Source organism: Camelina sativa, chromosome 1 (assembly GCF_030686135.1).
Source record: "Camelina sativa cultivar CO46 ecotype springtype chromosome 1, ASM3068613v1".
Taxonomy (NCBI): Eukaryota; Viridiplantae; Streptophyta; class Magnoliopsida; order Brassicales; family Brassicaceae; genus Camelina; species Camelina sativa.
Genome location: NC_141880.1, coordinates 23801313 through 23925997, shown reverse-complemented (window position 1 = coordinate 23925997; position 124685 = coordinate 23801313). Strand labels below are relative to the sequence as shown.

Genomic DNA, 124685 nt, shown 5'->3' with positions numbered 1-124685 from the left:
CATCACTTCCTCTTGTTTCTCAATCACAACCTCTTCCTTCAAAGCTTTCTCTTCCTCTTGTTGCCAAGCCAACATTTCTTTTTTCTCAATGATTTCCCTTAATTCCTTAAGCTTCTGTGCCTTGAAACGCCCTGGGAATGGTAGTGGAGGCTTGTAAGCAGGAGGGATGTACTTAGCAGGCTTGATAGCTTCTGACTCTTCAGCTCGATCGACCACTCGAACACTCACTCGGTCGAGTGCTTGCTCGAGCACCTGGTCGAGTGCAATACCAGATTCAGTCTGCTTTGCACAAACTTCACTCTGAGGTTCAAGAAATGACCAATCCTCCCCAACTTGAACTTCACTGTTCTCAGTGACTACTTCTTCAAATATATGAATGGCTTTGGCAGTAAACTCCCTTGGGTTTTGAACTGCTTTTCCAGGGAGTTGGTTGGGCTTAGGAGCTGAAGTAGAGGCAAGGTTGCTCTCCATAAACTTCACTCTAGAGTTGAGACCTTCAAACTTCATGTTCAGATCATTGTACTGGGATGTGAGCCTTTGGTTCAACTCAACAAACTGTTTGGCTTCCTCAATCTTTCCATTGGTTTGTCCAATCAACAGCTGTTGTATCATTGCTCTTAGGTCTTGTTCCTGGCCTTGGTTAGTCTGAAACCCTGGTGGGGGACACAATTGGGGCTGGAACACTTGTTGCTGCTGCTTGGGTGCATAGTTGTTCTGTTGTTGAGGCTGAGGAGGTGGATTGACTTGGTCTTGAGGGTTGGCTACATTGGTGCTCCTATAAGAGAGGTTGTTCTGCTTGAATCCTCCACCTTGGTTGTAGCCTTTGTATCCTCCTCCTTGGTTCTGCATATAACACAACTCAACAAACTCCCTATCTCCTTCTTGGACTGGAGCTTCTTCTTCACCAATGAAGTGAATGGTTTTTGATTGGCTTAGGAGAATCTTGTCAAGCTTCTCATTGACCATTTTTAAATCCTGCTTGTATTTGTCCTCTTGATCAATGGAGGTGATCCTTATGGTTCTATCATAATCTTCATTATAATTACCATCTGATTGAGCAAGATTCTCTACCAACTCCCAGCCTTCTTCCACATTCTTGTTGAGAAAGTTTCCACTGGAGGCTGTATCAAGTAGCATTCTAATCTTGGGTAGAACTCCTCTGTACAAAGTGCTGAGCAAAGACTCATTGCTGAATCCATGGTGGGGACACTGAGTTTGGAATCCTTTAAATCTCACCCATGCCTCACAAAAACTTTCATTATTTCTCTGTGCAAAACCTGAGATTTCATTCCTCAACCTAGCAGTCCTTGCATTGGAGAAGAACTTGGCCAGAAATGCTTTCTTGCATGCATCCCATGTGGTTATTGCTCCTTTTGGAAGTGTCTTCTCCCATAGATGAGCTTTGTCTCCAAGGGAAAATGGGAATAGCCTTAACTTGAAGCCATCTTCACTCAGTCCATTGATTTTTGTGAGTCCACATATCCTGTCAAACTCATCAAGGTGATCTAGAGGATCCTCCATCGGCAACCCATGAAATTTGTTGGCTTGTATCATGGAGATCAATCCACTCTTGATTTCATAATTATTATTGGCAACTGCAGGAGGCACAATACCAGCTCTTTGGTTGTGTGTGTTAGGGTCATCCGCAGCACCAATGTTCCTTGCCCTTGGAGCTTGTTGATCTTGTTGCTCCATTAGCACTTGTTGTTCTTGTTTCTGATTGATTCTTGTTCTCTGCTGTCTCAGGTCCCTTGGATCTTGTTTGCATCAACAGACTCGAGTACAGACTTGAACAGGCACTCGGTCGAGCGCAGGCTCGAGTGGATGGTCGAGTCGACTGGGAGGTGAGGTCTATTTGTATCCGGCTTCTGACTCGATCACGAACTCGAGCACTCACTCGGTCGAGCGGTGGTCGAGTTGGTACCTGAAACTCAATCACAAACAAGCAGTAGAAGAATCGAGATCAGTAGCGAACAAGGGGATAAAGGAACTTAATCTTAGACTAATATAGACCCTAATTGTCACAAATAAACACTCAAATGGGCAACAGCTCCAAATTGAAACACATATAATTGTGGTATGGATGATGAATGTATGGAATGGTGAGATATGAAATGAATGGATGGAAGGGTGTTTCAATTCCCCTTATGCAGTTGTAGTATAAGAGGTGTTAATCCAATCTGAGAGTTTGCAAGCAATCAAGATGTGCATAAATGTCTAAGTCAAGCCAAATGTAAAGGATGTTTGTCACTAACAATCCTATTGATGAAATGTAAAACGCAGAAAGTAAAAACTACTAAGATAGATGCTAAATGTAAAGAGAACAGACTAATCAAAGCTATGATGAACCAAGAACAGAAATAGAACTATGATAATGCAAGTAATGAACTAATGCAAGACAAGTAATGAACATGACACTAAGTGAATGCAGCAGAAATGCAACTAAAATGAAACAGGAAACAAGACAGGACAACTACAAAGCATAAACAAGAATTCTGGGGATGAACTCGAGCAAGCACTCGATCGAGTGTAGATCGAGTGCAAGGTCGAGCTGGACAAATACGTAAAACAGAGCAATGCAAGAAAAACAGAGCAATACAAAAGCAAATCAAACAACGATCAAACAACAGGATTTAAGCTAGGAAATCAATAAACAAGGAAGGTCTTGAGGAGGGATTCATGGGCTGGACTAATGATTGAGGTCATCTAACTTGGTCAACAAATCTCAAACAACTTGAGCTAATCTCTAGACATATATTTCTAAGACATGTTTAATCCACTCTCATGGCAAGAAACAATCAAACTCATGCATCTCTAGACTTGTTCTCACAAAGTAAAGAATCTACACAAGCAGGCATTAAGCAATATGTCAAATACCAAACAAGACTTCTAATCTCTTAGCAAGCCTAATGATAGTCTCTAGATCTAGTCTTATCTATGCTCCTTAGACATTGGTGTGATGCTAAGATGCTTGAGATCAGATCCTACCCTCTCGGTTATAGGACCAGCATTAAGAAAATCTAGCCTAGAAGAGATCTACAACAATCAAGCTTGACCAAATCAAACAAACCTCAAACACAACCCAACCTAACCCATCCTCAAGATCCTAAGCAACTACTCACAAGAACACATGATGAACAACAAAGTAATAAACCCAGAAAATGATGAAACTTGCATGATTAGATAGATAAAGCAAAGATCTACAATATTGAAGAATGAATCAAACACGAATTCTTAATATCTTGAAAGTTATGGAACCAAAAAAATCCAAGAATTCTATGTTTTTCTCCTTCAAGGAGATACAAGATAATAAAAGTGCAAAAGGAATAATTCCCAAAAGGGTAAAAACTAGGTTTTTGACTATCTAAAAAGCTGGACTCTTGGTGGCTGCAGGGTACAAGGCCTTTAAATAGAAAAAGTAGAGGAAGCCCTAAAAATGCTAAAAAACAAAATAGCCAGGCGGCTCGGCCAACTCGACCCGGTGCTCGGTCGAGTGACCGGTCGAGTTGGGTTTTCTTGTGCTCCTTCCACTCGGTCAAGTCACTCTCAGCACACGGTCGAGTGTCTGGTCGAGTGGGCAGTCGAGTGGGACTCCGGACCTTGGTTCTCCAGCCTTAACTCCTTTGCTTTCTCCTCATGATTGCTTCACTTCTCCTCATCATTGCTTCCATGCTCCTTAGGCTCCAAAATCACCTGTTTATGCAAGAAAAGATGCAAATGCAATGGAACTACACTCTAATGCAAGAACAATCCTAAAACTATGCAATAATGGTCAAAAAAGATAGCAAAGGATGCAAAAGATGTGAATATATTAAGGGAAAACAGGGTAAAATATGTGAACATCAACACCCCCAAACTTAGTCTTTGCTTGCCCTCAAGCAAATAAACAGACATAAGAAGGTAGGTGAGGGTTGAAAGTGGGATCTCAGCTCCTAAAGCTTGCAAATAAACCAGCTAGAATCAATGTCCAAGTTACTAGTACTATGTTGCAAGTTGAATGAGCTATACTTAAAGAATTTAGACAAACCTATCACAACCTTTACTGATTTGAGCCTTAGATGTCCACATGCATTCAAATCAACCATTTCCTTTAACATTCATTTAATCAAGAACATGGATCAATCTTATGCAATGTTTTAAACTCATTTGGCTTGGAAATAAAGGTTTAGAGACAATGATGGTCTCTGTTTAGAGTAGGGCTTATCAATATCAAGGTTCTCTCATAAAAATGGATTGAGCTATAGAAGAATGCTAAAGGTAAGATCACTTAGACACATACAAGAACAAAACCTTGTCTACCCAAAGATAACCTTATTTATTTGCTATGGTTCTCTTTTCTTCTTATTCTTAAGACATAAAAGCATTTTGCTATACTCTTCTTTTTCTTTCTTTCTTTTCTTTGACTGAAACCATCTTTAAATAATATCATACTTCCCATTCTTTCACTAGACTTTGATTTTACTTAAACACATTCCCCTCCTAAAGACTCTAACCTTTTCTTTCTCTTTTTCTCTTTTCTTTTCTTTCTTTTTCAAACAACCAAATCCCAAACCCAACAATGAAATCACCTAGTCCTATCTAGTTTGGAAAATGCAAACTAGAACTACACAAGGCATTATTCTTGTCAGTTCAAACCTAACACTTTCTACCAAGCTCAATCCCAAAATAGGCCTTACACACTCAAGAATAAACATGGCTTGAAAGAAGGGTTGGTTAAGGGTATTGGAAACTGATTTTAATGATTCAATCAGCTACTTGGATCAACAAGAGTGGTAAAAAGGAGAAAGATGATCCAAATATGTATATGGTATCCATGAGTTTAAAGCAATGCACAAACTGATAATTACAAGTTAATATTAGGTTCATATAAATAGGAAATGGCATCAAATCACAACATGCTTCAATTTAGACCAAATGCAATGCAGGAATTCAAGGCTTGGTTCAATCTTATGCTTCCAACTACTCAACTAGCATCAAAGTACTATTAACTTGGGCATTGATCCTAGTTTAGTGAATTAAACAAGCTAACAAGGCAAAACTCGTCATAGATCCCTAATGAAAATAATTAACAGTCCTACATGAAACATGCTAAACAAGATGCTATTATGCAATGCAAACTACATGAACACTTTTTTCTTCTAAAGATTTTTGCAAAAAATTTCAAATTTTTAGGGGTTTTCTATGCCTTAGATGCTATGCAAATACTAACATGATGATGCTAAAAATTTGAAATAAGAAAACAAAACAAAACATCAAATGCTATCTCAAACCCTCCCCCAAACTTAAATCACACAGTCCTCTGTGTGAAAGAAATTTGTAAGAGGATTCAAGACCAAAAAACAAAAGATGTGAACATATTAAGGGAAAACAGGGTCCTAAAACTATGCAATAATGGTCAAAAAGGATAGCAAAGGATGCAAAAGATGTGAATATATTAAGGGAAAACAGGGTAAAATATGTGAACATCAGGCACCGTGATACTAATGATGTTCAAAGAATGTTTAAGTACAGGTACAAGTGAGCTTGAACTACCCGCTGAAGTACAAGCTGTACTAGATCAATACAAAGACGTGTTTCCAGAGGAGATACCACTAGGATTACCCCCTATTCGTGGCATTGAACATCAAATCGATCTTGTACCCGGTTCTGCTCTACCAAACAAACCAGCTTACCGAATGAATCCGGAGGAGTCTAAGGAGTTAGAGAAGCAAATGTGTGACCTAATGGATAAAGGGTACATCAGAGAGAGCCTCAGCCCGTGTGCGGTACCAGTTCTCTTAGTTCCAAAGAAGGATGGTACATGGAGGATGTGTGTAGCCTGTCGAGCAATCAACAATATCACCATCAAGTATCGACACCCCATTCCAAGACTAGACGACATGTTGGACGAGTTAAGTGGTGCAACCGTCTTCTCCAAAATTGACTTGAGGAGCGGCTATCACCAGGTCCGAATGAGGGAAGGAGAGGAGTGGAAAACCGCGTTTAAAACCAAGCAAGGTCTCTATGAGTGGCTTGTCATGCCATTTGGGTTAACCAGCACCCCAAGCACCTTCATGCGACTAATGAACCAGGTTCTAAGGTCATTTATTGGTAAATGAACCAGGTTATAAGGTCATTTATTGGTAAATTTGTTGTTGTTTATTTTGATGACATACTTATTTACAGTAAGTGCCATTCTGATCACATTAAACATCTAGGGTTAATTTTGAAAACACTTCGGAAGGAAGGCCTTTATGCTAACCTAAAGAAGTGCTCCTTTTGTACTGATAAGTGTGTGTTCTTAGGTTTTGTAGTGAGTAAACACGGCCTACATGTGGATGAGGAGAAGATTAAGGCAATAAGAGAATGGCCTACTCCAACTTCGATTGGACACGTTCGCAGCTTTCATGGTCTCGCAAGCTTCTACAGGAGGTTTGTCAGGGATTTTAGTACAGTGGCTGCACCAATGACTGCCATGATCAAGAAAAAATGTGCCTTTCTCATGGGGAGAAGCTCAAGAAAAGTCCTTCAACACATTAAAAGAGAGGCTCACACAAGCACAGGTCTTAGCCTTCCCAGATTTTGAAGTTATGTTTGAAGTAGAGTGTGATGCATCATGCTTGGGAATTGGAGCTATACTACATCAAAGAAAAAGACCCGTGGCTTTCTTCAGTGAGAAGTTGAGTGGAGCTACGTTGAACTATCCGACCTACGACAAGGAGCTTTTTGCCTTAGTTCGAGCACTAGAAACGTGGCAACATTACTTGTTATCCAAGGAATTCATCATTCACACCGATCATGAAACCCTCAAGCATCTCAAGGGTCAGACTTCACTTAAGAGGAGACATGCAAAGTGGTTGGAGTTCATTGAGACGTTCCCATATGTGATAAAGTATAAGAAGGGCAAAGAGAATGTGGTTGCTGATACTTTGTCAAGAAGATATGCTCTCATAGCTACTATGGAGGCTAAAGTAATGGGATTTGAGCATATCAAAGAGTTGTACAAAGATGACCCAGAATTTGGAGAGTGCTACAAGGAGTATGGCAAAGGAGCATACCAAGCATTCTACTTGCAGGATGGGTTGCTATTTAGAGACAAGCGGTTGTGTATTCCTCAAGGTTCCATGCGAGACTTGATACTCACTGAAGCACATGGTGGAGGTTTGATGGGTCACTTTGGTGTCGACAAAACCTTGGCCGTGGTAATGGAACACTTCTTTTGGCCCATCTCAAGAAAGACGTTGAGAGATTTTGTGCTCGATGCATTGTTTGTCACAAAGAAAAATCCAGGTTACATCCTCATGGTCTTTACTTACCATTACCTATTCCTAACGCCCCTTGGGTAGATATTTCTATGGACTTTGTCTTAGGATTGCCAAAGATTAAACACAAGGATTCAATCTTTGTTGTTGTGGACCGGTTCTCCAAGATGGCACACTTCATCCCGTGTGACAAGAAAAATGATGCGACTCAAACCGCAAATTTGTTCTTCAAGGAAGTCGTGCGCCTCCATGGAATTCCAAAGACAATAGTCTCTGATCGTGACACCAAGTTCTTGAGTCACTTTTGGAAGACACTTTGGAGAAATTTAGGTACCAAGCTTCTATTCTCTACAACTTGTCATCCCCAAACAGATGGACAAACTGAAGTGGTAAACCGAACTCTCTCTACTTTACTTAGAGCCACTCTTGGTAAAAATATGGCAACATGGGTTGATTGCATTCCTTTTATTGAGTTTGCTTATAATCGTGCTGTCCATTCAGCTACAAAACTATCTCCTTTTGAGATAGTCTATGGAATTAACCCTTTGTCTCCATTAGATTTAGCACCCTTGCCTTAGATAGAACAGGTTTGCTAAGATGTGCTAAGAAGAGGAGAAATCATCAAGAAGTTGCATGACAAAGCCAAAGCAAATTTGGAAAAGAAGAATGTCGACAACAAACACAAGGCTGATCGGGGAAGAAAGGAGATGTTGTTCAAATCGGGAGATTGGGTCTGGTTGCATATGAGGCCTGAGAGATTTCCAATACAACGAGCTTCTAAGTTATCACCAAGAGGCGACAGTCCATTTAAAGTTCTTGAGAAGATCAATGACAATGCCTACCGTTTGGAGCTACCAAATGAGGTAAAAATTTCTCACACTTTTAATGTAGCTGACTTGTCTGCTTATGATTCAGGAGATTCAGTTTTGAGGACAAAACCTTCTGAATAGGGAGGGAATGATGCGGACATCGATCCTACAAACCAAACCGTTGAACCAGATCTTGTACCACATCCTGTACCAAAAGTACGAAAAGGCCCTATGACACGATCAAAGGCTAAACAACTAAGGACAAGGTTTAACCTAGCCGTTCAAGACATTGTAAGCTCCCTAGAGCTGAAGAACGTCAGCTGGTCTGTACCACCATCATGCCACCATGATGGACATGATCACATTACCGAGGAAGAGCTTGCTGAAATCTTCACCCAAATGAGCCTTGATCAGACCAGTTCCCCAGGTATGAAACCTCTTTTGGCAGGTCAAGGAACCTCAAGAATCCAAGAGAAGACATTGGATCTGCAAGAGACGTGTGATACAAGCTACGCCTCCGATCAATATAGTGAAGATCAAGACCAAGACATAGAGGACATGAACGAGCATCAAGAGGCTGATCAAGATACTCTAGAGGAACTCCAGGAAGACCCCTACTTCAGTAAACAAACCAACAAGCCAATACAAGACAAGAACCCTGAAGTAGTTCATGGAGTAGTACAAGAAGTGGTTCAAGGAACGTCTATTGGACCTAAATCGCATCCAGGTAAGTCTGATTCAATATTTTCGATCCTTACAGGTCCCACCAACCCCAACAACGGCTAGAAGACTTGCTCATCAAGAGAGATCAAGTCTACTTTAGCATTTTCTTTTATTAGTTTATTTACTTTCCAAAAATAATGGTTTTGTGTTTGATTTTATTTGCTTTCCTTTGTTGCATTATTTTGCATTTATTTTTGGCCTTAGGGCTAGCTAAAGGACTCTTATAAAGTCCCCCTGCAGCAGTTGTACGATTTTTCACCTTTGATTATCAATAAAATACTGAATTTTTGTACTTTTTCTCTTTAAGTGTTCTTGAGAGAATAAGCTTGTTCTTTGTCTTGTGTGTGAGATTCCACAAGGCTAAGTTCGTGTACTGTTTCAGAGACCAATCACATCTCTGTGGTGTACTTCAATCCGCCAGCACTTCCCCCTTTACTGATCCCACACGAGAGAAGCGACCGCCATCGTGTCAAATCTACATCATCGACCATCTTTCCTTCACAAGAGAGAAGCGACCGCCAGCTTGTGAAGCCATCATCTCTATCCCGGTATAAGACTCACCACCGTGTCTTGTATCATAAGCTCATTTATCTCACCATAATTCGACCTGATGTATGCTTTGCTGTGAACCAGGTATGCCAGCATATGCAAAAGCCAACAGTACATCATTGGGAGATAGTGAGCCGCATACTCAAGTATCTGAAAGGAGCTCCTGGACAAGGCATTTGGATGGGATGTAATAAAAATACGGAGCTTGTAGGATACTGTGATGCAGATTATGTTGAAGACCGTGAAGATAGACGTTCAACAACGGGTTATTGTACATTTGTGGGAGGAAACCTTGTTACTTGGAAGAGTAAAAAGCAAAAGGTGGTCTCTCTCTCAAGTGCTGAATCAGAATACAGGGCAATGAGGAAGCTCACAACCGAACTAATGTGGCTCAAAGCCCTCTTGAAGGACCTAGGCATCAACACTTCAAAACCGATCAGAATGCACTGTGATAATGAAGCTGTCATTCACATTGCAACCAACTCAGTCTTTCATGAAAGGACCAAACACATAGAGGTGGACTATCATAAAGTCAGTAAGCAAGTTCAACTTGGAGTTATTTTACCATGCCACATCGAGAGTTCTGAACAATTGGCAGACATCTTCACCAAATCAGCAAGTTCAAAAGTTTGTGAGTATATACACTCTAAACCCGGGCTCATGGACCTTACTAGGCCGCAAGCACCTACCCTAGACTACTGACCCCATACTATTTTTCCCTTAGTGTGTTTTTGTCCCAAATGGGTTTTATACACTAAGGTTTTTAATGAGGTGGGTGTTCATAGTTCCAAGCTCAACTGTTACTCACACAGTTAAGCTTGAGGGGGAGTATTAAGATGAACACGCCAATAGTTAGTCTATATGTCGTTTTGTATAGTATAAGAAGTTTCCTTATTTTTGATCTTCTTGTATACATATAAATAGAATGTAACTAGGTCAATATTTGTTAAGGAATGACAATCTCTCCTTCTCCTCTATTCTAACCTAGCCGCTCTCTCCATCTCTCTCTCTCTCTTAATCATTCTATCTCATTCTCTATTCTTCTTATACTCATATGTTTGTAATTCTTACAAGGAGTCCAAAGAAATTAAACTGATTTCATGGGGAGGAGTATAGATAAGTTGAGTGCTCTGTGGCAAGAGCCCTATTGTGCGATTGATGATATGTTGTTTTCTGTTAATCTTCATGAGTCAAGAGTGTATGATCCAAAGGAGACGCATTGGAAACCTTGACCTTGAGAGTTTTAAAAGGTTTTTCGTGCTTCACAAGGAGTCTTAATTGGTTAGTTTTGACAATCATCCGAGTCCGTTTAGTAAGTATATATATGATGGGAAGATTTTGGTTCGTAGAGATTGCGTTGGAAATAAAGGAAGGAGGTGAGACTTGGGGAAGGATGAATAAGTCACGGTTGTGCTTACACCACCCTTAAAAGTCGTTTGTTTTGTCCAACTGTTACGGTCTGCATGTTTGCCTCAATACTTAGTTATATTTTATGAACTTGCAGCTAAAGGATCTACACAGAGTGTTGGTCTGATAAGAAATATGAAGCAGGAGTGGTTACGTAGCTGTTAAGATTAACTCGTCCTTTGTGACAATGTGAAGTTGCGTTTTGTATATGGAAAAAAAAAAAAAAAAACTCTTACGGAATTACTCATTTGGTTCCTCTATACATCAGGACATTGTCCAAACACTTGTCTGGAATCTTGGCTAGACCAGAACGATAACCAAACATCCTTGGATCATATTCAACCTGAAGATAGTTATAGAGCAAGAGCAACACAAATCTAAAGGGTCAGAAACTGGATTTGGTTTTTGAGTATTTTAGAAGGTTTTCCTTTTCAAGGAGCCTTCAACGGTGGATGTTGGTGCTGATGAGAGTCGTTTTATAGTAAGTCTTATGGGAACATGGCCGGTCCGGAGCATAATCAGCATAAGGGCTGGATGGGAAGTTTTTGTACGTTTGAAACAAAAGGAGGTGAGATTTGATGAAAGGTTGAATAAAGTCACGGTTTTTAGTCGTCTTCCATTAAGCTTTTTCAAAAAGAGGTAATTTAGATTACCTCAATTCGGCTACCACACCAAAGGAATGATTCTCTCTGTGATAGACTCCCTAAACTGCTTAGGAAATACCGTGAGTCTGCGGTATACCAATATGTTACTCTTTCCCTGGTGAGAAACACTCAACAATATGCCGAGTCACTTATACCACTCTGATGGGTGAGAATTGGTAACCTAATCTCTATTTAATAACTAGGTATTAGTCCACGCAATGCGTGGTTGCATATATAATAGTTTTTATAACATTTTTGAAATTTTGCTAAATTAAAATATTGTTCTTTAATTTTTTATTAACAATGGCATCAAAGGATGACTTTTGATTTTCTCTACTAAAATATGAATATCAAATTTCTTATAGAAATGATGTGCAAGTTAAACCCTACACTTGTGTTAACATTTTTGGGTATGGTTATTTATTATACCGAAATTAACAAATACTAAAATGTAATTATTACAAATTGATATATATATATATATATATATATATCATGTTTTATAGTGGTTAATAACTGATTTAAAGAGTTTTTCTTAATATCATTTTAAAATTTAGTAACTACATATAAAATTAATGTGTGTAAAATATTTCTCATTTCAAAGTTCAAAGCTAACCAAAATAATTAAAATATATATATAAAATTTAACCAAAAACATATTCTCTTGAAAGATAAATAAGTTAATAGGTGGAATGAATTACTTTAGAATTATTGGATAGGAGTTACATTTGAGTTAAATGTAGAGTTATATGGAGTTACATGGCTTTAAAAGTGAGTTAATTATAAATAAATATTTTAATTTGCTATAACTTGAAATAAAAGGAATACCAAGTTGTCCAATCAAAATTCACATGATTTGGTTGTTTGTTGATATAAACTCAACACTCACACATAATATTTCAAAATGAAAAATATTACTTTTGAAGTGACAAACTAAATTAGTTTTCTTATAAAATTATATGAACTTCAATCTCAAGAATTTTTAAAACCCCAAGGATAACTTATATCTTTTTGGTTTTTGTTTTTTGTTTTTCACTCATCAATTTAATATATATTGCTAGATTTCATACTTATGGTTTCATCTTTTGAGAATTTTTTTAAATGGAATTTTTAAAATTATATTATTTATTTATATTTCACTTCCAGTTAAATATGATTTCTTTTTAGGAACATTTTTCATTTTGATTAAAACACAAAGACCAATTTTTTAATTATGTTCGTTTTGTTTTCAAAAACCTCAAATCATAAATAAAATAAATATTATATTGATCTATGCAGATTTATCTATTGGATCACACAACAAATTAGACTTTATAAATAGAGTTGATAGACTTTACAAAACAAAATAGACTTTATAAATGGATAATTATATTGATCTTTAAATATTATATTGATCTTTATAAATTATTAAAGATGATACATGAATATGTGAGATAACCGGGGACATAATAGATAATTAGATATGGATCATTTCAACTTCGTGATCTTATTGTGTGGTGAATATTGTAAGAAAGTATGAAAATAATGACTTATAAGAGGTTAATATAAAATAGACAATGGAGATAAACCTTTTAAACCATTAAAAAAAAAACAATATGAGATATACATATCATATAAACTCTAAGCTGTTACAATGATATTTGATTTGATTTTTTTTAACCCATACAACAACAAAAAAAAAACACAAAACAAAACAAAAAAAAAAAGAGATTTGAGATATAGTGGAAGAAGATGAGAGAATGAAAGAGTGAGAGACTAAGGGAATAAGATAATGTGTATTTATAGGAAGAGAAGTGATGAAAAATTAAATCTGGAAAAATGAGAGTTAACATTGCCATGCTACCAATATATGCTATGTCTTGTTTTAGGTTGACGAAACATCAATGTCGCCGAATCACAAGTACCATGGCAAGTTTCTGGTGGAACGAAAGTGAGGACAAGCATAAAATGCATTTGGTATCGTGGGAGAAGATCACTGAGACGAAGGAGTGTGGTGGCCTTGGTTTTAAAGATATTGGCAGGTTCAATCAAACCCTTTTGGCCAAGCAGGCTTGGTGACTGTTAGATGCTCATGAGTCTCTATTAGCTAGAGTGTACAAGGCTAAGTATTTTGTAAATACTAGTCTTTTCGAAGCCAAGATTGGCTATAGACCTTCCTAGGCACAGTGTTCTTTTTGGTCGGGAGCTGTTGGAAAAAGGTGTAATGAAGTCTCTAGGAGATGGCTTGAGCATTAGTGTTTGGTTAGACAAATGGATTTTTGACGAGGTTCCAAGGCGTCCTCTCAACAGAGAAATGCTGGTAGAGTTAAATCTGAAGGTATCGACATTGATAACATCATAAGGGGAATGGAACACCACACTCCTGCAGAGGCTTTTCCCACAGGATGATGTGTTCAAGATACAATCATTTTCCCCTGAACTATGTCTTCATGATTGTTACGTGTGGGCGTTTACAAAGGATGGTAAGTAAGCTGTGAAGAGTGTGACCAGGCTCCTTACTAATGAGCATCAGCTGGGTTAATCTTCCAGAAGGGGTCAGAGTTGTGAATGAGATCAAGACAAGGATATGGGGTACTGATAACATCATTATTTTACTCATTTTAGGTATAGTTTTCATATGGATTTAGGACTAGTTTGATGAGATTTCAGGTATAAAAGTTCTATTATCAATTATTTCAGGTTTCAAGAAGGTTTTACAGGTTTTATAGCAAAAAGGACCCAAAGACAAGGAAAATACGTTTCAGGACAGATTCAGAGCTTTACAATACGGGCCACTTTTGAAGATATTCCAGAACTCACATTTTAGCGTTCTTGGTGTGTATGGAGAGCTGAAAGAGTCATCTTTCTCATCGAAGTGGAATCAAGTTAATCCATTCATTCATCTACGTGTTATAAACCAACGTGAAGAGAAGCAGCCAGCCGATGGGCTTTTATTGAAGGCCTGACCAGCGACCATCACTGCAGCCCAGTCTAAGCCTCTTCCACGGTCCAGAAGCCTCTCTCGCTGCCCCTTGTCCTGCACTTAAAAAGAAAAGACGTTTCTACCCTTACAAACCCTAAACCTAGACAAAACCCTATAAATACTCTTAAGACCTAAGGTTTTGAGATGTGCTTCCTTTGTGCCTCTAAGTTCTTCATACACGCCACCAGCAGCCGACCTAGAGACGACCAGAGACTCCTCTACCCCCGTCGAAGCTCGTCTTCTCTCTCCTCCTCTTAGAAGCCATCGCCGAAGTCACCAATCTCCTTCTACTCTTTCTAGTTCTTTCATACGTTCATTGCTTTTGGGATCAAGTTACTTTTGTGACAAATAGAGAAGTTTCCTTTGAACCCTTTTATGTTATTTGAATCATTTTTGATGCTATACTTTATAATATCAATGTCGTTTCTTTGCATCATGAGCGAGTAGTTTTATTTGTTAGGTTTTATGGGGTGATTCAAGGGGAATTCATAGGTTCGCTTTAATTAGGTTGTTAGATCTTATTTCCGTTTATATTAGATTTCTTTTGGGACATCTTTATCTTAATGCATGTGCTTGGATTGATCACCAAGTGCTGATCTATAGAACGGGAGCGCTAACCGCGTTATCCTACTTCTCCGAACTAGTGTTATACCGAAACCTCGCGCTGTAACCTGCGTAAGTTGAGTTGCGGAGTTTGGTGAATGTATCGAACTTGTTTTACTAGCTGGTTGACATGCGTCGTTGCCTGCGAAAGTTAAGTAACGGTGTATGAACACTTTAGACTTTCATTCTATGATAGTAGCTTGTTAGTTCATTAGTGTTTCGTAGTTGAGAACCTAGACCGAAATTAATATTTACTTGTTAGATCTTGACACTTAATATTGCTTAGAACCATGAAAACCCTGAGATGACTCCCAAAACGCCCAACGCCTTAGTCTTATAGTTTTAAACCGTTTTTATTTATTTGCAATAGTTATTAGGAAAACCAAAACTCCAATCTCTTTTTTAGTCTTAGCCATAGTTCTTTCTCTTTTAATTCAATTTGTGTTAGCTATTACTCTCCGTGGGATTGATCCTAAAATACTACACTAATTAACTGTGCACTTTCAGTCGTTGTGTAGTCTTTTGAGGTAAAAGATTTGGAGTGAAATTCTAGACACATCAAAGCTTTTTGGTGTCGTTGCCAGGGAGTAACTAGCTGCCCATTGAATTTGATAAGAACTTTCTTCTAAGATACTTTGAATTTTCCTTTGGAATTTTTCAATTTTAATTTTAATTTTCTTGTTTTTCGATAACCTCTATTTTCTCTTTTAGTTTCTGTTTTTGAAATTTGTAGTGCATGACTAGGAGTCATCCCTCCGGAACCGTATCTTTAATTCAAGACATTGATCGACTAGAACGTGAGCTTAGGAAACTTCAAAAACAACAACTCATGGCCGAAGAAAGGAACCAGGACCAAGGTCCCCTTAACCTCGACCAACCGCTGATACCTCCTGCCCTCAACGACCAAGGAGAACCAATTCTCGCACAAAGTGGCAACCCCAACCTTGTAGCCGCTGATCCGCAACTCGAACCTATAGTTGGCCGAGACAACCTACAAGCTCCTCGTAATGCTAATCCTCTAGGCGTGGGACACAATCTCGATGTTCCTCCTCACCAGCCTGCTCTCGTCGCTAATCCACCACTACCTAAAGCTGGCAGAAGACAACCTTCTTATGTGCACCCTCTAAGATGTGCCGCACCTAACCGGTACCATAGCCGGTTATGATGCTCCTAACCAATTTGTTCAAGACCATGCTGCTATCCGTATCACTTATCCTGCACGACGTGATTACGAGATTAAACCTCAAATTATTGGTTTGGTGAAGCAAAATCAGTTCCACGGCCTTTCTATTGAACATTCGATGGACCACATTGATCTTTTTGAATAAATCTGCTCTACAACAAGAACCAATGGAATTCCTGAAGATTACTTGAAGTGTAAGCTTCTTCCTTTCTCTCTAGCCGACAACGCTCATAGATGATTAAAGTCTCTACCTACTGGATCGATCACTAGTTGGGAAAGATGCAAGTCAGCCTTTCTCAATCACTTCTACACAAAGTCGAGATCCAACTCTCTTCGCAACAAGCTGCAAAGTTTTCAACAAGGACTGGTCGAATCTTTTTATGAAGCATGGGAACGTTTCAAGGACTATGAACGTTACTCCCCCATCATGGTTTTGCTCAAGGTAACCTCTTAAGTACCTTATATAGAGGATTACCCCCTAAGTATCAACTTTCACTCGATACGGCCAGCAATGGAGGTTTTACTACGAAGACCTTTCAAAAAGGATGAGCTCTCATTGACAACTTTGCCGCAAGTAGTAGCAACACTTGCACTGATTTTGATAGAACCATCCGTTCTAGAAATTCTGACGCAAAGGAGATTGCCGATCTTAAGAACATGATGAACCCACTTCTAAGGAACCAACAACGTGGAGTAAACTCTTGTGAGACAATTAACAATGGAAACATGGAGCCTTTCCAAGAAGATTCTTATGACAAAGAAGAAGAAGTCAACTATGTTGGTGCTCAAGGATACTACCAAAACCGAGGGTACAACAACAACTTCAACAACAATTTTAGAAATACTTCTAACCTTTCTTATAGGAACACAAATGTGGAGAATCCCCAAGATCAGAATTCTCCTCAGCAATCTAACCGCTTTCAAGGCAACAATTTCGGTGGAAACAACAACAAGCCGCCTTTCCAAATCGGACCAGCCCAAGCACCTACTTCTCAAGCTGATGCCTATGTCGATACAAAGATGCAAGAGCTCCTTGTTGCTTTTCAAAAGCAGTCAAGGGACATCAACTCAAGGATGGATAACATCTATACTGAACTGAATGGGAAGTTTGAAAGCATTTTTATCCATGTTAAGAAGCTTGAAACTCAAGTTGCTCAAACCGCTAATGCCGTTCCACGCCAAGTTGGTGTACTTCCAGGAAAAGTCGAAGAGAATCCTAAAGGATATTGCAATGCTATCTCAGCCGTACTAGCCCTAACCTACCGTGAACCCAAGCCTATGGTACCATTTTTTGACTATCATGAAGATATAATTCGTATGACATGTCCATTTGATGAAGAAACAGTAAGCCACTGCCCCTTAAGGAGACTGCCTAAAGCTGAAGATTCTAGACGCTACACTAGGATTGCGAGACATATCGCCGTCCAACCTCAGTTTAGTCTTTGGAGACTCATCGCAAAAGGTTCCCAACGGATTTGTTCAAGACCTAACTCTTGTTGTAGGAGATTGCATAGTCCCTACCGATTTTTGCATCTTAGAGATGGAAGACAAGACCGAGAGACCTTTGATTTTAGGAAGACCATTCCTAGCTACTGTTGGAGCTATCATCAACCACAAGTCAAAGAGGACAACGTTTGCCAACATCAACAAGAATAAGTCATATCCGACTATCTCTAAACCGAAGCTATGGCCAACCAACCCATTACATGAAGAGCCGATGGACCCTAACATCAACAAGCTGAAGCAATTCAACAAAGGAGCAACCACAAGTACCAAAAACCTACTACCCAAGCCGCCTAAACCACCTAAGCCACCTCAAATTTCCAAGATCAAGATCATACTTCCTCCTGAGCTAAGTAGCGAGAGCAAGAAACAGATCCAAGAGATGATAAGGCATACTAAAGAAGTTCTTCTTCATGCAAAAGTTTTTGAAACTTCCGCAAAAGGACAACTTGTGATTTAAGCTGGAGCAGACTATCAATATATCAAAGGAGCCGAAGGAGCACTGATTCCCGAAGCTAACTCTTCTCAAGCCTAACTTGGCCGCTAACGTCGAGCCAACGACGTTAAACAAACGCGTTTCTTGGGAGGCAACCCATGTCTAGTAATTTTTTATTTTTTTTTTAGATTTAATTTCTTTTACTTTTAATATTTTTGCATTTTAGTTTCAGGTTTTCATATAAAAAAAACAAAATAGAAAAATAGAAAATAGAAAAGCCAAAAAGAAGGAAGAAGAAGGAACATGGATTGACAATGCACACTATGACTAGTGGCAAGTACCACCTACTGACCGGCCATGTTCAATGTGACCGACGTACGCCAAAGGCAACGGATCATCGCCGTCCTCACGTGATCGATGCCAAGAGTCCCCACTAGTTGTACCAACCGTAGACGATGCCATGTCGGACGTACTATGTACCATGTGTCATGTACTACGTACCACATACCATGTACTGCGTACCGTGTACCATGTCCCGCGTACCATACCAACCATTTGTTGCTGTCCGCGACCATTCATCCGTGTACCGCGAGACTAATCCGAACCACCACAATCCTACCACCAACCATCACCATTCTTCTATTTAGGTATGTTTTTATTATTTTTATTTCATCATTATTATTGATGGTTTTAGGTTTTTATTTCAAGGAGGATGCATTTAGAGATATATAAAACACTATTTGAATGAACTTAGCCTAGTTCATACTCGATGTCAAGCAACCAAAGGAAGTTACAAACGGTTAGTCACCACATTTTCAATACCACAGCCGAATTCTAGACAATTTTTGGGCAACCATTAAACATCTAAGAGTCGACAACCATCATTCCATCAAGGTGACATTGTTCTTAAACCCTACACTTTTCCCTATGATTTTTAATCCTCAACTCTTTCTTTTTTCCCACCGAGGATGGTGTGATTTAAGTCTATGGGGAAGGATGTTCCATCCTATACTAATGCTACGTTCTATTTTGTTGACCTGAGACCTTTTTCCACCTTTTACATCAATAATCTTGACGTTTTTATCGAGTCACTTTTTTTTATTGAGTCAAAACTAGTAGGGGATTATGATCTGATTCTAACGGTTTATTTGATTTGGATTAACACTCTTATGAATCTTGATTATGCTTGACAACAGAACCGAAGTTTGTAAAGACTGTGAGCCGACTCAACAATCCCCAAAGTCCCTATTCGATGGATATTCAGATGATCTAACGCTGTCTCTAACTTTTATAGGACCTAAACCGGACTTAATTATCAAGCCGAGGGAATTGGTATACATTGGACTAGATCTCTACATTCAAGCCACAAAAGACATTGCACTTCTTCAATAGTATGAGATGATCTAAAAAAAGAAAGAAAAAAAGAGAATAAAAGAGGAGATGATCTTGATCAGTTTAGAGGGGTAGGTAAATTACCTGTGACATCATTATTCTACTCTTGAGTCAAATGATCACACAAAGCTTGGCAGCGAGGGATAGGTAAATTACCGATGACCCCAGTATTCGCCTACACCTTTGATTAAAAAAAAAGAGGGAGAAGTGAGAAAAGGGAGAGGAAAGGAACCATATGAAGAAGGTTGAAAAACGCCACCAACTCAGATACAAATAGTTTTCGCATATACTCTCGAAGGCCTGTCTAGTCTAGCTAATAGTGTTAGTCTATAGGGTTAGTTATGTCTTCATATGTTTAGACTTCTTTCTATTCATGTGGGGGATTGTTGGAACTGAATTTTCATAAACAAGTTTCACAAAATTGCAGGTTTTGGGATAGTGACTTTTCGGCGACTTTCTGGCAAAATTCCGGCCAAATGGCTGATCGGAATTGTCAGGTTGAGAGTGAAATGGAAAGCTGGTAACGAGTACTACAAGATGGTATACTCATACGTCCAAAACGGAGTTGAGTTGAATAAGAAATAAGAGTGTGAAGTAAGCTACTTGGGATGGTTTGGGAAATATCCCACATCGGAAATATGATTGATTTTTCACTCATATATATATATATAGTTTCACACTATTCTAGTTTCAAAAGTGTGTAGAAGGAAGAGAGAAGGTTCCCACGCGCGAGCCAAATTGGGCGGGTCGGGCACGAACGCGGGGCGGGCCGAGCACGGATGCGAGCTGGGCTGGACGTGGACGCGAGCCGTGGGCTTTTGAGTTTTTTGAAAAGCTTTAGACCCATCTAATTTTTTGGAAAGACTTGGTGTGAACTCCAAGCAACTTGGACAGCACTCCGAGAATATTCAGTGAATATTTTCTTGAGACCTCCCTCCTTCCACTATATATAGAGGCACAACCTCTCATTATTTTTCATGCACAAAAACACAATGACTCCTTCCTCTGAAGATCTCTCTCCCTCTCCATTGCTTAGTCCAAGTAAGTTCTTAGTTTAGTAGTCTCGAGAGTATAACGTAGATCTGTTCGCTTGAGTTCTATTACTTGTGTGCTACTGTAATAGTTCGTGATCGGTTGTATTCTGAGATTCATAAATCGTGATTGCTCGAAAGCACTTACGGCCGGTTTATTGAATTAAGGAAAGAGATATCATATCTCGCCTCCGTGATTTATTTACTGCTTCATATTATGCTGTTGTAATTCGTTTATGATTTCGTTATTTTAAATATAATTCGTATATTTTCTCAATTCGATTTTTGCGTTCCTAACATATTCAAAAGAGGACAGTGTCTTTTAAGTTTCTTCTCTTAACATCAGGTTTTGCGGAGGAAGCATGATTCTCAGTGATAGACACCAATCCTTGTTACGATACCAATTGCTTCTTCGAACCCCGGTGAGACTCTCTAGTCATGCTGAGTCACTACCACTTTACTGGGCCGAAATTGGTAACAATTTATTTAATGAATTACTACTTAAAACCTTTCTAACATATAACTGGTTTAAAACACACAACTTAATTCCGGGTTTAGTCCCGGTTCTTTGTTCAACATCTCTATATCGACCGTCACATATGTGGATGACAAGATGACATCAAGATGGTGAACACACGAGTCGAAGAATAGGGGAAAGGAAGAGGATAGATGGAATCTACAACACTTCCTTAGCCTCCCCTAATTTTTTGAGTTTGCAACGTTCCTTAATGCGTGACGCACAAGCATGATATAAGAATTGAGTTGTCGTCATGGCTATGATCTCTATTTTGATTTTGTCTCTGTACTTGGTCTCATGCTCATAATAATCATGCCTATTCTCCTCTTCTCGTTTTCTGCGTTGGTTACTAGTTGCAAGATATCATGTTTGCTTCTAAATCGATTTGTAATTTTCTTGTGTTTTCTCTAGTCTCTACAGTTCCGTAAAATTATTCTAATCAACATGACTGTTTTTCAAAACATTATCTGAAAAAGAGGGATACATAAATAGTTGGTTACGACAAAGCATTGGTGAGCAAGGGAGTGGATTTAGGTCAGAGAGAACTAATTATCAACCTTGAACCTGGAGAGACTCACTTAATGCATCCAACAATGGCAATGTCTTTAATCTTCTTCTTTTAATATCAGGTTTCGCAATTAAAAACTAAACAGTAATTGAAATTTAAAAAGAGGTAATTTGTCTTTACGATGATAAGGACTTTTATTCTATTTGTCTATACAATTTTGGATATGAATCTACATACTATCAACATTTGTTTATTTCTTTTTAATATTTTAATTTAATTATGCTGTAGCATTTTTAGATTTTAGTTATACTATTTAGTTAAATTTGATTTTCTTATTAGAAATTCTTGATATTTTAAAATAAAATTTTCTTTATTATTCTGAGTTTTTATTTTATTGTTTCAGTTAAAGATATGTAAGATCTTTATTTATTATTCCTTTTAAAATAAATATTTTAAATTTCTTATGTTGTAATATTTTTAGATTTTTTTATTTTAGTTTATATTTTATATCTATAAATTATCTAAGACTCATATATCATCGTGTTATAAATTTTTATTCTTTTAACTATCTTTTTATTTCTCAAATTTTATTGGGTTGGTCAAAAACCCATTGCAATCGTGTTGATAATTTATTTTTTGCTCAGTTTTGCATCCAAAATATTTTTTGAAAAAACAATTTTAGTGGTTAAACAAACTGTACTTCTTTTATAAACTCCTTTCCTCCAGTTTGGGCAACGACTCCTAGAGTTACTTTCTAATTTATAGTTTGGTTGACAAGAAATAAAATAAAATAAAATAATTACCTCAAATTGAAAGTAAAGAGACAAAAATTGGTTTAATTTGTTCACAGAAACATTTTATAGGTGGTGTCGTGGTGTTAAAGAGCATATTTTAACAATAAAATATTTTAGAGTGTAAGAACACATTATTAGTGGTAAAACATAGAGTAAAATTATACGTGATGCTAATAAGATGACGCTTTGATGGGTTGATTGTATGTAAAACATTAAAATTTGAAAATAATAATATTCGTAATGATTAGTGGTCCATAATTTAGCTTTACGTTATTGTAAGAATTGTGATAATAATTTTAAAATATAATAATAGAAATTATTGTATTAATTAAAGTAAAACTTCTCTCTAACTAATAATATTTATCTATTTATTTTCGGAAAAATTATTTCACTTACAAAAAAATATTTCTATATTTTTCAAATCTTTAACTTTATTAAATAATTTTAAAACAGAACGAATTATATGTCACAATTTGTTCTAATCTAGTAATTTTAAAACACGATGTGCGGGTCCTAATCTAGTAATATATATATGAATATTTAAAATATTTTAATTTTGTTTGATTGTAAGGAAAGTAGAGAGAATTAACTAACATTGTTTGGATATGAATATAAGGATTAAATGTAAAAACTTTTCTAAAAGTATTTTTGACCAAAACCTGCTGCAAAAATACTAGTATAGATATAAAAAGATTCAGCCAGATAATGAAAAACTCAACGATGATAAAAAAAACTCCAAAAAAAAGTAAACAAAAACAAACCAACTCAATCTAGTCTGCACAATGCACTTGCTAGTTGCTACTCCTCAAGCTGTGGCAAAAATGATTAACTGGATTTAAAGAACACTTCAACCTTTTCTAATTATCTCAATAACTCTAGGGAGTAAAGTTGAACCTAGTGATCAGGATGCGGCGCCATAAACATTCCTAGATTCTTGATTTAAGTTGCTAGTAGAAGTCACTCTCAAGTAGAGTTAGTGAAAATACAAAGGATCTGTTTCAAAAAGATTCCAATGTTTTAAATTTAGGGCCAAACAAACTCAAGATCACCAAAAAGCTAGTGTGTGGAGCTTTTTACTTCCTCTTTTACCTGTATTGATTACCCACATCAGGACCTTGTCCACACACTTGTCTGGAATCATGACTAGCCCAAAACACATCTAAGGGCTGACGATAGGCAATTATCCTCGGATCATATTCAATCTAAACCTAGACAGTTACAGAGCAAGAGCAACAAAAATCTAGAGGATCAGAAACTTAAAATCTAGACAGTTACAGTGCAATGACCCAAAGGAGACGCATTAGAAACCCTTGAGTGTTATAGAAGGTTCGTCATGTAATGAGTATGCTTTAGTATAATGTATGTACTAAAGCATACTCCCCATACGCAACCTGAAAAGAAGATCCGGAGAGCAGACTCCATAATGGTACGTTTGGAAGCGGAAATAATGTTCTGTTACTCGATCCCTGGTGAGAGACCCTTACAAGGTAGAAGCTAGAGAGAGGATGTAATTCTCTTTCTCTTTTCACGGGGTACCAATATCGTTCCACGAACCGTGGAGGGACTCCAGAATCATGCTGAGTCATCACCACTTTGCTGGCAGAGGATTGGTGACCATTTTCCTCTTTATTAATGCATTAGCCTTTTAAGACCACAACTTATTTCCCGGTTTAATACGGTCCAGCTATAAAGATTTCGATAACCAGAAAATTGTTAGGTTCATTTCCTAGGAAATTTTTTTGTTATTTTTAAACTTCATCTTTGTATAAAACAAGATTATGAATGAAAAGCTCAACGACAACCAGTGATGTGAATATGTGATAAGCATACAGAAGACAGTTAGGTAAACCTCAATCACACATATACACAAAGATCACACATTACCCAAACTCAGCTATTCAACTTGGTCTCATGCTCATTATTATAATCATGTCAAATCTCCTCCTCTCATTTTCGTCATAGAAGCCGAAATATGTGTAGCATATATGAAAAGTTACTCACCACAATCATGAGTGAGTGGAGGCTATCATTTCGAGAACCTTGCACTGTTTCTCTGTCTTTCTTGATTTGAATCTGAAAAGTGGATATGGTTACTATTTGAAGCAATATATGAACTCTTCTCTCTTATCACTTGTCAATCCAAGAAAACAAACTCAAAACCCTAAACAATGAATATTTATTTAAGAGATCTCCTAAGTCTCCTCTAACAAACCATAAGCTTTCTTACACACACACATCAATCAATACATAACTTTCAATTCAGTACTCTTCTATCTATTTATACACAACTCACTAGAGTGTCAAGCTGTTACAACAACTGTTGGGAAATCTTAACTCGAGGGTGTCGACTTTTCCTTAGGACCCTATCAGAAACACTTATCATATCAGCTGCGGTCTGCTCCTTCTTGATCTTCCTTAGGACCCTATCAGAAACACTTAGAACGATGGTACTACGAGCCTTTCTCCTTTTTTCTTCTAATACTTCTAACCTTTGTTTATCCTCTTTTGTTTCCTCTTCAGATGGCTTCTCATCTGAAGCTTTTCCCACCATAGCTTCATCTTCTTTAAGAGCAACGCTCAAACCCAGAATATCTAGGTGAGCCAAAAGTTTCTCTTTCCACATGGTGTAGTCTCCACGACCGTCAAACTTTTCAACCTCTATCTTTGCTGATGACATGGTTCTCCGTGTTGATGGACTCTACAGAACCGTGAACAACGAACCAAAGCTCTGATACCACTAGTTGGGAAATCTTAACTCGAAGGTGTCGACTTTTCCTTGAGAAAAGAGAACCGAACAACCAAGAACAGAATGTTGTGAAAAGAAGAAAAAGAGAGAGATCTTGAGAAACAGAGAGAGAAGAAAAATAGAGAGTGTAGTAGAAAGAAAGTAAAAGCAGGAGCACACACGCAAACTTTATCCAGTTCACTCTCGTTAACGAGGGAGCTACGTCTGGCCGAGTCTATGACTCGAAATCCACTAGATTCAGATAGAGAACACAATAGGAACCACAAGTGATCCACTCTAATGCCCTTCACTAGCACTTAGAGCACACTCTGTAATATCCTATACTTAGAGAAAACTAGAATGAGTTTATGCTATTACAAGTTTTCTCTCTTCTCTCTCTCTATCGCACACCAACCGTGACTGCGATCTCTCCTTAAATGTTCCTTTTATAGGAGACATCTTCAGACCTCGTGCCCTGACCTAAAGAAGCTGCAACAACCTTTGGTCGCTAGTCCAGCTCACCCAAAGATGTGGTTGCACAAGAGAACAAACACCACTGCAACATTTGAAATCACTAGAGGACAACCGTACAATGCTTTGTTCTGCAATGTGTCTGTTTCCTCCATGTGTGGTCCCAAAAGCATACCTGACCATGGTTTAGTTTACACCAACCTTGATTAGGTCTTGAGTTAAGCTTGGGAGTGTGTTTGTCTTGTTGAGTCATAGCTTGGTCAACACGATTTCACCTAGTCTTCACAACAACAATATATTTCTTTCTTGCTCTGTTTTAACTCTGCTTCACGTGCTTTCTCTGCTTCTATTTGCTTATTCCATCTTTTGTTAAAATTTGGGTTTATCTTGGGTTTCTAACTAAAAACCAATTGGCAATTAGTAGATTGGCCCTAACCCTTTATATATTAATGATAATCTCTTTAAACATCAGATGTGGGACTTGGATTGTATCCCAACAATCTCCCCTTCAAACCAAGGACCACATATGGGATTTTAACACGCCTGCTCGAGATGATAACTCCATCTCGAACCGATCCCACTTGGATCGATAATAAACTCCTTCTTGGGCCCCCATTACTCGGGTTAACAAGAGGCATGTCCGTATCCACTTTTCTAGGTCCACAAGGATTTTAACCTTGGGCTCTGATACCATGTTAATTTGGGTTTATCTTAGGTTTCTAACTAAAAACCAATTGGCAATTAGTAGATTGGCCCTAACCCTTTATATATTAATGATAGTCTCTTTAAACATCAGATGTGGGACTTGGATTGTATCCCAACATCTTTTGTATAATGTTTTCCACTTGTAGTACTAAAAAATAGAATCTAATTCCTTACACTACTTAGTATCTACAGTAGAAACTAAAAAAAAATTATTATTTTGCATATTGCATGATCGTGTTGGAGGTATATAGTCTCTAGGTTTATATCATAAGAGCTTTAATAATCCAAAATTGTTTGCTTGAGAGGATGGGATAGTTTCATATATGTTAGCAAAGAAAACAGATGTACATTTTTCTCTCGCCTCAATGCTTCGTTAGACTTTTATGAACTTGCAGGTTGCAGCTGAAGGATCTACAGCTTGTTGGTCAGATAAGAAATATGAAGCTGTTAAGATTAATTCGTCCTTTCTGACAATGTGAAATTGCATTTTGTATACGAAAAAAAAAAACTCTTATGGAATTAGCCTTACAAAGAACCCATTAAGCTGTAAAAAAGATCGGCGGGCCATTTCATTAGGCTTAATATTGTTCATAGTTTATACAATATATGAGGGATTTAGCGTTACTAAACTTGTTGAAATGCGTTTTCTAGTTAGCCACGTTTGAGTGCTTTCAGCAGATTGCTGTTCTGAGAGGGCACATTGGTTAACTTTATTTATCTGACGCCTTACGACTAACTAGTACTCCTACCCAACCTTTGGTGCGGAATGTGAGATTGGATCAAAGACCATGTCATTGTCCTTAATCAAAATAACGAAGGATTTTTTTTGTAACAAAAAAGAGGTAATTTGGATTACCTCAATTCTGAAGATCCATCACCAGACTTCTGATCCCGGTCAAGCAAGACAGAGCAACGACACTCGTCGGAAGCTAGTCCCATGACTATACTTCAGTCTGACGGTCCTGACTCTTCCACCGATACTCGATAGAAGCAGTTTGAGAGGATATTCCTTCTCAAACAGGGGTACCAATATAGTTCTCGAACCCTGGTGAGACACCAATATCATGCTGAGTCACCACCACTTTGCTGTTCGAGTATTGGTGACCTTTCCTCTATTTGAAACTACTTAATCGTTTAAAACCACAACTTAATTCTAGGTTAAGGTCCGGTTCTCTATTAAAGATTTCCATAACCAGAAAAGTCTTACGCTTATTTGCTAGAATTTTTTCTTTCCTTTTTTGGTAAAAAAAATTCAATGTCATAGGATTTTACTTTTACTTTTATTTTGTATAAAAAAAGATTCAGCAAGATAATGAAAAACTCAACGATGATAAAAAAAAATAAAAAAAAGTAAAGAAAAACAAACCAACTCAATCTAGTCTGCACAATGCACTTGCTAATCTTCAAGCTCTAGCAAAAATGATTAACTGGATTGTAAGAACACTTCAACCTTTTCTAATTATCTCAATAACTCTAGGAGGTAAAGTTGAACGATCAGGATGCGGCGCCATAAACATTCCTAACTTCTTGATTTAAGTTGCTAGTAGAAGTCACTCTCAACTAGATTTAGTGAAAATACACAGGATCTGTTTCAAAAAGATTCCAATGCTTTTAAATTAGGGCCAAACAAACTCAAGATCTCCAAAAAGAGCTTTTTACTTCCTCTTTTACCTGTATTGATTATCCACATCAGGACCTTGTCCACACACTTGTCTGGAATCATGACTAGCCCAAAACACATCTAAGAGATGATGATAGGCAATTGTCCTCGGATCATATTCAATCTCAAAATAGACAGTTACAGAGCAAGAGCAACACAAATCTAGAGGATCGGAAACTTAAAAACTAGACAGTTCTTTCGGGGTACCAATATCGTTACTCGATCCCTGGTGAGAGACCCTTACAACTGTAAGCTTTGTATGTATTGCATATTTTACAGAAGGGATTACATCTTAGTATATATACATAAGTCGAGTAGAGGAGACTAGGTTTAGCTAGATATGTAAAGTTCTGTACAAGGAAACAATATATTGCAGAGGTAATGAGATGATACGGACGTATCCTTAACATTCCCCCTCAAGATGGAGGGGCGGGGGTCACTCCAATCTTGCCTCGTAGTAATAGGAACTGGTGTCGTGGTAGAGGTTTGGTAAGTGCATCAGCTAGCTGATCAGTTGTGTGCACATGAGCAACGCGTAGGAGACCGTTCTGAACCTGATCTCTAATGAAGTGATAGTCAATAGCGATATGTTTCATCCGTGAGTGGAATACCGGGTTAGCACAGATAAATGTTGCTCCGACATTGTCACAGTATATCACCAGAGGAGCACTTCGTTTGATCCCAAGCTCTGTCAGAAGGTTGCATATCCATCGTATCTCGGCAGCGGTGTTTGCAACGGCTCTATATTCAGCTTCAGTTGAGGATCTAGCAACACCATTCTGTTTCTTGGCAGACCAAGAGATGGGAGTTCGACCAAGATAGACTATGTAGGCATTTGTTGACACATAATCATGGGAGTCCCCTGCCCAGTCTGCGTCAGAGAACGCATGTAAAGAGAGTGGGTTGGTAGAGGAGAAGAAGATTCCGTGTGTGGGTGTGCCAGCAAGGTATCAGAGGACTCTCTTGGCTGCTTGCCAGTGAACATCAGTGGGGCGATGCATGAATTGAGAGAGCTTATTAACCGCATATGCTATATCAAGCCTTGTAAAAGCAAGATACTGGAGACTACCAACAAGTTTACGATAAGTAGTGGGATCCGAGAGAGCAGTACCAGAGGTGAGTGTGAGTTTTGGCGATGACGCCATGGGAGAACTGACTGCATTAGCAGTGGACATGTCATAGTTGTGAAGAAGATCCACAATATATTTTCGCTGAGATAGATGGAGACCTTTGCTTGTGCGATGTGCTTCAAGTCCAAGAAAATAGTTGAGATCCTCAGGGTCTTTGACAGAGAAGCGCTCAGCTAAGAGGTTGAGGATCCTTTGAATATGTGCGTTGTTGCTACATGTGACGAGGATGTCATCTACGTAGACAAGGAGATAGACATAGTCCTGTCCATGTTGTAGAACGAACAATGATGTGTCGGCGAGAGAGTTAACAAAACCGATGCTCACCAAGTAATTCTTCAACTCAGTGTACCATGCCCGGGGGGCTTGTTTTAATCCATAGATTGCTTTCCGAAGCCTGCAAACATGATTAGGGAAATCCGAGTTCACAAAGCCAGGCGGCTGCTCCATATACACTTCATCCTCTAGAGTACCTTGAAGGAAGGCGTTGTTCACATCGAGCTGCTTGATTGGCCACGATTTTGAGACTGCAACATCGAGCACCAAACGAATCGTTGTGAATTTGATTACGGGACTAAAGGTTTCAGTATAGTCTCGGCCAAGTTGTTGAGAGTAACCCTTTGCAACCAATCGCGCCTTACACCTGCCAAGAGAACCATTAGAGAGAAATTTACTCTTAAACAGCCATTTACAACCAACAACATTAAAGTGAGGCTGACGAGGGACAAGATCAAGTGTTTGATTTTGTGCGAAGGCATCAATCTCAGTTGACATAGCTCCTCTCCACTTTTGATCCTTTAGAGTCTGGTTCACTGTAGTTAGTTTAGGAGGAATATGTCGGGATAGAGCAACAGAGAGATTGAGTTTGGTTTTTGGTTTCTGGATATTATTTTTCCGGCGAGTGGTCATCGGGTGTTGATTAGCAGCGAGAGGTTGTTGGACGGGTTGAGTAGGTATGGTTGGAGTTGGGTTAGTAGGAGGGGTTGGATTTGGGTTTGAAGTTGATGGATTTGAATGGGCCTTCGAGTTTGGGCCTGAAGTGGGTTTACGACGTTGATATTGTTTGAGTTGGCCTGTTTGGGTAACTGGTCGGGTTGGTGCGAGATCGGCGTTGACAACACTATCACGACCTGTATTGTTGACGGTTTCCTCGATTATCGGCTGGTGATGGTCTGACGTCGGAGATCCGGGCAGCGGTGACGGCGGCGTTACGAGTGGTGACGGTGGCTGTGGTGAATGGAGGGTAGATAGCAATGGAGAAATGTCAGATCGTATGAGAACAGCAGAGGGTTGAGGAATTGGAGAGGTTGGTGGTGTGGAGGCTGTTGGTTACTGTGACGGAGATCGCGACGGGAAGCTCTGTTCATCAAACTTGACCTGGCGAGAGATGTATATACGACCAGAGGTGGGCTGAAGACATATGTAAGAACTTTGCGTCAGAGAGTATCCCAAGAAGATACACGGAGTTGAACGATTTTCAAGTTTATGTTTGGTGTAGGGACGGAGCCACGGGAAACACAAGCACCCAAATACGCGGAGTTTGTCATAATTTGGTGCCGTGCCAAACAGCTTCTGAAGCGGATTCTCCATGTTGATAACAGGAGTGGGGAGGCGGTTGATGAGATAGACAGCAGTAGAGAATGCATAAGTCCAGTACTTGTGTGGTAGTCCAGCATGAGTGAGGAGAGATAGCCCAGTTTCAACAATGTGACGGTGTTTTCTCTCAGAGATTCCATTGTGCTCTGGGGTGTGTGGTGGAGAGGTGAGGTGAGAGATGCCATTGCTCGATAAGAATTGTCGTAGTGCTAAGAACTCACCGCCATTGTCGGAGTAGAAAGTGTCAATCCGTGTGCCAAATTTGTTTTCAACAAGAGCTTTGAAGTTGATGAAGGTGTCGCGAACTTGGGATTTTTGTTTGAGAGGATATATCCAAGTATAGCGTGTATAATGGTCTATAAGCACTAGGTAGTATTTGAAGTTATCAACTGAGAGAACTGGTGAGGTCCATATATCAGAGAAGATGATTTGAAGAGGGTAAGTGGTGAGAAGAGAGGATTGCGAAAAAGGGAGTTTATGACTTTTATTGATAGCACAATCAGTGCACAACATTGTCTGTGAATCTGATTGTAAATGCGGAAGTGAGAAATTTGAAACAACGGTTTTGAGAATAGAATGAGAAGGATGGCCTAAACGGGAGTGCCAATCTTGGAGAGATGGTTTTATGGAAGAGGAAGCAAAAAAGGATTTGATGGTAGATGGTGAGACCGGCCACTCGTAAAGCTCGCCTTTAGTTATGCCGAGGAGTAACGGGATTCCCGACATCAGATCCTTCACCTGAAAATAAGCAGGGAAAAATTCAACAGAGACCTTGTTAGTGTTGCAAAGACGATAGACGGAAATAAGGTTTTTATGGATATTTGGTACACAAAGAACATTGGTCAAGGATAAAGGTTTAGAGGAGGAGGAAGAAGGTAAAGACAGTGAACCAGAGTGAGAGATCGGGAGTCCAGAACCGTCGCCGATGAGAACGGCATCGTCACCATGGTATGGTTGGTGCAACGCCAAATTGCCTAGATCACTTTTCATGTGATGAGTAGCACCGCTATCAAGGAGCCATGAGGTTGTTGGTTGTTGATGTCCGACCGCCAGATTTGCACGTGGTTGCCACTGACGGAAGGGAGACGGAAGCAGACCACTTTGAGAGCCAAAGTGTGGCTGTTGTTGAAGCTGAGAGCACCGTTTGGCACTGTGCCCAAACACACCACAGATTTGGCACTTGCCTTGATAGCCTCTGGTCATACGAGTATCTTGCCGTGAGTATTGATGACGATACTTGTTGCTGTTGTTGTTGTTGTTCCATGGCTGGTGAGGACGATAAGACTGCTTCCCGGAGGCTTGAGATGACCGATTGGTGGCAACATGAGCAGAAGTGGGTCCAGTGGTGACAGCGGACAGAGCAACAGCAAGAAGCTTGGCTTCTTTGTTGATGAGTTTCTCATGAACCTGAATAATCGATGGTGGAGTTTCACGACCTTCCACTTGATCAATGACAGTCTTGTAATCTTCTGGAAGACCACCAAAGATGTACTCGAGTTGCTCTTCATGTGCAAGTGGTTTACCAAGGAGAGCAAGTTGATCAAATCTAGTAGTGAGAGATTGCATATATTCATCAATGGTTTTGTCACCTTTAACAGCTTGCTTGATCTGGAGACGAAGTTGTTGAATGTGACCCCAACTTGGATTAGCATAGGTGGCAGAGATTGTCTTCCACATCTCAGCAGAAGATTTGGTTTTAGACACTAGGGACTGCAAGGAGGGAGAGAGGGTACCAAGAAGCCCACTAAAGATGAGCTTATCTTGTCGTCTCCATGTCGCATAGGCTGGATTTGGAGTAGGCGGATCTGAGGTAGTGAGCATGGAATCTGGAGGGACGGAAGTGCCATCGACATATCCAGCAAGATCGTAGCCGTCAAGGAGGGAGTGAACCTGGAGGCTCCATGTCATGTAGTTTGTTGATGTGAGTTTAGTGATGTTCATCATGTTGATGTTGAGGAGACCTTGTGTGTCAACTGTTTCAGCGATTGCAGCCATGGAGAAATGACGAGAATATTAAATCTGAGAGAAGACTGAAATTAAAGGAAGAAGAATGGAAAAGATGAGAACAGAAGGAAGAAACACGAAAGAAGAAACAGAGGAGGAGGAGGAGGCTGCAGAGATTTAAAAGAAAATTTTAAGAAGGGTATCGATAAGCTCTGATACCATGTAAGCTTTGTATGTATTGCATATTTTACAGAAGGGATTACATCTTAGTATATATACATAAGTCGAGTAGAGGAGACTAGGTTTAGCTAGATATGTAAAGTTCTGTACAAGGAAACAATATATTGCAGAGGTAATGAGATGATACGGACGTATCCTTAACAACAACATCCCGAGCCACTACCACTTTGATGGGTGAGAATTGGTGACCTAATCTCTCTATTTAATAATTTACTTAAACGAACACAAATCAAATTACCCGGTTTACCATGGTTCGCTAAAGAGTTATAGAGCAAAAAAAAACATCTAACTCAATTCTCTGTTTAATTACGGTTCGTTATAGATTACGAGAACTAGCCTACCAAGAATAGTTACGCTCATGTGCCTAGAATTACCCTTTTTCATATGAACAATGTTTCACCAAGAGAACAAAATGAAAAGCTCAACGATAATCAAAAACTTGTGATTAAAATTTGCAAATCGATTATGCATACAATAAGATATCCTCAAACCCCTGACAGTAGATAGTTGTTGAAGAGATCTGCTAACTCTTCTCTAACAAACTATACGCTTTGTTACACACACACACACATCAATAAATACATAACTTCTTCAACTCAATACTCTTCTATCTATTTAATTTATATACAACTCACTGGACTCTCAAGGCGCTGTTACAACAAAATGTTTCTTCTTTCTCTTTTTTAACTCTGTTTCGTGTCTCAGCGACTCCTTTCGAGCTACCACATGTGCATCCGTGCTTATCAACTTGCAAGTGACTGATCATGTTTGCTTCTAACTATATTGTTGTGTAGTTGTTTTCTGCTGGTCTTTATAATTAGTCTAATCATTTATCGATCATGACTGTGTTTCAAACATTATCTCATTTCGTATATTCTTTCTTAAGGCTTTGTTTTTTTTTTTTTTGGTGCAAGATATGATGACATTGAAGGAGTAGTTAATCTTAACAGCTTTGTAGCCACTCCTGCTTGCTTCATATTTCTTATCCGACCAACAAGCTTTAGATCATTCAGCTGCAGACCAACAAGCTTTAGATCCTTCACCTGCAAAACAACCCCTTTTTTTCTCTATTGGTTGTTTTTTTTTTCCAATAGTTCTTCTATATATAGTTTCGTCATTTAGAAGTGTTTTAACGAAAGTAAAAAAAGATGGAACTGAAATCAAAATTTTACTTAAGACTTGACAAATTTTCCTTGGAATTTACAATCTCTACTGCATATATATTAAAAAAAAGTACAGAATTAGCATTGCAAAGAATTCTTAAGCTGTTAAACAAAAAATGCAATTTATTAGCTATGCTTTATAGTTCATAGTTTATATACAATATATGAGGGATTAATTAGCTTTGTACTAAGCTTGTTGAAATGCATTTTCTAGTTAGCCATATTAGAGTGCTTTGAGAAGATTGCTGATTCTAGAGCACTAACTAGTACTCCTACCAAACCTTTGCTGCAAAATGTGAAAACACACGATTCAAAATGCTTAGCATTAGAGAACAAGTGATGAGGACATCAATAGTAAACTTCCGGAAGAACCCATTCTGCCATTTCCCGAAGAACCCGTTCTACTATTTCCGAAGAACTCGTTCTACCAATTCCTGAAGAGCTCGTTCTGCCAATAATGATACAAACACCTAGGACAAGGTTGGGAGCAAGAAGATTCCACAATATTAGAGTCAAGATTAGTATTATGGAACAATTTAACAAGTTCATTGAAAGTCTCATTACTCTCATTGATCTAGAAGATTCCAAAGAGAAGACTCCACAAGCATCATTTTTGCCAGTTCTACAAGGAATTAAAGAACCCGTTCTTTTCATCATTTCCGAAGCAATCAATGAAGAACTGGAGCGTGCATGAGAGTTATTACCAAGGTAAGTGTTTGAATTCAAATAATAAATAATGGTTATTTTCTTGTTTTGCAGGAATCGACCTTTGGGTCTTTTGAGTCTTTTATTTATCTAGATCCTAAAATTGAGTCTGTTATTTTGCAAGTTTAGTTCTTGTTATTTATAATAATATCGACCCTAGAAGGTCCCCCCTGCTGGATCGTTATATAAGGTCCCTTCTCAACATTGTAACCTTTAAAGTTTTTATGAAATAAAATGAGTGTTTTCTTAGGTTTTCTTCTGAGATAGAAGCAACCACCCTTTTCTCCTTCTTCATGTGTGTGATTCCTTGAAGACTGAGATTTGACTTATCATAGATCCTTTCACAGATCTATGTGGCGCCCCTCACTCCACCCATCTGTCTCTTCATCTTCCACTGCTACCGAATAAACAGAACAGTGTTTTCAACCATTTGTCTATTCACCATCTCTTCACTGCATTCCATCTATCATCCAACGAGTAGGCAAAACACTGTTATCAACCATTTGCCTATTCCCATCTATCCACATAGGTTCCTCTCATCTGGGTTCCTATATCAACAAGATCTAATAGGAAAATACACAGAAAACAAAACAGAAACAAATATATGGTTAAACCAGGGAACGAACCCTCCTAACAAGACCAACCTTCTGTGAGGAGGTGCATCACCCAAACCCGTTCTGAAAACTACCATTGTGTTGATGATTACCCTTCTTCTTCCATGAGAAAGCTCCACTAGATCGAATTCATAGCCACTCTAATGACGTAAAACAGAGATTAGAATCAAAAGATCAAAACAGATTCAAAAGAAACAAGTAACATAGAAATTTGACACAACGTACATAGAAAACGCAGTCTCAACATATCATCTGTAAGAGTCTCCAATGGAGATCCAACAAAACTATGAGGATTATAGAGTCTAGAGAAATATTACAAACCCATATAATTGCCTAATGAGAGCAAGAGCTAACATGTGTTCTATATACTCTATGAAAACATAAACAAAGTTATAATGTTTACTAGAAGGATTCATTAGGTCTATTTACTGGTATCGAGCAAGAAGGTTGTACTGCTAAGTATCTGGGGCTGCCTGAATGCTTCAGTGGATCCAAAAGAGACCTACTCAATTTTATTACAGATAGATTAAAATCAAGATTGGGTGGGTGGTATGAGAAAACTCTCTCTTTGGGAGGGAAGGAATTTTTATTGAAGTCAGTAGCTATAGCTCTACCAGTATATGATATGTCTTGTTTTAGATTGACGAAACATCAATGTCGCTGAATCACAAGTGCCATGGCAAGTTTCTGGTGGAACGAAAGTGAGGACAAACATAAAATGCATTTGGGAGAAGATCTTTGAGACGAAGGAGCGTGGTGGCCTTGGTTTTAAAGATATTGGCAGGTTCAATCAAGCCCTTTTGGCCAAGCAGACTTGGCGACTGTTATATGCTCCTGAGTCTCTATTAGCGAGAGTGTACAAGGCTAAGTATTTTGCAGATACTGTTCTTTTTGAAGCCAAGATTGGCTATAGACCTTCCTAGGCGCAGTATTCTTTTTGGTCGGGAGCTATTGGAAAAAGGCTTTATGAATTCTATAGGAGATGGCTTGAGCACTAGTGTTTGGTTAGACAAATGGATTTTTGATGAGGTTCCAAGGCTTCCTTTCAACAGAGAAATGTAGATAGATTTAAATCTGAAGGTATCGACAATGATAACATCAGAAGGGGAGTGGAACACCACACTCCCATAGAGGCTTTTCCCACCGGATGATGTGGTCAAGATACAATCATTTTCCCCTGAGCTATGTCTTCTTGATTGTTATGTGTGGGTGTTTACAAAGGATGGTAAATATTCTGTGAAGACTGTGACTAAGCTCCTTACTAACAAAGCATCAGTTGGGGTTAATCTTTCAGAAGGGGTCAGAGCTGTGAATGAGATCAAGACAAGGATATGGGATACACATACTAAACCAAAGATTTGAATGTTCCTATGGTGAGCTCTGTCTGGTGCCTTAGAAGTTGTAGAGTGTATGTGTAGCCACGGTGTTCAAGTGAATTCTATATGCCAAGAATGTCGAACTGAGGAGGAGACAATTGTACACATGCTTTTTGAATGAACTATGGCGACTTGAGTATGGGATGCTACATTACTTCCCTTGTCGGCTCATGGATTTCTACTTGTGTTGCAAAAAACGTGAATTATCTATTACAGATAATGACTAGAGGAGATATACGGGAAGACCTCAAGAAATGCAATCCCTTGGATATACGGAATGGACATGTTTTGTCAGATAGAGCTCAAGATTCTCATGTGTTGCTAGCTGCGACACCGGAGATGTCTGAGGAATGGCTACGCCATCGAGCCATGGTTCTGCAGGAAACTAACTTAGTGGAGCAACGGGGTTTAACGAGGTTGACACGATGGAATAAGCCTTCCCCGGGAGTTCTGAAATGCAATATACACTGTTCTTGGGTTACTGAAACGTATTATTGTGGTGGAGCTTGGATTCTGCGGAATGATGCACGGAATGTTCAGTTTCATGCTAGGGATGCTTTTCTTCCAAGGAATAGGATTTCAGCAGAGTTGGGTTGTATCCTACGGTGTCTGCAGAGTCTTTGTACCCTTCAGGTTTATTCATGTGAGGTGTGGTCGGATTGTCAAGTGACTTTGGAGTCTCCGTTGGATTGGCCGAACTACCGATCTCAGGTGGAAAAGATTGTTGGAGTAATATAGCTGATGGGGGAGGTATCCTTCAAACTCTCTTCGCCAAAAGTCTACACGTTGGGCAGGGATATTGCTCATAGTGTCACTAGAGATGGAAGGCTCACCTCGTATCTAGCTTTAGGTGGTCCTTCGTGGCTACATGATCGGATAGAAGAGGAAAGAGCTGAATGAGGATGAATCTGGAATATGATTTAGTCTACTATGATGGTTATGTTGGTCTCATTTAACTTTCAATTTTGGTTTTTCTTCTTATTTGTTCTGAAACTTTTCTATTTACTTAATCATCATTACATCGTTAAAAAAAAATATATATTACCTCAGTTCGGTGAATTTGTAATATTGTATGATTAGACCATACAATCAAAGAGGTACCATTGGAATTCCTCGAACCCTGGAACCTTGGTGGCTAAAGCAGTATCTTGACCTCTCCTCCTATAAGACCAACCTTCTTTCCCAACATACCTCTACGACTGAGTTTGTAACATAATGTAGGGAATATTTTAACTAGAGGGGTGGGATAAGAACTTAACTTATGCTTACAAGTCCAAAGAAACTAAATTGAAGTCATGGAGAGGGGTACATAAGTTGAGTGCTCTGTGCATGGCAAGAGTCGTCTTGTCTGATTGATGATATGTTGTTTTCTGCTAATCTTCATGAGTCAAGAGTGTATTAGTATTACCCAATAATCTTGTATGATCCAAAGGAGACGCATATCGAAAACCCTTTGAGAGTTTTTAAAGGTTTTTTGTGATTCTCAAGGAGTCTAAAATGATGAATTTTGGTGGAAGGCTTAAGCTTGTGATTTTCGCATTGATCATCATGTTCGTTGAATTAATATTGAGTTGGAAACAAAGTAAGGCCTTAGGAAGTTTTTTTATATATTTATGTAATGCGTTTAAGACTAATTAACTGGTCCATCTCAAAAGCCAAACACAATATTCAAAAGAGGACAGCGTCTTTTATGTTTCTTCTCTTAACATCAGGTTTTTGTTTAAAAAAAAAAAAAAAATTTGCATTTCCTCAATTCGGTTACCACCGAAAGCATGATTCTCAGTGATAGATGATGAAGACATTGGATGCAATTACTTCATATTGACCCGAAATTGAAAACGTGCAGTTAACTTACCAGAACTAGATGATGAAAATATTGGATGCAATTACTTCAGATTGACCCGAAATTGAAAACGCCCAAATTCTAGGGTTCCTCCGCTGCGAGAGAGAGTATCGGGAGAGAGGAAGAGAGTTTTGGGAGAAAAATAAAAAACGACGGCGTTTTGGCCAAAATTTTAGATTCTCAGTTTTACCGAAACGACGCCGTTTGAACTACTGCGCCAACATGGAATCCACATCAGCAAAATTAAACGGAAGCTTAACAGAGTTAGTCTATAAACATGTTTTTGTATGTTATGGTAAAACATTTAATCTTGGGGTATTGATTTTGAAGTTGAGGTACAGAATTCAAATATTCAGAAACATTAAATATGTTTAGGTTCAGTAGTCAAATGTATGAATTCAACACAGAACAATTGTGGGGGTATGAAAAAACCTGAAAAGACCGTTTTTCCAACTAAATAAGGAGGTAAGACTTGGGGGAAGGATGAAATAATCCATAGCCATTGGGTAAGACTCACTAAGTTTTTTATAGATTTTATCTGGTGCGTTTAACTAATTAACTGGTCCATCTCAAAAGCCAAACACAATATTGTATGTTTTTTCTTTTAAACATCAGATTTTTGTTTTTTAAAAAAAAAATAAATAAATAAAAAATAAAAAAAAATAAGTCACTACCAATCTGAATTACCTCAATTCGGTTACCACGGAAAGCATGATTCTCAGTGATAGACTAACTTTATAAATCTTTGTTACGATACCAATTGCTTCTCCGAACCCCGGTGAGACTCTCTAGTCATGCAGAGTCACTACCACTTTACTCGGCCGGAATTGGTAACAATTTATTTAATTAATTACTACTTAAAACCTTTCTAACATATAATTGGTTTAAAACACACAACTTAATTCCGGGTTTAGTCCCGGTTCTTTGTTCAGCATCTTTGTGGATGACAAGATGACATCAAGATGGTGAACACAGGAGTCGAAGAATAGGGGAAAGGAAGAGGATAGATGGAATCTGCAACACTTCCTTAGCCTCCCCTAATTTTTTGAGTTCGCAAGGTTCCTTAATGCGTGACGCACAAGCATGATTAAGAATTGAGTTGTCGTCATGGCTATGATCTCTATTTTGATTTTGTCTCTGTACTTGGTCTCATGCTCATAATAATCATGCCTATTCTCCTCTTCTCGTTTTCTGCGTTGGTTACTAGTTGCAAGATATCATGTTTGCTTCTAAATAGATTTGTAATTTTCTTGTGTTTTCTCTAGTCTCTACAGTTCCGTAAAATTATTCTAATCAACATGACTGTTTTTCAAAACATTATCTGAAAAAGAGGGATACATAAATAGTTGGTTACGACAAAGCATTGGTGAGCAAGGGAGTGGATTTAGGTCAGAGAGAACTAATTATCAACCTTGAACCTGGAGAGACTCACTTAATGCATCCAACAATGGCAATGTCTTTAATCTTCTTCTTTTAATATCAGGTTTCGCAATTAAAAACTAAACAGTAATTGAAATTTAAAAAGAGGTAATTTGTCTTTACGATGATAAGGACTTTTATTCTATTTGTCTATACAATTTTGGATATGAATCTACATACTATCAACATTTGTTTATTTCTTTTTAATATTTTAATTTAATTATGCTGTAGCATTTTTAGATTTTAGTTATACTATTTAGTTAAATTTGATTTTCTTATTAGAAATTCTTGATATTTTAAAATAAAATTTTCTTTATTATTCTGAGTTTTTATTTTATTGTTTCAGTTAAAGATATGTAAGATCTTTATTTATTATTCCTTTTAAAATAAATATTTTAAATTTCTTATGTTGTAATATTTTTAGATTTTTTTATTTTAGTTTATATTTTATATCTATAAATTATCTAAGACTCATATATCATCATGTTATAAATTTTTATTCTTTTAACACACAACTTAATTTTAGGTTTAGTCCGGTTCTCTTTTAAAGATTTCCATAACCAGAAAAGTGTTACGCTTATGTGCTAGAATTTTTTCTTTCCCTTTTTGGTAAAATAGTTCATGTCATAGGATTTTACTTTATATTTTATATTTGTACTAGATTATTACACAGCGGGACAAGTTTTTTGTTTTTTTTTGTTAATGTAATATTTTAATACTAATTTTGCTAATGTAATATTTTGTTAATTTTAGTGATTTAGTATATAATTTGTGGTATACCACACAACAATTTTTGTTTAATACAATTTTAATTAAATCAGTCTGATTCTAGATATTTAATATTGGTGTTGTTAAAATAGTAGAATGAGGATCTAACTCGTATTGAAATATCAAATTAATGATATTTTATTTTTAGTATTATCAATTCAATCATGTAAGGTCATATAACTCGTCATGTAATATAACTTGTTTGTGTTATTTTGAAAATTTAATATGTTTAAATATTCATAATTTTAAACTTTTTATTAAGTTTAGATATATCAGTTATAAATTATAAACTTCTTAAAATTCTATAATCTACTATATACGGTAAATTTACTATATATGTCTACTAAACACATACTTTTTATATTAATTTAGTAATCTATGTTCGCTTTAAATATTCAAATATGCAGGGAAAAATATACATTTTTATTAACTTATGCATTATATGACGATTCACTATATTTAAATTTTAAAATAAAAAAAAAAGATGATAGGAGAATATTTTTTTAATATAGAATAAATCTTCTAAATATCTATATTAATTATAGAATCTTATTATATAAAGCTTGATGTCAAATTTACTCATTAACGAGATTCTGATACGTGTTAATTGTATTATTAAGATATCAACACATGTCTAGATTACTGCTTAATATGATTGTGACATGTGTCAAATTAAAGATCTTAGATTTTTGACACATGTCTAAGTTAATCGCTAGAAAAGAAAAGTTAAAAAATATTTACCAAAGAAAAAACACTAATCCAAAGGAAAAAGAAAATATTTACCTATCATCGTAACGAAATAGAGCATATATCTTATTATATAAATATATATTTTAAGTGGTATTTCATATCAAATCAAAATCTTAAGTACGCTAGAAAATCATGAACAACAAATACACCAATACAAACCATGAGAGATCAGAAAACCTTGCTAGCAAAAGAAAACGGGGTATCATGAGTGATGGTCAGATTGCTATGATTGAAAAGATACTTGCAGATGAACCTCATATAAGGTTGGATTTAACTATGCTTCATATATGGGTAGACAAACTAAATCAATGTGTAAGTACAATATTTATATAATGCTACACATATATCTTCGACTACTTCCACCAATCTGACTATTTTCACATCTATAAATAATAGACATCACATTATTTTAAAATTTTCATTGATTTTCATTGTCTAACATAGTTTACCAAAATACAGGGTTCCCAAATTACAAATTTGCAACTTAGACGATGATAAGGACTTTTCTTCTATTTGTCTATACAATTTTGGATATGAATCTACATACTATCAATATTTGTTTATTTCTTTTTAATATTTTAATTTAATTATGCTGTAGCATTTTTAGATTTTAGTTATACTATTTAGTTAAATTTGATTTTCTTATTAGAAATTCTTGATATTTTAAAATAAAATTTTCTATATTATTCTGAGTTTTATTTTATTTTTTCAGTTAAAGATATGTAAGATCTTTATTTATTATTCCTTTTAAAATAAATATTTTAAATTTCTTATGTTGTAATATTTTTAGATTTTTTTATTTTAGTTTATATTTTATATCTATAAATTATCTAAAACTCATATATCATTGTGGTTATAATTTTTAATTCTTTTAACTATCTTTTCATTTCTGAAAATTTTATTAGGTTTGTCATAAACTCATTGCAATCGTTTATATATTTTTTCCTCAGTTTTTATTCCAAAATATTTAAGGGTGTAAGAACACATTATTAGTAGTAAAACATAGAGTAAAATTTTATAGAGCAAAAAACATACAACTTATCAATTCTCGGTTTAATTACTGGTTCGTTAAAGATTACGAGAACAAGCCTACCATACCATTATACCAAGAACAGTTTACCCTTTTTCATATAAACAAAGATTCACCAAGAGAACAAAATGAAAAGCTCAACGATAATCAAAAACTTGTGATCAAAATTTGCAAATTTATATGTATACTATAAGCTTTTGGAGAGAAAAGACAACTGATGCAGCGCATCTTTGCAACGACCACGTCCACCGATGGTCCGTGTCGTAGTCGGGCCTTCTATTGTTATTCGTTTAGGATATTACTCGTATGGGCTTTATTTAGGTTTTACGCTTTAGATTAGATTCTTAAGTATGTTAGGGTTTTATTTTATGACTTGACTTCTATTTAAGAGCCGCTAAGCTCTATTGTAAACAATTATTGATTATTGAATAAACAAGTTTTACGAGAGCTTTGTGTAAAGCCTGGAGAGGAGGACTCTCAACTCTAAGAGCTTGTGTTCTAGCCCTGCAAGGAGGACTTGCAAAACCACGTCGATATCGCTCCCGATTTCGACCCTATCCCTATTGCTTCTTCGTCAAGTTACAACATTCTAAGCAAGATATGTTCGTGAATCTGAGTTCTCTTGGAGATCTAGTGTTCTCATCCGTTATTAAGTTTCCGCTCTCTATCAACAACAAAACTTGAAACATATAAAACAGAATCAAATATGTGGTTAAAGAACCCTAGTCAGCACTGGTGGCTGAACCACGGAAGGGAACGAACCTCCTACCAGCATTGCAATAAGTTAAGACCAACCTTCTCTCAAGGAGGTGCATCACCCCTAACCATTCTAACACTACCATTGTGTTGATGATTACCCTGCTTATTCCATCTAGATCGAATTCATAGCCACATGCGTACGAACCTTAGGCCATGAGTTTCTCTTCACAATAAGGTACTATAGTGGCACACGTTACCTGCCCTGAGTATCGGCGTCTCGCTCTTCCGCCACCACCAACTTGACCAATCATAGCCCATGCAACCACTGGGGACAATCTTCTTCGAAACATGATGGCATCTTAATCATGTCAAAACATATGATTAAATTCGTCTTGTGAAACTACATAAACGTATAAACCAAATATATATCTTTGTATACTAAAAAGAGAATAATTAATCATAGAATCAGCTCAAAACCAAAATACAAACAAAAATGGACAATACTTAGGGTTCAGCCCTACGGATGAGAACTTCTCATTCACCCTCTTATAAAATAAGGAAATAAAATTTGTATACATTATAAAATTAGAAACTTAAATCGCTTTTTTATAAACCCAAACCGGTATATTAATTTCGTTTTAATTGTAAAATCTCTAACCATCTCATTTGTAAACCCAAACCGACATATAATTTCGTTTTAATTGTAAAATTTAAACCCTAACCATCTCATTTGTAAACCCAAACTGACATATAATTTTGTTCTAATTGTAAAATCTAAACCATAACCACCTCATTTGTAAACCCAAACGACATATAATTTCGTTTTAATTATAAAATCTAAACCCTAATTCGGATTTATAAACTCAAACTGATCGTTTAATTGTAAAATCTAAACCAAACCAATATTTAACTTTTTAAAAATAAAAAGTATACATAATTTGTTTCTTTATTTGTTTTGCTTTTAAATTTTAATTTGATTTATTTTTTAAATAAAATATTATATATAACATTTTGATTGGTTGAGAGAAGAGGAGGTGAATACAAAGGTAGGTTCACACCTAGGGGTGAACCTATAAATATTTTTCAACAAAAAAATTATTTTCATCAAGCATTCATGATGAGTCCATAGGTTTGCAGCACGATTAAATCAAGGTGGAAAAAAAAAAGTAATTTAAATTACTTTAATTCGGCTAGAACAGTCCCAGCCTGGTGAGATTCTCCAATCATGCTGAGTCACCACCACTTTAACGGGCCGAGACTTGTTGAGATTATCTCCAATTATTTACTACTTAAAGTCTTAAAAGTTAAAACATACAACTCAATTACCGGTTTAATTACACGGTTTACTAATATTTTCTTCCGGTTACGCTTATGTATTAAAAATTTTGCTACTTGTTTTCATATAAACAAGATTCAAAGAAGAATAAACCGAATACTTTAAAGTGTAATATCGTTGAAACAAGCACATGGGGAAAGATTTCTAGAGTGAGAAATGATAATTCAAGCTTGCATTTTAAACGTAATGCTAACATTACATAAATTTCAATATAAGCAATAGAAGAAAACGAAAAACATTGTGCAATGAAAATATGCAGTATGATGCAATAACATAAGCTTTTCGAGAGAGAGAGAATAAGGTCATAAAAATCTTTTAGGGTTTCAGAACAAGGTTCAAAACGAAACACAGACAACAAAACTTGAAACATAGAAAACTGAGAAGCAAAGTATTATGTTTATAACTCTAGTCGGCCTTGGCGGCTGAAGCAGCAGCTTGACCTCTGAGACGACCAGTCCTCCTTGCAGCAATAAGACCAACCTTCTGCCCTGGTGGTGCATCACGCCTAACAGTACTGGCGTGACCAATATGCTGATGGTTACCTCCTCCATGAGGATGCTCAACTGGATTCATAGCCACACCACGAACCTTAGGCCATGAGTTTCTCTTCACACGGTACTTGTGGTACGCGTTTCCTGCCTTGAGCATTGGCTTCTCAGTTCTTCCACCACCAGCAACTTGACCAATCATAGCCCTGCATCCACTTGGGACAATCTTCTTGGAACCAGACGGCAACTTAACCCTATCCAAACCATAACATCATGCATTAGTCACTCTGAAATAAATGACGAAATGATTCCATTAAGGGCATCATAAGCTAAAACACTAAACAATCCACAAATCTGAAATTTATATATAAGCAGTTCATCAAATCCATCAAAATCATCACAATCAACCACCAAACAATCATCAAATCTGAAAATGTTATAAGCATTTCATGAATCTTCGTTAAAAAGATTGGATAAGAGAAACAAACCTAGTAGTGTCGTTGTCAGGGTTGTGAGCGATAACAATGGCGTAATCACCAGAAGCTCTAGCGAGGACACCACGGTCACCAACGTGATGCTCAACGTTGCAGACGACGGCTCCTTCAGGGATAGATCTAAGAGGGAGAACATTTCCGACGACGAGAGTAGCTTTCTTACCGCAGTACAAGAACTGACCGGTGTACATACCTTCGGCGGCGACGAAGAGCTCCTTCTGTTTCTTGAAACGGAATGGATGACGGAAAGTGACGCGAGCGAGCGGCGCACCACGTCCTGGATCGTGGATGATCTCCGTCACGACGCCCTTTAGGTAACCATTTCTCTCGCCGAAATCGAGGCTGCGGAACTTAGCCGGACCTTTGCGGTGGTGAGTGTGGGATTTGAAGACGGAACCCGCTCCCTTACGTTGAGCTCTGATGACACGACCCATGGTGGAATGCTCTCGGCGGCGGCGACGATGTTTACAATTTTTTAGGGTTTTGAGATCCAACTTACAAAGAGTGTAAAATTCTCCCTTTTATCCTGCAACCTGACGTTTGATCAAACCCTAATGGGCCTTATGGATCTTTATTTCGATATGGGCCATTAGAAAACAAGCCTGTTGTATCTGTTTAAACGCAGACAAAAGCCCATGTTAAGAAAGATAAGTCAAATCTTCCAAACCCATCGCATTGCCATTGATGAGGGGGACTCGTTTGATTTGTTCAATCCCGTATTTAGGATTCAGATCAGACCGATTAATCTGGTTGCTGACCGGATCAAATAGGAAAATAATGAATTTATTTCACTTGCATGTGTATAATGTCAACAATAACATATGTAATGCAAAAATAACAACTCCAAAATAACATTAAACCATTCTATGGAGAAACACATAATATGGGGAAGCTAGCTTCTGAGCACACAATTTTTATATGTTACTAACCTACGGTTTGTACTTTGTCCAATCCGGATTATAATTTCAGATTAACGAGGACGCTAACCGAAATCAAAATTAGTAAAATCGCAATAATGTTTTCTTAAAACTGATTTGAACTTAAGATAAATTAATATCAAGCTGATGAATCTAGATGAAATACTATATTGTATGTATATAACAATGAGTCTTATGATACTTTGAGTTTGAGATATAGGTAATTATGATAAAATGATGATGATGATGATGATGTTATGAAACTGGATATGATTATGAAAACAATTCTAATTCGTCGATATATATCCACTAGCATCTATGATGTCAACAATAGCATATTTTAATGCAAAAAAAAAACAATTGTTTGAAGAACACATAATATGGGCAAGCTAGGTTCTGATGGGGACAATGCATTTTAAAAATTGTTATTATACATATCTCTCGTGAATATGGTATGGCGATCTAAATAATCCAGATATATGATAGTAATGTGCCTTTCAATAAAATCTATTAACATTTTATAAATAAAATAAATTTAAAAAGCTCGTGGGAGACTAGCTCATCAAAAAAAGGTGAGACTCGTCAAGTAGACTGGTATAAGTTATTAAGTTATAACGAAGGAACGAAGAAGATTAATGTGATCATGATACCATTCAACTTTGCTAGGAAGGAGGACATGATAGTTTGGCGATCTATATGTGTTCTGGTCAAGATAAACATAATGGGGACATCAAATTAGCTAATCTATATTACGGAAGATTCTTTTGGTTTTAGGTAACAACCATAAATAATACGCATATATACAAAATGTATGTGGAGGGACTGGGTTTTGGTAGGATCATAATGATCTATCATAAAAATCTGACTCAATAATTGATATTATTACACATAATCAAATCTTTTTAGAGTATTACTACTACTTGCTAAGACAACGTACATGGTAAAATAAATTAAACAAATACGGTAATTAACACTCCAACAAATAAAATACTACTTACATTAAATATAGCAATAGCAATTCTATTGAGTTGACTAAAATATCGAATGTGTTATATATTTCTATCATTATTCCATGTATATAATAGAAAAAAATCTCAACATATATTAACTATGCGGATTCATATAACACATAAACATCGTTACCACAAGTCCACAAGATGATCAATGATCATAACCAATTAATTTGTAGAGTTAACTAGCTATAATCCTCTCAAGATGATTAGTCAACCTTTTTACGTTGCCTTGAGGGAAAAAAGTCTCCCACTCCCACCCAATCCCAACTATTACAAAATATTAAGATTACTAACAAACTTAGTTTAAGAAAAAGAATGAAAAAAAACCCCAAACGGGTTAATAATGCCTAACGAAGCTTCTTAGCCATGTTCTTCCGTCTTAATCAGAAAATCCTTAAAAATGACTTGTTTGTTTCTTGTTTTTGGATTTATCTTCAAAGATCGAGCTTTATCTAAACATGGAGATAAGTGACCTGAAGAAGACTTCATCACAAGGCAAGGTTATACCCATAACATGGTTAAACCCAAACTCTTCCTCAGCTAGGCGGAGCAAAGTTTGGAACTCGGAGTGGTCGAGCCAAGAAATGGGAACGATGTACCGACTTCGGTTCTGTCCAACGTAAACCGGAAAATGACCTTTTGGCACGTCTTGAGGAAGATCATCTTCTTGGTTCTTCATCTTTCTTAGATTCGAGCATCTCTTTACCATTTGCTTGATAGATACTGTTTGAGACAACGTTGCTTTGCTCGATCTCTTTATTGCCATTGTTCTTTCTTTTCTTTTCTTCTTTTGTTTTTGGTGGATTTAGTTTTTGATTGAAGAATGATATGGATGTAAGGGGTACAATGGAGAAGTATTTATATGGACAGACAGTTTAGAAGGCTAATAAATTAATAGATTGATGATAGTTGATGCAGTCTTTTGCTATACCTTTATAAATTGGGTGGTATAGTTTTTTTTTTTTTTTTTTTTTGTCATCAAATTGGGTAGTATAGTTATTGACTATAAATAAATAGGTTTGGTTACTTATGAAGTTGACCAAATAGTGACAATAATATCATATATGTATTAAATGTATGTTACATTCAAATTTGAATGTATATATACAAGGACAAAATATCAAATTATGTTGACTAACAAATAACAATAGATAAAACTAAAAACTGTATACCTTCTTGATTTGGTTACCTTACAATTTTTTAGATCATAATTAGGTTGATTATTTATGACGTTGACCAAAATTTGTGATTAGCTAGATTTATATGTATCTCGTACCCAAAAAAATCAGAATCAACGACTAACCATTAGTAACACATGGAATGATTTTGCATTGAGATAAAAATCAATTAAAACCCACGTAAACACGTATATGTATATTTTGGGGGGAAATTTTCAATATTAATTTGTGACTTTGTGGCGAAGCATGAACCCCGTACATGGATTCGAGTTCTAGTTTCACTAGGCCTACCAAATTAAGATGGCGGGTACAATGTATTCTAGAGACTAAAGTCCGATGAAACTGAACTTCCTAAAGCTAATCACATAAATAGAAAAAATTACTAATGATATGTATATAAATCATATATGAAGAAGAAAAAACTAATTATACCAATCAAATTTCCTGTTTTGATTCATTAGAACACCTAGCTAGATTCTTTGTTTTTGTGAAAGCAAAATCATGTGAGATGTAGGAGGTGAGGGCAAATAAAACATTGAGGACTGAACCAACAAGGACAAGAGAGAGATGCAATAAAAACTGTGAAAGAATGTATACAAAACAAAGTTTGGTAGGGACTATAACATTGCCCTACAATGTCTCCTTATTGCCTTTACATACTTAGACAAATTTACAAAACAAACGTCCATTTTCTTCTCTTACGTACCTTTAAATATCATATAAATGAGCCAATGGCCCCGTTAGATACATATCTATTTAATGTACAGTTGTACATAGATTACGGACGAAGTAAAAGATGTAAGTTGTAACAAAAGTACGTACTTGACGAGATATACATATATAAGGACTCGACATAAAAGATTGCGCAAAGCCATTGTCTTTATTTTGCATATACGTACAAGTGTATTTTGTTATAATTGTACATTAATTATTGAAACGTAACAGAAATAATATTTTCATTTTCCCTCATCAAAAACAAAAAAACATAGAGGACATGTTGTTGTTGTTTTTATTTCTCTCTTCGAACAATGTCATCTAGATCTAAGACAAAACTAATCTTTAAAGTAAACATTTTATATTTTACAATAGTGACCAAAAATGTGTATCCAATAAATAGAGATTTCATTTTGTTCTACACACATGTGAGTGAATCACAACTGTTTCACTTTTTTTTTTTTTTGTATATCATTTGCAAGCCCATATTAGAGGTATTGTTTATTACCATTTTTTATACATCATCAAATATTAGGTATATAATCTTATACATTACTCTTGAGATAATTTTTTTTGTTAAAGAAAATACTCTTGACATGATGATCGTTTCTTTGTCAATTTTCATTTTGTCTTTTAATAATACATATATCCTATATAGAAAAAAGATAATGATTAAGGATATATGTTCCCATGTGAAAATTAGAACATTAATGCTTTAGGCTCGAACCTAATCTTTTGTTTTGTTATGATTTATGAAAGCCAGCCATCATCATCGAGGCCGATGCCTTGTGTTTACGTACTTCTTCGCCGTCCTTAATGCATCATACCTTATTTATCTCTCTTTGTCAACGTTCAACTTCTTCTTTTGTTTTTCTTTTTTTAACTTTTCTTATTAAGATCAAAAATTCATAATCAATCAAAAGCATACTAGAAACGTTTGTTTTTTTAGTATAAAACCTTGGAAATTTCTTGGCCGTCCTTATTGTTATTTCACTTTTATGCCAATCCGAATCAAAAGCGATGTCACTTATGACTTATTAGATCACTTTTTATTCAACTATAATGTACAAAGAGAAACAAAAACAAATAGTCGAAGAAGAAAAATACAAGTAAAGAAAAGTCAAAAAGATGAGTGGTGTGGGATCGAAGAGTGGGACAATGAGATGATGTGACCGATGGCTGAATATAAATGGCGCCACCTGTTGTGGTTGTAACTCGTAGACACTATCAATTCATTCCTCGTTGACATCAACCGAAAGCCCCAACACCTTCGAATCTATGATTGATAAATCTTCCTTGAATGCAAATGGATGATTTAAACTAAGAACATATAAGAGTTGAATAAGTAATTTAGTTATATTTTTATTATTTGAGATGAATATGTAAAGAAAATGATTCAATCCGTTCAATTATAGAAGTTGAATAAACAAATTATAAAAGAAATATGTTCAATTCATTCATTTTTTTTCCTTCTCTCATTAGTTTAATTGTCTCATCTTTTAATATACTGATTTTATAATATTTTCTTTATTGATCAAGAAAAAGTTCTATCTTTTATAATTTTTATATATTATTTAAATTAAAAATCATAAAAACTATAAGTAATCAACAAAATTTTAAGTTTTTGGTGAGAAATTTTATGAGATTTAGTGTCGGTTGTCGGATCTTGAGTATTGAGAAAATTTGATAGTTCGTGAATCTTTTTTTCTAAGGATTTTTTAGTCACCCCAGCTTTTAATTTAGTTGTTACATGTTCTATTAATAAATTTTAATTTATATTATTAAACACAGATTATAAGATTTAAAAAATATATATATAGATATGATCACAGAAATTCGCATGTTCAACATAAACACCTCAAGAATTAACACAAAAATAAATACCACTTTCTTTTTTACAATTTTTCTTTAACTTGCAAATAATGTTAGCTATGTGTAAGTTAGATTTGTGTATATTTTAGGACAAAACTACAAGAAAGTTGAATTTATGTATATTTTGGGACAAAACTACAAGTAACATTTTTTTTGTTTTTGACATAAGTAACATATATTAAGTTTACAAATTCGAAGAATATAATTACACTTCTCGTCATGAAAGTTTAGATTTGATATTATTTATAATTTTTAAATTTTGAAAGTAGCATGACTAGATTATGAGTTAGATTTCGATTTTGTGTGTTTGATCTGTATTTTTTTTTTTTTTTTTTTTTTTTTTTTTTTTTTGCAAATTGAGGGTAAAGATGTTATTTGGATGGTATTTTGGTAGAAAATCAAAGAAAAATAGATTGGGGGAAAAGTACATTGAAAAAGAAACAAGAAGAAGACAAGGATTTGGAAATAGAAGAGGCAAGAAAATAAGAAGAGGCTGATGTGTGAAGGGTCCATTGTCTTGAAATCATAGGACTCTCCCATGTGGATACTATCCAAAAACCTAAAACACCACCAGCAACACCACCTAAGCAAAGAGGGGTCATAATACATAAGCAGACATATATTCTTCACCTTCAACTTTGAGCCACCAGTTTCATTTCTTGGATAACCCTAAAGTGGGGAAGTTCATTTCCCATGTTCTATGGCCACAATGAGAAACAATGATTTCGACATCTTTGTCTCTCTCCCTCTTTCGGTTTCCAAGGTCACATGTGATTTTTTTGAATTTCACTTAACAAGAGCCTAATAAACGTCATTGTCAAGGTCCCCTCCCCATGAGAAGTGAATGTGTGTCTCTTCTATAAACTAAACAAGTCTGCAAATGCCTAAATTCGACGCAATCTCTCTATGAAAATGACAATTAGTAGACGCTACTGGTTTCTCACTGCCTCCTCTGCAGTACAAAAAGAAAGCATGAAAGATACAGAGCTTTACCTTTAGGATCCTATGTCAAACAACATGATTGAACCAAACAAACCAGTTGCGTTTCCAAATGTTCACCAACGAGGAGTACCTCCGTATTAGCATAGGAGTAACAAACCTATGATGCGTATGTTTGAGAGAAACTTGTAACAAAGAAGCAAACAAAATGGACAAAAGCATAAGCATTAGTACTTGTAGGTACAAATACCGATATAGACTACAAATAGGTTCATTTTTACATGTTCTAACAGTTAGCAAAGTTGCTCAGATAATAAAGATATTTTAAACCCCCATCGATATTTGTTAACGGTATCACAAAAACTTTCTGAGCAAACAAACTCCTTTGTTGTATGATCATCAACATTAGTAGCCAGATGAAGACTAACGTCCTTCAGGTTGCCCATCTACCATGATCAGCTGTCGTTTTAGCTTGGCGATATCAGCTTGCACCTATTAGATTTAGATTATACATACAGTCGGTTAATAAGAATTTCTAACACAATTCTATAAAAATCAAGACAAAGGCTTTGTCACAAAGCCAAACAAGAATGCTCCCCAAGTCTAACTGCTATTTAAGTTTGAGCAGAGGAAATTGTAGCTGTATCATTTAAGAAATCCACGTTAAATGTGAGCAATTCAATTATTGCAACAGTAAACCTAAGAAATGGAAAGTTGAGTAGAACTGCGGAAACCTTCTGACGAGCTGCATTAAGTTGAAAAAGCTCATCTGCTTCTAAAAACGTCCAAAACCATTGACTGAGTGGATGATCCTTAGTGTCTCCATTTCTCAACTGATGATAAGTATCAGCAACTCCTGCAACATTACAATGTGAGAATTGACCATGCTTCTGGCAAAAACTGTTCCTTCACTAGACACCAGAACAAGTATGTACCTGAAGAAGGCAGGATGAAACCATCTGGAAGGTTAGAGATGTGTACAGCAGGGTGATTATAAACACGGGTGAGGAAACTCTCGAAAGGGTCAGGGAAGACAACTTCATTGTAAGACTCAGCGACAACTGGTATCTTGATAGACTTAGGAACAGAACCATATTCATTCTCCGGGTTCAGCTTTAAGACGTGAGACCTGGAACAAAGTTCAATAGCTCCTCAGAGATATGTAAAGCAACTTAGACCTCTGAAAATACACAATCACACATGGGGAAACTCACAACTCCAACTTCTTTTCACAGACATCGGTATGGAGGAAAACAGTAATGTCGATTTTGAATTCTCCCCAACCACACTCAGACAATGCAAAGGGAGGAGAATCAACCACTCTAGTTGGGTTCTTAAAACTTGGATGCAAATGGAAGATGACCCGCTTGATAACCACACCAATATCTTCATCCGTAGCCCCACGTACATAGACAGTCCACTTATGTGTTCGATATCTAGTTCATGTAAACATAAAACCCAAAAAAAGATCAAAGATTGCAGCATTACCATAACAACTCTTGAAGTAGAAACATAAGGAAAAAAAAAGCGATAACATCACTCACTCTGTGGCCCTCTTTCCAAGAAAAAAAGCAACCGATCCACACACAATAGGAACATAAACTTCAACATCTTTGATCCTTCTTCTCCCACTCTACCAAATCACATTTAAAAAAAAAAAAAAAAAATTCAGAACCTTGAACATTTCAAATTTTCCGAAGACGATTAAAAATCGAAACTTTCATAGTTTCATGCATAATCGAAGACACGAGAAACTAAGGAAACGAAAACCTAATAAAATAATTTATCCGAGAAAGAATCAAAGGTGGCACTTTTTAGGGTTTTATCGACAACAGAACAAAAGTACCTCATCTTCGCGATCATCAATTGTTCTACCCATTCCGAACATACGTAGCTTCTGCGGAGGAGACGCATCAGTTCCAGACATAACCTCCATATCAGACTCCATCGGAACCGAAGAAATTGCTTTCGAAATCGCACTGTTCAACTCTCTTTTTTTCTCTTTCGCCGATCGCAGAGGAGGGAAACCAAAGTCCAAAACGATTGATTTGGGGTTTTAGAGCTAAAACACAAGTCGTACGGAACAGAGAGCCACGTCATTGCGTATGCCACGTGGATAAAAAATGTTGGTTAATTCTATTTGCCACGATTTCGCCTCGTTGGCAATCTGTATCAAAACTTTGTGCCGTCTTATATAGAGACGTAAGAACTACCTGTCGTTTTTGGGAGTTAGAGAAACAAAGACTGAACAATTTTTGGTTATGCATCCCATGATAATAAGAATCTACAGATTACAAGAATGTTTTGCTTTTATCTGAAACAAATGAACAATGAAGGAAGAAGATATGCATCATCTACTTCTGTGAAAGCATTGTCTCATGTAATAACAAGAGATGATGAGTCAACAACAATGCAAAGAAAGATAGCAAAAATTCATATGTTTGATGCACTCAGAGCCATGACTTTGCATTGTTCGTTCAAAGCTAGAAGCTGAGCTTCTTTCTTGTCGAGAAGTGCCGTCAGTTTCACGTTCTCCTCCATCAGTTTCTGAACCTCAACCTCCTTTTGTGCCTTCTCGCCTTCTAATTGCGTCGTCTTAGTAACCAGCCTGCTTCACCATTAACAAAATTGGAACAAATGGAGACACAAGAAGGAGTGATGAAATAGTTGCATAAAGAAGATATGAGGACTGACCGTTCAAAGAGCTCTTCTATGGTTTTGAATTGTCTCTCCGAGGAAAGAAGTGTTTCTCTAACATTGGTAAAAGTACTGACATAGCTTTTAAGCGACTCGAACTCTCTCTTCACACGAGAAAGCTCCTCTTCGTTTTCCACAGCTTTTTCCCTCTGTCGCATCGTCTCTTCAACTAGTTCCTCAATCCTTTCCCGCATTTCGTTTAGAACACTATTAGTCCCATGAGCAAACCTTTCCATCTCTTCTAACTTCAAGGCCAAATTCTCGATTTGGACTGTCTTCCTACTGACTTCTTCCTCGCCCAAAAGTGCCCTCTCCTTTTGAACAGCCGACTCAGATTCTGCTGCTGTAACCCTCCTCACAAGAGATTCCAGCACATCAATAACAGTCTCTATGGATTGGAGCATCTCATTAGTATAAGCTCCATCCTCTACACCCAAGGAGCCACGGTACCTACTGGTTTCAGGATTAGTGCTCCTATCCCCTGCAGAAGATGAACCACCATCTTTCTCAGCAAGGTCTAATCCTTTCAGTTCGATCTGTTCCACATTGGCTAGATCAGGAATAGCCAAGACTCTAGCTTTTGATCTCAAATAGCGCAACATCGTAGCAGTCGATCTGACTCTACCGGAAAGAACACCTAATTCCTTTCTGGCATCTTCTTCAGAACGAAACTCAAGGTAAGCCTTGACATCCACAAGTTGAGCTTCTAAACTATCTACCTGCAACCGACGAGATTCCAATTCACTCTTCCATAACTCAGTGGCTTCCTTGATCAAAGACTCTTGTGCAGATAAGTTAGTAGTATCCTCTTTACCAGCCATCCCCAGCCTCTTCAGCCTGCAAATAAGTTAGAAAGAAGAAAGCTTCAAACCCAAAAAAAAAAATCAAAGAAGCTTTTAAAAAGGGCAGATCTAGCTTCAAAACAATGGTAAAGATGAGTTTAACCCATAAGCCTTTTTAGCTTCATTTTAAGTTTAAAACAATCAACAAAACAGAGATCAAGACAAAGGTGATCATGATTTGGGCTGGTCAAACACAAGCCACTAAAAAAAAAAACAGGGAGAGAGCGTTATTAACTGTTGAATTATCATCTTCAATCATCTGAGCTATTGAAATAAAACGAGAGAATCGATAATTTTTTCTGGCGTGAAACCGTTTGATTTAATCGACTCAATCCTAGAGAAATCGAAATCGATCGGGGAAAAAAAACACTTAAAAAGAGCTGAAGATTTATTATTATACAATGAAAGAAAAAAGGAAAAAGAGGGATCCTCACAAAGGTTCGAGATTCGCTCCGGCTGATTCCTGATTTCCAGGAGCAAATTAGAGGCGAAACTCTTGTCCTCCGTCCGTCGCTGTGGTTTCCGAGGAGAGCGGGTGAGATTGGAAGGTGGAGACGAAGACAAATTACAGGAAATGAGAAAAAAAGGACCAAACCAAGCTACTTTGCTTTTGTTGCTCCCTCTTACTTTTTTTTTTCTTTCTTTTTTGATATGATATTAAAATATCATAGATTTTTTTTGTAATAGGATTAGTAGAAATTATCTTAAAATATAATTAAATTTATGAACACACTGTACCTACTGCATTACCAAATTTACCCAATAAATAAATCAATCAAATTTGGTCATAATTCACGAAAAAAAAAATATAAGAAATGAATACGAGATTGTTTTATAAACTGTTAAATAACAACAAGCACCACTGGAGAGTGGAGATTTATAAATTTGATTTTTTTCATTGATGTAGAAAGAAAACTAAAAAAACCTCTCTTAAAAGCCAAAATAATAATAATAAAAAGCAACAGTGCGTAATATACTGATCAGTGACCAGACGATGACGATGAAGCGACCGGACCACCCAATCCCATCTTCTTTCCCAAAACTCCAAGCTGCTCGACCAATTCACCTCCTGTTAGAATCTCAGTGGCTCCATATATAACGTTCTTTACGGTTAGCTGTCTCTGAGTCAGCTCCTGCAAACTCCCATACTCAACATAGTTACCTCCACCGATCATGAACACTATAGCTTCTCTAAACGGTCCCTTCACGTGGCTACCACCTGCGCTAGAAGACTTTGGAGCTCTAGGGTCTAGGAAGAGGTAAGAGTCGATCTCTGGGTTCGGTTTTCCTTCTGTTAAAGCTTCAACTGTTCGAGTCACCGCCAACTGTTGATCACTAGATAACAGATTCTTGACTCCTGCGGTCACCGCGCTTATAGACTGTCCGTAAAGCTTCTCGGCCCAGTCTACAATGTTGCTTCTGCTCGCTGAGTTCGCTGAAGAAGCAGCAAGAGATACGTTTAACGATTTGATCTTCTTCACGTACTGAAACGCACTTGTATCAGCCTCAGCTTCATTCAATGCTGCTTCCACGGCTTCAACTTCGGACTGGTTTATGGTTTCTGTGGAGATCAAGTACATGATTGCAAACCGGAGCTTGTCCATCTTTGTCCCTTTGCCTTTCAGAGCAGCCATAAGTTCAGCTCTGTCGATTCCGCCTCTCATCATCATGTCGCTTTCTTTCTTAGTGAAAGCGTCAATAGATCTCTCCTTGATATGTCCTAAGAGCGCAGTAGCGATGTTGGTGTGTTTGTCAATCACTTGCTTTCTCTCTATTAACTCCGGGAGCGAGTTCACAGCGTTCATGAGATGTTTGGTGTTTCCAATCAGATCTGTCCCGTCAAACTCAGCGCCGCTCCCGCCTCCCGTTCTCTTGTTAACCTCTTCGACGTCTCTCTTGTACTTGTTCAACTGGGTTTCAATCTCCACAGCAACCTCTGGAAACTCCAGAGAACTGTTTGCTGACCAGAACAGGTCCGCACTATCCAGCTCAAACGATTTCATTCCACCTTTCTCTCCCGGAACGTTCAATCGGTTCAGCTTTAAGCCGAGAACGTCATGAACAAGAGGCCGGTACCTGAAATCATGCTGAATCCCAACTGAGAGCTCAAAGTTCCTATCGAAAATGCACAAGAGAGGACGCTGAAACGAGCTCATGAACCCGCCACCTTCAGTAAACAGATTATTCTTGGACAAAAGATGATCCCTCAGTTTCTGATCCAACAAAGACGCCACCATCTCTGCCGGTCCACCACGAGGGCAACGGATAACAGGGACAACACCAAGCGTTACCAAGACACAAAACAAACCACTAGCGACCCTTTCGATAATCTCCTCGATCTCTTTATCCCCAGCTTTTGGATCATTCATTTGAACATAGGTAGACTGCTGGGCCAGAGAGAACAAGTTGTCTTCCAGAGTCACAAACTCCAGATACTGATCATGCACTTTCGTGACTTTCTCAACAGAACCAGACTTAAGAGTCCCAGAAGCTAGCTCTTCAAGATGCTTGCGAGGGATGGAAGACGAGAAATTGAGATGAAAAGTATCGTAGAGAGATCTAGAAGCATCAGCTACGATCCTCTGGAGGTTGGATTCAGTAGGCTGAACAAAGTACACAGCGGGAACATCGTGAACTGGTCTTCGATCTTTGTCAATGAGAAAGTAGAGTGTAACACCATGCTTACGCAGATCCTTGACATGGATCAATGGTGATAGAATGTTCTGGCAGAATCTGTCGTAGATCAAGATCTTGTAAACTTCCTCGTTCGCAGTTCCACTTGGATTCAAAGGTTGGTTCAGATTCAACATCCGGATTATGCATTCTGCGAACCGAGGGAGAGAGAGAGAGATCAAAGATCCAACATCAACATTTATTTCTTAATTTCATCCTAATTCACAATCTAATAGATCGAACACAATCTCTAGGAAGCAATACACGAATAATTTGCAGAAACTGAGATCATTCACAAACGTAGAATTTGAAAGAGAGATATTTACCAGTCTGTTTCTGACGGAGATTGAGAGCCATGGAAGCTTGAGAGATTCTGAGCTATTCCTTCCTCTCTGTATCGTCTTTGCAAATCTCAGATCGAGATTAGGGTGATTCCACGAAATGAGTTCTGAGAAATTTCAGGTAACCAATGAAGAAAAAAAAAAGCAGCAGAGACAACTCGATCTGAATCCAAAACTCTAATCTGGAGAAACTTCAAACTCAAAATCACTGATAAGACTGGAAAATCGATGAATGAAACTGATGAGGAAGAACGATGTTTGGAAAATTTTCTCCGTAAGAAAACAAATGGGCCTGATGGGCCGAGTCAGTTTTTACAAACAAATAGCCCATTTATTTGTCAACTCTCTCCTCTTCCCTCCTCTCTGATTGATTCGTCGCCGGAGAGAGTACGTACTGGAGTTGTTCCGGGAAGAAGAAGAAATGGGAGACGGAAGAGAAGGAGATTGGGAATGTTTAGGATGTAAAAACAGGAATTACGCGTTTAGATCATTCTGCAACAGATGCAAGCAGCCTCGTCTGTTCATGGATAACAATACTTCTCCAAACTCTAAGTGGCTTCCTCGTATCGGAGATTGGATCTGCACTGGTTCGTTCTTTCTCTTGTAATATCAATTCAATTCTTGCTTTGGATCATCGAATACAATTTCGAAATCAGTGTGAATTAGTTTCCTCGATTGTGCTAATGAACTAGAAGCAAAACTAGGATTTATCTGAATCATGAATTCTGAGTTCAAATCCTTAAACTTTCAAATGTTTTATGATTCACCGGATTGGAATTGCGAATAGGGGGGTTTACTTATAATTATAAACTAGGTTGAGGTGTTTTTGTGTATTCTGTGTTGTGTGTATATGGAAATTGCTGGTGGGGTGTGTTGTGGTGTGCGTGCGTGCGTGCTGTGTTTGGTGTGTGTGGTGTGGTGTGGTGTTGCAATAGGTTGCACTAACAACAATTATGCATCACGAGAAAAGTGCAAAAAATGCGGGCAACCTAAGGAAGTAGCTGAAATGTCAGCACTTGCAATCCCTGGAGCTTCTCTTCAGACTCATCTCCACTACTTCACCCGTGGACCTCAGCCAATTGATCAACCTGGTTCCTTGCTCGCATTCCCTAATCAAGCTTCGGTTCTTAACGAATGGAGAAACGGTGACTGGATCTGCAGATGTGGTTTTCATAATTATTCCTCTCGTATACAGGTGAGGAATTTTGTTCACAATGCAAAACCCGACTTGTAAATTCGGGCTTGTTGTTTACACGTTTCTGTTTTGTATGTCCCTGCAGTGCAAAAAGTGCAATGAAACAGCTCCACTAGGTATGGCTTTTGTCTATTTGATGAACACATATCGATGCTGTGAATTCCTTGAGAAACGAGTTTTCATTTTGGGAAAGTTTGTTTTGTGTTGCAGCCCTTGGAACAAAGAGATTAGCATCAGAAGCTTTGGCTCATGAATGGGATAGCAAAAGACTGAATCAAGGATATGTAAGGATTAATTAGACCGCATAAAGTGATGAGTACATTCATGATAATTTCTTTCTGCATTTAGTACTTTAACCTTTGTTTCTTCTGGCTCTTGTGCAGACAAGCATGCAACCACAGTTAGCAATATATGCATCTTTACCTGGTACGAGCCCTGGCAGGATCTCAAATTGGCAACTCCCTCTTCCATTTCTACAGCAACATTCAACACCTGCTTTACTTGGGAAGGGGTACAGTATTGATCTCTCTAATCTCCATTGTTTCTTAAAAACTATAATTTTTCCATAATCTCTTGAAGAACGTTGTGTAATCTTCCCATTTCTTTATTTTGACCAATTACATAGAGCAAAACAATGGCGTGATGGAGACTGGATGTGTACAAATTGCAAGAATCACAATTATGCATCTCGATCAGAGTGCAATAGGTGAGTTTCACCTATTTGATGATGATGAAATCTCTTCTGGCTTACACTGAGTTAAGTTAAACATAAGCCAATGACAATCTCTTTTCCTTTTTCATGTTAGGTGCAAGACAAAACGAGAAATTCTTGATCAGGACCAACACAATCTTGAAGAATCATGAAGAGTGTTCTTTAGTGGCATAACACAGTGTATCTATAAACCACTCATTAAATTTCTCAATCTCTGTTTGCTTTTGTTTCCGGTTTGGCTACTCAAAAACTAAACTTTAATACAAACCTCAAAATGTTTGAAAAGTTGAGAAACCTTTTTTAACCCTTCAAGATGTTTTTAGGATCAAGAGGCGGCGTATCGAGCTGATAAAGATTGAACGCCGGTCCGACGAACCGGATAAGAATCCAACCTCCAATGACAATGTAAATCGAAGCGTAAGCCAATTTGTTCAGCCAAAACAACAAACCTTTCTCTCCAACATAAAGCTCTAGTGCCTTCTCATTCAATGTCATCTCTTCCCATGGCTTTTGAACAGTCTCTTTTTTCTTACTGTTTTGCCCTCCTCCTCCTCCTTCTCCTGAACCCTCTTCCCTAATCTTCTTTCTCGACCCTCTTTTGAATCTTATCTCCACCCCATCGAACGGCTGAGAAATCTTCTCATCCTCACCACCACTGTTTACGCAGTTTATCGTTAGAGTTCGTCTGTTGTTACGATGCAACATGAACTGGGTTTGTGCGTAAGATTGTTGGTGCTTCAGATTGATAACATTGGGAGCTAAAAAGTGGAGAGTTTTCATTTTTTTGTGTGTTGATGAAAGCTTTGATGAAGAAGAAAAGGAAACGATTTTTGCTCAATAAAAAGATAAGCTTTTTCATCTTCAACCGTTAAAATCCTTTGACCCACTCATTTTTTGACACGTGGCTATTCGAAGTTAATGGGCTTTTGGGAAACCAAATGGCCTAGCAGCTTTAATTGGATTTGGCGGCGGTACAATCCCGAGATTACCCTTGTTTGGTTTCTTGAATTTACAAATTACAAAGTGAGCTAATACAATCACAGAAGAATCATTCCCTGGCTCGATTTCAAATCGTGTGGACTTAGAAATCTTCAGTACGATTGTACGATCGGAATCGAGCCAGAGAAAAAAAAAGATGGAAGAAGACCCATTTCTCCGGCAGTACCAGCCGTCGGAACTTAAGATCGCTTCGGAGTTTTTGACGAATTGGCTACCATTCTTATCTAAAGATCTATGCAAGGACTGTAATCACCTTCTCTCCAATCGAATCCGCTCTCTTGACCCAGGTAAATGGATTCTCAACTCTTTCCTAGGATAGCGTTTCATGGCGAAATTGAAATTGTCTGTATAGGAGGAAGCCAGAGATGTTCTTTGTCACCCGTACTTACTTGATTCTGCTTTTTTTGATTGCTTGTTCTGTTAAATGATAAGGTTGCCAAATTTAGGGTTTTGGTAATTGGAACAAATAGGAAGGCTTATAGAGTAGCTGTTGTTTATTTGTTAGGAATTCACAGTTTTATGTTTTCTAATTTTGTGAATTATGTGTAAGTTGTTGCTTATGAGGAATCATGTTTCCTTTTGTGTAGAATATTTTAGTAACGCAGACAAAGTTGATGGAGAGTGTAAAGCTGGTTCTTGTTCAGTATTGAGAACAAGTAACAATGTGGATGATAATTATGATGGGAAGTCTAATGAAGATTTTGAAAACGTCGAAGACTGTGATAACCATTCGTTAGGTAGTTGGAACGAGAGTGGAATTGTATCTGGTTCCTTTTCTAAAGCTTCTAGTAGTGTACGTCCCTCTCGACCAGCTGTTGTTGAAACACCAAGCCCTCGAATTTCTTGGGCTGATATGACACAGGAGGATGAGTTAGAGGATGACGAGGATGAGGAGGAGGAGCAGAGGGATTAGGGTAGGAAAGGTTTTGATTCGAGTTCGATGAAGACTCCTCAGAAGCCTAAGTTTTCTAGAGATCAGAGAGAGAATCTTAGGCTGATGCATGTGAGGAGAAAGAAGGATTTCATTTGCTTGGAGAGAGTTAAGGGAAAGATCATTAACGTGCTTGAGGGACTTGAGTTGCACACTGGTGTTTTTAGCGCAGTGGAGCAGAAACGGATTGTTGATTTAGTGTATCAACTTCAAGAGAAGGGTCGAAGAGGAGAACTTAAAGGTAGCTTCTTGGTTTGGATCTGGAAATTGCTCTTTATCTTAATTTGACCTACATTCGAATCTGAAACTTGTCTTGTTCTCTCTTCTGTAGAGCGCACATTTACTGCTCCAAAAAAGTATATGAGAGGCAAAGGACGTGAGACTATTCAATTTGGCTGCTGTTACAACTACGCTATAGTACGTATAACTCGTTTTATCTGTTTCATTCTAACAAAAGGAATGAAGAGTTCAACCTTGTTATGTGTTGATAGGATAGAGCTGGAAACCCACCTGGTATCCTTAAACGTGAAGAAGTGGATCCATTACCTCATCTTTTCAAAGTAATCATTAGAAGGTTGATTCAATGGCATGTTCTGCCTCCAACTTGTGTTCCTGATAGCTGCATTGTCAACATCTATGACGAAGATGACTGCATACCTCCTCACATAGACAACCATGACTTTCTCCGTCCATTCTGCACCATCTCTTTCCTCAGTGAATGTGATATCCTCTTTGGCTCAAACCTGAGAGTCGAGGGTGCTGGTGAATTCTCGGGTTCGTACTCAATACCGCTTCCTGTGGGGTAAGCAAGTTCTGTAAGAATTTCCAATACCAAAACTTTTCGCCATCCCTTGTCCAATAGTATGAAAACAAAGACATTGATATTTGGATAAATTTCAGATCAGTTCTGGTGTTAAATGGAAATGGAGCTGATGTAGCTAAGCATTGTGTACCTGCAGTTCCTACAAAAAGGTTTGAAATATATTTTGTTGCATCACAATTCCTTATATGAGCAAACATCAGTATCCTCATATAAGTGGTTTCTTACCGTTTATTTTCAACAGGATATCAATCACATTTAGGAAAGTGGATGAGTCGAAACGCCCGGTTTGGTTCACCCCAGAGCCTGATTTGCAAGATATCGAGCCACTAGCATTAGAGCTGAACCGCTCTGGTTCTTCTGTAAGGTCCTCGGGATCAAACAGCCATAACGGCACAAACCGAAGAGGACATGGACGTAGAGGAGGAGGCAGTAGTTATGACTCAAGAGGTTACTATAATGCTGAGAGAAGCAGTGAACATAATGAATCTGGAGACTGGCCATCAAGCCAGAGAAGAGGGCAGCCACGTTCTAGTAGAAACTAAGGTTACATTCTTCAACTTCTGGATCTCAAGTTTTTTATGGATTCTTTTCATTAATTAACCATTTTTCCACATAAATATAAAATTTGTACAACATATTAACATAACGTCCTGAGTTTTTTTTTTTTTTTCAGACAATCTTATGTCTGGGTATTTTATTTATTTTTGTGTCTACGTATTTGTTAGTTTCTGAAATTGTATAATGTATATTACAGTATGATTTGTGGTTTAGTGTGAATTGTTCTGTGGTTTGTTTAGCTTTATGTTTTTTTCCCATACAGTTTTCCAACTGATGTGACTAAAGAGTTTCGATCTACGAGAGCATATATATATATAATATAGTATTAGTAATCGATGATTGATTTGACCAAGTTATCATACTACATTTATATATGTTTTTTTGTGAATATTGTTTCAATAACAAATAGTACGAATGCGTTTTTCAAAATTTTGAGGGAACACCACTTATCGTTTACTCAAATCTTTCGAACACGAGTGACTTATATGAATGAGGCGTTTGGTAATCTGATTTTTGAGGGATCACCACTTATCGAGTCTTTTTTTAATCTTTTACGATTTTTTTACCGGATACATAATTAAAATGGAAGAATCGAAGAAAAAGAAATAATGAAAGAACACGTGGGTTTAGGGATCACTTTCTTAAAATCAATAGAAAGAGAGAAGAAAAAGGCTTTGTGCTCTATTTGAGTATGACACTTTATATCAATGAAAAGCGTCGATGTGTTGTATATGAGATATGGAATGATCTTCTCATCTCAAATCCCTATTCGTTCAATTCCCTTTTCTACCATTTTCCTACTTTCTTCTAACAATGTATCATACCCTTTTTCTTGACATAAAAGTAATTTAACTTTAGTTGTCATCTTTTGTAAAATTCGTTTCCACGTTTTTAAACATACTCATTTCCGATTTCATGCAACTTAGAATTTAAATATCCAAAATTAGATTACCGCCACAATTTTTCTAAATTTCGTATATAAAATAGATGATTGGTCATTATGTTTGTGGGGTTTAGTAAGTAATCAATCAGTTTGTTAAAACCCGTAGTTTAAAACTAAAATTTTCCAATTATGTTTTATAAATACAAAACAAAGAATGAAATTTCTAGGTTAACTATTATATGTTGGGTTTGATAGGGGAGTGAGAGAAGGGGAGAGAACGATGAGGAAATGATTACCCGTAAGAAGAGGAAAGCCAAAAAAAAAAAAAAAAAGCAGCTTTGATGTGTTGTTGTTGATTTGGATAAAAGGGATGTGTGTGTTTGTGTGTCTATGTGCATACAAAACACCTTTTCATATTAGCCCATCACGATGTATTGATCTGTCTTCTGTTCAATTGATCTTGACCATTTATCATTCCAAATAACAGAACCCTGATTTTTTAAAAGCTGTGTTATTTTATTTATAGCAGAATTTTGTAAACATTTTTCTGAACGCTTTGTTTTTTTTTTTTTTTTTTTTTTTAATAATAATACCTTTATTCATCTTCTTTCTCCAAGGAACAACATTTAAAATACAATATCGATCTAAAAGATGAACTGAAGAGAAAAAAAACCCAGTAGGTGAAAGAGTTAAAGTAGAAATTGAAGAGAAGACAGAGCAAGTTACGGCTAAAAACCAAACCCAAACCCAAGAAGAAGGACAAGCTTCATGCTAAGGTTGTATGAACTGAAACCATGCGGAGAGATAAGTATCATGAAGTTGCTGAGGTGGTGCTGCCACTGAAGAATGCAAAAACACATTTTTTCGATCCAGACCAAGTAACTTAGCACGAATGATGAGCTGTATCTCTTTGACCAAAATAGCTGCCGATTTTGCATTGCTAGTGTGAAGTCTTGAATTTCTCTCTTTCCAAATGAAGTAAATAGCGGCTTGGAAAATCAGTTTATAGATTACATTGAGCATGGCATTAGACGTAGGAGATCTAACCCATTGCACAATATCATCAAAAAGAGACGGGGGAGAGAGATTATGATGCACGAAGAAAGCAGTCCACACTTCCTTGCTAAAAACACAGTCAAAGAAAAGGTGTTGTTTCGATTCCATAGCTGAGGAACAAAGGAGACACTGACCCGGCACACTTAGACCCCAACTCCTAAGTCGATCCCTTGTTGTTAGTCTATCCCGAAGAATCACCCAGAGAATAAATGTGTGCTTAGGAATTCTTTGGCTAAACCAAACAGACTTAAACCACGGAACTTGAACTGTTGAACGAGGATGCAGGCTGGCCCAAGTTTTAGAAGATGAGAAAAATCCTGGCGTATCATTATGTGAGTTACGCCACAAAAAATAATCTGAATCTGTTGGAGAAAGTTCTGGTGGAGTTGGTGGTAAACAAGCCCGCAAAAGAAGTAAAAGTGGATGTCTTCCACGAGGCAAAAGCCAAGAGCCATTTGAAATGGCCTGAGAGACAGAATTTGTTGAAGGAATTCCAGTAACCATGGGACCATTTACACCTGTTAAATCAATTAAAGGGCCAAGACCAGTCCAATTATCATGCCAGAACAATGCTAAAGAACCTGATTGCACATGACAGGAAATGTGAGGTCTAGCTAGAGAGCGTAGCTTGACCAACCTCTTCCAAATCCAGCTTCCAGAATTCTGAAAATCTGTATCCCAGAATAGTCTTCCTCTAATTATGACCTTGTGAATCCATGAAACCCAAAGAGAACCTCCACCAGCAAACAATAACCATATCAACTTTAGACCAAACACAACATTAGAATCTTGCAGCTTTCGAAGACCCAAGCCTCCTTCTCTCTTTGGAGTGCAGACTGAATCCCAAGAAACTTTGGCACCTCTAGCAGAGTTAGGAGCACCTGTCCACAAAAAAGCACTGCAGATTTGCTCAAGTTTATCCAAGCAACCTTTGGGAAGTGGAAAAACCGCAGCCCAAAAATTGATGATGCTGTACAAAACTGATTGTATTAACTGGAGTCTTCCAGCAAAAGATAGATGCCTGACTTTCCATGAGGAAATTCTAGCTTTGATCCTGTCAATAAGAGGCTGATAATCAAGCGGTTTCAGTTTGTGTGGTAATAGAGGTAGACCGAGATACCTTACTGGAAGAGAACCCTGAGTTAGACCAAATCTAGCAGCAAGAATTCTAGACATGGTCAAGTTATTCCCATCAAGAAAAAGACATGACTTACTCAGGTTGACATCCAAACCCGAAGCAACATGAAACTCTCTCAAAACATCCAAAATACCGTGCAAAGAGTACTCTGAACCATCAAAGAAAATGAGAACATCATCTGCGAAGCTGAGATGAGTGACAATAGGGTCCATACAGAGAGGATGCTTGCGAATAGAACCTTCAGCAGCTGCTATGTCTAGAAGTTTAGATAAGAAGTCCATAGCCAACACAAACAATGAAGAGGAAATTGGATCTCCTTGTCTTAACCCCTTCTTGCCCGGAAAGAACCCTACCAATTCCCCATTAAATGATACTGAGTAGAATGGGGTGGAAATACATGCTTTTATCCAATTGATAAAGACCACAGGTAATTCAAAAGCATGCAGGATGTTGAGAACAAATGACCAATCCAAGTTATCAAAAGCTTTGGTGAGGTCAATTTGTAGGCAGCCTCGAGTTGTAGCACCATCCTTGTGAAAATCTGAAACTAACTCGGAGGCAAGAAGAACATTTTCACAGAGCATCCTTCCTTTCACAAAACCCACTTGATTATATTGCACTGCATCCGGCAGAAAAAGCTTGAGTCGAAAATTGAGAATCCGAGAGATTACTTTGTAAACTGTATTACAAAGTGAAACAGGCCGATATTCGGATAAGCGCTCTGCCTCAGGCTTCTTTGGGACAAGAGATATGATAGTTGCGTTTGCTTGTCTAGGAAGAGAAGAAGATATAAAAAAATCTTTTACCGCGGCAATGAGATCCTCTCCCACTAGCTCCCATGAAGTAATAAAGAAATCCACAGAAAACCCATCAGGCCCCGGAGCTTTATCCCTTTTCATAGAAAATACTGCTGCTCTGATTTCCTCAGAAGTCGGAATCGCTGATAACTGTAAGGCAAGAGAACTGGAACACCTAAAAGAGTGCAGACTTTGAAGATGTGAAACCGAATAAGGAGAAACATGGCTATTAGAAGTCCCAAGTAGATCCTGATAATAATGTAGTGCCATGTTCTTAAGAAGAGCAGGATCCACAATTCTCTCATTTAGCTCATCTCGAAGGAAAACAATAGCATTACGCGATTGATTTGCTTGAACTGATTTGTGAAAGAAACTACTATTAACATCACCCACATCTAACCATCGGATTCTGGATTTCAGTCTTAAAAATGTTTCCTCAGCCAAAGAAAAACGAAGCCATGATTCCCTAGCAAGTTTCTCTTCCTCAAAAAGAACCTGAGAAGGATGAAGAAGAACTTGTCGCTGGATCCTCTCTAATTCCTCAAAAGCTTCCTTTGTTCGAGATTGAATGTTACTGAAACTACCATGATTGATAGATTTGCAGCAAATTTTTGCTTCTCTCAGACGCTGATAAAGAGAGTGCATAGGTGAGGACTGAACAATGGGCTTCTGCCACGCTAGTTGGAGCAACAAAGCATAATCTGGGTGAAAGGTAACAAATTTGAAAAATTTGAATGGAGTTTTACGTCTGGAAACAGATTCCGTGAGTGAAACCAAGCAAGGTGAATGATCCGAGGCTCCAGGAGCCTCAAAGAGTGCATTTGAATCAGGAAAGGAAGTGACCCACTTATCATTAGAGATTGCCCTATCAAGCTTCCTCGCAATTGGGTTTGCAGGACATCGGTTGGACCAAGTATAAAGACACCCTCGACTTGGTAAATCTGACAAATTACTTTCCAAGAGACAGTCATGAAACTCTTCCATACCAAGAAGAGAGAACACTGGTGGAGAAATGGAAAAAGCTTCATTAGATGATAAAACTTGATTAAAGTCACCCAACAGCAACCAAGGAGACTGCTGAAGAAGAGAGGAATCTGCAAGCTCTCTTATAAGGTCCCAGAGTGGCCTCCTTGCAATGATTGTATTCCTGGCGTAGATAAAAGCCACAGAAAAAGAAGTATTGGTGGCGGGGTTGAAAACACCACATAACAAAAGCTGGTCTGATTTTTTATACGTTACCACCTGAAGAGAAGGATCCCAAACCAAAACAATACGACCATCATCCGCAGTGAGAGAATAGTTGACATCAAATCTCCAACCCGGAGAAACATTATTTATAATATCCGATATATTAGGCTCCCTCACATGAGTTTCCAAAAAAGCTCCTAGTAAAGGCCGATTAGAGCTTAGCCATCGTTTAACTGCTAAATGTCTTGCACTGCCATTAAGGCCTCTTACATTCCAGCAAAAACACTTCATATATACAGCAAAAGGTTGAAGTGACACTAACTTAGGCTTGAGATAAGGGGGTAGTTCGCACAGGCGAACTCCCAATAGAAACCGAACTGGGAATGATATGAACAGACTCATGCTGAAGAGAGGAAGGCTGAGTAGAAGAGCTTGAACCAGACTGTCCTGAAAGAGACAATAGAACTTTTTGACGCAAATTTCTCCTAGCTCTTTTCTTTGCTTTGGCAGAGAGAGCCGGAGAGAACCCAGAGTCCAAGTCAGCTAGGCGAGCGCGAAGAAGAGTTTGATTCACTTTAATAGCTTCCTCCTCTGCAGCAAACTGTGAAGTAGTAACGTGCTGCGAAGATGCTTGTGAAGCAAAGTCGGAGACTAATGGCTGAATAATGGATCTTTTAGTCACATGAAACAAATCAGACTCAGAGGTAGGAAAATCCGACTGAGAGTTACAAGAAGGAAGGCTCCTAGCTCGGGGTAAAGACACACCAGACTCAACTGAGGCAGCGACAATAGGCATAACAGGAGGAGGAAGATGAACAGAACCTGCAGGTTCTTCCCTCATGACTTGAACCTGCAGGCAGCGACAACGCTTTGTTCCTTGGGAGACATTTTAAAAAAACTCACCTAAAGTAAAAACACTATATACTTTTTTTTTGTAAATATGTATTTCTGAGTATTATTAATCAAGGAACTTAAGATATTTGTAAGGGAATTTGAATTTTAGGATTTTTTTATCTAAAATCCTTCAATCGGTAATTAATTTCATTTCATCTAGAAAATCCTCCAATCAATTAATTATTAATGCTTCTAATGAAAAGATTAATCATTAATGAAGTGAAAACAAATCTCTCTCCTCATATTTTCATCTTTATCTCAGTCGAAGCAATGAGTACTCTTCTCTAACTTTCTAGGAAACTAACACTTTGCTTTTTCTTTCACTCTTCTTATCCTATTCCTTCTTAGAAAAAAATGTACATGCACCGACGTAATATAATAATCATATCTATCAACCTTTTTCTATTATATGTATAAACAAAAATCTGTGTTTCAAGTTTCAAGTAATTCATTTTTTTCCATTCATCTTTTTTTTTTTTTACATTTTTCCATAGAAAAATTGTATTATAGGATCACTATCTTAGATGCAGAAAATCACTAGTGGCCGTGGGTATATATAGGGTGTGATTGGTAACCACAAACAAAGCGGTATAAATGTACACCCTTTATATTTTTACCAATCACAAAAGTTTTACTAAACATTTTATTAAAAACTTTACTCTCAGCTTTTTTGTACCGTTTTCATGTATAACTTTTTCTTACAATTTTGCACTATTCTGTAAAAGCTTACAACTCCAGCTTACAACTTTTTTGTACATCTTTAGATACATTACCAATCAGACCCATATTTATTATAACAATATTAGAAGAGATGCGGTTTTAATTGGTGGTGGCACATCACCATAATGTTAAATGGTTTCAGTAACAATGGAATGAAGAAAACGACGTCACTACTAAATGGTTAAAAGTTTATGCAGAATTTATACGAAAGACAATTCTACGGTTGGAAATTACCAATATATGTATCAACGTATAAGAAAATAATATAGGTAACGTCATGTGCGTTGAATATTCTATGCAATTTCTCACGCCGTATAATCAATAAATCGACAGTGAGAGAAAGATAGAGAGAAGTATAATAAATAGTCACAACCACCAATGTTAACTGGTGCAGTTGTAGGTGAAAGGTACTCTTTTCTATCCAAAACAAGAAGCTTACAACAAGAGACATTTCCCGTTTATATGATGTAATATTCCATATTCTAAATCATATGTAACGGCTTTAGAGCATGCATATATATGATACACTCTTATTTACAATGTTCATGTATATATAAGAGCATATCATGATTGTTTCATCCATATTCACGTACGATGTGTGTGTTTGAATGAAGATAGGTGATGATGATGAAGGTGTGTATGATGATGATGATGATGATGATGATGATACTAATTCTCATGAATTCACTTCATTTATTGCTTGCATTGCATTTACGTTATCGAAGAGCGTGCTCTTACTTCGACAATGAAATTCCTTCTGCACCATTACCACTCTTACTCTTCTCCCTCTCTCTGTATATATTGTTTTATAAATATTGAATTATAAATGTTTTTGGTATTCAGTCAAGCATAGAAACAAAAAATATAGTAATCAAAGAGTTTAAGAAAAAATAATGATGATGATGTTTTTGTTAAAGACTTGTTGTTTTGATTTCAATAAAAGACTAAAATTCTCTTATTAGTTTAGTACTACTATGAGATCTAATTGATTATTTTACACCTTTACATGTACATGTGATAACCAAGAAAAAATTCGCAACAAATAGTTTTCATTTTTTCTGTAGTATGTGAATTATTTATATATATTACACTCTCGTATTATATGTGTTTTTTTTTTTACATATATATATAGATATATATGTATGTTTGTTTATAATAGGTTTTTTTCTCTACCACGTACGTGAATTAAGAACTTCTACTGCAAAACCACATGGGAGTTAAACATGGAAATGTCATATAAAATTTTCACGTATATTTAATAGCTTAAATTCAAGTGTATAGTAGTTTTAACTTCTTTTTTAATTTCAACAAAATAGTTATATAATTTCAGGCATGCATCGTTAATTACATCTAATTATATTTATTAAAAATAGCAAACAGCCTATATGAATTAAAATATAAAATTGCATAAATAAATATATATATATATATGTGTGTGTGTGTGTGTAAAATGCCTTATAATATAGTTATGAATATTTGAGAACTAATAAGAGTTTCAATAAGTACTCTAAATATAAACAGTGTAACGTATGGTGTAAATAGCGAATAACATATGACAGACTGAATATAAGGCTCGGATCGTATAGGGGACCATGCATGTTCCAAGCCCTATTTTTCCCCCCATTAATTTCCGGGAAACCAATTATTTTATACTAAGAAATAATAAAACTAATTGTAAACATTTTCATGAAATCATCATTTATTAAAAAAAAAAACATTTTCATGAAATTAGGGCAAAAGTACAAACTGAAACTAATGATGCCCTAAATGAAAATGAAATCTCTCTGCAATAAAGAAGAGTGGCTTTAGGGGCCACGTAGACGTTAGTTTACAAAAGCTCTGAGTCTTTAGCCCTCTGCCCTCTTCAACACTCAGTACTTTACGACAATGAAAAGATCGTGATGCGTAAATTAAGATCCTCTGTTTCTCACTGCATGCTCGTTACCGTACGTACTCATAAGAGTTTATAAATCAAAGGGCCTATATGTGAAATCTCTTATTCTACGTAGCAACCACTATGTAAATGTGACCTTATGTTCATGTAGTTACTTGTATATACATCAGTATATACGCATGTAGCTAGAGTAACAAGACATTCTTTCTTTCTTGTCAAAATACATTCACGATCCAACTGGAGATATAAAAGAAAAAGTTCGGTTCTAATGTTAACATTGATACCAAATAAAACTATAGCTTGAGGAGATATTAGATGAAACATTCAAAGAAATGAGCTCTTGCCACTCTTATAGTGGGTAACTTATTCAAATACAATTAGATATATAAATAATTTATTTGTGTGTTAGTTAGTATATTGTTTGGTGACTTGGTGGGAATAATCCCCGAGTATATATACAGAGAGCAGAAGTTGAATAAAAATCGTGGACCGTTGATTCGATAGAAGAAATGCCAAAAGACATTACAAACCTATTCTCGGATATAAATAAGGAATCCATTAGTCTAACAAAACACTGTTTAGTTACCAATTTTTTTTGTGAAACTGAGTTTATGTAGGTTCGATCAAGTGGTCTTGTTAGGGGAACTACCTCAAAGATTCTAAGATTTAGATTTCGTAAAAAGTTTTTTTTTTTATATTCCGGGTACGTTTTTGCACGTTGTGTTGCTCATGAATCCGAGAAATCATGAGGGGCTATATAAACAAGTATACTATCTAATAGCCAAACAACTTTTTGTTGATCCGATTTTAAAATTTTCATTTTATTTGCATAATTCTTATCGGCCGTATCTTTAGGGCCATTCCCCATATAAAACTATAATAGCTTTTATGAAATTTGTATAATTCTTCAAAAAGTACACATTGAAAATCTCTACATATATATCTTTTATTTGTATGGCTGTTACGTAGAACAATAAGACTATGCGAAAGTTGGGTATTGTTCCTTTTCAATAACAAAAGTCATATTTACTAACCAACAACTAGTACTGGTTAGTAAATATAACTAGAAATGAATGAATTACATATTTAACATTTCGGTAACTACACCAGTCGTCACAATTGTTCTACACATTGTAATCGAGATAAACTAATGTATTTAAAAAAAAAAAACATAATTTAGTATATAGAGAGGATAAAGAAAGAACTTGCAGTAAAGAATTATCAAACAGAATTCATTTTATTTTCTTTCATTCCTACGATACAAGTCACAAGAATTCACATGGATGTTTTAGATTTTTTATGTTTAAATTGTGTGTGTATGGGGGTAATATCTTTCAACGTAGACAGATAACATAATAAAAAGCTGGTGAGTAATAATTGAGAAGAGACAGAGAAATTGAAAAACAAAGAAGAGTAGTTTGGGTTTTTCGTCTAAGTAAATACCGATGATGCCCTCACCTTTCTAATTCCCTTCTTTGTCCCTTTCCATTTTCATGTTTATTTCTAACTTCTCTGTCCCTTTCAATCCTTCTCCACCAGATATCCTCTGATTCGATCCCCCACAACATATATTTTTTTATTACAAATAAATACATTATTATTGACACTAAAATAATTTAAGAAACTCTCAAGAGCATAGTTTCATGATCTGTTCATGATTTTTTCTTGTTCAAGAAGAATACAATTCATTCATTGACATGATCATGAGTTATAGAAATGCTTAACACAAGTTCATATTATTAAGTTGTTAATGCATGGTATCGATGATGATATACGTAATTCTAAAGTATATCGAAAATGAATTAGAGTTTCGCTTCTCTTTTTTGATACATATTTTAAAAAGAGAAATAGATATTCAAAGTAAGAATTTTCTTCCAAACATAACAACTTATTCGGATGTTAAATATTCAAAGGAACATGTATTTCTTTCTAATATACACATTTTGTATATTAACTGATATATAAGCCTCTCTAGTCTCGTAATGATAGGCCATTTATAAGTGACGAGGACACTTTTCTTTTCTCTAATACTAATAACTATAACAAATATCATGTATGACAATTCCTTATTAAATGAATTGTAAATATATAGAGTTTTTTATGAATGAAAATGAAATCTACTTGCTTAAAAGAATAATACTTTTGAATAACTGATTTTCTAGAATATTGCAAAAAAGTTGTTTGGTCCCCATCTATGTATATATAATAACTCAACACCTTACTCTCTCTATATATATATATCTTCTCTCTCACACAAAACCTAAAATCTCTTCACCAAGTTGTTTTCTTGCTAAAGTAAAGCTTCTATCTTTCTCAATATCATTCTCTTCTTCCTCTCTAGTAATTATCTTATCTCCTTTGTGAACAAAAGTCAGAATCAAAACACATGGAGCCACCGCAGCATCAGCATCATCACCATCAAGCCGACCAAGAAAGCGGCAACAACAACAAGTCCGGTTCTGGTGGTTACACTTGTCGCCAAACCAGCACGAGGTGGACACCAACGATGGAGCAGATCAAAATGCTCAAAGAGCTTTACTACAATAGTGGAATCCGTTCACCAGCAGCAGATCAGATCCAGAAGATCACTGCTAGGCTGCGACAGTTCGGAAAGATCGAGGGCAAGAACGTCTTTTACTGGTTCCAGAACCACAAGGCTCGTGAGCGTCAGAAGAAGAGATTCAACGGCACAACCATGACCACACCGTCTTCATCTCCCAACTCGGTTATGATGGCTAATGATCATTATCATCAACATCTCCCTCTACTTCACCATCATCATGGCGTTCCCATGCAGAGACCTGCGAACTCCGTCAACGTTAAACTTAACCAAGAGCATCATCTCTATCATCAGAACAAGTCATATCCCAGCTTCAATAACGGTGACTAAATTTCTTATATATGCTTTTATTTTAGGAATTTATTAAGATACTTTTATTCGTCAAAGCGCATTACTAATTATGAAACATTTACACCACACCTATGACATAAACTAGCAAAAAAAAAACCTAACAAGATCTACATATATGACTGATAGATATATGGATGTATATAACATGTTAAAAATTGTTGAGAAGATTTTTAAAATGCTATTCAGATGATTTTTTAATTAACTATGTCAATTAAATATATATTACTATGAACTAGTTATATGAATTAGTAAAAATAACCAAACCCAAGAAGATTATATGTATATGTAATGACGTATAAGTGAAGTTATGGATCTTGATTGGGGCAAACCTGATTTGCATCTAAAGAACGGTTTCTTTGTTGTGTAATGGAAACTAGACTCACGTGATTTTAATTTTATTTGTGATTTGTAACGAAATTAGGGATTTTGGTCAGTATAGAAAAATCACAAATTTTATGTCTCTTTCTTCATTTTCTTTGTATATATTGTATGGTGTGGAATCAAAATTTATATGCTTACTGGTACGTATATTTGTTTGAAGGGAATTTAAATCATGCAAGCTCAGTTACTGAATGTGGTGCTGTTAATGCTTCTAATGGCTACTCAAGTAGCCATATCTATGGATCTATGGTACGTACCAAACAATAAGTCATTTATTTCAAATAATATATATCCTACATATATGAATTTAATGGAACTGAATTTTTTTGGGTGAAGGAACAAGACTGTTCTATGAATTACAACAACGTAGGTGGAGGATGGACGGCAAACATGGATCATAATCATCATTACTCATCAGCACCTTACAACTTCTTCGATAGACCAAAACCTCCGTTTGGTCTAGACGGTCATCAGGAAGAAGAAGAATGTGGTGGCGATGCTTATCTGGAACATCGACGTACGCTTCCTCTCTTCCCTATGCATGGTGAAGATCACATAAATGGTGCCAGCTGGAAGTATGGCCAACTGGACGGTCGTGATTGTCATGGTAGAGACCCTTGCGCTTCTCTTGAGCTTCGTTTGAACTAGCTCGTACCCCCGGCTTCGCACCGGATTAAAGCTCTTAACTACCCTCTCTCTTTCGTTCTACTATGTTTCGCAACTATGGTTCGCTTGCAGTTAGTGGTATTAATTAGTACTTAGTAGTATATCTCTAGTACGCAATTTGTAATTACTAGCTAGTATCGTCTTCTAGGTTTTATTTTAATTGACTTCGTTTTATCTCTTATCTTTTTTATATATAATGAATATGTTAAAATTTTACCACTATGAAGAAATTAAATGAATTTTCACAGATCCGGATGCATGCAAAAAATGACAGAGATGTAGTTAGTAGTAATATATTTGATTACAATCTGTTATCGAATCATCATTACACTATATTATTATAACCAGTAATGTCGAACCGAAATCAGGAATAGTTGTTTTTTATAACAGAACTTCTGAACAGTAGTTGTTGAATGTTTTCAGGTAGTTCAAAACTAATTAAAACAAGAATTGATAGATAATAATGGACTCTGGGGTGAATGTAAAAAATAACCAGGCACTAGTTTTGATCTTGTACACTGTCAACTTGTCAAGGTTAACCTCGAAGGAACACTTGATTGGTGACATTCAACTCTGTGAAGATTAGATCGTAGAGAATTTTTCGTTCATGTTTCTTGTACCGGCAACAAAGTAGCTGATGGTTTAGCCATTAATCGTGGAAAAAAAAAAATTAAATCGTGGAAAAAATAACAGTGTCAAGTGTCAACCAAAATTGAGATTATAGATTTATAGTGGAAACAAAACTACAACCCTAGTTAATGATGCATCAAATTGGTAGCAAATTACCACAATTAGCGACGGATGGAAAATTTGCTACAACCAAATAATTACTAAATTATTTTGTGGTAAATTAATAATAAATATTTTATTGCTACAAAAAATATGTTATATTTACAAATAAAATCGTAACTATACACAACTATTCTTCTAGTAGTGATGTCTTCTACCTTTGGTTTATTTGTTCTTTCCTTTAAAACATCAAAGTTTATGATTGTCATCAAGACCACTGACTGGTCACTAAAATTGATGGTTATAGTTTATCGACCTTGTGTAATCTTTGGAGACAGTTTAATTAATACTCCACTATACATGATTAGTTCTTCGTTATAGTGGGAGTATACAGCTACGGATTACGTTAAGGTGGCTCACGCGTTGCGAGAGCGCGTAAAGGTCGTTCTATATTTCCTTAAACAGAGAAAATTACAAAGAGCTACATTATCTCGAGCCGCGTGAACTAAGATGACACGAGTAACGGAGTAAGAGAAATGATTTTTTGGGTTAGTTGCTCTACCTCTATTCTATGTCGTAGATCTTGTTCAATGAACCGTAGCTTTTAGAATTTTATAGAAAAATACTATATCATATAAATATAATAGATAGTATAGTTTATAAATAGTTTAGATGGCTTTGTGGGATCTGTCTGCTTATAAATTTCATACGTTACTTATACTATAAGGTCGGTTCGGTTTATAGTGAAATGTTTACCAAGAAGAAGAATGTGGCAGTTAAGACATTGGTGCAGCCATTGTTTTTATATTAAAAGAAAGAAGAGTATATTTTTTGTAGTTTGAACCCTCTGTTTTATCGTAAACAACGCTCATGATTATTTCATTGAAAATTTAATTAATATTAACGGATCTCATTTTCTTAGGATGGACTGCCTCGTTGTATGTTCCTTTTCTCCTGTCACACAAGTTTTATCCAAAAAGTAATATCTCTGGTTTTTTAGTTGTTATTTTAAAATAAAAATTTTATTTTCTAATAATTATCATTTTAAGTTTCCAATATATATATTTGATAAAAATACTAATTTTATCTCAACTATTTTGATGTTTTGATCAATAAAAAAATTAAAAAATATATTAAAAAAAGATATAATAGAACATTGATTTATTTTCTTAATTTGTGTACAAAGCTCTAGAACGACAAGTAAAAAAAACCGGAATGAATACTGCAATAAGAAAACAAAATAATTATTGGACTATATACTGTATAATTTTATATTTTGGCCTAACGAAAAAGGTTATATTTGTGTTTAGTAGAGTGAAAATTTATCAAGTGAATTTTGTTTGTGTAAATGGAGTAGATGAATTAGCTTTTAATTTAAAATTCATTTGATTTTTTTTTTTAAATCCATCTCAAGTATTCACATAGTATTTTCGTATGAAATTATCTCCTTTCTTCCTACGATAGTTACTTTTCGTCAAAATAAGGTAAGATTTTGGTTGGAAATTTTTCCTACCAAATTTTTTGTAGGAAATTTTGTAGAAAAATATGATGTTTTCTTGTAGTGGAATAGTTAACTAATTTTTATATAATTATTATGCAAACTAATCAAAATTATGAAAATTGTTATTTCTAATATTAAAGTATTTATAATTTATTAAAATAGAATAATAAAATCATTGAAAATAGTAAAATATTATTTAACCAAATGATGTGACTGAAATTCTTCAAATTACACTTTTGTGTAAATGATGTAACCAAGATAAAATTCCTTAACTTTTTCTGAACAATTCCTCAAACTAGTGTCACCATTTAGATCCTAATTAATACTACTATCTATGTCCCTGATAAATTGATATTTTGGAAAAAAAATTGTCTTCATATAAAATTGATTTTGTAGATTAAAAAACTAAAATGATGTTTTTACTTTATACTTTGTTCCAAGTAGCATATTATATAATGAGTTATTTTTTCTCTTTTTCTACTAAATAATAATTATAAATTAGTTTAGAAATACAATTTTTAACTTTTTTTTAATGTGTGTAAATATCAAAATATTAATCTATTAGAGACAGAGGAACCAACATATTTTTTCAAAATATAATAGTCAATAACAAATTAATATTTTTTTTTTTGGAATTTTTTAATAGTAGATAAAAATGGTATCATTTGCTAACAAGATTAGATTGCTCTCAGGCAGCAACTCAAAACCTCTGGTTTGATAATTAAATCTTTAGTCATATACATTTTTGTGACTAAAAGTTGCTTTTTAGTTAGCAACTGTGGTCCAATAGTTTGATTAGTTAATCATCTGAAATAGCAGTAGACTGTATTTTGATTGCGTTTTTAGCGGTGGTTCACGTTATAGATTATAATATATGTCTTGTATACAAACTATATTTTTCAGGTAATTTTGTTGTGCACATTTAATTTATTGTTATTCAGTAGTATTTTTTTTGAACATAGGATGGTTCTATTCATTCAAATAGAAAGCATACAAAGAAAGGGATAAAGGATCCCAGAGTTTAAACGATTATAAGAAGAGCCTTTCCCCAAAGCCATAATCAAATACAAACATAAAGGAAACATCAAGCAAGGTTCCATGAGAGCTATGACACAAGGGCTAAGAACCAATTGTAGACATTTGGGATCATGGTTGCAGGATTGGACATTATCGAGGATCTCAAGAGATGACAAGTAGGTCACGGTCAAAGGACACAGTGCCGTTGATAGTAGAATCAGAGCCAAGGGACTAACTGAAAGAAGAAGCACCAGCAAAAGTACAGCCAAGGTATGGATTCGGGGGACGAAGTCCCAGAGGGTGATGGAGGTGGTGGTACATGTTTGCTCACTAATGCGGAACCTGAAGTAAACAGCTAGAATCATCGAGGGGTGGTTATTGGTTGAGAAGCTTCTCAGACCATAACCACAGCCTCGACAATTTGAATTCAGGTCTAGAATGCCATGAAACTTCAGGACCTTAGGAGCATGAGATTTCATAGTTGAAGCTAAAACCAGGATTCGCAGAGTATAAATGCAGAACCGTAACATAAAAGGTGGATCCTCTCTGCCATGGAAATGGTGATCAAGAATTCCACACAAAGTTTGTAATCGGAAGAACATTGGTGAAGAGAAATCAGACCTGAGCTTCGAAGGAGATAATGGTTGCAGAGCAATGGGAACAACAGAGATTACCGGAGAAGAAGCTAAAAGCAGGTGCACAAAATAAAAGTAGTGTCGTAGCAAACCAGGTGGGTCCTCTCTGCCATGGAAATGGTGATCAAGAATTCCACACAGTATTTGCAGTCGACAGAACCCGGGGACAAAGACAAATAGCTTGCGCTTCAGGAAGGGGTGTGAATGTAGGGAATTAAAGCAAACGTGGTAATTCCAGATATGGGGGCCAACGGACAATGTCGTAAGTTGAGCAGTCGCCATAGTTCTAATATACTCATTGTACATCCAAGACACACTAGCTAACTGGGTTCTCTGATGTAGTCTTCAAACATCGAGTATGACCAAACAAGCTAATAACAGTCTATAGGATAACAAAGAGTTTGATAGATAGAACCTGGTCCTTTGAGGATTTGGCAAAACCATTGGGTCTACCAAACTCTCGAGGTGACACGTCTGGGAGATGAAAGTCCAAAATCGGGGGCAAGACGCAGCTCTGGGAGATACTCCGTAAAGCAACCCCTCAAACGAAAGATGGGATGATGTAGCTGAAAGGGGTTCTTCAGAGGCGGAGCACACACCGGATCGAGAAATTGGGAGGTGTAGGGACTTTGAAACCTTTGACGGTAGGCCTGGGCGAGAAAAGTTGAGGATGGGGTTTGCCGGACACCACATCCTTCGATATAAGAGCAGAGGCAGGTCTTCATCGTCTGGATCTGGGATGTTGGTCGGGGATTGCAAAAGATTCATAAGAGGAAAATAAAAGGGGAAAAAATATTTGAAAGAAGAAAGAAGGGAGAGCAGGAAGCAGCAGAGAATCGACGAAAGTGAGAGCACCCGACGCCGGCGAGTCGAAACCCTACCGGCGTCGGAGAGAGATGGTGGCCGCAGCGCCTCGATAATAGTGTCTGGGAGAAAAATATTAGGGCGAACGGTATGGTACGTTATTCAGTAGTATATATACCAACGATTCAACGTATAACACATGATTGCTAAATCCACAAAAGACTTTCAAATGGATAGATCTCCCACGCCTATTTTTAATCCGTGAGTCTTACACTCAACACAAACAGTGACAAAGAAATGCCAACTCTTTATATTGTTGCATTACAACTTTGATATACCGAACTTGGTAGAAACATTTGGTCTGATATAGGCCATGTCAAGCTTGTGTATGTTGTTAACATATGGAATATATATAACCTTCTAAGTCATCATAACAATATTTATCAACTAACGAATGAACATATTATTCATAGTGAATGAAAAATAATGTATTTTTTCTTAATTCTGATCATTTAAAAATATTAATTCATATATATATTTTGATAAACTACTGAGCTTTCGTTTTATTGTATTTTGTGGACCGCATATCAAAATTCAGTTAAACCTCTTTCCGTTAGTTTGATTTCTAGACTTCAGATTTCTTCTACTTTTCTTTTGCAAATACTGATCCCATATTCAACCATGTCGAGATACCGACTCAAAGTTTCATTTATTTCTTCTATGTATAAGCTTACGTGATCAATCCCTCTTTATGTTATTATGTAGACCATGAACCAAACCCTTAAGAAGAATAAAAGAGTCTACATCAAGGAGATCTCAAATCGAATAGGCTTTTAATTTCTTCAAACAAAATCTCAATTGCGCATCTATCATCTTGACCAAATTGCCCACATTCATTTTGAACGAGGAGGAGAGAGAGAATGAATCACGTTAACATATAGTAATTGTTTGAATAAAAGTATTTGAACGTATGTTCCTTTCATATATATGGTCTAGATCACTGACATATGTAGCTATGTGTGTCTTAACGAGTTACTTACTTGTGATGTATACATATACAAGTGGATATACACATGGAGTTTTTTTTTTCTGCGGATCCGAGAAGATCTTTAGATGCTTTTTGGAGATTCATAGTACGTTATTCCTATAAGAAGCAAAGATGTGAGGGTTGTGTAGCATCATGGTTTGTGATTCCCTTTATGTGAATTTTTTCCTAAAAGACTTGTTTGGATCAGTTTGGTCCATTTGCCATTTTTTTAAGTTGGCTAACTTTTATAATGTGCCGAAATAGAAGTTTTATATCCGCTATGTGAATATTACGGTGAATATATATAATCCAAAATTGTATTAGTGGACACTTTTTATATATATTTTTCTATAACACCAAAAGTTGTGGTATTTTTATATCATAAAATGTTATATTTTTCCAAAAACTGTAGATTTGGAACGCTTTTTCAAAAGATATATATATCTTCCTCTGAAATTAACCTAACATCATAACGATAGTACAACAACCAAAGAATTGAAGATTAGATATCACAAAGACGACAACTACATAAAGATCGCAAAGAATAATATGTACGTATAAACGATAACGATAAAATCTCGCGTATAAATGTTTATCTATCGAGATAATTGTAAAGAAGTTAAAGAACCAAGGTTGGTCACTGCGAGATGCACATTTTTAACATATTATTCATCAAAATCTTAGAACGATATTGATACACATTGACTATATGTTATACAAGTATACAACGATGTAAAATCAAATAATAAATATGACCAAGCATTATTGGACATATATAGATCAATCTCGTCCTCGGGTTGCTCTAAACCATCCCATGAACGGAGCAAAACCCCTCTTTGATTTTGTCTTCTTGACCGAACAATCTCTCTCAAAATCATTCTCTTTATACTTCCTCTCCTCTTCTTCCCTCATGTTTGACATCACACGCGTCAGCAAAGGCGAGCTCGCGAATGTGACGAGTCTCCTCTTCTCCAGCTCCTCCGTCGTTACAACCTCTTCTTCAACATCTTTAGACGTCGTCTTCGTGTGATGATGTTCCACGAACTTGAGTTCCTCACTCTCCGGATTGTCTAGGCGACTCAACCTCGTCCTACTGAGATGTTGTATCTCCTTCCTCCCATGTTCGAGTTCTTGTGTTAGAGTTTTGATTCTGTTGGTGAGGATGGTGTTTAGTTGTAGGGTTCTTGTAAGAGTTTCTCTGGTCTGATCGAGCGCGAGTGTGAGAGATCGTAGTCTTGATAGAGGAGTCGGCCCACTCGGAATTGATTTTGTTTCCCTTGTCCGAATCTGAAACCGTCAAATACATCCCTATATAAGTAAAAAAGAAGTACAAAAGTGCTTCTGGATCGGGTCAATTTTGCAAAAATAATCCGAAATTAAGGAGTTGGATTCGGGTGAGAATTACCCTCTGCGTTATAAATGGGTTATGGGGTTTTTCAAAAAATAAATCAAAAATGTAATAAATTCCCTCAGAAATAAATCATAATAATTACGATAATATATATTTTCCTACAATTTAGGAAACTAACAAACATACATAATTAATGTATATCAAACTGTATAACATAAATAGGAAAACTATATCGTCCAATTTAAAATCCTACCAGAAACATTACTAAAAAAAATCAAACTGAATAATAATATAATTGATTGCATAAATCAGTAAGATCTCAATCTTTTATATATGTAAACTAATTTAATTTTGATTATATATTAATATATACTTCCGGAAATAAAATCTATTTTAATATAATTCATAAATAATGATAATATAATCAAATAATTTTAAAAATCTGAAAAATAAATTTTCAATTATTTAACTATATATACAAAAAAAGAAAATACTAATGAGAATTACTGAGATGCTTATAATTACATTCAAATTATTTCTATCAATTTTGTTATCATTCTTAATATGTATAATAAAAATACTAATGATAATTAAAAGAAGATATGGAAAAATGTTTTGTAAAATTCCAAACGGAAAACGTTGTAACATTAGCATAACTTATGCAAAATTATTATTCAATTTGGAAACAACAAATAAATACAGTTTAACAACCATAAATGATTAGATTTCAAAGATTTTCACATATCTCTATCAATTTTGAATTACCTAAACAAATGGAAAACATAAGCATAATTTAACAACCATATATGATTAGATTTCAATATGTAATACCAAATATTCAATCAGTTAGTTTAAGTAATTAACTTAAAATCCAAAATTACTACTAATATTCTAAATATATTTATATAATTATTAGAAAATCACTCATCAACATAAAAAAATAAAACCAAAGTTAGAAAATTCTAACAATACAAAATAATAGATAATTATGATGTAGTGAAAATAGTGAGATTAGTAGTTTAGGATTTTATTATTTAATTTGTTTTCAGTTCAAGAAATATGATTTTGATATTTTTAAAAATACCAATGATAAAATTTTGGCTTTAATGTTTAGCTAAATTTCAATTTAGATAAATTTGAGTAAATGATAAATTGTTTTTGCTAAATTTGAGTAAATGATACATTAGATTAAAATTTTAGGGTAAATGATAAATTGTTCTTATGGTTCATCACATCATACATATTAGGAGAGTGGAATTTCGTGTGGAGGGGTGAAATCTACAAGTGTAACTTTTACAAGCGGAATATTTTTATAATATTTTATGTAGATTCCTATTTTCTACTACTAAAATTGTCAAATTGAATTATCTATTTTTTTTGTGTTGTTAGTAATTTTCTAAACTTTTTAATATTTATTTTATCAAAACTCATTTTATTACCATTTACTCTTCTTTTTTTCTCTACTATTCTTTTATACAAACTCATTACCCCAAATATATGATTTAATGTAACCAACTGCAAAAATGAAAAATATAGCATATTCTAATCTATTAAGATTGTATATATATATTAATAAACAATCCCCGCGCAGTAGCGCGAGTACGATCCTAGTGTGATGTAAAAAGTAAAAGCTATGTTACAAGAATGTATCAATTTATTCATTATATATACAAATATACAATGACATATCAATTGTGGATGTGTTACATATAAACACATGTATATATATGACTATAATATATCTCCTAATTAATGAAAAAGCTTTTTTTTTCCAACAAAATACAAGATCAGCTCAAACAGCCAATTAGCAGAAAAATTGTTCACAAAGGTAATTAGATGCGATTCCACTCTAGCACGACGTGCCAGCTTGTCCGCATTAACATTCTTTTAAAAAGCTTTATATATGAAGTATAACCCATGCACATTTGCCTCGACCTCAGGTTTGTGTTCAGTTGTCTCTTGTATCAGTGCTCTTGCCGGTTTCTCCTGCTGCCCAGGGGATGAACCCTCAAGCTCTTGTTTCACAATCATCTGCCCCGTAGGGTTTTAAAGGAATGAGATAAGATGAGGTATTGCTTGTAAGATTGTGTACTTTAGTCAATAATAGTGCATGGCTATAAACCTTAGTAATCTCTACCTTTATGCAGGTGTGGAAAGCCTCTGGTGTTTTAAAGAGTGGTGTCCACTGCTTAGCTCTCTTCTAGTTAGTAGTTAGTAGCAAACTTGACGTTCTGAAGAATCCAGATTCAGCTGCAACTAAACTAGTTTTGCATCTGTTCAGATGCATCTTTGGGGCTGTCACCAAAACACCATCTGATTTTGAAAGAATATTACAGCACCATGTTCCTGTTATCATGGAGGTCTGCATGAAGAATGCTACGGAAGTTGAATCACCTCTTGGTTATATGCAATTGCTCCGCACTGTTTTCAGAGGTCTCGCTGGATGTAAATATGAGCTGCTTCTGAGAGATTTGATACCTATGCTGCTACCTTGTCTTAATCTTCTTCTGACAATGCTCGAGGGTCCAGCTGGGGAGGACATGAAAGATCTTCTGTTAGAGATTTGTTTGACGCTTCCTGCACGCTTAAGCTCCTTATTGCCATACCTTCACCGTCTCATGCAGCCTCTTGTATTCTGTTTGAGGGGAACCGATGAACTTGTGAGCTTGGGGTTACGCACCCTTGAATTCTGGGTGGATAGTCTGAATCCTGATTTCCTAGAACCTAGCATGGCGAATGTGATGTCTGAAGTGATCTTAGCATTATGGTCCCATTTGAGGCCTGTGCCATATCCTTGGGGTAAGAAAGCCTTACAAATCCTTGGAAAGTTGGGTGGTCGCAACCGAAGATTTCTGAAAGAGCCACTTACACTTGAATGCAAAGATAATCCAGAGCACGGGCTTCGCTTAGTTCTCACATTTGAGCCATCAACACCTTTTCTGGTGCCATTAGACAAATTTATTAATCTTGCAGTAGCAGCAGTTATTCAGAGAAATCAAGGCATGGACATATACTACAGAAAGCAAGCTCTAAAATTCCTCCGTGTATGCTTGTTATCGCAGCTTAATTTGCCTGGATGTGTCACTGATGTGGGTCAAACGCCCAGGCAATTATCAACTTTGTTACGTTCCGGTGTTGATTCATCGTGGCACAGGAGTGAATCAGTGGAAATCAAGGTTAGTTGTAAATTTTATTTTTTTAATCTTAATCTGTCATAGTTGGACTCTGTATTTTACTTGTCAAATATCAACTTTTCTTTCCACATGGCAGAGGTTATCTCAGTGACAGGTTTACTTATTTGTCCACTTCTTTAATTTTGGCACATTCTTTAAGTGTATCAATACCATTTATTATAATGCATTCCGACTAGGATATTGACATTACTTGATGTTGGAGACAGTTGGTATTAGAGAAAGACATCTTGATTGACCAACATTGACCTGGGGCATAATTATAATTCTGTAGTACTCGTTTTGTTGTCAATCATTTTCTTGATAGAAAACTGATCTTGTATATATGTCGTCTCCTCTAGATGAACTCTTTTTTTCCTTATAATACTTGTTTCGCTTTGCTTAATAGGCTGAAAAAAGATTCAATTTTAATAAGTGGGCTGTTTTTTACTGTCATAGGCTGATTTAGGAGTGAAAACAAAGACTCAGTTAATGGCTGAGAAGTCAATCTTCAAGACACTGTTGATCACTATACTTGCTGCCAGTTCTGATCCAGATCTCAGTGACACAGACGATGACTTTGTTGAGAACATCTGTCGGCATTTTGCAATTATTTTGCATGTTGACTATACCTCCTCAAATGCATCAAGCAGTACTAATCCACTCGGTGGTTCTGTGATTTCGACAAGTTCCAGATCCAAGACTAATCAAGCATCTAATTTAAAGCAGTTAGATCCTTTGATATTTTTAGATGCACTGGTCGATGTGCTTGCAGATGAAAACAGGCTCCACGCCAAAGCTGCTCTGAATGCGTTAAATGTGTTTGCTGAAACACTTTTGTTCCTCGCTCGTGTCAAACATGCTGATGTGTTGATGGCTAGGGGTGGTCACAATGCCTCAATGATTGTCTCGAGCCCTTCTACAAATCCAGTATATTCACCTCATCCTAGTGTGCGAATACCAGTCTTTGAACAACTTTTGCCTCGGCTTTTGCATGGCTGTTATGGGAGCACATGGCAAGCGCAGATGGGAGGAGTTATGGGGCTAGGTGCATTGGTTGGGAAAGTGAATGTTGAAACATTATGTCATTTCCAAGTAAAGATTGTCCGTGGTCTGGTGTATGTTCTAAAGAGGCTTCCTGTTTATGCTAGCAAAGAGCAAGAAGAGACAAGTCAGGTTCTTATGCAGATTCTACGTGTGGTTAATAATGTTGATGAAGCAAACAGTGAAGCGCGTAGAAAAAGCTTTCAAGATGTTGTAGAATATCTTGCCACAGAGTTATTCAATCCTAACGCATCTATCCCCGTGAGGAAAAATGTACAGAACTGCCTTGCACTTTTAGCTAGCCGTACTGGAAGTGAGGTAACTGAGTTGTTGGAGCCTTTGTACCAAGTATTACTGCAGCCACTTATAATGCGTCCACTCCGATCAAAGACAGTTGATCAACAGGTGCCTCACAGTGCTATTTATTTTTTGTGTATCTCTTTCTCTTGTCTTCCCCTGTCTTTAATTTTTACGTTATTATATTTACCTACAGGTTGGAACAGTTGCAGCTCTGAATTTTTGCTTGGCTCTGAGGCCCCCCCTTTTAAAAGTGACTCCAGAGTTGGTGAATTTTCTGCAAGAAGCATTACAAATTGCTGAGGCTGATGAAACTGTCTGGGCTGTGAAGTTGATGAATCCTAAAGTGCTTACATCATTGAACAGACTTCGAACAGCTTGTATTGAGCTTCTGTGCACAACTATGGCGTGGACTGATTTCCGAACGCAAACTCACAATGAACTACGTGCCAAAATAATTTCCATGTTTTTCAAGTCTCTCACATGTAGAGCACCTGAAATCGTGGCGGTTGCCAAGGAGGGTTTAAGACAGGTTTGTAGTTGTCTTTTATCTTAGCCAGGATTCTTTCATGCACATATAGTTTGAAGTCTTTTGGGATATTCCTATTCGTAATAGCCAGGGTGTTTTTCTTTCTGGGGGTAATTGATATGTGCAACCATGGTTTAAGCTTGCTATATGCAATACTTGCCTTGTTGAATATGAGGAACTTGCGAAATGGAGTTATCATAGGAATCTATTTCTTGATATCATATTTTTAACTTTCTATTCATATAGATTTATTTCGTTTTTTGAAAGTCTATTTTCTGATTTAGGTTATCAATCAACAACGGATGCCCAAGGAACTTCTTCAGAGTAGCCTCAGGCCGATACTTGTTAATCTCGCACACACAAAGAATCTCAGTATGCCTTTACTGCAAGGTCTGGCACGCCTTCTTGAACTTCTGTCAAATTGGTTTAATGTGACATTAGGAGGCAAGTTGCTGGAGCACCTTAAAAAATGGTTGGAGCCGGAGAAACTTGCCCAGTCCCAGAAATCATGGAAAGCTGGAGAAGAGCCAAAAATAGCAGCTGGTAATTTGTTTTTTTTTTTTTCTTAAATAACTAATTGATGCCTGGTCATATGGTTATTCACTTGACTCAAATCTTCTTTTGTTTCCATGGCAGCTATTATCGAGCTCTTCCACTTACTCCCACATGCTGCATCGAAATTTCTAGATGAACTTGTAACCTTAACCATTGACTTAGAAGCAGCTCTTCCTCCTGGGCAAGTGTACAGTGAGATTAATAGCCCATACCGTCTACCGCTTACCAAATTTTTGAATCGATATGCGGCCCTAGCTGTTGATTATTTTCTTTCTAGATTAAGTGAACCAAAATATTTTCGGAGGTGAGGACACTTTCTTATGATAAGCTTTCGTTCACCTCATCTTGTTATAAGTTTAGTGTAAGCTTGGAGTAGATTTTGTAATATGCTAACACTACTTGCTTTCTCCCTTAAAAACAAAACGCAGGTTTATGTATATAATTCGATCAGATGCTGGCCAGCCGTTAAGAGAAGAACTTGCAAAGTCTCCACAGAAGATACTGTCATGTGCCTTTCCTGAAATTTTGCCAAAACCTGATCCTACATTGGGCACAGCAGCTTCAACTCCTTCAGCTACATTATCTGGAGATGAAAATCATATCTCTGTTAAATTAGAGAGTTCTAATGTGGCATCAACAAAGGCTTATATAGCATCGGATGCGTATTTTCAGGGGCTCTATCTCATCAAAACAATGGTGAAACTGATACCCAGCTGGTTGCAGAGTAACCGCAGTGTTTTCGATACCTTGGTTCTCATTTGGAAATCACCTGCAAGGATATCTCGTTTGCAGAATGAGCAAGAGCTAAATTTAGTTCAGGTAGTTTCTTCTATCTCGACCACGTATGATTTTTGGCTTTGCGTTGTGTTTCATGCTAAAGCTGCGTAGTTTAATGGGGTTCCTGGAAATAGCCTGGTATGAAAAGTTGAAACTGATGTCTGAGTTTAGAAACCATTACAGGTAATGAATTAATGATTGCTGATTTGTAGCTATATTCTGGTGCTAGAGATTTAGCTTGATGTGTTCAAATTTTTTCCATTGAATTATTGAATTGCCTGTGTTTAGATGGTATGCACATTTTTTCTTGGATTTCTTGTTGGAACCCTCCTGACATTGTTTCAATTCCATCTCGTATTATTTATTGAGCTGCCAACGTAAATTGATGTAGAAATTATGATTTCTTATTAATTACGAGGTTGTGGTGAATAGAGCTGTGATGCTTGATGATTTATAGTCTTCCTTTTGAGTTACGAAAGATATATGAAAGTTGTTTACTGAACTCTTTTGTGTTCTCTAACTAAGGTGAAAGAGAGCAAGTGGCTTGTCAAGTGCTTCTTAAATTACCTACGGCATGAAAAATCTGAAGTGAATGTTCTCTTCGATATTCTCTCCATTTTCTTGTTCCATAGCCGCATTGACTACACCTTTTTGAAGGAATTCTACATTATTGAGGTATCTGAGATTTTAAATTTTAGTTACAGTTTCTTTCTCATCCCATTAGTTTTCGCACTTTTCAGCAGTAGTATAACAAATGAGATATATTGATCAGGTTGCAGAAGGATACCCGCCCAACATGAAAAGAGCACTTCTCCTGCATTTTCTTAACCTTTTCCATTCCAGACAACTCGGCCATGATCATTTAGTTCAAGCAATGCAAATAAGAAAAGACATTGAAATATAAGTCCTTGTTTTTCTTCTTCAAATAAAGTCTGCTTAGGTTTTTTTGGATCCGAGAGAGTTGAGCAAAAAAAATCTAAGCGATTAAGTTTCTTTTAGAAAGATGAGTGAGTCGATAATGATAGTGGAAGGAGTGAATTGTCCGAAAACGCGATGGATATATCGCGGGATAGCAATTTTAGCATCTGTGGTTTTGTTAACTAGGTTCGCCGTCGAACTCTGTGGCCGTCGTTATGTTCGTCGTGGTCGTCATGGAAAGAAGAATCGGTGGTGGTGGTTTTATTCTCTGCAGCACCATTTTTGTATTCTGCCTGTATGGTGAAGTCGTTTTACGTTCCGGTTCCGGTTCCGACAACTCACAACTCGGGTCATTGGTCTCCCTTGGTCGGAATTCAGATTGTAGCAATTTTAACATCTGTGGTTTGGTTAGCTAGGTTCGCCGTCAAACTCTTGTGGCCGTCGTTATGTTCGTCGTTCATGGAAAGAAGAATGGGTGGTGGTGGTTTTATTCCGGTTCCGGTTCCGACAACTCACAACTCGGGTGATTTGTCTCCCTTGGTCGGAATTCAGATGGTAGCAATGTGTGTCATGTCACACTACTCTGGCACCATAGAATTGTGTATCTATGGATTCTCGTTTGTGGTTGGGTTATCAGCCGTTATGCAACTCTCTTGGCCGCCAATTGATGTCCGTGTCCAACAGGTTGTTTACGCCGATTTTGTACTGTGTTTGGTTGCGTATTTAGGTTACCAGCGACCTTTTTGGATCGCTTGTGTTTTCGTAGCGGCCTTGATCCTTGTCAATACTCTTCTTTTCCAAGGAATTCTTCGTCTTGATCATCATCATCTCAAACCCTCGGAGGAGGACAAGACTCATTATCTCAACGTTTAGGTTTAGGGATTTACTTGTGCTTCATTTATTAATAATGTTTCTTATCATCATCTAGCTACTTGGTGAATTAATGAAATATCCCTTTTGTAATCAGTTGGTTTTTTTTTTTCTTTTTTTTTTGACTTTCCTTTCGTAGTAACCTCAAATCCTTTCTTAAATCTCTGCTTGGTTGAATGTTTAACCTCTTCTATTGGCGACAACACTTACCAACCTCAAGACAGTCCGTTGACATTACAAGATCAGTCTGATGATGATGACCCTGCCACTACTATTACAGACATACAAAATGACCATCACATGATCACAAGGGGGAAAGACGGGATCCGAAAACCAAACCCCAAGTATGCTTTACTCACTCACAAAGTCTCGTATCCTGAACCCAAGACTGTTACTGCTGCTCTCAAGGATCCAGGGTGGAATGGTGCAATGTCTGAAGAAATGAGCAATTGCAAGGAAGCCAACACTTGGTCCTTGACAGAGCCTACACCAGATATGCACATTCTAGGAAGTAAGTGGGTTTTCAGGACAAAGTTGAATGCGGATGGCTCCTTGGACAAGCTTAAAGCTCGTCTCGTAGCTAAGGGATTCGATCAAGAAGAAGGAATCGATTATTTGGAGACTTACAGCCCTGTTGTCCGAACTCCAACCGTGCATCTTGTACTTCATACGACCACAATAAACAATTGGGAACTGAAGCAAATGGATGTCAAGAACGCATTTTTGCATGGTGATCTGCAAGAAACCGTTTACATGCGTCAACCTGCGGGCTTTGTTGATCCCGATAAACCGGATCATGTGTGTCACCTACATAAGTCGTTGTATGGCTTGAAACAGTCTCCAAGAGCCTGGTTCGACAAATTTAGCACCTTTCTCCTTGAGTTTGGTTTCACCTGCAGCAAGCTTGATCCTTCGCTTTTTGTTTACGATCATGGAGGTAACAGCATCCTGCTTCTTCTATATGTGGACGACATGGTTCTTACTGGCAACAACTCAAAGACACTCACTTACCTACTGGACGAACTTAACAAGCAGTTTCGCATGAAGGATCTGGGTCAGGCTCATTATTTCCTTGGTATTCAGATTCAAACTCTTCCTACCGGTCTGTTTATGTCACAACAGAAATATGCTGAAGACCTTCTTGTCACTGCTGCTATGGAACACTGTTCTCCAATGCCAACTCCTCTTCCGTTAGAATTGGACAGAGTCCAAAATCAACAACAAGAATGCTCTGATACCATGAAAGCAGAATGAGATAACTTGAGAAATGTGGAACTTTGTATTATTGAGCTCAAGGTTTTACAATGCCATTGGCAGCTTATTTATACACTTATCATAAACCCTAGTGTATCCTAACAGATGTCAGAATCCGATTGCACATTATGAATCTAAGGCTGCAAATTGATTAGATAGCTGCATCGTCGGTTTGCAACTTGCCTGCTTTAAGGTTGCTTTAGTCGTACTGTCGGAACACGCGGCTATAGCCTTGCCTTTGGCTTTGTCCCGATATGATGCAGACACAGCGTCCTCCTCTGTTCCAACGGGTTTGTCTTGAAGTGGAGCTGGTATTTTTTCCTGGTGTGACACAGATTGCTTTATGCTTGTTGTAGGTGATGACGTTGCCGTTGCAGTCGACCGTTGGATCTCAGTGGGCTTCTTCTCTTCTTTCTGCACTCGGCCCAATTGATGATTTTGCAAAACTGCACTGTTTTGTGTTGTTGCATACGAGGAACCAAGCAAATACTCTGCTTCTTGTAGTGGCTTTAATCTTGTGTTGCTATCAGCCCCCCTCAAACTTGGTGTGGGAGGAAGTCCTATGGCAAATCGGTCTGAGCCTAGTCAGAGCCAAGTCGGTCTGAGCCTATGGCAAATCATCAGGTTGGAACCTACACGGTCCCTACTCTGAACATCTCCAATTGTGTTATTGTCACTCTCACCGGTCAAAACTACGTTCTATGGAAGAATCAGTTTGAGACTTTCCTAGCCGGTCAAGGTCTGCTTGGGTTCGTCAATGGATCCATCTCTGTTCCTCAAGCTACTGTTACTGTCACTGGAACCAACGGCACTTCATCAGTAAGGCCAAATCCGGAATACAAGAGCGAGTATCAGAACTGGAGCCGAACTGATTCCATTGTCAAGTCTTGGCTGCTAGGCTCTTTTGCTGAAGATATACTCAGCATTGTTCTCAGCTGTACGACTTCCTATGAGGTATGGCATACTCTTGCAAATCACTTTAATAGAGTATCCTCCTCTAGGTTGTTTGAGCTTCAATGAAAGTTGCAGACTATAGAGAAGAAAGATAGGACTATGGCAGTGTATCTTAGAGAACTTAAGAGTATCTGTGATCAACTAGCTTCAGTTGGTAGCCCTGTTACTGAGAAGATGAAGATATTCGCTGCACTAAACGAGTTAGGACGTGAGTATGAACCAATCAAAACCACTATAGAGAATGCTGTCGACTCTGTTCCTGGTCCTACTCTCGAAGATGTGGTTCCAAAGCTTACAGGCTATGATGATAGACTTCAGGCCTATCTGGTTGAAAACTCAATGACTCCACACCTCGCCTTTACCGTGTCCCAACAGAGTTCTCCAGGGTACTATCAGCCTAACAACAACAACAGAGGCAGAGGAAATGGCAGGTTTGGTCGTGGTGGAAGAAACTCCTTCTCAACAAGAGGAAGAGGGTTTCACCAACAACTCACCAACACACCCAACTCACAGAGTATCACATGCCAGATCTGTGGAAAGAATGGACATCCAGCCTTACGCTGCTGGCACAGATTCAACAACAGCTATCAAGCCGAAGATATCCCAACAGCACTAACTGCAATGCGCATCACAGATGTCACTGATCAACACGGTCATGAGTGGTTACCAGACTCAGGATCTTCAGTACATGTCACACACTCTACTCAAGGTCTGCAGCAATCACAGCCGTATATCGGGTCAGACTCGGTTATGGTAGGTGACGGTACCTTTCTTCCCATCACTCACACAGGCTCCACTACTTTAGCTTCGACATCAGGTAACTTCCCGTTGAAGGATGTACTTGTATGTCCTAATATTGCTAGATCACTGATGTCTGTTTCAAAATTAATACATGACTATCTGTGTGCCTTTGAATTTGATGATGATGGTGTTCGTATCAATGCAAAGGCAACAAAGAAGCTACTAGTAGCGGGAACAACGCATACGGGTCTGTACTTGCTGGGGGAATCAAAGCCACAAGTTTTCTACTCTGCAACTCAGCATCTTGCTAGTGATGAAGTGTGGCATAGAAGACTTGGACATCCCCATATGCAATTTCTCCAGCAGTTAGCCAAAAACAAGTCCATCTCTTTCAATAAGGTCACCAAGTCAGTGTGTGAAGCGTGTCAGCTAGGGAAAAGCTCACGACTTCCTTTTTCTTCTTCTAGTTTTGTTGCATCTAGACTCCTTGAGAGGGTTCACTGTGACTTATGGGGTCCCTCTCCAATAAACTCTGTTCAAGGGTTCAGATTCTATGTAGTTTTTGTAGACAACTACTCAAGATACAGTTGGCTCTATCCACTTAGAATAAAATCAGATTTCTTTTCAATCTTCACAATGTTTCAGAAAATGGTTGAAAATCAGTTTGATTGTAAAATCAAGTCTTTCCAGTGTGATGGGGGTGGAGAGTTTATAAGCACTCAATTTCTGCAACACTTACAAAGTTGTGGTATCCAACAGTATCTTTCATGTCCTCACACACCTCAACAGAATGGCTTAGCTGAAAGAAATCATAGACACATCACAGAACTAGGCTTATCTATGTTGTTTCAAAGTAAGGTTCCCTCCAAATACTGGGTTGAAGTGTTCTTCACTGCTAATTTTTTGATTAATCTCCTTCCTGCTACACACCTCGAAGATGCTATGTCGCCATTTCAGAAAATGCATGGATATGCTCCCACCTATGCTTCTCTAAGGGTTTTTGGCTGTGCCTGTTTTCCCACATTGCGAGACTATGCTTCTAACAAACTTGATCCAAAGTCTCTGCAGTGTGTTTTTCTTGGCTACAATGACAAATACAAAGGCTATTGGTGCTTATATCCACCGACAGGAAGAGTTTACATCAGTAGACATGTGGTGTTCGATGAGGCAGTGTTCCCATTTACAACAATCTATAGTCATCTGCTTCCGCAATCCGATACTACTCTAACCTCAGCCTGGTATAAAGGTCTCAGTGTGTCACCAGAATTGCCTGCAAAAGAAGCTCCCTCAGCCGAAGTCTCTGAGTTGGTACCTCCTGTCCAACCTCCAGCTTCTCCATTGACTGATCACCATAGTACTTCATCGCCTATTTTTGAGATTGGTGAGTGTTCTGAGCGTACGACGGGCTCCGATCCTGCTTCTATTGGCGATAACACTTACCAACCTCAAGACAGTCCGTTGACATTACAAGATCAGTCTGATGATGATGACCCTGCCACTACTATTACAGACATACAAAATGACCATCACATGATCACAAGGGGGAAAGACGGGATCCGAAAACCAAACCCCAAGTATGCTTTACTCACTCACAAAGACTCGTATCCTGAACCCAAGACTGTTACTGCTGCTCTCAAGGATCCAGGGTGGAATGGTGCAATGTCTGAAGAAATGAGCAATTGCAAGGAAGCCAACACTTGGTCCTTGACAGAGCCTACACCAGATATGCACATTCTAGGAAGTAAGTGGGTTTTCAGGACAAAGTTGAATGCGGATGGCTCCTTGGACAAGCTTAAAGCTCGCCTTGTAGCTAAGGGATTCGATCAAGAAGAAGGAATCGATTATTTGGAGACTTACAGCCCTGTTGTCCGAACTCCAACCGTGCGTCTTGTACTTCATACGACCACAATAAACAATTGGGAACTGAAGCAAATGGATGTCAAGAACGCATTTTTGCATGGTGATCTGCAAGAAACCGTTTACATGCGTCAACCTGCGGGCTTTGTTGATCCCGATAAACCGGATCATGTGTGTCACCTACATAAGTCGTTGTATGGCTTGAAACAGTCTCCAAGAGCCTGGTTCGACAAATTTAGTACCTTTCTCCTTGAGTTTGGTTTCACCTGCAGCAAGCTTGATCCTTCGCTTTTTGTTTACGATCATGGAGGTAACAGCATCCTGCTTCTTCTATATGTGGACGACATGGTTCTTACTGGCAACAACTCAAAGACACTCACTTACCTACTGGACGAACTTAACAAGCAGTTTCGCATGAAGGATCTGGGTCAGGCTCATTATTTCCTTGGTATTCAGATTCAAACTCTTCCTACCGGTCTGTTTATGTCACAACAGAAATATGCTGAAGACCTTCTTGTCACTGCTGCTATGGAACACTGTTCTCCAATGCCAACTCCTCTTCCGTTAGAATTGGACAGAGTCCAAAATCAACAACAAGAATGCTCTGATACCATGAAAGCAGAATGAGATAACTTGAGAAATGTGGAACTTTGTATTATTGAGCTCAAGGTTTTACAATGCCATTGGCAGCTTATTTATACACTTATCATAAACCCTAGTGTATCCTAACAGATGTCAGAATCCGATTGCACATTGTGAATCTAAGGCTGCAAATTGATTAGACAGCTGCATCGTCGGTTTGCAACTTGCCTGCTTTAAGGTTGCTTTAGTCGTACTGTCGGAACACGCGGCTATAGCCTTGCCTTTGGCTTTGTCCCGATATGATGCAGACACAGCGTCCTCCTCTGTTCCAACGGGTTTGTCTTGAAGTGGAGCTGGTATTTTGTCCTGGTGTGACACAGACTGCTTTATGCTTGTTTTAGGTGATGACGTTGCCGTTGCAGTCGACCGTTGGATCTCAGTGGGCTTCTTCTCTTCTTTCTGCACTTGGCCCAATTGATGATTTTGCAAAACTGCACCGTTTCGTGTTGTTGCATACGAGGAACCAAGCAAATACTCTGCTTCTTGTAGTGGCTTTAATCTTGTGTTGCTATCAGCCCCCCTCAAACTTGGTGTGGGAGGAAGTCCTATGGCAAATCGGTCTGAGCCTAGTCAGAGCCAAGTCGGTCTGAGCCTATGGTAAATCGTCAGGTTGGAACCTACACGGTCCCTACTCTGAACATCTCCAATTGTGTTATTGTCACTCTCACCGATCAAAACTACGTTCTATGGAAGAATCAGTTTGAGACTTTCCTAGCCGGTCAAGGTCTGCTTGGGTTCGTCAATGGATCCATCTCTGTTCCTCAAGCTACTGTTACTGTCACTGGAACCAACGGTACTTCATCAGTAAGGCCAAATCCGGAATACCAGAGCGAGTATCAGAACTGGAGCCGAACTGATTCCGTTGTCAAGTCTTGGCTGCTAGGCTCTTTTGCTGAAGATATACTCAGCATTGTTCTCAGCTGTACGACGTCCTATGAGGTATGGCATACTCTTGCAAATCACTTTAATAGAGTCTCCTCCTCTAGGTTGTTTGAGCTTCAACGAAAGTTGCAGACTATAGAGAAGAAAGATAGGACTATGGCAGTGTATCTTAGAGAACTTAAGAGTATCTGTGATCAACTAGCTTCAGTTGGTAGCCCTGTAACTGAGAAGATGAAGATATTCGCTGCACTAAACGGGTTAGGACGTGAGTATGAACCAATCAAAACCACTATAGAGAATGCTGTCGACTCTGTTCCTGGTCCTACTCTCGAAGATGTGGTTCCAAAGCTTACAGGCTATGATGATAGACTTCAGGCCTATCTGGTTGAAAACTCAGTGACTCCACACCTCGCCTTTACCGTGTCCCAACAAAGTTCTCCAGGGTACTATCAGCCTAACAACAACAACAAAGGCAGAGGAAATGGCAGGTTTGGTCGTGGTGGAAGAAACTCCTTCTCAACAAGAGGAAGAGGGTTTCACCAACAACTCACCAACACACCCAACTCACAGAGTATCACATGCCAGATCTGTGGAAAGAATGGACATCCAGCCTTACGCTGCTGGCACAGATTCAACAACAGCTATCAAGCCGAAGATATCCCAACAGCACTAACTGCAATGCGCATCACAGATGTCACTGATCAACACGGTCATGAGTGGTTACCAGACTCAGGATCTTCAGTACATGTCACACACTCTACTCAAGGTCTGCAGCAATCACAGCCGTATATCGGGTCAGACTCGGTTATGGTAGGTGACGGTACCTTTCTTCCCATCACTCACACAGGCTCCACTACTTTAGCTTCGACATCAGGTAACTTCCCGTTGAAGGATGTACTTGTATGTCCTAATATTGCTAGATCACTGATGTCTGTTTCAAAATTAATACATGACTATCCGTGTGCCTTTGAATTTGATGATGATGGTGTTCGTATCAATGCAAAGGCAACAAAGAAGCTACTAGTAGCGGGAACAACGCATACGGGTCTGTACTTGCTGGGGGAATCAAAGCCACAAGTTTTCTACTCTGCAACTCAGCATCTTGCTAGTGATGAAGTGTGGCATAGAAGACTTGGACATCCCCATATGCAATTTCTCCAGCAGTTAGCCAAAAACAAGTCCATCTCTTTCAATAAGGTCACCAAGTCAGTGTGTGAAGCGTGTCAGCTAGGGAAAAGCTCACGAATTCCTTTTTCTTCTTCTAGTTTTGTTGCATCTAGACTCCTTGAGAGGGTTCACTGTGACTTATGGGGTCCCTCTCCAATAAACTCTGTTCAAGGGTTCAGATTCTATGTAGTTTTTGTAGACAACTACTCAAGATACAGTTGGCTCTATCCACTGAGAATAAAATCAGATTTCTTTTCAATCTTCACAATGTTTCAGAAAATGGTTGAAAATCAGTTTGATTGTAAAATCAAGTCTTTCCAGTGTGATGGGGGTGGAGAGTTTATAAGCACTCAATTTCTGCAACACTTACAAAGTTGTGGTATCCAACAGTATCTTTCATGTCCTCACACTCCTCAACAGAATGGCTTAGCTGAAAGAAAACATAGACACATCACAGAACTAGGCTTATCTATGTTGTTTCAAAGTAAGGTTCCCTCCAAATACTGGGTTGAAGTGTTCTTCACTGCTAATTTTTTGATTAATCTCCTTCCTGCTACACACCTCGAAGATGCTATGTCGCCATTTCAGAAAATGCATGGATATGCTCCCACCTATGCTTCTCTAAGGGTTTTTGGCTGTGTCTGTTTTCCCACATTGCGAGACTATGCTTCTAACAAACTTGATCCAAAGTCTCTGCAGTGTGTTTTTCTTGGCTACAATGACAAATACAAAGGCTATTGGTGCTTATATCCACCGACAGGAAGAGTTTACATCAGTAGACATGTGGTGTTCGATGAGGCAGTGTTCCCATTTACAACAATCTATAGTCATTTGCTTCCGCAATCCGATACTACTCTAACCTCAGCCTGGTATAAAGGTCTCAGTGTGTCACCAGAATTGCCTGCAAAAGAAGCTCCCTCAGCCGAAGTCTCTGAGTTGGTACCTCCTGTCCAACCTCCATCTTCTCCATTGACTGATCACCATAGTACTTCATCGCCTATTTTTGAGATTGGTGAGTGTTCTGAGCGTACGACGGGCTCCGATCCTGCTTCTATTGGCGACAACACTTACCAACCTCAAGACAGTCCGTTGACATTACAAGATCAGTCTGATGATGATGACCCTGCCACTACTATTACAGACATACAAAATGACCATCACATGATCACAAGGGGGAAAGACGGGATCCAAAAACCAAACCCCAAGTATGCTTTACTCACTCACAAAGACTCGTATCCTGAACCCAAGACTGTTACTGCTGCTCTCAAGGATCCAGGGTGGAATGGTGCAATGTCTGAAGAAATGAGCAATTGCAAGGAAGCCAACACTTGGTCCTTGACAGAGCCTACACCAGATATGCACATTCTAGGAAGTAAGTGGGTTTTCAGGACAAAGTTGAATGTGGATGGCTCCTTGGACAAGCTTAAAGCTCGTCTTGTAGCTAAGGGATTCGATCAAGAAGAAGGAATCGATTATTTGGAGACTTACAGCCCTGTTGTCCGAACTCCAACCGTGCGTCTTGTACTTCATACGGCCACAATAAACAATTGGAACTGAAGCAAATGGATGTCAAGAACGCATTTTTGCATGGTGATCTGCAAGAAACCGTTTACATGCGTCAACCTGCGGGCTTTGTTGATCCTGATAAACCGGATCATGTGTGTCACCTACATAAGTCGTTGTATGGCTTGAAACAGTCTCCACGAGCCTGGTTCGACAAATTTAGCACCTTTCTCCTTGAGTTTGGTTTCACCTGCAGCAAGCTTGATCCTTCGCTTTTTGTTTATGATCATGGAGGTAACAACATCCTGCTTCTTCTATATGTGGACGACATGGTTCTTACTGGCAACAACTCAAAGACACTCACTTACCTACTGGACGAACTTAACAAGCAGTTTCGCATGAAGGATCTGGGTCAGGCTCATTATTTCCTTGGTATTCAGATTCAAACTCTTCCTACCGGTCTGTTTATGTCACAACAGAAATATGCTGAAGACCTTCTTGTCACTGCTGCTATGGAACACTGTTCTCCAATGCCAACTCCTCTTCCGTTAGAATTGGACAGAGTCCAAAATCAACAACAAGAATGCTCTGATACCATGAAAGCAGAATGAGATAACTTGAGAAATGTGGAACTTTGTATTATTGAGCTCAAGGTTTTACAATGCCATTGGCAGCTTATTTATACACTTATCATAAACCCTAGTGTATCCTAACAGATGTCAGAATCCGATTGCACATTGTGAATCTAAGGCTGCAAATTGATTAGACAGCTGCATCGTCGGTTTGCAACTTGCCTGCTTTAAGGTTGCTTTAGTCGTACTGTCGGAACACGCGGCTATAGCCTTGCCTTTGGCTTTGTCCCGATATGATGCAGACACAGCGTCCTCCTCTGTTCCAACGGGTTTGTCTTGAAGTGGAGCTGGTATTTTGTCCTGGTGTGACACAGACTGCTTTATGCTTGTTGTAGGTGATGACGTTGCCGTTGCAGTCGACCGTTGGATCTCAGTGGGCTTCTTCTCTTCTTTCTGCACTCGGCCCAATTGATGATTTTGCAAAACTGCACTGTTTTGTGTTGTTGCATACGAGGAACCAAGCAAATACTCTGCTTCTTGTAGTGGCTTTAATCTTGTGTTGCTATCATTCTTCACTATTTCCGAGCTGCTGTTATTGTCTTTGTGTTTGCTGTTTAGAGTTCTTTATTTGAACTGATTCTGTCTGAAACATCAATACATTGACTGGTTTAGGCACGACCCTGTCATTTTGTGTATGTGTTTTTTCAATTCTTTGTTAGATATTGCTCCGTTTCCTTTCTTTGCTGGATTCCTGTTACCACTTGGAGCTAGAAGCCTGACCACAAGCTTCTTTCTCGATTCCTGTTACCATTTTGTGTTTGTTGGTTAGAGTCTCTGGTACTTACTTTTCTTGATGTCTTGTTCATACAATTTATTGCTCATAACCAGTGGATAACTTTTATAACTGCTCTGATCATTGTTGTTGGTACTAACTATAACATGATCGAGCGATTGGTTATGTGTCTAATTAATGGTGGTATAACATAATTGAGTTGATTTCAACAACCAGTTATATTCTTATTTCATCGCTTTTATGCAGGTTTTACAAAGTAACCCATGTGTTCTGCTTCTCAAGTGTTGCATGGATGAGCTCCTGATGTTAGACAAAGTGCTTTTGCCCTAATGGGTGATCTCGCAAGAGTAAGCTGCATATTCTTGTATACTTAAAAAAGTTTTTCCTTTGACTATAAAGAACAACAAGAGAAGAGACAACTTGTAGTTATGTGAGATTATAGGTTATGTTTCAACTCCCTTTTTTTTTTTTTTTGGCTAGATATATTAGTGAAATGCTTTTCGGCTACTGCCGACAGGCATTCCCGGTCTATCTTCAGTCCCGCCTGCTTGAGTTCTTCGAAATTGCAGACCAGCAACTGGTTGGTATCAAGTTTTATTGTTACTACACCTATTCGCTTCTTCTGTGGCAATGATCATATCTATGCATTATACAGAGTGCAAACCTCATTAGAAAAAGAAAAAAAAACACATTTTATGTCGCAAATAATGCTTGGTTGGCAGCCGGTCATGGTTATACCAAATACTATTTCTTCTATTGAGGCTTGAATTTTCGATAGGAACTCAGTGTTTCAGGTTCGTCAGGAAGTCTCACCAATTGTGGCCAACGTTCTCTCTTCCTTAGGCCTGATTCTTCAACATGGAGAGGTGACTCTGGCAGCCTATAAATTGTTCTCTTGGCCACATATACGTCTGTCAACTGCGGTATTTGATGAGTATGCCAAAAATAATTATTTTCTTAATAAGCAGGGTGTCATCAATAAGGCACTAGTTGAGAACAGTGCAATTACCGTTGGGAAACATTCGTCCAGACCTCACCGCACCTCACATGGAGCACGTTGAAGCCATGTGGTGCGTGGCATTGTCAATGTCAGTGAACCTTTGTGTTAAATTTGGAGTCTTTACACTGCCAACCTCTGCTCCATAAGAAAAATTGCTTATCATACTTTCTTTCTTTTCAGGGTGCGTGATGACATTGAGAAAGAAGATGCATTTAGAGGATGATTAGAGGCAGTGGTATTCCTATCTACTCTTTGGTCTCTGCTTGGAACATTGAAATCAAGTTAGTTATTTTCTTTTAAGGATCCATTAGAGATGATCTGTTTTTTGCTACTTCAGGTCCCAGCAAAGGTCGCTCAAGGTCTTCTATTTGTGTGTGTGGCCTGTGTGGGACAGAGCCAACTCAACTCAACTCAAGTGGAAACACATAAATCCTTGAAATGAATCAAAGCTCAAAGCTCGGTGTTTTCATCCAAATTCGATCAAGAACCGTAATAAGAAGAAGAAGAAGCAGGTCAACGCTGAAGATGATAAGTCAAACGAAAGACTCGGCTCCATTCGGAGGGTTCGAAAGCTCACACAGGTTTTACCAATAGTTTTTTCTAATGATTTCTAATTTTGTTTGGTGGTTTCGTGTTCGTTGCGGATATCTCAAACCTTAACAATGGTGCGTCGTGAGCTCGGTTCGATGTACGTGACGATGAGTTCTGTTGAGGTTCCAGTATTCACTGGGGCTATGGACGGAGATGAAATATCTTCAAGATAATTTCTTGGAACTTCAGAAATTTTGGCTTTTGCACAGAGTTTTACTGAAGGAGAAGCTGAATCGTTTTTTCCATTGGAGACAATCGACGTTGCCCCTTGCAAGCTGGGATGGGCTTAAGAGGAATCTGTTGTTGAAGTTTGCACGCATTGACGATCCGGAGAGGATCAAAGTGAGCGTAAAGAATGACATGGATTTGCAGAACTTCTTAGAGGACCGTACAAAAAAAAAAAAAAAAAAAAAAATCTCCAGAGATTGATAGAATCAAAACCGCAGGAAACGATTCCAGAAGAAGATCCGAAAAGGAAGGAGGAAGACATTGTCCAACAAGAATTGATCGGATTACAAGAAGCGTTTCAAAACCAGGTATCACTCTTGGCCATGGAACCTAGCCTTCGCTTCAGTAAGGAGTCATTGGTTGTGTTGTTTCTGAGGACTGGCCGTGTGAAATTGTAAAGAACAATCAGGTGTTTTCACTATCTGATCATTAAAATCTCACTAAGCAGCAAGAGGCACACCAGGTGTTCGATAAAATGTCAGTCAACATTAAAAAAAAATCAAAGGCTCCTAAGGTCTGGCTGTTTAAGTACAAAAGGAAACGTCGAGTGATTGTTAGACTCTACTGCAGACAAGCTTGCAAATTTTGAGCTTTTGGGGCAGCAATCACCCATTATGACTAGAAAAGGTGTTGCTCAAATCTGTAGAGCCAGATTTAGAAAAATACATGTGTCTTCTTGAGAGCAAGTGAATGTCAGGAGCTCGTTGCCAAGCATCTGAAAGATAATACAGTGGCTGGAAAACATAAAGCCGACAGTTCCCAAAAAATTGGTGGTTTAAATTCAAAGCTGTTTCAAGCTGGAATTGACGAGGATGTCAACAACTCTCAACATATTAGTGGAGCAGTTTGGCTGGCGACATGTGGGAGCTTGTTGTTTTCTGCAATGCTGAGTAGGATAACTGGGTTTCGGATATATGAAGCATCATTTGGGTGTGTGCATTATGCAGGCCACCACTAGTCACAATCATTACTTTGCTGTGCTCTGAACAGAGATGTTTTATTACCTATCCCATCAAGAAGCATCTGACTGTGCTTTTGATGGCCACTCTGATCAAAAATACATGATTTTTCCTCATCACATTTGTGTAAGACACAATTATTTTTCTTTCCTTGGGCCACCGTTTGAGTTTCTGGGTGTTGCTATCAGAAACAAACTCTGTCTTTGACCGACAATCATTTTGGCAAACTAATCACATGTTGCCAGGGAAGCTACTATCTTAACAGAAATTCTTGTGTCAAGTGGAATCAAGGGAAGAGACTGGTCTTGCACAAGACGCAACAAAACTGGGTAGACGTCTCTTTACCTATGTCTGATGCAAACTTCACGCTTGTGCTACTGATGTTCCAAGAAATTGTTACACCGCAGCCAACATATCGTTTCAGTTGGAGGGGTGTCTTCATACGTGAGGAGACACCAAAGGACATAATAAGTACAACAACGAAGCTAAAGCTTTGCAACTCTTGGCACTTCATATATAAAGACGAGGACATGATAATGCAGGGACGACACAAGCAGGTTTTGTACCTTGCATCTTTAAATGAACATAATGGTGCTTGGCTGCGACAGGAAAAGACAGAGAAAGTTGTTGACGTTTTGGCCATCTCAGTACAAATATGTTTCTGTCTTTGTGGCTGGCTGCTGGTTTGAGAATATGACAGCAAAGCTGTTGACAGATTGCATAAGCTTCTGCCTCTACATGAAGCTGATAGGATACTTGGAGCAAAACTTGCACATGGAATGTTGCTTCCAATGCAGCATGTCCATCAAAAACACAAGCTGCTGAAGTGTTTTACAACATGGATGCTTAAATACAAATGTATTTATCTTGCAGTAGCAGCGGTTATTCAGAGAATACACGGCATGGACATATACTAGAGAAAGCAAGCTCTATGCTTATTGTCGCAGCTTAATTTGCCTGGACGTGTCACTGATGTGGGTCAAAAGCCTCCTTGGAGATGATGACTCTATACAAAGGATGCGGAATCTTATTAAAACGTTTGGCTTCCATTGATCCAGCATCATCATCTCCATCGGAAAACAGAAGCTCCAGCACTTCGTGAAGCGGTCATACATATTAAGGAGACTAGGATACTCTGATTTTTTTTTTTTTTTTTTCTTTTCTTTTCTTCTTTTCCCCAATTCTATCTGTAATTTCCTGTATATACGCAACAAAGAAAAATTCGTGCAAGGTTCCAAGCTTCATATTTGCTTCTTGTTATTTTCTCTTCACATGTGTTCAAATTGAGTTGAAAAATCATGGTAAAGTAAAAAGTGAAAACACACAAATCCTTGAAATGGACTGTAACTTCAAACTCAAAGCACAAATTCGATCAAGAATCTGTACTGCATGCATTGATCCCAAATCGATGGCTTTGATGATATTCGTTAGGTGGTTCATTACCAAGATTGCAGCCAAAAGGTTTCTCCTCTGCTTTTGGTAACAGAGAGAAGTGTGTCTTATGCAATAAGTAAATTAAGTCTTATGCAATAAGTCTCATGTTAAAAATTTGATTTTTATATCATGTATGCAATAACATTGTGCATAATCAGGTTTCATTCTTTAACAAAAAAAAAAAAAAAAAAAAAAATCAGGTTTCATTCCTGGTTCTTCTTCTACTGCAATGACATGCATAATGTTTCTAATCTAATTTTCACCAAAAGTACGCAGAAGAAGAACATGGTAACAATTCCCCTTTTTCCAATAAAAGAAGAGCTTAAATCTCTTGTTGATACAAAGAATGGTTCTATGCCCGACTATTTAAGAAAATGCCAAGTACATGCAAAAAATGGTAATGTTATAGACTGTCTATATCCCTTCACATCAGAGGTTTCTACTCCTCTTCTTCCTTTCTCCTCCACTGCCCTGTTCCTCCTCTTCGTCTTCTCTTCTTCTCTTATTGCTCCTTTGAACTGTGTCCCTGCAGCCGTCCTCTTCTTCTTCTCTTCTCCTCAAAGGAACTGCAACCTCAGGTGGTTAGTAAACAACAATAGCAAGGTTATAATCTTGTCCCTCCAAGCCCAAATCCTCATCTTCTTCCCTTATCCTCTGCATCGCTGCAACCTCAGGTGGTTGGAAAACAGCAATTTCCAGGTTATGATCCTCCAAGCCCAAATCATCATCTTCTTCCGTTGCTGCAACCTGATTATGGTCTTGTCCTCCAACATCTTGTCCCTCCACATCCTCAAAATCTAAATCTTGTATCTCAACTGCTCTTCTCTGTGCTGCCCACAGCTTGTAAGTGGAAAACGATGCTAAAAGAAAACCTTCCCCGAACATAAGAAGTATTTTGACAAAATCTATCTTTGTCAAGTGAATACACTCTGTCGCAGCAACCATCAAGAGCCCTATAACAATCAGTGTGAATGCCAAACCAGTGTGATGTGACGTAGAAGTGGATCGCAGCTAATAAAACTGCAGCAACCGTTAGTGGCTCCGGGTGATGCTCCGCAATTTCGTCCGTTACCCAAGCCAAGAAGGTACCAATGAGAGAGAGCACGAAGAATTTTATCCAGCCAATACCGAGAAGGTTTCTGACCATGGTGGGTGGCTTGGACACTGGTTCAAGTTTACATTTGCGTTTGTTGTGTCCAACTAGTTTGTTGGCAGTTGCTACATGTCTGCAAACACAAACACATGAATCACAATTTATTTCCAAGCAATCAAAGCAAGTGTAGAACTTCTCAAAAACTCAATCTTTTGCACCTAAAATAACTGTTGAACCAGGATTAGTCTTTCTCAGCTCCTCAACATAATCATACATTCTTGTAAACTGCTCAGCATACTACTCATCAGTGATGATGTGTTTCATAATCTGTCTTGCACTCTGACATTTAGTATTTGAAACCCGAAGACCATTTAGATACGACCTCTGCATTATTTGGTCAGCAGACAGTTTTGGATTAGTCCTAAACTCATTCAAAAAATCAGCAGCTATTTTTGGGGCCTTATAAAGATCCACAACACCTAGAGGATAACAACTTGGGTTCCTTTATAAGATCTAACAACCATTTTATCTGAACGACTACTTATTGATGCATATATTCTCCACTTGCAACTATATATCCTGAGCACACACTCCTACTTTCTTCCTTTCTGATCTCTTAAAATGTATATTCACCACCTTCTCTTTCACAGCATACTTCTCAATTTTTCCCTTACACTTCTCTTTCGAAACAAATTCTTTCCTTCATAAAACTCTATACTAGCACCATCATCATCCGAGTCATCACTCACAACATAATCATTACAGTAAAAATCAGACAGTTCTCATACTCAGGTTCCTCTTCTTCTTCCCTTTCTCCAATAAGAACATCATCTAGATAAGGATCATCTGACCTAACAACATACAAATTAATGCTTTCCGACTCATGTGTATACGTAATCATTTCAAGAACATCACTATCACCACACAAATCCTTACGGTTTTGTCCTACTACTCCAGATGGGAAGTAAGAAAAACTTACTCATAATTTTCTGCATAACCAGCACTTGAAACCATATTTGTCAACATTGCTAAACTTGGGGCTTCAAAATCAAGCCTTAAACATCTTGTCTCACCACCATTGTATGAACCATCTGCTGCCCAATATCCTCCCACATGCAATCGGAAGAAAAGCGTCCCGTACAATTAAGATTGGTGTGACTAATCCAAAAACTCAACACATCTATTATCCTTCAAATCAAAAAAGATGGAGTAGAAATCAATAAAACACAATTACCTTAGCATCTTGTAAGTTCCAGCCGCATCCACTCTACACTATTTTGCAAATCGGTGTCGTTAGTTACTATGAAAATCATTCTCATGATTTACACACGAAAAAAGAAAATTGTTCTCATGAATAACAGAGGCTACACGAGAATGAGCATCAAGAGCTGTAGCAAGAATAAACAACAGAATTTTAAAAACAGAGGCTACAACCTCAAATTTAATACCTTAGATGAGATTTGCGTTTTCGTCGATCATTTTCCAGAAGAAACCTCCTAATTGACTTCAACATTACAAAAATTCTGAGAATTTCACTTTCATAAATTAGGGTTCATCAATTTTGGGGATTTCTATTATTTGGGTATAAAAACATCTTGTTATTTCAGTTGCAAATCGTGTTGTTTAAGTGTATAAATCTCATTTTTTATTTCTGAAAAAAAAACGTTGTCTCGCAGGTTTACTGTATCTGTTTAATCTTCACGGCTCTGTAGACGGAGGAGGGTAAAAATTAACGGATTTTTAGTTGAGGGATTTTTCCATTAAATATATAATTGAGGGTTCTTTTTATGATTTTTCTTTACTCTAGGGGTTTTATTACTAAAATCCCTTAAACAAACAAAACAAAATAGATATATCTACTGTGACACTCGTGGTTATTATTAATATTAACTTTTTTTTTATTATTCTTTTTCCATGTTAATATATATATATATATATATTACTATAAATATAAATTTTATTTTTTTTCTCAAAGAAATTACTATAAATATAAATATTGACATAAAAATTGATCTTTAATTAATTAGATTCAAAATCTATACTACTAAAGAGTTACCTTAGATCTATACAGTAGCCGTTATAATTAATATAAAATAAGATTGTTAAAAAAACAATAATTAACAAATTTAACAAGGTACATACTATACAAAATAAGATATATAAAAAAAGTTTGAATATATCCACCAAATTAACAATGTAATATAATCATTTAAACCAAATCAACATACATAACCATATTTTCACGACATAATAAAAATAACAATATAGAACTTATAATATTTATTTTTAAATAATAACAAAATATCAACCTTTACTCTAGCATATATCCTATTCTAGTTGTATGTTTAGTACTAAACATCACCATTGCAATTTGCAAAAACATATTTGCACCGTCTCTACTTGACGACATATCTAGACGACGTAAAGAAGAGTAATGAGGCATTTTCATCATGTTTATCATATTGTCACTATCAGCACACAAGGTAGCACAAAACATCTATGTTTTATGTTGGTTCAGGAATTGGCACCGACAACATTGTTTAATTTCAAAACATCGATGATTTACAATTGTTTAATTTCAAAACCTAGCTCTCTAATCTAACAGCTACATTCTCTTCTATTTAATAGAAGATAGTTAAACAAACAAAACAAAATAGATATATCTACAGTGACACTTGTGGTTATTATTAATAGTAACTTTTTTTTTTATTTTTTTTCCATGTCAATATATATATATATATATATATATATTACTATAAATGTAAATATTGACATAAAAATTGATCTTAATTAATTAGATTCAAAATCTATACTACTAAAGAGTTACCTTACATCTATACAGTAGCCATTATAATTAATATAAAAATAGGATTGTTAAAAAAACAATAACTATTAAAAGAGTTTAGAAATAAAGCGAAAATCCCACTAATAAAAACACCAAAAAACAAATAAAAATAAAAATATCATCTCCTCATTGATAAAACGTAAGTACATTCGCTAATATGAATTTTTTTTTGTATGATTTACATAAAAAATTCTTACCATTTTAATAAATACCAAAACTTAAAGTTATTATTTGTAATATTATAAATATATTATATATACATCATTTCTTTACAAACATATGCACATCTTAACAAATCTCTAAACAAATTATTTCTTTATACCTAATTATCTAAACAAAATTCTTAAGCTTTCCACAATATTAACAAATTCAACAAGGTAAATACTATACAAAATAAGATAAAAAAAAGTTTGGATATATCCACCAAATTAACAAGGTAATATAATCAGTTATACCAAATCGACATACATAAACATATTTTTCGACATAATAAAAATAACAATATAGAACTTATAATATTTATTTATTTAAAAAAAAAATATCAACCTTTATTCTAGCACGGATCATATTCTAGTTGTATCTTAAGTACTAAAAATCACCATTGCAATTTGCAAAAACATATTTGCACCGTCTCTACTTGACGACATATCTAGACGACGTAAAGAAAAGTAATGAGGCATTTTCATCATGTTTATAAAATTGTCATTATCAGCGGACAATGTAGCACAAGACATCTATGTGTTTATGTTGGTTCAGGAATTGACATCAATGACATACTGACCTATACCAAAATAAACCGAGTGATCTTAAACTCCGATTAAACCAGAAAATCTCGGGTAATACTTGTTGAATGGGCTTGTGGGCGAAAGAGCCTTGTAAAGCTTTTAAAATATATATAAAAACCTTGTAAACCTTTATAAAAATCTTTTTAAAAGGTTTTTTTTAAGATATAAATTTCAAAAATTTTGGCGGGAAAATTTTTCGATTTTGGCGGGAAATTTTTTTTATTCTGACCGAAAAATATTTTTTTGCTGGAAAATTTTTCATTTTTTGGCGGGAAATTTTTTATATATTTTTTAGCGGGAAATTTTTTGACTTTGATGACTGTACATTCTTGCTGTCACTCATAGAAAAGGTAATTTGGTCATTTTGTACATAAAAAGGAATAGTTTTAAAAAGGTCAACATGGAAGGGTATTTTTAAAAAGGGATATTTTTGAAAATGCCCTAAAGTAATTATGAAAGATGTCATTATAATTAAAAGCCACGTTGGAGATAGTGTAAAAAGCAATGTGATTTTGGGGAGAAAAAGAACGGTGTTGATTGGTGCGTTTGCGGGAGGTAGCGGTTGATAGTGAATTATAAACCGCTCCCAACTGCTCCCAACTGCTCCCAACCATGGAATTCCAAAAGCTGCTTCTCGCAAGCGTTTGCGGTTGCAGGCGGTTGCGGTTGGGATTTTTTTTAAAAACCAAAAAACAAATCAAAAATCCTAAAAAAAAAATTTCTTATATCTTCAACCTAACCATTGTAACCTTTAAGGATGAGAGAAAGAGAAGTACAAATACCATTGAGGAGATTAGAAAATACATAATTACAAGAAAATAGGGGGGTGTATTCAAAACAGGATTTTGGAGGATTTATAAATTTTTGGATTTTAGGAGATTTTGAGTGAGATTTTAAGGTAGTTTGGTGAATTTGTTATTATTTTCCATTTTTGAAAAAAAAAATTGTGATTTGATGGGATTTGGTGAGATTTTAAGTGGGTTTTAAGAAGATAGTCAAGTTCATAAACGAGAATTCATAACAAAAGGACTTTCCAAAAGTAAAGCTTTTACACTTGCCAAACGGATGACTACGATCGCATAACTCAAAGATTTTTTGATATAACATAACAAATTGAAAGGTACAAAACAGAATTATAGATAAATTAAAGCACTCTATTGTATCATGCTCCCATATTCATAGCATCGGTCCACATATCTGCAGCTATTGTTGCTCTCCAGTTATTAGCATGAACTCTTTATTGTTCTTGAGTACCATGAATCTCTTCATTTCCATTATTTTCACCATCATCTCTTTCGTCAACACCACTTTCTTCAACATCGTTTTCTTTGGGAAGAAACACATCCGAACAACATTCTTTACGAAGATAGTTATGTAAAACAACACATGCAAGAACTAACTCCGCTTGTGTTTTATACGGAAAGGATGGTGCATATTTGAAAATAAGAAATCTTGATTTGAAGATGCCGAAAATCCTCTCTACTACATTTCGCAAACTCGAATGATGATGGTTGAACAACTCATTTTGATTTACGGGATCTTTTCCTTGCCCTCTACAGTCTTAGAGATGATATCGAGTACTTCGAAACGGAGCTAAAAAATTACGACGATTAGCGAAATGTGATTTTTACCTTATAAGAACTTTGTAAACATTTGAAAGATTTTTCTAAGGTTTTATAAAATTTTATAAGATTTTAGTAAGGTTTTTATAAAGTTTTTTATAAGGGTTTTATAAGATTTTTATACGGCAGTTACAAAGTTTTATAAGGTTTTTATAAGGTTTCTACTTATAAACACTTTATAAATGTCTTATAAATAATTAAAAATCGTTTAAAACCTTATAAAAAAACTTTATAAAAAACCTTATAAAAGTCTTGTAAATTATTTTTTCGAATTTTTTTGTCATAAACTTTTTGTCAAAAATCTTTTTGGTGGGAATTTTTTTTGGTGGAAATTTTTGTTTTTTAATAAAATATTTTTCAAATAAGTGTAAAATGGTCATTAAAAATTTTTTTTTATGGAGGCCAAAAATAAAAATGGCAAAAAATGGTATTTTTGATAAAGAGTATATTAAAAAGAGTATTTCTAACAAATTCAGTTATGTATGAATTAGTAAAAATAACCGAACCCAAGAAAATTTTATGTACATGTGATTTTGATGGATATATGTATATGTAATGACGTACGTATAAGTGAAGTTATGGATCTTCATTGGGGCAAACAGATTTGCATCTAAAGAACGGTTTCTTTGTTGTGTAATGGAAACTAGACTCACGTGATTTTATTTTTATTTGTGATTTGTAACGAAATTAGGGCTTTTGGTCAGTATAGAAAAATCACTAATTTTATGTCTCTTTCTTCATTTTCTGTGTATATAGTGTAAAGTGTGGAATCACAAATAAATGCTTCTAATCGTGCTGTTAATGCTTCTAATTTAAATCATGCAAGCTCAGGTACTGAATGTGGTGCTGTTAATGCTTCTAATGGCTACTCAAGTAGCCAACTAGCCATGTCTATGGATCTATGGTACGTACCAAACAATAAGTCATTTAATTCAAATACTATATATATCCTATATATATATATAAATTTAATGGAACTGAACTTTTTGGGTGAAGGAACAAGACTATTCTATGAATTACAACAACGTAGGTGGAGGATGATGGGCGGCAAACATGGATCACAATCATCATTACTCATCAGCACCTTACAACTTCTTCGATAGAGCGAAGCGTCGGTTTGGTCTAGAAGGCCATCAAGAAGAAGAAGAATATGGTGGCGATGCTTATCTGGAACATCGACGTACGCTTCCTCTCTTCCCTATGCATGGTGAAGATCACAGAGATGGTGCCAGCTGGAAGTATGGCCAACTGGACGGTCGTGATTGTCATGGTAGAGGCCCTTGCGCTTCGTCTGAACTAGCTCGTACCCCCGGCTTCGCACCCGATTAAAGCTCTTAACTACCCTCTCTCTTTCGTTCTACTATGTTTCGCAACTATGGTTCGCTTGCAGTTATGGTATTAATTAGTACTTAGTAGTATATCTCTGGTATCGTCTTCTAGGTAATTGACTTCGTTTTATCTCTTATCTTTTTTTATATATAATGAATATGTTAAAATTTTAACACTATGAAGAAATTAAATGAATTTTCACAGATCCGGATGCATGCAAAAAAATGACAGAGATGTAGTTAGTAGTAATATATTTGATTACCATCTGTTATCGAATCATCATTACACTATATTATTTTAACCAGTGATCTCGAACCGAAATCAGAAATATTTGTTTTTATAACAGAATTTCTGAACAGTAGTTGTTGAATGTTTCTGGTAGTTCAAAACTAATTAAAACAAGAATTGATGGATAATAATGGATTCTGCGGTGAATGTAAAAACCAGGCACTAGTTTTGATCTTGTACACTGTCAACTTGTCAAGGTTAACCTCGAAGGAACACTTGATTGGTGACATTCAACTATGGGAAGATTAGATCGTAGGGATTTTTTGGTTCATGTTTCTTGTACCGGCAACAAAGTAGCTGATGGTTTATGTGAGAACTAGATCTGAGTTCTCCTTCCGAGGTGTTTTTCCGAACGGAGGAGACTATCACCGTCGAAGGTTCCGAGCTGAATTTAGAGACTGAGTGTTGTAAATTAGAAACGTGTGTTATTGCTTTTTCAGAGTTTTTTTGATCCCCATTACAGTCTTCCCCCTCTCTACTTATACTGCCATATTACAATTAAATGCTAAATCAATTCACTCCGTTAATCTTGTTTTCTCATTTAAGCTAATTAATACAGGGAATCTTTTGACCGTTCCCCGATCTCCGAAGTGACGCGGGAGACCAGCTGGCTTCGCTTCTCTTCGCCTACTGGGCTTAGCGGACTTCCCTTGCATTGGGTTTGTGCCCATTTCGTCAGTCTGCCTTTGGACCTCGGCCCATAGCCCGGAGTGCTAATCGTGGTACCAACAATTTAGCCATTAATTATGCTCATCAGAAAACCATTACAACTTAAATCATTTTTTGTTTTCTTTCTCTTTTGGTAATTAACTCAACTTCAGTTTTTGTAATAGATAAGTTTGAACTTGTTCAAAGACTATGTAAATACTTTTTGAAAAAATAAATTTAAATCGTGGAAAAAATAACAGTGTCAAGTGTCAACCAAAATTGAGATTATAGTGGAAAAAAAACTACAACCCTAGTTAACGATACACAACTATTCTTCTAGTAGTGATGTCTTGTACCTTTGGTTTTCCAAAAATGTTGTTTATCGATATATATCGTCTGTTTTATTTGTTCTTTCCTTTAAAACATCAAAGTTAATGATTGTCATCAATGACCACTGACTGGTCACTAAAATTGATGGTCATATTTTATCGAGCTTGTGTAATCTTTGGATACAGTTTAATTAATATTCCACTATACCTGATTAGTTCTTCGTTATAGTGGAGTATACAACTATGGATTACGTTAAGGTGGCTCACGCGTTGTGAGTGCGCGTAAAGTTCATTCTATATTTCCTTAAACAGAGAAAATTACAAAGAGCTACATTATCTCGAGCCGCGTGAACTAAGATGACGCGAGTAACAGAGTAAGAGAAATGATTTTTTTGGGTTAGTTGCTCTACCTCTATTTTATGTCGTAGATCTTGTTCAATGAACCGTAGCTTTTAGAATTTTATAGAAAAATACTATAGTATCATATAGTAACTATAATAGATAGTATAGTTTATAAATAGTTTAGATGGCTTTGTGGGATCTGTCTGCTTATAAATTTCATACGTTACTTATACTATACGGTCGGTTCGGTTATAGTGAAATGTGTACCAAGAACAAGAATGTGGCAGTTAAGACATTGGTGCAGCCATTGTTTTTATATTAAAAAAAAAAGAAGGGTATATTTTTTGTAGTTTGAACCCTCTGTTTTATCGTAAACAACACTCATGATTATTACATTGAAATTTACTAATACTAATGGATCTCATTTTCTTCGGCCGGACTGCCTCGTTATATGTTCATTTTCTTTGTCACAAAATTTTTATCCAAAAAGTAATACTGCAATAAGAAAACAAAATAATTACTGGATTATATACTGTATAATTTTGCATTTCGGCCAAATGAAAAAAGGTTATATTTGTGTTAAGTGGAGTGAAAATTAATCAAGTGAATTTTGTTTGTGTAAATGGAGTAGATGAATTAGCGTTTTATTTAAACTTCATTTGATTTTTTTTTAAATCTATCTTAAGATTAGTTAACTTTTTTTATATTATTATTATGCAAACTAATAAAAATTATGAAAATTGTGATTTCTAATATTAAAGTATTTATAATTTATAAAATAGAATAATAATAATCATCATAAAATCATTGAAAATAGTAAACGCTGCTGGCGCGTTAGTCAATCCGAACGACATCGCCACAAACTCGTAAACCCATACCTCGTCCTTTTTCTTGACGAACACCGACGCTCCCCACAATGAAGTGATAAGATAAAAGAGCACCCTGCTCAACGAATCCTCTAACTGCGTCTTCAGCTCTACTAAACAAATAATCAAGTATGCCGACAACAACTCACCGCCACCTGAAAAATCAACCTTCTTGTTCGTCCAACAATCTCTTGTAACTTGCCTTTTAGGGAAACTTTCACAAGATAACTTATTCTAGAAATGGATTTTCCACTTGGCAATCCTCCACAGAGAATCATCAATAAGAGCGTAATAAAACAAACAAGTACCATACGTTCGCATATTCTGATTCTCCGCGTCAGATGCTTTGCAAGCCACCAACTCAACCCACTTGACTTGTTTTCCCCCAGCAAGCTTACCAAAACCTTGAACCTCGCAATCCCTGTCCATCTCCAATGAACTCCATCCACCATCGTTGCAACGATTAGTTTATTCTGCCATGAAGGCTTCTCGTGAAACTTATGTACCTGGCAACCATGCCCTTGCCGGCTCATACCTACTGCAGCTCCCCTTCCCGGGAATCCAACAACACCGGCCACACGGTCCTGGCGCATCAGCCACACATTCATGACCACACCGGTCATAAAATCCTGGCCCACCGGCCAACACAACTAAAATCCAAGATTAAACCACCATCAATTCTCGAGGTCTACATCCCGTCATTATGTTTATACTCCCGTCCTATGCATTGCTTGCTCCAAACTCCTCCACCCTTAGGTTGCAATCTTTAGGCCCTACCGATCTCACTCTCAGACTAGCGTCTTTGAGTTATACCGTCTCACTCTTTGACCACAATCCTCAAGATCTCGGTATCAGGGGGACTACTCATCCCCTCACGAACCACCATCCTCTCAGGAGCAACAATCCTTAAAGACTAATAACATCTCCCGACCAACAATACCTCCTGTGGTCCAAGTATAACTTTGCAATGTTACACCTGTCCACTCAACTTCTAATATCCAACTGGATTAACCACCAAACAGAGAAATATCTGCTCCAACTGCATATGTCCGCCTATCCGCCTCTCTAGGCTGGATACCACTCGAGAAAGAATTTCTCATCTACAACTGCTCCATCCTCCTAACATAAGAAGGAAAGTCCTCAACATCTACAGCCCTCGGCCGCACTCCGCCACATGCGGTACAACTGGAGCCTGCACTGGTACCCCTCTCGGTAACCGCTCCAATAGCACGCCAACATATCCGCAAAGCGATCATCTCGACCCTGGGCTACACCTGCTGCAACCCCACATCTGGGTTCCCAGCACCCCCGACACGCTCACCGGCTAACTCCCTCTGGTCCCTCCTGATACGCTTGCGACCCTCTGACGTACCTCCTCGTGGAACTCTGGACCACACACTTGCTGGCCTCGGGACCCGCCCGAACATGACCATGACCACGTCCCCGTCCACGACCAATAACTCAAACACCTTTAACCACTGCACTTCCAAGAACAGAGGCTAACAAGCAATCTTAACATAACAAAAAAACATAAACTCACCGTGGAATCACACAATAGGCTCGAAGAGGATGTTCTAGGACTCCATGCCACACACAATTGACTAACTCACATAATAAATCAAAGCATGCAAATCCCAAACATCTACAACACAAGCATAGTGAACCCAAACCTAGAACCGTAAGGGCTCTGATACCAAACTGAAAGGACCCAACTTTTAAAAAAAAAATAATAATAATAATAAATAGAAATATAATAATAATAAATAAACTACGACTAGTGGTCCCATACCCACTAGCAACCTAACCACAATCACAATCAACAGGAGAATAGCAAATACCAATATCCAATAATAAACCTATATTATAACATAAACAATATCCAAATACCAAACAACAAGAAACATAGAACCAACAACCTAGCAATGTTTCTAATGAACCAACTCTAGCAACGTAGCAATGCCAGACAACAACCAATCGAGTCCCTAGAACAACCTCCTCTTCATTGCCTTGATTCCACGATCACACTTTGCCTTTACCTGCACCACAAACACACATTGAGATGCATGAGTATTTTATAAACACTCATCGAGGCAATCCTCCCATTTACTGGACTATACACACAAGCAATAAGATCCCTACATGCCACAAACAACAATCAATAAAACAAACCAGGCAATATACAAAGCATGCATCACCCGTCGTAGCTGAAAGAAGGGTGTCGGTCGACACCAGATTGTCAGTGTCGATCCCGAAAACCCTAGTTTGTGTCGACCGACACCTCCACATAGTGTCGATCAACACTCGCCAAAGTCTCGAGCCGTCCTCGCGTTGGTGTCGACCGACACCACAACTGGTGTTGATCGACACCGATGTCGAGCATCGATTTCCTTCGATCAAAAACTCCGAATCTCACCTCCAATCTTCTCCAATCCGCTCCATGCATTCCCAAAAGCCAAAACCCAGCCATAGCAGCCACGAAATACCATAGAGAACTCAAAGAAAAAAATCACATAAGCGCCAAATCACAGAAAAACTAGAGATCTTAGCTTAGATAAGCCATGGTCATGCACTCACCTCTCTGCAGGAAGAATCTAACAACCAATGACGAATCCAACCTTCCTAGCAAGCTTCTAGCTCCTTCCTAGCTCCAAATCTCTCAAGAACAGCCAAGCAATCTCCCAGAATCACCAAAAAGCTCAAGAACACACTTTCTCTTTGTTTTCTCTCCAAACGGCGTGAGACAAAAACCAAAACACGACCCTAGGTCGTTTTCTCCCTTTTATAACTTGGTTCAATGGTTTCCTTAAACCAAATCGGTCCAAATCGATAATTAACTCAATCTGGTCGAACCAAAAATCAATGGTGTCGACCGATACCACCCTTGGTGTCGATCGACACCCACCCCCAAAACGAAGAGTTTTGGTTCACGGGTGTTACAGGACAAGGTAGCACAAAACATCTATGTTTTATGTTGGTTCAGGAATTGGCACCAATGACATACTGACCTAAATCAAAATAAACCGAGTGATCTTAAACTCCGATTAATCCAGAAAATCTCAGGTAAAACTTGTTGAATGGGCTTGTGGGCGAAACCCGAAATAAATACAAAAGTGCATCTAAGTGGATTTGAACCCAATACCTTAGGCATTTATTGGTGCATCATAAACTATTTTGCCACCTTGATTATTCTTATAGTTTAAAAACATTAAGTATATATATGTGTGTATTCTAAAGTTGACTTGTTTTTTCTTTTCTCAATCAGCATAATCCATAATCGTTCTATATTTTTAGTACCAAGATCAATTTTACTAAAAACATGACAAGCAAATCTACAAAAGAAAAAAAAAGAGTGATACTTTGTGGAGTTTAAGGAGTGAGTGAGGTTGGAAGATAAATATGAATTATATCATATAATTTGCTATAGATGTTGTTAGATTTGGTAGGGAATTTGAAGGATTTGATTCTTGAAGTGGTGACCACAGATAAACAAAAATAGGATTTTTGGCTGAAGAAGAAGGAGACAAGAAGAGGTAGATTTTTTTTTTTTTTTCACGACAAAAGATTTTTTTCTTTCTTTTTGAATTCGGGTATACCCAAAATTACTCGAACGTGAAGACATCCGATCAGAACCCGACCCGATATCATAAAATACTCGATCGGATATCCGAATGCTCAGACCTATTCATAACCCATTTTCAAAGGATAACCGATAAAGATACTCTTATGAGACCACAAAATACTTTCGTTATATGTGAAAACTTTATGATATTTACTTTTAATATTGCATGTTGTTAACATACGGAATATATATAACTTTCTAAGTCATAGCAATATTTATCTACTCACGAATGAACATATTATTCATAGTGAATGAAAAATAGTGTATTTTTTTTATAATTCTGATCATTTAAAAATATTAATTCATATATATATATTGTGACAACCCATCCCGTTGATCCCACTAGCCTCCGCTAGCTTGTCTCCATAGCCCGAAGCTGGCCCTGCAGGGCATCGATCCTAACCCCTCACCGTGGAAAGGAACTATTTCAATTGGTGACGGCTTATACTGTTGGAAGGTTGTTAAAGGGTGGGGACCAGGGTTCGAGCAACGCCTAATACACCAATAACCTACTGGTGGATTTGGATATATAGTTCCTTTCCACGGTGAGGGGTTATGATCGATGTCCTGCAAGGCCATCTTCAGGTCTATGGGGGCAAGCTAGCGGTGGGCTAGTGGGGTCAACAGGACGGGTTGTCACACATATATATATATATATATATATGTACTAGATTGGGACCCGTGCTAGAGCACGAGTTGAAATTATTTTTATTTATATTATAATTTTAGAATAAAATATAATTTATATGATTGTTTTTAAAAGTTTTTCTGGATAAAACATTATGCAATAAAATCATATGCTAAATATGATGGCTTGGAAAAAACACCCATTTTGTAAGTTTTATATTGTTATTTTTGTAATTTTATGTATGAGAAATAGTTATGTTTGTTGTTTGTTTTTATTTTAATTTTTATACATGTATGGTGAAAGTTTTTTTAATATGACCCATGCTTAGGTAAAAATTTATTTTCACGTGCAATAAAATCTCGGAAATCACAATTAAGTATGATAAATTACCAAGATTTTATTCCTTTTTACGTTTAACCGTATATTTTTATGCTTAACAGTATATATTTTGTAACAATACATGAAATACTAAAGATTTTATTTTGGAAATTGTATAAATCAATGGAATATTCTCTTTAAGAGAATTCTTTGGGATATTGTTAAGTGTATATCCCACAAATTGACTAATTAATCTATAACTTTTTTTTTGTAACCAATCTATATTTAATATATAACCTATTTTATAACCAATTTATAAAAATTATATAGTGTATAAAAAAAAGTTCTGTACTTTTTATTATATAGGGGATATATATATTGGTAAACTACTGAGCTTTCGTTTTATTGTATTTTGTGGACCGCATATCAAAATTCAGTTAAACCTCTTTCCGTTAGTTTGATTTCTAGACTTCAGATTTCTTCTACTTTTCTTTTGCAAATACTGATCTCATATTCAACCATGTCGAGATACCGACTCAAAGTTTCATTTATTTCTTCTATGTATAAGCTTACGTGATCAATCCCTCTTTATGTTATTATATATTTTATAAATAATTTATATTTTAGGGTTTAAGTTTGTGTGATATGGTTAGATAAAACCAATGTCTATTTTATACTGAATTGTAAGTTTACATTTGTGTATCTTCTAATTAACATTTTTAAAATAGATTTATACCAATAGAAAAAATACTTTTAAAACTTTGGCTCATTAAAGATGCAAATTCAAGTTATAAAAAAAAATATTTTTAAATATGTTTTACTATATAGTTTTAATATTCTAAATATATATGTTTTGTGCCCCAGTCAAAATATTTGTCTGGATCCGCCATTGTGTATACATATACAAGTGGATATGCAAATGAAGGTTTTTTTTTTTTCTGCGGATATGAGAAGATCTATGGATGCTTTTTGGGGATTCAAAGTACGTTATTTCTACAAGAAGCAAAGATGTGAGGCTTGTGTAGCATCTAAAGATCAGCAAAGATGTAAGGTCTGTGATTCCCTTTATGTGAAAATTTTCGTAAAAGACTTGTTTGGATCAGTTTGGTCCATTTGCCATTTTTTACGCTGGCTACCTTTTATAATGTGCCGAAATAGAAGTTTTATATGTGTTATGTGAATATTACGGTGAAGTAGCTATTAAATCCAAAATTGTATTAGTGGACACTTTTTATATATTTCTATAACCAATAAATTGTGGTATTTTATATCATAAATTATTATATTTTTGCAAAAACTGATCTCAGATTTTGAACAACGCTTTTTCAACAAATATATTTATCATAGTCTAAAATCATATCTCACATCCTATTTTCTCTAACTTACAAGTTTAGATGCAAACATAAACGTAACATTGTTAGGGGTAGGCTGCACCCTTTACTTTAAGCCCGACCCAAATCTAGATTTGTCTAATTAATATCAAAACAAGTTCAGAAAAGCCTATAAAGTTTAGTCCATGAAGACACCAATCTTTTCCTATAAATTTTTCATCTATCGAGATAATTGTAAACCAAGGTTGGTCTACGAGATGCATATTTTAACATAAGTATTATTCATCAAACTCTTAGCATGAGATTGAAACACATTAACTATGTTATACAACGATGTAAATCATATTATCAATATGACTAAGCATTATTGGACATATATAGATCAATCTCCTCCTCCGTTTACTCTAAACTATTCAATGAACAGAGAAAAACCCCTCTTTGATTTTGTTTTCTTGACCGAACAATCTCTCTGAAAATCCTTCTCTTTATTCTTCCTCTCATCTTTTTCCCTGACGTTTGACATCACACACGTCAGCAAAGGCGAGATCGCGAATGTGACGAGTCTCTTCTTCTCCAGCTCCTCCGTCGTTACAACCTCTTCTTCAACATCTTTAGACGTCTTCTTCGTGTGATGCTGTTCCACAAACTTGAGTTCCTCAATATCCGGATTTTCTAGGCAACTCGATAGTCTCGACCTCGTCGTGCTGAGATGTTGTATCTCCTTCCTCCCATGTCCGAGTTCTTGTGCTAGAGTTTTGATTCTGTTGATGAGGATTTAGAAATTAGAACACAACTTGCTTATAAAGAATTGCTCTCTTTATTGATGTTTAGAAAATATCTCTCTCATAACTAAACACTCTTAAGCTCTCAATATTCTCTCTTACAATTGTCACAACTCAACAATTGTATTTATAGTGTTAGCACACCTTTGCTAATCCTATTCCCATTAGAACTTATTAAGTCTATCTCTTATCCTAATCCTAACTTGATAAGGATCTCTAAGACTTCAAGGAATGTTGAAGCTTATCCAACATTCACCCCCTTAAGCTTAAACTTGGTCTTGAACATGTCTTCCAATCTTACCAAGCTTCTCATTTCGCAAAACTTGATCTTTGCCGACGCCTTCGTCAAGATATCCGCTTCTTGATCTTCTCCTGGTACATGCTTCACATCAACAAGCTCTCTCTCCACACATTCTCATATAAAATCGTACCGCTTGTGTATGTGTTTGGTTCGACCATGAAAAACAGGATTCTTTGAAAGCTGTATTGCAGACTCGTTGTCGATCCAAATGGTGATCTGCTCCGTCTCCTTCCCGGTGATCTCGCTCAAAATGTCTTGAAGCCAAATGGCTTGTTTAGAAGCCTCCGTTGCTGCCATGTACTCTGCTTCACATGATGAAAGAGAAACCGTCCCCTGTTTTTGTGAACACCAACTGATTGGTGTAGACCCAAAGTGGAACATGTGACCCGTAGTGCTTATCCCATCATCCAGATCAATGTTGTGACTGCTATCACTGAACCCATGAATCTTCTTTGATACTCCTCGACCATATTTTAAACCATAGGACACAGTTCCACTTAGGTATCGAAGTATCTGCTTCATTATAACAACATGTGAGTCTCGAGGACTCTACATATACCGACTAGTGACACCTACCGAGAAAGCCAAGTCTGGGCGAGTGTGTAGTAAGTATGTCAGGCATCCCACATTCCTTCTGTAACTCGTAGGATCTATCTCTTCTTCATTTTCAGCCTTTGAAACAGTAAGTCCAAACTCCATAGGAATTTTTATTGAATTACATCCTTCTAAGCCTGCTTCTCTTAAAATCCTTCTTGCATAAGCTTCCTGTTTGATTTCGATTCCATCATCTCCTTGATGAACTTCGATGTCGAGATAGTAAGTGAGCTTTCCAAGGTCCGACATCTCAAACTTAGATGACATCCCCATCTTGAATTCTTTTATGGCTTTAAGAGTATTTCCTGTTATGAAAAGATCATCAACATAAATTGCAACTATTAGAAGTGATTCTCCATCTTGTTTTCGATAAACAGAGGTCTCCTTCGAACACTTCTTAAACTTCATTGCTTTAAAAATCTGATCAAACTTTGTGTTCAATGCTCTTGGAGCTTGTTTCAAACCATAAAATTCCTTTGTAAGTTTGTAAACCTTGTGTTCCTTCCCTTTGATTTTAAATCCTTCAGGCTGTTCTACATATACATCTTCCTTTAGCTCTCCATGTAGAAACGCTGTCTTCACATCTAAGTGATGAATCTCCCAACCATGTGATGCAGCTAGAGCAATTAGCAACCTTATGGTTTCAAGTCGCACAACCGGTGCAAAGACCTCATCAAAATCTGTACCTGATTCTTGCACATATCCTTTTTCTACAAGCCTTGCCTTGTATTTATTGATTGTGCCATCTGCATTTTTCTTGAGTTGAATATCCACTTG

General features: G+C 37.1%; 10 protein-coding genes, 1 long non-coding RNA gene, 2 other non-coding genes and 4 pseudogenes across 16 annotated transcripts; 6 read left to right on the top strand and 11 right to left on the bottom strand.

The window, feature by feature from the left end:
* The first annotated feature begins 1192 nt into the window (after positions 1 to 1192).
* Positions 1193 to 1299, top strand: LOC147950263 (small nucleolar RNA R71). The gene has a single exon (XR_015565399.1). It is a non-coding gene; the product is annotated as a small nucleolar RNA R71 (small nucleolar RNA).
* Positions 1300 to 16447: 15148 nt separating this feature from the next.
* On the bottom strand, positions 16448 to 16555 carry LOC147950262 (small nucleolar RNA R71). Its single transcript, XR_015565548.1, has one exon. It is a non-coding gene; the product is annotated as a small nucleolar RNA R71 (small nucleolar RNA).
* An 18238-nt stretch (positions 16556 to 34793) lies between these two features.
* Positions 34794 to 38600, bottom strand: LOC109132226 (uncharacterized). The gene is made up of 3 exons (XR_002037479.2): positions 38484 to 38600; positions 35283 to 35392; positions 34794 to 35101 (listed from the first exon to the last, which is right to left on the bottom strand). It is a non-coding gene; the product is annotated as an uncharacterized LOC109132226 (long non-coding RNA).
* A 6170-nt stretch (positions 38601 to 44770) lies between these two features.
* On the bottom strand, positions 44771 to 46020 carry LOC104699548 (large ribosomal subunit protein uL2z). The gene is made up of 2 exons (XM_010414871.3): positions 45450 to 46020; positions 44771 to 45215 (listed from the first exon to the last, which is right to left on the bottom strand). The coding sequence occupies exons 1-2, from the start codon at positions 45887 to 45889 to the stop codon at positions 44879 to 44881; spliced, it is 777 nt and encodes a 258-aa protein (XP_010413173.1). The 5' UTR covers positions 45890 to 46020; the 3' UTR covers positions 44771 to 44878.
* Positions 46021 to 47451: 1431 nt separating this feature from the next.
* Positions 47452 to 48271, bottom strand: LOC104699571 (protein SMALL AUXIN UP-REGULATED RNA 10 pseudogene; annotated as a pseudogene).
* Positions 48272 to 52297: 4026 nt separating this feature from the next.
* Positions 52298 to 54214, bottom strand: LOC104699581 (transcription initiation factor TFIID subunit 14-like). The gene is made up of 6 exons (XM_010414912.3): positions 53935 to 54214; positions 53633 to 53721; positions 53303 to 53524; positions 53024 to 53217; positions 52823 to 52944; positions 52298 to 52580 (listed from the first exon to the last, which is right to left on the bottom strand). Exons 1-6 carry the CDS (start codon positions 54034 to 54036, stop codon positions 52512 to 52514), a joined length of 798 nt encoding a protein of 265 aa, XP_010413214.2. The 5' UTR covers positions 54037 to 54214; the 3' UTR covers positions 52298 to 52511.
* Positions 54215 to 54330: 116 nt separating this feature from the next.
* LOC104699592 (uncharacterized) lies at positions 54331 to 56311 on the bottom strand. Of its 2 annotated transcripts, none has more exons than XM_010414932.3 (3): positions 56062 to 56311; positions 54783 to 55622; positions 54331 to 54696 (listed from the first exon to the last, which is right to left on the bottom strand). In XM_010414932.3, the coding sequence occupies exons 2-3, from the start codon at positions 55604 to 55606 to the stop codon at positions 54522 to 54524; spliced, it is 999 nt and encodes a 332-aa protein (XP_010413234.2). In that variant the 5' UTR covers positions 55607 to 55622; positions 56062 to 56311; the 3' UTR covers positions 54331 to 54521. The 2 variants fall into 2 exon arrangements, with proteins under 2 accessions (XP_010413234.2, XP_010413224.2); XM_010414922.3 differs by lacking the exon at positions 56062 to 56311 and adding an exon at positions 55863 to 56030.
* Positions 56312 to 56436: 125 nt separating this feature from the next.
* LOC104699603 (SEC1 family transport protein SLY1) lies at positions 56437 to 59176 on the bottom strand. Its single transcript, XM_010414942.2, has 2 exons — positions 58627 to 59176; positions 56437 to 58451 (listed from the first exon to the last, which is right to left on the bottom strand). Exons 1-2 carry the CDS (start codon positions 58655 to 58657, stop codon positions 56608 to 56610), a joined length of 1875 nt encoding a protein of 624 aa, XP_010413244.2. The 5' UTR covers positions 58658 to 59176; the 3' UTR covers positions 56437 to 56607.
* Positions 59037 to 60833, top strand: LOC104699615 (uncharacterized). The gene is made up of 7 exons (XM_010414955.3): positions 59037 to 59228; positions 59577 to 59836; positions 59922 to 59952; positions 60047 to 60120; positions 60220 to 60347; positions 60462 to 60542; positions 60643 to 60833. The coding sequence occupies exons 1-7, from the start codon at positions 59063 to 59065 to the stop codon at positions 60698 to 60700; spliced, it is 798 nt and encodes a 265-aa protein (XP_010413257.1). The 5' UTR covers positions 59037 to 59062; the 3' UTR covers positions 60701 to 60833.
* On the bottom strand, positions 60666 to 61328 carry LOC104699605 (uncharacterized). Its single transcript, XM_010414946.2, has one exon. It carries the CDS (start codon positions 61326 to 61328, stop codon positions 60849 to 60851), a length of 480 nt encoding a protein of 159 aa, XP_010413248.2. The 3' UTR covers positions 60666 to 60848.
* Positions 61329 to 61562: 234 nt separating this feature from the next.
* Positions 61563 to 64097, top strand: LOC104699625 (RNA demethylase ALKBH9B). 2 transcript variants are annotated; one of them, XM_087461103.1, is made up of 6 exons: positions 61563 to 61834; positions 62135 to 62719; positions 62810 to 62895; positions 62970 to 63280; positions 63379 to 63450; positions 63543 to 64097. In XM_087461103.1, the coding sequence occupies exons 2-6, from the start codon at positions 62488 to 62490 to the stop codon at positions 63841 to 63843; spliced, it is 1002 nt and encodes a 333-aa protein (XP_087317229.1). In that variant the 5' UTR covers positions 61563 to 61834; positions 62135 to 62487; the 3' UTR covers positions 63844 to 64097. The 2 variants fall into 2 exon arrangements, with proteins under 2 accessions (XP_087317229.1, XP_087317231.1); XM_087461105.1 differs by lacking the exon at positions 61563 to 61834 and having other exon boundaries at positions 62119 to 62719.
* A 3763-nt stretch (positions 64098 to 67860) lies between these two features.
* LOC147950261 (uncharacterized) lies at positions 67861 to 69762 on the bottom strand. The gene is made up of 3 exons (XM_087512687.1): positions 69295 to 69762; positions 67925 to 69206; positions 67861 to 67883 (listed from the first exon to the last, which is right to left on the bottom strand). Exons 1-3 carry the CDS (start codon positions 69760 to 69762, stop codon positions 67861 to 67863), a joined length of 1773 nt encoding a protein of 590 aa, XP_087368813.1.
* A 4926-nt stretch (positions 69763 to 74688) lies between these two features.
* On the top strand, positions 74689 to 76636 carry LOC104699632 (protein WUSCHEL-like). Its single transcript, XM_010414975.3, has 3 exons — positions 74689 to 75311; positions 75882 to 75970; positions 76058 to 76636. Exons 1-3 carry the CDS (start codon positions 74816 to 74818, stop codon positions 76367 to 76369), a joined length of 897 nt encoding a protein of 298 aa, XP_010413277.2. The 5' UTR covers positions 74689 to 74815; the 3' UTR covers positions 76370 to 76636.
* A 6114-nt stretch (positions 76637 to 82750) lies between these two features.
* On the bottom strand, positions 82751 to 83713 carry LOC104709913 (WEB family protein At2g17940 pseudogene; annotated as a pseudogene).
* A 1948-nt stretch (positions 83714 to 85661) lies between these two features.
* Positions 85662 to 90727, top strand: LOC147950260 (nuA4 acetyltransferase complex subunit Tra2-like). The gene is made up of 8 exons (XM_087512677.1): positions 85662 to 86627; positions 87081 to 88070; positions 88159 to 88494; positions 88776 to 89034; positions 89128 to 89350; positions 89475 to 89865; positions 90349 to 90498; positions 90596 to 90727. Exons 1-8 carry the CDS (start codon positions 85806 to 85808, stop codon positions 90725 to 90727), a joined length of 3303 nt encoding a protein of 1100 aa, XP_087368803.1. The 5' UTR covers positions 85662 to 85805.
* Positions 90728 to 93474: 2747 nt separating this feature from the next.
* Positions 93475 to 101222, top strand: LOC147950259 (uncharacterized; annotated as a pseudogene).
* A 5248-nt stretch (positions 101223 to 106470) lies between these two features.
* LOC104699644 (uncharacterized) lies at positions 106471 to 108955 on the bottom strand (annotated as a pseudogene). Its single transcript, XR_753418.2, has 4 exons — positions 108730 to 108955; positions 108261 to 108553; positions 107500 to 108132; positions 106471 to 107414 (listed from the first exon to the last, which is right to left on the bottom strand). The product of XR_753418.2 is annotated as an uncharacterized LOC104699644 (transcript).
* Positions 108956 to 124685: the final 15730 nt, after the last annotated feature.

What these genes read in the sequence shown, in the direction of transcription:
- LOC104699605 (XM_010414946.2), bottom strand. Translation starts at nt 61,328, where the DNA reads ATGAAAACTCTCCACTTTTTAGCTCCCAATGTTATCAATCTGAAGCAC.
- LOC104699625 (XM_087461103.1), top strand. Translation starts at nt 62,488, where the DNA reads ATGAAGACTCCTCAGAAGCCTAAGTTTTCTAGAGATCAGAGAGAGAAT. An exon ending in GCTGTTACAACTACGCTATA is followed by an intron (nt 62,896 to 62,969) that starts GTACGTATAACT and finishes ATGTGTTGATAG; the next exon opens with GATAGAGCTGGAAACCCACC. An exon ending in CCTGCAGTTCCTACAAAAAG is followed by an intron (nt 63,451 to 63,542) that starts GTTTGAAATATA and finishes TATTTTCAACAG; the next exon opens with GATATCAATCACATTTAGGA.
- LOC104699548 (XM_010414871.3), bottom strand. Translation starts at nt 45,889, where the DNA reads ATGGGTCGTGTCATCAGAGCTCAACGTAAGGGAGCGGGTTCCGTCTTC. An exon ending in CCTGACAACGACACTACTAG is followed by an intron (nt 45,216 to 45,449) that starts GTTTGTTTCTCT and finishes TGGTTTGGATAG; the next exon opens with GGTTAAGTTGCCGTCTGGTT.
- LOC104699581 (XM_010414912.3), bottom strand. Translation starts at nt 54,036, where the DNA reads ATGGAGTCTGATATGGAGGTTATGTCTGGAACTGATGCGTCTCCTCCG. An exon ending in TTGATGATCGCGAAGATGAG is followed by an intron (nt 53,722 to 53,934) that starts GTACTTTTGTTC and finishes GTGATTTGGTAG; the next exon opens with AGTGGGAGAAGAAGGATCAA. An exon ending in TTAATGCAGCTCGTCAGAAG is followed by an intron (nt 52,581 to 52,822) that starts GTTTCCGCAGTT and finishes TAAATCTAATAG; the next exon opens with GTGCAAGCTGATATCGCCAA.
- LOC104699632 (XM_010414975.3), top strand. Translation starts at nt 74,816, where the DNA reads ATGGAGCCACCGCAGCATCAGCATCATCACCATCAAGCCGACCAAGAA. An exon ending in ATATCCCAGCTTCAATAACG is followed by an intron (nt 75,312 to 75,881) that starts GTGACTAAATTT and finishes ATTTGTTTGAAG; the next exon opens with GGAATTTAAATCATGCAAGC. An exon ending in GCCATATCTATGGATCTATG is followed by an intron (nt 75,971 to 76,057) that starts GTACGTACCAAA and finishes TTTTGGGTGAAG; the next exon opens with GAACAAGACTGTTCTATGAA.
- LOC104699603 (XM_010414942.2), bottom strand. Translation starts at nt 58,657, where the DNA reads ATGGCTCTCAATCTCCGTCAGAAACAGACTG. An exon ending in TCTCCGTCAGAAACAGACTG is followed by an intron (nt 58,452 to 58,626) that starts GTAAATATCTCT and finishes CTCGGTTCGCAG; the next exon opens with AATGCATAATCCGGATGTTG.
- LOC147950261 (XM_087512687.1), bottom strand. Translation starts at nt 69,762, where the DNA reads ATGAGGGAAGAACCTGCAGGTTCTGTTCATCTTCCTCCTCCTGTTATG. An exon ending in TTCATATCATTCCCAGTTCG is followed by an intron (nt 69,207 to 69,294) that starts GTTTCTATTGGG and finishes GTATATATGAAG; the next exon opens with TGTTTTTGCTGGAATGTAAG. An exon ending in TTCGGTTTCACATCTTCAAA is followed by an intron (nt 67,884 to 67,924) that starts GTCTGCACTCTT and finishes CTTGCCTTACAG; the next exon opens with TTATCAGCGATTCCGACTTC.
- LOC104699592 (XM_010414922.3), bottom strand. An exon ending in ATAGAAGAGCTCTTTGAACG is followed by an intron (nt 54,697 to 54,782) that starts GTCAGTCCTCAT and finishes ATGGTGAAGCAG; the next exon opens with GCTGGTTACTAAGACGACGC.
- LOC147950260 (XM_087512677.1), top strand. Translation starts at nt 85,806, where the DNA reads ATGGAGGTCTGCATGAAGAATGCTACGGAAGTTGAATCACCTCTTGGT. An exon ending in GAACCAAAATATTTTCGGAG is followed by an intron (nt 89,351 to 89,474) that starts GTGAGGACACTT and finishes AACAAAACGCAG; the next exon opens with GTTTATGTATATAATTCGAT. An exon ending in AAGAGCTAAATTTAGTTCAG is followed by an intron (nt 89,866 to 90,348) that starts GTAGTTTCTTCT and finishes TCTCTAACTAAG; the next exon opens with GTGAAAGAGAGCAAGTGGCT.
- LOC104699615 (XM_010414955.3), top strand. Translation starts at nt 59,063, where the DNA reads ATGGGAGACGGAAGAGAAGGAGATTGGGAATGTTTAGGATGTAAAAAC. An exon ending in CCTGCTTTACTTGGGAAGGG is followed by an intron (nt 60,348 to 60,461) that starts GTACAGTATTGA and finishes CCAATTACATAG; the next exon opens with AGCAAAACAATGGCGTGATG. An exon ending in TCTCGATCAGAGTGCAATAG is followed by an intron (nt 60,543 to 60,642) that starts GTGAGTTTCACC and finishes TTTTCATGTTAG; the next exon opens with GTGCAAGACAAAACGAGAAA.